Raw genomic sequence first — 144,179 nt, 5'->3', positions numbered from 1 at the left:
ATGGTACCGTATACGGAATGCAAAAAACAGCCCGCAAAATGGAAAAAAATAACAGTAGTGTGAAAGAGGCCTAAAAGTACTTTTTACACCCCAAAAAAATAAACTGAGCACAAAAGCGACTAGTAAAAAAAAATGGTAGTTATTGGTTCTGAGGGCTGCAGTACCTGAGTGGGACTAATAGTGACAAAAGTCTCACCGATATTTCAAGATTCAGAACTGCCAGTGGCCCACAGTGTGAAGTGTGGGGAAATATCCTTTTAAAATATAGCCCTTATAAGATATGCGATAAAATATACACCGAAGGATGCATCAACAATACAAAACATATATAAGGGGTTTCTGTGATAGATGCCCCACTGCTGGTGAAGGTAAGGTAAGCAATGAAACCGCTGCACCTGAGTGGACGCACGCAGTCTTACCTAAAGCAAAGGTAAGTATTAAACCGGCCGCGCCCTGTGGACGCAATCCGTCTCACCTGACCAACAACAATACAAGACATAAAATAAAGGGGTTCCAGGATAGATACCCCACAATGATTGATACAATGGTAAGTATAGAACACTGCTGCGCCTGTGTGGACGCGAGCAGTCTTACCCGACCAACCAGGTGACCAGGATCGGCATGACGGGGAATGATGCTGTGATGGAACTGGGTGTAGAACAGAGGTGCAGTCACGGGAGTGTGAATACTGTGCCCTAATTAGCCCTATACACTTGGTAGGAAGGGGGCTGCTCCCATACTGCCTGTCTACACAGAGCACCCGTCCTGAAAAGGACGACCCCGTCAGGATACCTGTCCCTAGTTATGGACCTGGTCACTAGTCTAACAACAATAATTATAACTACAGACCTCCCGACGTGGCACGTTTCTGTCGTGTCGACTCCTCAGGGGGATTCAGTACATGTAGAAAAAAGAGACAGTGTGTACCACCTATAACTGCAGATAGCAGGTAAGCATATCCTGCAGTAACGTGGTTACACTACAAGGGTAGGCTCAAGCACTCGATGTAGGAGCCTGAGGGCAGACATCCAAGGTGCAGGATTGTCATGCTGCAGAGGGATAGATGCTCCTCCGCTTGTTGGTGTGTGAGGATATAGTGATCCTCGCCAAAGGTAATATCCCTATGGTTTAGGGGGTTCCTCAACCAATACCAGCCACGTGGCTGGTATTGTAGTGTAACCACGTTACTGCAGGATATGCTTACCTGCTATCTGCAGTTATAGGTGGTACACACTGTCTCTTTTTTCTACATGTACTGAATCCCCCTGAGGAGTCGACACGACAGAAACGTGCCACGTCGGGAGGTCTGTAGTTATAATTATTGTTGTTAGACTAGTGACCAGGTCCATAACTAGGGACAGGTATCCTGACGGGGTCGTCCTTTCCAGGGCGGGTGCTCTGTGTAGACAGGCAGTATGGGAGCAGCCCCCTTCCTACCAAGTGTATAGGGCTAATTAGGGCACAGTATTCACACTCCCGTGACTGCACCTCTGTTCTACACCCAGTTCCATCACAGCATCATTCCCCGTCACGCCGATCCTGGTCACCTGGTTGGTCGGGTAAGACTGCTCGCGTCCACACAGGCGCAGCAGTGTTCTATACTTACCATTGTATCAATCATTGTGGGGTATCTATCCTGGAACCTCTTTATTTTATGTCTTGTATTGTTGTTGGTCAGGTGAGACGGATTGCGTCCACAGGGCGCGGCCGGTTTAATACTTACCTTTGCTTTAGGTAAGACTGCGTGCGTCCACTCAGGCGCAGCGGTTTCATTGCTTACCTTAGCTTCACCAGCAGTGGGGCATCTATCACAGAAACCCCTTATATATGTTTTGTATTGTTAATGCATCCTTCGGTGTATATTTTATCGCATATCTTATAAAAGCTATATTTTAAAAGGATATTTCCCCACACTTCACACTGTGGGCCACTGGCAGTTCTGAGGGCTGCAGAACGCACGCACGCGGATGTTGGGTGCGTCCGTGCAGACAGCGCAGTATAAAACTTTACTGCAGATACAATAAAAGAACACGAGCTAAAAATTAACTTATATATATATGATTCTAACTATTACAAAAAATATGTATCTGCGCAAAAAAAAAGGGCCCAGGTGCTGAGCAGTGAAGTAGGGACGGATCCGCACTCGGCGTTCACACCTCGCACACAGAAAAAGTGACAAAAGGGAGAGCGGGGAGAGGGGGGGGGATCTGGAACGTCTGCTGCAGAAAATCATATATAAATCCCTGCAGCAGATGTTCCAGATGTTCTTCTTCGTCTTCTTCTACACAGGAGCAGTAAAGGCAGTGAAAGCTGTGGTAGAACCACAAATCCCAGCAGGTCGAGCACAGAGAAGCACAGAGCCTCTCTGCCGGCGGGAAGGTTCAGCCCTTTCATTGGATGGGGCGGTGTTCCAGCCAATCACAAAACACTGGTGTCCCCTGCCTGACCTCAGAGGTGACCAGTGCTGACCAGCACCGACCAAAACATTAAAGTGCACAGGATGAATGTTTTTGACAAATTGAAATCTGCTCATCTTACCAAGGAAATAAATCCCAGAATGAAGTGGCCTAAATGGGAGGAAATGCTCAAACACCCCAAACACTGTGGCGCGTTTATAACCGGGGGCGCAATCCCTCCGCATGTGGCAATCCCCAGCGTACAATGGAGGATGTCGGCAGCGGACCACATGCACCACAAAGACACCTTACACAAGATGGAGTAGTGTGTGGATGAGAATATAACAATCCCCAAATCACTGCAATGGGTGCACCACAATGATATGTGACTGACATACTGGCCGAACCCTCAGGCTGATGTTAATAACGGAGACTTTAGCCAATATATTCCAATCAGGAACATATCGGAGCCCACGCACCCCGTCAAGGTGTCTCAGTGTGGCGTGGTCCTACCGCTAACCTACCCACAGTGTGTGAACACAGTCCGATAGGTGCTGAGGTCCGGCTCGCAGCCAAGCTCCCACATACCTCACTGACACAATGGGAGGGAGGAGGAATATATCGGCCAAAGTCTCCGTTTTTAACATCAGCGCGAGGGTTCGGCACATCATTGTGGTGCACCTTTTGCAGTGATCTATCATCTTGCCGAGGCACAGATCCAGCCGAAGAGATAAAACATTCAGAAAATTGATCCCGCGTGCGATTCACAGCAGTTGTTGATCTTGGCCCAGTTTGGACTCTATCTCCAGGTGTAGAAACGGACGTGGGGTCTAAAAGCAAAGGCTCCTTGGCCAGTACATAACTGTGCAACACATAACGCCATCCACTGCCTCTACTGGTAATTGTATTGGCCTAGGGAATATCCGCAACCAGAATGCCAAAAGCCCACTCTAGCATTCTCCTGGCGCGAGTCAGGCGGTAATGAACAACTCTTTTAGGGTAGGTTAAACCACGGCTGGAATATGGCTTCAGTGAACGTCCACACAGATGGCAGAGCGGGGTTTGAAGTACCAGGTAAAGGCCTCGGCGCAGGAAGTGGAAAGTGTCCAGAGTATAGACTTCTTCCCATACACGAGAATCCTTGCTTCGTCCAAAAGCTCCAATGTCCAGAGCCACACACTTGTACTGTGCGTCCACCATAGCCATTAATATGACAGAGAAATAAGGAGGATCCACTACGTGGGGGCTTCATGATTCTCACATGCTTTCCGTCCACAGCCCCAATACAATTTGGAAACTGGGTGACCTCCCAAAACTTCTCGGCTATGCTGAGCCAGTGCTGGCGAGTAGGAGGGGGAGCGAATTCTTCACGCAGAAGACTCCATGTCCCCGGCAGGGATCTTCAACTTTATCAGAAAAGGTGGATTTTCCGAGATGAAATTGAAAATGAAGACTTGAAAAACTTTCACCTGTGGCCAGAAACCAAGTAAACAAAAACATAAGTGCCACATATTATACCTGATGGAGCAATACGATTATGTCCGTTTTCATAAAGCACAACAACTTTCTGCTCATTCGCCAACAAGCGGCTTCAGGTTTAAGTGCTTAACGCCAACTACAAACCTAAATTACCATGTAGCAGCTGACGGTGACTTTGGTGAAAGACGATGCATTTTACCCATGATTTATAGGAGGTATGGCGCACAGCCTTCCTGGCTCCCATTACTGAAAGAACTGAAGAGAAAGTGTAATAATTGTTGTAAGGCGACTTTCACACCTGCGTTAGGTGCGGATCCGTCTGGTATCTGCACAGACGGATCCGCACCTATAATGCAAATGCTGGTATCCGTTCAGTGCGGATCCGTCTGCATAACTAAGTAAAAAAAAAGTCTAAGTGTAAGTCAAACGGATCCGTCATGACTTACATTGAAAGGCAATGGGGGACGGATCAGTTTATAATTGCACCAATATTGTGTCAATGTAAACGGATCCGCTCCCATTGAGTTACATTGTAAGTCAGGACGGATCCGTTTGGCTCCGCATCACCAGGCGGACACCAGAACGCTGCAAGCAGCCTCCAGAGCGGAGTGGAGGCTGAACGGAGGCTGAACGGAGGCAAACTGATGCATTCTGAATGCATTGGGGCTAAACTGATCCGTTTGTGAAAGCCTTGAAACGGATCTCACAGGCGGACCCAGAAACGCCAGTGTGAAAGTAGACTTAAAATTAGAATTTTGTGAAAAGGTTGAATATTCTCGGCTCACAGTGTCCCCCTCTAGTCGGCTAATTACTCCGTACCCCCTGAACAAAGGGGACCTGAGACTGTCACTTTGGGGTTTCATAAGCTGTAAGCCGTAATCCTCCAAATTATACCAAATAAAGGCTTGGAATATCTCGCTGCCTGTGATGAGTCTCAGATGTAAGTTTCACCTTTTAAGTTGCATTACTGAAATAAATGAACTTTGCACCATATTCGAATGTTTCGAATTTCACCCGTATCTATAGGAAAAAAAATGGTGACAAAAAGACACAAAAAGTCAGAATCGCTAAAGTACTAGGAAAAAAGGAAAGATGTTGGTGATAAGTAGAATAATCCGTACCTCGGAGTGACCTGGTTCTGCAGGAGGCACACGCACGTCTTAATCATCTACACAAACGTTGGACCAGGTCATCAAAGCTCGAGACACACGGAGATAGTCCCAAAGTGTTTTAGGGTGGTTCTCGAAAACGTGTCATTACTGCCGATGTAACGGGATGCACCGAACATCGCCGTCTTCTTTGTCGTATGCGAGCCATTCTCCTGGGTCTGAGCCTCCGAACCATAGCGTCCACTGAAGACAGGACATGAGCAGGCGGCATAGCGCCACTTCCAGCACAGAGATGCAAAATCCCAGAACTACCACCTTTAGCCAAATTTAAAGCACGAAAATGTGGGAGGGACAAAAAAAACAAACGGATCCGTTAATTGATTGACTGATTGACATAACGGATCGAACAGACATTATATCCGTTACTGCAACCCGTCTTTAAAACGGACAAAAAAGGTTCCTTTGTGTTCCGTTATGAATCAATCCGAAAACAGAACGGAGAGCGGAACGGAAATCACAAGCGCTGATGTGAACTCAGCCTTAATGATATACATGTCATCAGTACATACTACATGTCATCAGTACATACTACATGTCATCAGTACATACTACATGTCTATAGTACATACTACATGACATCAGTACATACTACATGTCATCAGTACATACTACATGTCTATAGTACATACTACATGACATCAGTACATACTACATGTCATCAGTACATACTACATGTCATCAGTACATACTACATGTCACCAGTACATACTACATGTCATCAGTACATACTACATGTCATCAGTACATACTACATGTCTCTAGTACATACTACATGTCATCAGTACATACTACATGTCATCAGTACATACTACATGTCTCTAGTACATACTACATGTCATCAGTACATACTACATGTCATCAGTACATACTACATGTCTATAGTACATACTACATGACATCAGTACATACTACATGTCATCAGTACATACTACATGTCTATAGTACATACTACATGACATCAGTACATACTACATGTCATCAGTACATACTACATGTCATCAGTACATACTACATGTCTCTAGTACATACTACATGACATCAGTACATACTACATGTCATCAGTACATACTACATGACATCAGTACATACTACATGTCATCAGTACATACTACATGTCATCAGTACATACTACATGTCATCAGTACATACTACATGACATCAGTACATACTACATGTCACTAGTACATACTACATGACATCAGTACATACTACATGTCATCAGTACATACTACATGTCTCTAGTACATACTATATGTAATCAGTACATACTACATGTCATCAATACATACTACATGTCATCAATACATACTACATGTCATCAGTACATACTACATGTCATCAGTACATACTACATGTCTCTAGTACATACTACATGACATCAGTACATACTACATGTCATCAGTACATACTACATGTCATCAGTACATACTACATGTCTCTAGTACATACTACATGTCATCAATACATACTACATGTCATCAATACATACTACATGTCATCAGTACATATTACATGTCATCAGTACATACTACATGTCATCAGTACATACTACATGTCTCTAGTACATACTACATGTCATCAATACATACTACATGCCATCAATACATACTACATGTCATCAGTACATACTACATGACATCAGTACATACTACATGTCATCAGTACATACTACATGACATCAGTACATACTACATGTCTCTAGTACATACTACATGTCATCAGTACATACTACATGTCACTAGTACATACTACATGTCATCAGTACATACTACATGTCTCTAGTACATACTACATGTCATCAGTACATACTACATGTCTCTAGTACATACTACATGTCATCAGTACATACTACATGTCTCTAGTACATACTACATGACATCAGTACATACTACATGTCTCTAGTACATACTACATGTCATCAGTACATACTACATGTCACTAGTACATACTACATGTCACTAGTACATACTACATGTCATCAATACATACTACATGTCATCAATACATACTACATGTCATCAATACATACTACATGTCATCAGTACATACTACATGACATCAGTACATACTACATGTCACTAGTACATACTACATGACATCAGTACATACTACATGTCACCAGTACATACTACATGTCATCAGTACATACTAAAAGACATCAGTACATACTACATGTCACTAGTGCATACTACATGACATCAGTACATACTACATGTCATCAGTACATACTACATGTCTCTAGTACATACTATATGTAATCAGTACATACTACATGTCATCAATACATACTACATGTCACTAGTACATACTACATGTCACTAGTACATACTACATGTCATCAATACATACTACATGTCATCAATACATACTACATGTCATCAGTACACACTACATGTCATCAGTACATACTACATGTCATCAATACATACTACATGTCATCAGTACACACTACATGTCATCAGTACATACTACATGTCATCACTACATACTACATGTCTCTAGTACATACTACATGACATCAGTACATACTACATGTCATCAATACATACTACATGTCATCAGTACACACTACATGTCTCTAGTACACACTACATGTCATCAGTACATACTACATGTCATCAATACATACTACATGTCTAGTACATACTACATGTCATCAGTACATACTACATGTCATCAATACATACTACATGTCACCAGTACATACTACATGTCATCAGTACATACTACATGTCATCAGTACATACTACATGTCTCTAGTACATACTACATGTCATCAGTACATACTACATGTCATCAATACATACTACATGTCATCAGTACATACTACATGTCATCAGTACATACTACATGTCTATAGTACATACTACATGACATCAGTACATACTACATGTCATCAGTACATACTACATGTCATCAATACATACTACATGTCACCAGTACATACTACATGTCATCAGTACATACTACATGTCACCAGTACATACTACATGTCTCTAGTACATACTGCATGTCATCAATACATACTACATGTCATCAGTACATACTACATGTCACCAGTACATACTACATGTCACCAGTACATAAACAAAAGAAAGAAAGAAACAGAAAGTGCAAGTGCAGACCTTGACATCCCAAAGTCCACTGAGCCACGGGGCCCCCGCAGGTACCATCAGCAGGGCCGGCAGGGCTGCAGTCAGCATTCACCAGTTATATATTGTCCCCTATGCTCCAGTCACATCCAGAGCTGCAGTCAGCATTCAGCTGTTATATATCATGCTGTATCCTCCAGTCACATCCAGAGCTGCAGTCACTATTCTGCTGTTATACAGTCACTGTGTGTGAGGCTGATGAGACATAGATCCAGCTGTCTGTCCAGTCCTTCCCATTGTCCTGCAGTGTGGATCCAATGTGGGTGACTGTGGCCCCTGGGTCCTGGCGTTCTAATAACTTACAGCCCGAATGTATCTAAGGACACCTACCTCCCCCCCCTCGTGTGCTTATTATACAGAATACCTACCTAGGTTTAGGACTAAGAGAAAACAGATTAACCTTACAAATCAATGCATCACTTAGGTCCTAACAGCGCCTTTGCAGGGCAGGTAGGTACGGTCAGCAGGGTCAGCAGGTACAGTCAGCAGGGTCAGTCAGCAGGGTCAGCAGGTAGTCAGTAGCTCCGGCAGGTACGGTCAGTAGGTATGGTCATCAGGGTCAGCAGGTACGGTCATCGGGGTCAGCAGGTACGGTCATCGGGGTCAGCAGGTACGGTCATCGGGGTCAGCAGGTACGGTCATCGGGGTCAGCAGGTACGGTCATCGGGGTCAGCAGGTACGGTCATCGGGGTCAGCAGGTACGGTCATCGGGTCAGCAGGTACGGTCATCAGGGTCAGCAGGTACGGTCATCAGGGTCAGTAGGTACGGTCATCAGGGTCAGCAGGTACGGTCATCGGGGTCAGTAGATACGGTCATCGGGGTCAGTAGGATCAGCAGGGTCAGCAGGTACGGTCATCAGGGTCAGTAGGTATGGTCATCGTGGTCAGCAGGTACGGTCATCGGGGTCAGCAGGTACGGTCATCGGGGTCAGCAGGTACGGTCATCGGGGTCAGCAGGTACGGTCATCGGGGTCAGCAGGTACGGTCATCGGGGTCAGCAGGTACGGTCATCGGGGTCAGCAGGTACGGTCATCAGGGTCAGTAGGTATGGTCATCAGGGTCAGCAGGTACGGTCATCGGGGTCAGTAGGTATGGTCATCGGGGTCAGCAGGTACGGTCATCAGGGTCAGCAGGTACGGTCATCGGGGTCAGCAGGTATGGTCATCAGGGTCAGTAGGATCAGCAGGGTTAGCAGGTACGGTCATCAGGGTCAGCAGGTACGGTCATCAGGGTCAGTAGGTATGGTCATCGAGGTCAGCAGGTACGGTCATCAGGGTCAGTAGGTATGGTCATCGAGGTCAGCAGGTACGGTCATCAGGGTCAGCAGGTACGGTCATCAGGGTCAGCAGGTACAGTCATCGGGGTCAGCAGGTATGGTCATCAGGGTCAGTAGGATCAGCAGGGTTAGCAGGTACGGTCATCAGGGTCAGCAGGTACGGTCATCAGGGTCAGTAGGTATGGTCATCGAGGTCAGCAGGTACGGTCATCAGGGTCAGTAGGTATGGTCATCGAGGTCAGCAGGTACGGTCATCAGGGTCAGCAGGTACGGTCATCGGGGTCAGCAGGTACGGTCATCGGGGTCAGCAGGTACGGTCATCGGGGTCAGCAGGTACGGTCATCGGGGTCAGCAGGTACGGTCATCTGGGTCAGCAGGTACGGTCATCGGGGTCAGCAGGTAGTCAGTAGCTCCGGCAGGTACGGTCAGTAGGTATGGTCATCAGGGTCAGCAGGTACGGTCATCGGGGTCAGCAGGTACGGTCATCGGGGTCAGCAGGTACGGTCATCGGGGTCAGCAGGTACGGTCATCGGGGTCAGCAGGTACGGTCATCGGGGTCAGCAGGTACGGTCATCGGGTCAGCAGGTACGGTCATCAGGGTCAGCAGGTACGGTCATCAGGGTCAGTAGGTACGGTCATCAGGGTCAGCAGGTACGGTCATCAGGGTCAGTAGGTACGGTCATCGGGGTCAGTAGATACGGTCATCGGGGTCAGTAGGATCAGCAGGGTCAGCAGGTACGGTCATCAGGGTCAGTAGGTATGGTCATCGTGGTCAGCAGGTACGGTCATCGGGGTTAGCAGGTACGGTCATTGGGGTCAGCAGGTACGGTCATCGGGGTCAGCAGGTACGGTCATCGGGGTCAGCAGGTACGGTCATCGGGGTCAGCAGGTACGGTCATCGGGGTCAGCAGGTACGGTCATCGGGGTCAGCAGGTACGGTCATCAGGGTCAGTAGGTATGGTCATCAGGGTCAGCAGGTACGGTCATCGGGGTCAGTAGGTATGGTCATCGGGGTCAGCAGGTACGGTCATCAGGGTCAGCAGGTACGGTCATCGGGGTCAGCAGGTATGGTCATCAGGGTCAGTAGGATCAGCAGGGTTAGCAGGTACGGTCATCAGGGTCAGCAGGTACGGTCATCAGGGTCAGTAGGTATGGTCATCGAGGTCAGCAGGTACGGTCATCAGGGTCAGTAGGTATGGTCATCGAGGTCAGCAGGTACGGTCATCAGGGTCAGCAGGTACGGTCATCAGGGTCAGCAGGTACAGTCATCGGGGTCAGCAGGTATGGTCATCAGGGTCAGTAGGATCAGCAGGGTTAGCAGGTACGGTCATCAGGGTCAGCAGGTACGGTCATCAGGGTCAGTAGGTATGGTCATCGAGGTCAGCAGGTACGGTCATCAGGGTCAGTAGGTATGGTCATCGAGGTCAGCAGGTACGGTCATCAGGGTCAGCAGGTACGGTCATCGGGGTCAGCAGGTACGGTCATCGGGGTCAGCAGGTACGGTCATCGGGGTCAGCAGGTACGGTCATCGGGGTCAGCAGGTACGGTCATCTGGGTCAGCAGGTACGGTCATCGGGGTCAGCAGGTACGGTCATCGGGGTCAGCAGGTACGGTCATCGGGGTCAGCAGGTACGGTCATCGGGGTCAGCAGGTACGGTCATCGGGGTCAGCAGGTACGGTCATCGGGGTCAGCAGGTATGGTTTTGGTGCTTTTTATGATTTGTTTCCTGGAGACAATGAGTGGAGCAGAATAAGTAAGTGCCCCCCCCCCCCAGGTGTCACATGACCACATTCCCTGCAGATTCTGTCCCGGATAATATGTGAAATCTTCATAAACTGGCAGTGACCGTCTCTCCTGCGCGTCTGGGCTGTCACTTCAGAGACACCATTGTCCCCGGGATAAAGGGAAATATTCTATCCTTGTGGGAACAGCTCAAATGTCGGGTGGCGGAACTATCCCCGGAATATTATACTGCCTGCCCTATGCTCCAGTCACATCCAGAGCTGCAGTCACTATTCTGCTGTTATATCATGTTCTATGCTCCAGTCACATCCAGAGCTGCAATAATCATTCATCAGTTATAGCGTGCCCTATGCTCCAGTCACATCCAGAGCTGCAGTCACTATACTGCTGTTATATCGTGTTCTATGCTCCATTCACATCCAGAGCTGCAATAATCATTCATCAGCTATAGCGTGCCCTATGCTCCAGTCACATCCAGAGCTGCAGTCACTATACTGCTGTTATATCATGTTCTATGCTCCATTCACATCCAGAGCTGCAATAATCATTCATCAGTTATAGCGTGCCCTATGCTCCAGTCACATCCAGAGCTGCAGTAATCATTCATCAGTTATAGCGTGCCCTATGCTCCAGTCACATCCGGAGCGGCAATAATCATTCATCAGTTATAGCGTGCCCTATGCTCCAGTCACATCCAGAGCTGCAGTCACTATTCTGCTGTTATATCGTGTTCTATGCTCCATTCACATCCAGAGCTGCAATAATCATTCATCAGTTATAGCGTGCCCTATGCTCCAGTCACATCCAGAGCTGCAGTAATCATTTATCAGTTATAGCGTGCCCTATGCTCCAGTCACATCCGGAGCTGCAATAATCATTCATCAGTTATAGCGTGCCCTATGCTCCAGTCACATCCGGAGCTGCAATAATCATTCATCAGTTATAGCGTGCCCTATGCTCCAGTCACATCCAGAGCTGCAGTAATTATTCATCAGTTATAGCGTGCCTTATGCTCCAGTCACATCCAGAGCTGCATTTACCATTCAGCTGTTATAAATCATTCTCTATGCTCCAGTCACATCCAGAACTGCAGTAACCATTTATCAGTTATAGTATGCCCTTTGCTCCAGTCACATCCAGAGCTGCAGTCACTATTCTGCTGTTATATCGTGCTCTATGCTCCAGTCACATCCAGAGCTGCAGTAACCATTCATCAGTTATAGCGTGCCCTATGCTCCAGTCACATCCAGAGCTGCATTAATCATTCATCAGTTATAGCGTGCCCTATGCTCCAGTCACATTCAGAGCTGCAGTCACCATTCAACTGTTATATATCATGCTCTATGCTCCAGTCATATCTAGAGCTGCAGTCACCATTCAGCTGTTATAGTGTGCCCTATGCTCCAGTCACATCCAGAGCTGCAGTCACTATTCTGCTGTTATACAGTCACCGTGTGTGAGGCTGATGAGACATAGATCCAGCTGTCTGTCCAGTCCTTCCCATTGTCCTGCAGCGTGGATCCAGACAATGCAGGTGACTGTGGCCCCTGGGTCCTGGCACGGCAGATGGATGTTCTAATAACTTACAGCCCGAGTGCATCTAAGGACACCTACCCCCCTGTGTGCTTATTATACAGAATACCTACCTAGGAAGCGAGGTTTAGGACTAAGGGAAAACAGATTAACCTTACGAATTAATGCATCAATTAGGTCCTAACAGCGCCTCTGGGACTGGGCCCCCATCTCCAAAATGGGCCCCCTGCCTTCTATGAGAACACCTCTAGCAGTGAATGGAGGAGGCCGCGCTTGCATGGTGCGCTCTCCTTCTCTTCGGGGGCCCGTTGTGGAGATTGGATGGGGCCCCAGCAATATGTCATCACATTGGGAGGGTGGAAGTCGGAACCTTCAGCTTATAACGCAGCTCCTAAGGCCTCTTGCAGACGAATGTATGTATCTTCTGTGTCCGTTTCGTTTTTTTTGCGGACCATATACGGAACTATTCATTTCAATGCGTCTGCAAAGCAAAAACGGAAGGTACTCCGTGCATTCCGTTTCCCTATTTCCATTCCGCAAAAAAATAGAACATGTCCTATTCTTGTTTGCATCTATTAGGGGCTGGCCGTTCTGCAAAATATGGAATGCACACGGATGTCATTTGTGGACCGCAAAATACATACCGTCGCGTGCAAGAGGCCTAAGTCTGATCTGGTGGGAGATGGGTCAGAACCGGGGAGGCAGTCTGCCATGTTACACAGGCGTGGTTTGCCTTTATCCTGTGTGTCCCTTCTCTCTTCCCCTCCGGCTGCTCTCTGTAGACTCCTCCCCTCTCTCTCCCTTGTATTCTGGCTCCGCCCTTCATCTCAGCCACATGGATCCTGTTAGCTGCTCACTCCATGATTTGTTCATCGGTGTCTAATCTGCACAGTTTGGAATAAACTCCTTCACAATCTACAAGGTGTCGTCTGGATGGAGTCACTGTCAGCCGGTTACCGCTATCTCCTCACAACTGGAAGTCACAGAGATCACACTGTCAGCCGGTTACCGCTATCTCATCACAACTGGAAGTCACAGAGATCACACTGTCAGACGGTCACCGCTATCTCATCACAACTGGAAGTCACAGAGATCACACTGTCAGCCGGTTACCGCTATCTCATCACAACTGGAAGTCACAGAGATCACACTGTCAGCCGGTTACCGCTATCTCATCACAACTGGAAGTCACAGAGATCACACTGTCAGCCGGTCACCGCTATCTCATCACAACTGGAAGTCACAGAGATCACACTGTCAGCCGGTCACCGCTATCTCATCACAACTGGAAGTCACAGAGATCACACTGTCAGCCGCTCACCGCTATCTCATCACAACTGGAAGTCACAGAGATCACACTGTCAGCCGCTCACCGCTATCTCATCACAACTGGAAGTCACAGAGATCACACTGTCAGCCGCTCACCGCTATCTCATCACAACTGGAAGTCACAGAGATCACACTGTCAGCCGGTCACCGCTATCTCATCACAACTGGAAGTCACAGAGATCACACTGTCAGCCGCTCACCGCTATCTCATCACAACTGGAAGTCACAGAGATCACACTGTCAGCCGGTCACCGCTATCTCATCACAACTGGAAGTCACAGAGATCACACTGTCAGCCTGTCACCGCTATCTCATCACAACTGGAAGTCACAGAGATCCCACTGTCAGCCGGTCACCGCTATCTCATCACAACTGGAAGTCACAGAGATCACACTGTCAGGCGGTCACCGCTATCTCATCACAACTGGAAGTCACAGAGATCACACTGTCAGCCGGTCACCGCTATCTCATCACAACTGGAAGTCACAGAGATCACATGTCAGCCGGTCACCGCTATCTCATCACAACTGGAAGTCACAGAGATCACACTGTCAGCCGGTTACCGCTATCTCATCACAACTGGAAGTCACAGAGATCACACTGTCAGCCGGTCACCGCTATCTCATCACAACTGGAAGTCACAAAGATCACACTGTCAGACGGTCACCGCTATCTCCTCACAACTGGAAGTCACAGAGATCACACTGTCAGCCGGTTACCGCTATCTCATCACAACTGGAAGTCACAGAGATCACACTGTCAGCCGGTCACCGCTATCTCATCACAACTGGAAGTCACAGAGATCACACTGTCAGCCGGTCACCGCTATCTCATCACAACTGGAAGTCACAGAGATCACACTGTCAGCCGCTCACCGCTATCTCATCACAACTGGAAGTCACAGAGATCACACTGTCAGCCGGTCACCGCTATCTAATCACAACTGGAAGTCACAGAGATCACACTGTCAGCCTGTCACCGCTATCTCATCACAACTGGAAGTCACAGAGATCCCACTGTCAGCCGGTCACCGCTATCTCATCACAACTGGAAGTCACAGAGATCACACTGTCAGGCGGTCACCGCTATCTCATCACAACTGGAAGTCACAGAGATCACACTGTCAGCCGGTCACCGCTATCTCATCACAACTGGAAGTCACAGAGATCACATGTCAGCCGGTCACCGCTATCTCATCACAACTGGAAGTCACAGAGATCACACTGTCAGCCGGTTACCGCTATCTCATCACAACTGGAAGTCACAGAGATCACACTGTCAGCCGGTCACCGCTATCTCATCACAACTGGAAGTCACAAAGATCACACTGTCAGACGGTCACCGCTATCTCCTCACAACTGGAAGTCACAGAGATCACACTGTCAGCCGGTTACCGCTATCTCATCACAACTGGAAGTCACAGAGATCACACTGTCAGCCGGTCACCGCTATCTCATCACAACTGGAAGTCACAGAGATCACACTGTCAGCCGGTCACCGCTATCTCATCACAACTGGAAGTCACAGAGATCACATGTCAGCCGGTCACCGCTATCTCATCACAACTGGAAGTCACAGAGATCACACTGTCAGCCGGTTACCGCTATCTCATCACAACTGGAAGTCACAGAGATCACACTGTCAGCCGGTCACCGCTATCTCATCACAACTGGAAGTCACAAAGATCACACTGTCAGACGGTCACCGCTATCTCCTCACAACTGGAAGTCACAGAGATCACACTGTCAGCCGGTTACCGCTATCTCATCACAACTGGAAGTCACAGAGATCACACTGTCAGCCGGTCACCGCTATCTCATCACAACTGGAAGTCACAGAGATCACACTGTCAGTGCTGAGACTGGAGATGCAGAACAGTCAAGAAACCCCTGAAAGGATCTGAGGAGATCAGCCAAATATCGATCAAAGGATCCTTGCTAGCCACGTATAGTGAGATGTATATGGACCCTGGAATATAGCAGCAAAGCACAGTGCGCCTGCCTGCTGCAGCCAGCAAATCTCAGCATAGGATTCAGCAGTTTTCAGCACAGATTATTGCAGGGACTGTTCATGCAGCTGTTCTATAATCCGCTTCTACACCATCTGTATGGCCACCTGCAAGTGAATCTAAGCTCTGTATGCAAACGCAGCAGCGATTACTATACTATTCCCTCTTGCTCCTCTCCCCACTGGTTGCCTAGGAAACCCGATCCCCGGCCAGAACATTGATACACTTCTATGCAAACACATACCTTGTAATTTAACCCTCTGCTTAACATCACAATGCACCAGCAAGGCAATGTACAATCTGAGGAACCTAATACACAGCAAGAACCTGAACTTCCTTCAGATCAGGAGTTAGATCCTAAAAGCCACATAAAACAAGAACGTTCAGTAAAACCAACCTGGAAAGTTCAACAGAACAATGAGGCTGACAAAGATGGACGGCTGCGGAACATCAGCCACTTCTGGTCTGACACTGTCAGCTCTGTCTCAACCAACTCACGAGTTATTGCACATAGAGGGCGCTGTAAAGCAATTGAATGCTGCTTATGAGAACTATCGGGTGTGCCTCCGCATTTTTTAGCGGTCCCATTGACTTGAATGGGTCCACGAACCGTTTTTCGCGGACAAGAATAGGACAGGTTATATTTTTTTGATGGATTGGAATACGAATCTGGATCCCATCTCTCCACAACGTCTAGGCGCTCCACAAGATCTTCCAAATCCGTACGATCAACATCTTCTACTCTCAGCCAACAACTCATCAAAGCCCGCGCTGATGCAGAAGCTTCTAAAATCCAGGCAGCCCTCGTCCAAGAGAAAGCAGAGATGGAAGCTGAAGCCACACGGAAGAAAGCAGAGATGGAAGCTGAAGCCGCACGGAAGAAAGCAGAGATGGAAGCTGAAGCCACACGGAAGAAAGCAGAGATGGAAGCTGAAGCCGCACGGAAGAAAGCAGAGATGGAAGTTTTGGAAAAACAGTGTGCGCATTGGCAAGGCTTAGGGTACTTTCACACTAGCGTTTTTCTTTTCCGGCGCTGATTTCTGTCCTAGTGGCTCAATATCAGAAAAGAACTGATCAGTTTTATCCCCCTGCATTTTGAATGGAGAGAAATCCACTCAGGATGCATCAGGACGTCTTCAGTTCAGTCATTTTGACTGATCAGGACGGAGATAATACCGCAGCATGCTACGGTTTTATCTCCGGCCAAAAAGACTGAAGACTTGCCTGAATTTTTTTCCATAGGGATGTATTAGTGCGGATCCATCCTTCCTGTGCAGAACGAAAAAAAGGTGAGAAAAAATAAATGCCGGATGACACCGGAAAGATGAATCCGGCATTTCAATGCATTTGTCAGGCGGATCAGGATCCTGATCAGTCCTACAAATGCCATCAGTTGGCATACGTTTTTCCGGATCCGGCAGGCAGTTCCGGCGACGGAACTGCTTGCCGGATCACTCCGCCGCAAGTGTGAAAGTAGCCTAAGGCTACATGCACACGACAGTGGAAAAAAAACGTCTGTTAAAAACTGTCAGTTTTTCATGGCCATTTTGCATCAGTGTGTGCATCCATTTTCTGGCCGTATGTCTGTATTTAATGTTCGTTTTGCATCAGTTTTTTATGTCCATTAAAAACGGACATGAAAAATTGATGAATTTGATTGGCAGTTATTTCTAGACCCGCCCTTCTGAGAACACCCACAGGATAGTAGGCCCCCAGCTAAAATAATGTCCCCCATAGTGTAGGATTTTTTATTTATTTTTTTGCTGCCCCCAGCTAAATAAATGTCCCCCACGGTGTATATAATCTTTATATAATCTTTTTAACCGCCCCTAGCTTTAATAATGCCCCCAATTTAGGGCCCCATCTTAAATAATGTCCCCCATAGTGTGTGTGTTTTTTTTTTTTGTTTTTTTTTATGCCCCCATAGAGTCCCACTGCCCAAAAAAAATATATAAAAATTACCTTATCCACGTGCTCGCGCTGCAGCAGTCTCTTCACAGAACGGGACCTGCCGAAGGTGCGCGATGACGTCACTGCGCGCTCCCACATGGTTACGCCACCACGCAAATTGCAGGTCCTGCTCATTGAAGAGAGAAGAGAGCAAGTGGATGAGGTGAGTTTTTTTTAACCCATAAATGGCCTGTGTACCCATTTTTAACGACTGTTAGACGGGTGCACTCCTGTCAATCGGCCGTTAAATACGGTCCCATTAAGTACATGTCCCATTTTTGGACGGACGCTATTCACTGGCCGTTAAAAGAACGGCCATGTGGATAGCCCCATAGACTTTCACTGGTGCTAAAAATGGCCGTGTGACGGCCTTACTTAGACGTAAGACGTCGTGTGCATGAGGCCTAAGAGTCTTAGAGCAGGCCGCGAGTGACAGAGCAGGCCGCTGCTTGGGACAGACTTGAACGTAGCTTTGGCAGCTCTGAGGCCATCGAAAGATGCCTTATTCAAAAGGTTGCAAGGCTTCCCAAGGATGACAGCTAAAGACAATCTAAAGCTTCAAGAACTCAGTGATCTTCTACTAGAGCTTCAACTAGCTAAGGCTGACACCCACCTACCCGGACTTAGTTACCTTGACACCCCTCGTGGCATCAACCCTATTGTCCTTAAGCTACCATGTGGCATTCAAGAAAAATTGGTTAGTCAGGGATCAACTTACAAGAAAGAATACGGAGTTGCCTTTCCTCCCTTTTCCTACGTCTGCGACTTCATAAGGGAAATCGTGGACTCAAAGAAGGACCCAAGTTTCTTCTACGGTGACTGTAACCCTCTCAGTCCACCTTCTCCAGGACTTGCAAACACACGTATAACGCACAGAGACCGCAGGGGCCTAGGATCAGTGAAGAGGACTAATGTTCAACCTGCACCTGCTATGGTTCTTCAAAATCCAAAATCCAAATCACCAATGTCCAATACATAACAAGCGACATCCACTTAAGATATGCATCAGCTTCAGAAAGAAACCTCTACAGGAACGCAAGGAACTTTTAAAGGGATTTGGAGTTTGTTTCAGATGCTGTGCCTCCACAGAACACCTTGCAAAAGACTGTAAGGCCGTCATTAAATGCATGGAGTGCGGTAGTGACAACCACGTACAAGCCCTTCATCTGTACCAACACAGCACTACTCCATCCACAGACATCCCACAGGGCAAAGCATGGCGGGGAGCACCCTGCACAAACAGCTGCCGCCACCCCAGTGTTCTCTGCATGCACTGAAGTCTGTGGGGAAGGACTTAGTGGGAAATCCTGTGCAAAGATATGCTTGGTTCGTGTATACACAAAGGGCCAGCCAGAAAGGGCCATAAGACTGTATACCATTCTTGACGATCAGAGTAACCGATCTCTTGCAAGTACAAGGTTCTTTGTTCTCTTAGGCATAGCAGGAGGTGCTCTACCTTATACCCTAGGTACTTGCGCAGGCATTACAGAAGTCTTGGGTAGAAGAGCCAGTGGCCTCGTAGTTGCTCCTCTCAACGGCAACTTGGAAATACCCTTGCCTACTATCATCGAGTGCAATCAGATCCCAACTAAGAAGGATGAGATCCCCACTCCTGAAGCCGCCTTGCATCTTTCTCACTTGAAGGACATGGCTAACCAAATCCCAGCCTTTGATGAAAATGCTGATATCCTGCTGTTACTCGGGAGAGACATTTTAAGGGTGCACAAGGTTCGGCATCAAATCAACGGCCCACATGATGCACCTTACGCCCAGCGTCTGTATCTGGACTGGGTCATCATAGGTAATGTCTGCCTTAGCAACGCCAGGAAACCTTTCTCAGTATCTTCCTTTAAAACACACGTTCTGCCCAATGGACGCACTACTTGTTTTCCATGACAACAACATCACTACAGTGTGAAAGAAAAGCTGTGTGACAAAGGTACGCAAGAGCGCATTATAGTAGATGATGGGAAAGCATTTATCTTCTGGGATGACAACATTGGTAACGCAGTGTTTGAAGTGACCACAAGAGACAACGAGTTAGCAGCCACGATGGAAGACAAAGAATTCTTGAGAACCATGAGTAAAGAGTTCTACCAAGATGATTCCAACAGCTGGGTGGCACCGCTACCATTCCGCACCTCAAGAAAGAGAATTCCTAATAATAGACAACATGCAGATTTATGGTTCATCTCTTTAGAGCGCAACCGGAAACAGAAGATGAAGAAACATTTTGTTGACTTTATGCAGAAGGTGTTTGAGAGAGATCATGCTGAGCCTGTACCCCGTCCTGCACAAGGAGAAGAATGCTGGTACCTCCCGTGTTTTGGTGTCTACCATCCTCGCAAGCCTGACCAGATTAGGGTGGTCTTCGACTCAAGTGCTCGTCATGAAGGTGTTTATGTCAAGGACAATCTTCTCACTGGTCCTAACCTGAACAACAACCTCCTAGGAGTCTTACTTCGCTTTAGACAGAGCCAATTGTCATTATGGCCGACATCCAACAAATGTTTCATTGTTTCATCATCCGTGAAGACAACAGAAACTTCCTCAGGTTCCAATGGTACCGCAATAATGATGTCAACGACGAGGTTATAGACTATCAGATGAAAGTACACGTTTTCGGTAATAGCCCTTCCCCTGCAGTTGCTATTTACAGACTGAGAAAAACGGCCCAAGAAGGCGAACAAGAGTTCGGGTCTGATGCACGTCAGTTTGTTGAAAAGAACTTCTACGTAGACGACAGTCTCAAGTCTCTACCTACGGAAGAAGAAGCCATCAACCTTCTCACCAGAACTCAGAACATACTCGCTACTGCCAACCTCAGACTACACAAAATCATCTCCAACAGCAATGAGGTAATGAGAGCATTTCCTTATGACGATCATTCTGTCAGTGCTAAGGAATTTCAACTAGGGTCTGACCTTTCTCTCACGCAACGCAGCCTTGGATTGCTGTGGGATGTTAAACAAGACACGTTCACATTTCAAACATCAGTCTGTGACAAGCCCTTTACAAAACGAGGAGTACTGTCTGCAGTAAACAGTATCTATGATCCCTTGGGATTTATAGCACCCTTTACTATTCAGGGCAAGGTATTACTCAGACAACTTACTTCAGAGAACACTGACTGGGATACCCCTTTACCCAAAGAGAAAAAAACAAAGGTGGGAATCCTGGAAGCAGTCCCTCCAGGCATTGGAACAGTTCAAGATACCACGCTCTTACACTCCTGCGTCCTTGAAGAATGCCACCAGACTAGAGATCCATGTTGGTGGCCACCCGACAGTTTAGGGAGGGTGGGCAGGGACTGGTGGTCCTCCCCCCCACCTTTTGTATGGGTTCCCCCTGGCCCCTTTTGGTAGGTGCAGGAGGGGGTTAATGCTGGGATCCGGGTTAGAGGCGGGTGTCCAGCAGGGCATATAAGCCACTGTCCCGCCTCTTCTCTCCCTCTTTGAGCGGAAGCGCTGTGTCCCTCCCTCCCTATAAGTTGGCAGTTTGGTTTCTTCGTTTCAATTTGTGGTTTTGTATGTGGTTGCGGTTGGACTCTTTAAGTAGGCAAGGTGCCTGGTTGAATTTGTAAGTCACAGCTGGCGGCAGGTTAATACAACGGAGAGGTGTTGGAGGCAAATGGGCGGAACTGCCCGCTGGGAGACCAGCGGCTGGCAGAGCGCACGGTGCTAAGGGTTATGGTCTTGCCGTTTAAATAAATAGCTGTGGCCGATTACCAGCCAACAACAATAAAGTGGTTAAAGGATGAACAGTGTCAGTGTCCCTATTGAAGGGGTTTCTGGGTATTGGTATGGGGGGCCAGAAGGAGGATGGAGTTAACCTCCCCCCCTTTTTTCCTGATTATACCGACAGTCCTTCTCTGATGCATCCATGGAAGCCGTAGCCTATCTCCGGGTTGTACACCCCAACAGTGAAATAGGAGTAGGATTCGTCATGGGCAAGGCCAAGCTAACTCCGAAGCCTGCACATACCATCCCAAGGCTTGAACTCTGTGCAGCCACGTTAGCTGTTGAAATTGCTGAGCTTATAAAGCACGAAACAGACTTCAACATTGACTCCTTTGACGTTTACTCAGACAGCAGAATCGTGCTAGGATACATACACAATCAAACAAGATAGTTCCATGTGTATGTCAGCAATCAAGTGGAAATTCTCCATTCCCGAGCAATGGCACTTTGTACCCACCCACCTTAACCCTGCCGACCTAGGCCATCGTGCAGTACCTGCTGCTGCTTTTCTGGGTACATCATGGATATCTCCACCAGTACTCTTGAATGACGAATTCTTCTCAAGTCCTGTAGAGTCTACCTTTTAACTTATCTATCCGGAGTCCGATAAGGAAATCAAGGCCATGGAAGCAAAAGAAGATGAACTCCTCACACCGACCTGGTGCAAAGAGAGGTAAGCAGGACTGGTGCATGTTGCTGCCTTCCCCTCTGAAGATGGACTCACGGCTCAATCTTCCTCCTACCGCTGTCAACACTTTAAAGCAGACCTGGGCAAACTACGGCCCGCGGGCCGTACACGGCCCGGCGGACCTTTTAATCCGGCCCCCGGCATTTTTGTTGCCGCCACCGCCGCCGCCGCCGGCCCTGTAACAGCACGGAGTCACTGTCCGGAGTGAGGAGGGGGCGGGGCCCGCGGCCGCTCTGCGCTCCGCTCTGCTGCCTGGCCTGCCTGTCTCTTTAACAGAGCAGACCAGTGGCTGCTGGAGCGTGATGCAGCTGCCGCACAGGCAGAAAGAGGAAGGAGGCGGAGCCCCAGCCGGCAGCCACAGCCAAAGCCAAGCAACTAACAGAACTTACAGGTATTTGGTGGGGGTGGGGGGGGGCTCATATAGGACAGGGGGACAGTGTGTGCTTTCCTGCCTGCTACTACATCACCCCCCCCCCCCCAGGGATTGTGGGGGTCATTAAGGGTTGGACTTGCTGCTGATGTTGAGTGTGCCAGTGTGTGTGTGTCCGTCCCTGTGTGTGTGTGTCTGTCCCTTTGTGTGTGTGTGTGTGTCCGTCCCTGTGTGTGTGTCTGTCCCTTTGTGTGTGTGTGTCTATCCCTGTGTGTGTGTGTTTGTCCCTTTGTGTGTGTGTGTGTGTCCATCCCTGTGTGTGTGTGTTTGTCCCTTTGTGTGTGTGTCCCCGTCCCTGTGTGTGTCCGTCCGTGTGTGTCTGTCCCTTTGTGTGTGTCCGTCCCTTTGTGTGTGTGTGAGTGTGTCTGTCCCTTTGTGTGTGTCCCCGTCCCTGTGTGTATGTCTCTCCCTGTGTGTATCACCTTGCCCACAGTGTTCCTATGTCTTGACGCAGCTGCTTCAGAACGTTCTGTGCGGGGAAGAAGATGGAAGAGGAGGCAGCGCCAGCATGGAGTCTGTGCGATAGACACAGGGAGGCACACTAAGGACGAAGGTAACACTTCCACATGATCTACACTAGTGTTATCTGTGGTTTTACATAGGACTGCAGGTAACACTACTACATTATTTAGCACTAGTGTTATCTGTGGTTTTACATAGGACTGCAGGTAACACTACCACAAGGTTAGCTCACACAGGGCGCCTGAACACCTAAGGCCGGCCCTGGCTGCGCACCCCAGCGCCAAGGGATGACGTCACTGATGTAATATGCCTCTTATATGTGGAGAGCGGTGATGTCACAGATGTAATATATTACTTATAAGTGATATATTACATCAGTGACATCACCACTCTCCACACATAAGTAATATATTACATCAGTGACATCACTGCTGTCCACATATACCGGTAAGTAATACATTACATCAGTGACATCACCGCTCATCACATATATGTGGAGAGCGGTGATGTCACTGATGTAATATATCGCCTATATGTGGACAGCGGTAATGTCACTGATGTAATATATCACTTATATGTGGAGAGCGGTGATGTCACTGATGTAAAATATCACTTATATGTGGAGAGCGGTGATGTCACTGATGTAATATATCATTATATGTGGAGAGCGGTGATGTAACTGATGTAATATATCACTTATATGTGGAGAGCGGTGATGTCACTGATGTAAAATATCACTTATATGTGGAGAGCGGTGATGTCACTGATGTAATATATCGCCTATATGTGGACAGCGGTGATGTCACTGATGTAATATAACATTATATGTGGAGAGCGGTGATGTCACTGATGTAAAATATCACTTATATGTGGAGAGCGGTGATGTCACTGATGTAATATAACATTATATGTGGAGAGCGGTGATGTCACTGATGTAAAATATCACTTATATGTGGAGAGCGGTGATGTCACTGATGTAATATAACATTCTATGTGGAGAGTGTTCATGTCACTGATGCAATACAGCGCTCCAGATGGCGACCAAAATGGTCGCCAATGCGCCTTAAAATTTGCAGATGGCGACAAGACTTGTCATAGGCTACAGGCCTGAGGTCTATTTGGTAGTGAAATCCCAGCGCAGGCAGGCATGATGATGTCATCACGCCCGCCTGTGCCAGGACGCAGTGATTTTATGCAGTATTGAGTTTAGCCTTTTGGCCCGGCCCTCCAAAATATTTTCAGTTTCTCATGTGGCCCCATCGAAAAAATAATTGCCCACCCCTGCTTTAAAGAGTACATCTACAAGTATTGTAGTAATGTTTTCCTTGTTGTTTTTTTTGTTGTTCCTTTCGTTTTGCAGATTTTTCAGAAGAAGAAACATCTATTATTAATGGACTTATCTAAAGTTTATTATTGTTATTAGAAATCATAGATTTTGACGGGGAGTGTCCTGTCACACAGGCGTGGTTTGCCTTTATCCTGTGTGTCCCTTCTCTCTTCCCCTCCGGCTGCTCCCTGTAGACTCCTCCCCTCTCTCCCTTGTATTCTGGCTCCACCCTTCATCTCAGCCGCATGTATCCTGTTAGCTGCTCACTCCATGATTTGTTGACCTTTCCATTTGTTCATCGGTGTCTGATCTGCACAGTTTGGAATAAACTCCTTCACGATCTACAAGGTGTCGCTGGATGGAGTCTCTGTCAGTCGGTTCAGCTAAGACTGATGGTCACCGCTATCTCATCACAACTGAAAGTCACAGAGATCACACTGTCAGCCGGTCACCGCTATCTCATCACAACTGGAAGTCACAGAGATCACACTGTCAGTGCTTGGACTGGAGACGCAGGACCGTCTAATGGCCACCAGGATCCCTCTTCCAGGCGGCTCTTAGGCCCTTGAGCCTTCCAGAAGTGAAGCAATAAATTCTAAACCCTAACCCCAGGATACGTCTGCTCGAGGAAAGCCAGGAACAAAGCAACTGTCCACACCCTGACAACGGCTGCTTCCACAGCTGCGCTCCAACATTTATCCCAGAAAACAGACGGATCCCACTGCAATTAATGGGAACTGGAGGTCCTCCAGCCCGATCCAGAAAATGCAGGTGTGATCCCGGCCCTACCCTGGTACCTGGAAATCCCTGGATCATTTCCCCATCTCCAGAAATCTAGTGGGGGAGGTGTAGGGGACACGACTACTGCAGGCAGAGTGAGCCCTGGGGAAACTACGGAGCAAAGCATGCTGGGAGCGGAGGAGGACAGGAAGTTCTTCTTGTGAACATCCTGCCAGGGTGGCAGACATTGCGGCTCTGAAGACCTCATGGGCAGCAGCAGGCGGTGATGGAAGACGGGTGGGGGTGTGACCCCTCAGGGCTCAGCCAGGGAAGCTGAACAGATAGATGACCCTTTTTGGTGTATATCTGTCAAAGATTGCGGTGCAAAGGTTTTCCCCGCTCACGCCAGGTGTAAGAAAAAGGGGGCAGGCCGCCAAGCCCGTCTCATTTATCATTTTCTACACCTGTTTTAGGCTGCATCCCAGGTTGTACCCCCAGGCTGTATCTCAGGCTGTATCCCAGGCTGTACCCCAGGCTGTATCTTAAGTTGTATCATAGGCTTTATCTCAGGTTGTACCCCAAGGCTGTATCCTAGGCTGTACCCCAGGCTGTATCCAAGGTTGCATCCCAGACTGCATCCCAGGTTGTACCCCCAGGCTGTATCTCAGGCTATATCTCGGGCTGTATTCTAGGCTGTATCTTAAGTTGTATCATAGGCTTTATCCCAGGTTGTACCCCCAGGCTGTATCTCAGGCTATATCTCGGGCTGTATTCTAGGCTGTATCTTAAGTTGTATCATAGGCTTTATCTCAGGTTGTACCCCAAGGCTGTATCCTAGGCTGTACCCCAGGCTGTATCCAAGGTTGTATCCCAGACTGCATCCCAGGTTGTACCCCCAGGCTGTATCTCAGGCTATATCTCGGGCTGTATTCTAGGCTGTACCCCAGGCTGTATCTTAAGTTGTATCATAGGCTTTATCTCAGGTTGTACCCTCAGGCTGTATCCTAGGCTGTACCCCAGGTTGTATCCCAGACTGCATCCCAGGCTGTGGAACAGCGGCTGCTGTACGCTGCTGTTCCCCCGCTTATCGCTGCGGACCCAGGCCCCGAGCTCTGCGGTGACCTGTGTTCTGTGCTTCCCATTTCACCGCTGCGGTTCTGGTTTCTGTTATTGCTTCCACTCAGCCCTGGACACAGCATGAGGTCAGCTGGTTTTGGGTTACACTGCTCTGAGGGCGGAGCGCATCACTCCCTGGGCTGTGGGGGTTAGGTCAGGTGACCTCGCTGACCAACCCTGGCTCTCCTGCAGGTACTAAAGGGGCTCAGCCCCCTTCCCAGATGCCTCAGTGTCAAGGTCCTTGATTTTGCTGGTTCCTGATACTCTCGTGTGCTCCGGATCTTTACTTCATTCCTGGACTCTGCTTATCGTCTGATCCCTGCCTGTTTGCCTTGTCTCTCATGTTGCTGACCTGGATTTCCTGACCTGTTCCTGTGCCGCCTCCCCTGACCTTTTGCCTGACTACTTCTTTGCCTCATCCTTCGGTCCTACACTGTTGCTCCTGGCCACGACCCCGCCTGCCTGACTACGCGTGTACTTCTGGTACCTTTCTCAGGTACCTCCTGGACCAGCTGCCACTGACTCGGGGATTGCTTTGGAGTAGCCCCTGGCAACTGCCCTAACGGCTCAAGTCTATCCTCACCATCTGAGGCTCTAGTGAAAACTAGGTAGTTGCTTAGACACACCTGCTGATGTGTGACAGGCTGCATCTCAGGCGGCGCCCCAGGCTGCATCTCAGGCGGCGCCCCAGGCTGCATCTCAGGGGGCGCCCCAGGCTGCATCTCAGGGGGCGCCCCAGGCTGCATCTCAGGGGGCGCCCCAGGCTGCATCTCAGGGGGCGCCCCAGGCTGCATCTCAGGGGGCGCCCCAGGCTGCATCTCAGGCGGCGCCCCAGGCTGCATCTCAGGCGGCGCCCCAGGCTGCATCTCAGGGGGCGCCCCAGGCTGCATCTCAGGCGGCGCCCCAGGCTTCATCTCAGGGGGCGCCCCAGGCTGCATCTCAGGCGGCGCCCCAGGCTGCATCTCAGGCGGCGCCCCAGGCTGCATCTCAGGCGGCGCCCCAGGCTGCATCTCAGGCGGCGCCCCAGGCTTCATCTCAGGGGGCGCCCCAGGCTGCATCTCAGGCGGCGCCCCAGGCTGCATCTCAGGCGGCGCCCCAGGCTGCATCTCAGGGGGCGCCCCAGGCTGCATCTCAGGGGGCGCCCCAGGCTGCATCTCAGGGGGCGCCCCAGGCTGCATCTCAGGGGGCGCCCCAGGCTGCATCTCAGGCGGCGCCCCAGGCTGCATCTCAGGGGGCGCCCCAGGCTGCATCTCAGGGGGCGCCCCAGGCTCCATCTCGGGCGGCGCCCCAGGCTCCATCTCGGGGGGGCGCCCCAGGCTCCATCTCGGGCGGCGCCCCAGGCTCCATCTCGGGCGGCGCCCCAGGCTGCATCTCGGGCGGCGCCCCAGGCTGCATCTCGGGCGGCGCCCCAGGCTGCATCTCGGGCGGCTCCCCAGCCCCAGAGCTGATCGTGCAGTTACCCTGCCCCCGCTGATCACATGACTGTTAGGATCGGAGCAGGCAGTGGCCCCTGCCTGTCACTGACCGCATGCTCCCCATTCCTGCAGCTGCCGACTCTGCAAGGACACTCAGAACTGCGCGGACCGGCCAGATGTGGCGGAAGAATCCATCAGAAAATACTCAGCGTAAAGACTTCTGCCTGTTATCATATTGGGCTGAAACGTGTCAGTCCCTGCGAAGCTCTGCAGCTTCACTGAAGCAGATCATCTCCATTCGTATCAATGGGGGGATGTAATCCGCACCTGTGTATTTCCTGGAGGATTTGATCTTGTAGTTAACGGGAAGGGGTTAAAAAGAAAAACTGATGACACTCAAACCATTGGTATCTAATAACTCCTGTTAAGCCACGCCCCAAACCACGCCCCCTCTGCCTGGGTGAACCTGGCGACTCTCGCTGCTGCTGGAGACTCCGCACCCAAGACCTATGGAAAACGCAACCCAAAGGGAGTTGTTGCTTCTTAAAGGGACGGTGTTCCTAATTAATCTGTTTCCTCTAAGCAGAAGCCCTCATTCTGTAATGTCTGACGACCCGTACTATCTGGTGCCTCAGTGGCCGGCGGCATCATACACTGACTCTTTGTTATATAACGCCACTGATCCGCGGTTATAGCGCGCCGCAGATGATATAATTCCCAGGGCGATCATCCTGTGCAGAGGTTTCCTGCTAGATGTGAACAGTGCCCAAATTCCTCGCCTTCATCGGGTGAGGCCACACCTTGTGGTAGCGCGGCACGTGGCCAGTTACTGTGCAGCCATATTTATGCGTCTGCCACGGCTTTTACATGTGAAATGCATTTTATTCAACATTTCTCACCTGTAATAAAACTGCGCCGTAAGACGTGGCGGCACAGGCATCACACAGAGGCAGGTCACAGACGTGGCGGCACAGGCATCACACAGAGGCAGGTCACAGACGTGGCGGCACAGGCATCACACAGAGGCAGGTCACAGACGTGGCGGCACACGCATCACACAGAGGCAGGTCACAGACGTGGCGGCACACGCATCACGCAGAGGCAGGTCACAGACGTGGCGGCACACGCATCACGCAGAGGCAGGTCACAGACGTGGCGGCACAGGCATCACACAGAGGCAGGTCACAGACGTGGCGGCACACGCATCACACAGAGGCAGGTCACAGACGTGGCGGCACACGCATCACACAGAGGCAGGTCACAGACGTGGCGGCACAGGCATCACGCAGAGGCAGGTCACAGACGTGGCGGCACAGGCATCACACAGAGGCAGGTCACAGACGTGGCGGCACACGCATCACACAGAGGCAGGTCACAGACGTGGCGGCACACGCATCACACAGAGGCAGGTCACAGACGTGGCGGCACAGGCATCACACAGAGGCAGGTCACAGACGTGGCGGCACAGGCATCACGCAGAGGCAGGTCACAGACGTGGCGGCACACGCATCACACAGAGGCAGGTCACAGACGTGGCGGCACACGCATCACACAGAGGCAGGTCACAGACGTGGCGGCACACGCATCACACAGAGGCAGGTCACAGACGTGGCGGCACACGCATCACACAGAGGCAGGTCACAGACGTGGCGGCACAGGCATCACGCAGAGGCAGGTCACAGACGTGGCGGCACACGCATCACGCAGAGGCAGGTCACAGACGTGGCGGCACAGGCATCACACAGAGGCAGGTCACAGACGTGGCGGCACAGGCATCACACAGAGGCAGGTCACAGACGTAGGCGGCACAGGCATCACACAGAGGCAGGTCACAGACGTGGCGGCACAGGCATCACACAGAGGCAGGTCACAGACGTGGCGGCACAGGCATCACACAGAGGCAGGTCACAGACGTGGCGGCACAGGCATCACACAGAGGCAGGTCACAGACGTGGCGGCACAGGCATCACACAGAGGCAGGTCACAGACGTGGCGGCACAGGCATCACACAGAGGCAGGTCACAGACGTGGCGGCACACGCTGCCTCCGATGATACAGAGCCTGCCCGGGCCGCTGACTTTCACCTGGGTGCAGGGTGGTGCCGGCCACTATCGGGGGGGGGGCATAGAACCTCGGCTCCACCGTGAAGTCCAGCTTTATTACAGTCCATCATTAAATACAAATGATAAAAATCTCACATTCAGAATTATTCGGATTTTGGTACAAAATGTAGACGAGAGGAAAAAAGGTGCAATGCAATCATACAGCGGCCGCTGTTTTCCTGTCACATTCGCGTCGCTCGTCCTCTTGAAATGTTATTTACACAATGTACACAAGTCACTCCGCAGGCTGCAGCGTCAGTGGATGGACCCCTCCTTGTCGATCTTGCAGTATAAGTACATGGACACGACCAGGGCCGCCAGCTGGAAGGAGACGACATTAAGGGAGCGCCCACAAAGTATTCACACCCTCCCCATGTCCCTGGTGGGGTAAAGACTCGGCGGCTGCTTTCCAGGGTTTCATACTCCAGTCACATCCAGAGCTGCAGTCTGTTAGTTCAAGCAGAGCTGACAACCCCTCAGACTGTGACTGCAGCTCTGGATGTGACTGGAGTAGAAGACAGCCGGCCTCACATCATGTGGATGGGGCAGATGGGGAGCGGTGCGGGGTGATGGGGAGCACTTACCTCCAGCGCACAGATCCCGGCGGCCACCCCCCCACGACGGCGGCGTTTGGACTTCAGCAGGTCCAGGATTTGTTGGAAGCAGCCCTGTGTGGAGAGGCGAGAGAAGGTTCTAGAGTGCGTCTACATGGCGGTGCCCCCCACGGCCGCCCCCTGGATACCCACCTTTATTTTCGCCCGCTCCGCGTCCTGCAGGCCACAGGACGTGCTGTTGCAGCACTGGGTCGGGTAATGCTTGTATGATTCCACAAATTTAGAATTATTGAAGTCGCCATAGCCGTTCACACCGCAACACGACAGCTGCAAGGAGAGAGAGTGAGAGCGGTGAGGCGCGGGGCACAGACCTCTGGCCGCCATCTTGTCCCAGGCGGCTCCTCTTACCTCCGTCATGGTGTTGTTCCAGATCTTCGTCACTTCTGTGTCTGGTCCGTAATCTTTCTCTAGAACTGGAGTCAGAACCGAACCCAAGAAACTCTCAGCCTAATGAAAGAAAGATGGCGGATCAGCCGACGCCCATCCTGAACGAGCAATGGGCGCCGCTTATCCCCCGGGGCACTACAGCCGGTGGAATGTGGAGATTAAAGCGATGCAAACCGACGCACTGCGTCCGTAAACCACCAGGACGCCATATTTGTAGTTTTCAGCCGGAGGCGTGACCTAAATCATCCTACTGTGTATCAGGTGACAGCGCATGCGCCATTTTGTCCGGTTGTACAGGGCGGCACCGGTGTCACATTCAGAGACGACATGGACGCCTCTCACTTGTCTCCTGTGAGACCCCGGGACCAGAGGCGCTACCGGCACAGAAGGGGCGTGACTGTACGTCAGCGCTAATGTGTTCTATGTAAGGTACGGCCCAGAGGATCCAGCCCCGCAGGCCCTTCCCGCTCCCCCCCCTCAGAGGATCCAGACCCGTAGGCCCTCCCTGGTGCCCCCCCCCCACCTCAGAGGATACAGCCCCGCAGGCCCTCCCCGCTGCCCCCCCCTCAGAGGATCCAGCCCCGCAGGCCTTCCCCGCTGCCCCCCACTCAGCGGATACAGCCCCGCAGGCCCTCCCCGCTGCCCCCCCCCAGCGGATCCAGCCCCACAGGCCCTCCCTGGTGCCCCCCCCTCAGAGGATCCAGCCCCGCAGGCCCTCCCCGCTGCCCCCCCCCCTCAGAGGATCCGCCCCGCAGGCCTTCCCCGCTGCCCCCCCACTCAGCGGATACAGCCCCGCAGGCCCTCCCCGCTGCCCCCCCCAGCGTATCCAGCCCACAGGCCCTCCCTGATGCCCCCCCCTCAGAGGATCCAGCCCCGCAGGCCCTCCCCGCTACCCCCTCCCCCTCAGAGGATCCAGCCCCGCAGGCCTTCCCCGCTGCCCCCACTCAGCGGATACAGCCCCGCAGGCCCTCCCTGATGCCCCCCCTCAGAGGATCCAGCCCCGCAGGCCCTCCCCGCTGCCCCCCCCTCAGCGGATCCAGCCCCGCCGGCCTCCCCCGCCGCCCCCCCCCCCTCAGCAGATACAGCCCCGCAGGCCCTCCCCGATGCACCCCCTCAGAGGATCCAGCCCCGCAGGCCCTCCCCAGTGCTCCCCCACCTCAGAGGATCCAGCCCCGCAGGCCTTCCCCGCTGCCCCCCCCCCTCAGCGGATACAGCCCCGCAGGCCCTCCCCGCTGCCCCCCCCTCAGCGGATCCAGCCACAGGCCCTCCCATATGCCCCCCCTCAGAGGATCCAGCCCCCGCAGGCCCTCCCAGATGCCCCCCCTCAGAGGATCCAGCCCCGCAGGGCCCTCCCAGATGCACCCCCTCAGAGGATCCAGCCCGCAGGCCCTCCCCAGTGCTCCCCCACCTCAGAGGATCCAGCCCCGCAGGCCTTCCCCGCTGCACCCCCCCCCCTCAGCGGATACAGCCCCGCAGGCCCTCCCCGCTGCCCCCCCCCCCCCCCCTCAGCGGATCCAGCCCCGCAGGCCCTCCCCAGGGCTCCCCCCCCTCAGCGGATCCAGCCCCGCAGGCCCTCCCAGATGCCCCCCCTCAGAGGATCCACCCCACACTCCTCTATATACGTCTCTGATGGGGGGGGGGGGGGCACCTTACGGACGCGAGGGCAACCACAGAACTCCTGACGGGACCTACTAAAAGGAATGACTGAGTGGAATGCCCATAGAGAATAATGGAAATGTAATATTTGAATGAGAGGCAAAACCATTTGACATATCTAATAAATATTCAGCAGACATACTCTCCAAACTCGGTGGATTATTTTAAATTAAGATTAAGTGGGATTATCATTGGTTTTCTATGGAATGACAAGAGGAATGCCCATAGACTATAATGGAAGTAAACTCTGAGCTCATTTGCAGGGTAAATCTGTGTTTATGTAGGAAATTAACATGATAATCCCACTTAATCTCAATTTTAAATAATCCCACTGAATTTGAAGAGTAAGCCGGCTACAGATTTATTAGATATGTTGAATGGTTCAGACACCAAGTCACGTTTTACTTCCCATTATAGTCTATGGGCATTCCATCACCTTTGCATTCTATAGAAAACGGTTATAATCCAAGGTAATTGTCATTTTACAATCTGCTCCTAACCCGGGACACTGGCTGGGTAACGGTCAATGTCCTACAGAACACAAGGTTTACCTGCAAATGAGCTCCGAGTTTACTTCCCATTATAGTCTATGGGCGTTCCATTGTGTCCTTCCTTTTAGTAGGTCCCCCTCCTGACCAGCGACGGCAAACATTATCTGGGGAGGGGTTAAAGGTGGTTTCCTTACCACAGAGGAGGTAAACGGAGAGCGACCACCGCGCCGGCGATCTCCGCAATGAAGATGATGAGGACGACACAGAAGAACTGGAAGAAGAAGAAGGAGCAAAGGACATGAACGCTGAGCCCCTCACACCACCCCCGCCCGTCAAGTATCTAATCCTGTCCTGTGTGATACAGTCTGCTGAGCTGTGTATCTAATCCTATCCTGTGTGATACAGTCTGCTGAGCTGTGTATCTAATCCTATCCTGTGTGATACGGTCTGCTGAGCCGTGTATCTAATCCTACAGTGTGTGATACAGTCTGCTGTGTATCTAATCCTATCCTGTGTGATACTGTCCTGCCTGAGCGCTGGATCTAATCTATCCTGTATGATACTGTCATGTCTGAGCTTGTGTAATCTAATCCTATACTGTGTGATACTGACTGCTGAGCTGTGTATCTAATCCTACAGTGTGTGATACAGTCTGCTGTGTATCTAATCCTATCCTGTGTGATACTGTCTGCTGAGCGCTGTATCTAATCCTATCCTGTATGATACTGTCTGCTGAGCTGTGTATCTAATCCTGTCCTGTGTGATACAGTCTGCTGAGCTGTGTATCTAATCCTATCCTGTGTGATACTGCCTGCTGAGCTGTGTATCTAATCCTCTCCTGTGTGATACTGTCTGCTGAGCTGTGTATCTAATCCTATCCTGTGTGATACTGTCTGCTGAGCTGTGTATCTAATCCTATCCTGTGTGATACTGTCTGCTGAGCTGTGTATCTAATCCTATCCTGTGTGATACCGCCTGCTGAGCAGTGTATCTAATCCTGTCCTGTGTGATACTGTCTGCTGAGCTGTGTATCTAATCCTGTCCTGTGTGATACTGTCTGCTGAGCTGTGTATCTAATCCTATCCTGTGTGATACTGTCTGCTGAGCTGTGTATCTAATCCTATCCTGTGTGATACTGTCTGCTGAGCTGTGTATCTAATCCTATCATGTGTGATACTGTCTGCTGAGCTGTGTATCTAATCCTATCCTGTGTGATACTGTCTGCTGAGCTGTGTATCTAATCCTATCCTGTGTGATACTGTCTGCTGAGCTGTGTATCTAATCCTATCCTGTGTGATACTGTCTGCTGAGCTGTGTATCTAATCCTGTCCTGTGTGATACTGTCTGCTGAGCTGTGTATCTAATCCTATCCTGTGTGATACTATCTGCTGAGCTATGTATCTAATCCTATCCTGTGTGATACTGTCTGCTGAGCTGTGTATCTAATCCTATCCTATGTGATACTGTCTGCTGAGCTGTGTATCTAATCCTATCCTGTGTGATACTGTCTGCTGAGCTGTGTATCTAATCCTATCCTGTGTGATACTGTCTGCTGAGCTATGTATCTAATCCTATCCTGTGTGATACTGTCTGCTGAGCTATGTATCTAATCCTATCCTGTGTGATACTGTCTGCTGAGCTGTGTATCTAATCCTATCCTGTGTGATACAGTCTGCTGAGCTGTGTATCTAATCCTATCCTGTGTGATACTGTCTGCTGAGCTATGTATCTAATCCTCTCCTGTGTGATACTGCCTGCTGAGCTGTGTATCTAATCCTATCCTGTGTGATACCGTCTGCTGAGCTATGTATCTAATCCTATCCTGTGTGATACTGTCTGCTGAGCTATGTATCTAATCCTATCCTGTGTGATACTGCCTGCTGAGCTGTGTATCTAATCCTATCCTGTGTGATACTGTCTGCTGAGCTATGTATCTAATCCTCTCCTGTGTGATACTGCCTGCTGAGCTATGTATCTAATCCTATCCTGTGTGATACCGTCTGCTGAGCTGTGTATCTAATCCTATCCTGTGTGATACTGTCTGCTGAGCTGTGTATCTAATCCTATCCTGTGTGATACTGCCTGCTGAGCTGTGTATCTAATCCTATCCTGTGTGATACTGTCTGCTGAGCTGTGTATCTAATCCTATCCTGTGTGATACTGTCTGCTGAGCTGTGTATCTAATCCTATCCTGTGTGATACTGCTGCTGAGCTGTGTATCTAATCCTATCCTGTGTGATACTGCTGCTGAGCTGTATCTAATCCTATCCTGTGTGATACTGCTGCTGAGCTGTGTATCTAATCCTATCCTGTGTGATACTGTCTGCTGAGCTGTGTATCTAATCCTATCCTGTGTGATACTGTCTGCTGAGCTGTGTATCTAATCCTATCCTGTGTGATACTGTCTGCTGAGCCGTGTATCTAATCCTATCCTGTGTGATACTGTCTGCTGAGCCGTGTATCTCATCCTGCGGTACTGTCTGCTGAGTTCCATAGCCCCATGTATCTAAGCCCCGCGGTGTGATACGCCGCGGACCTCACCGTGATCAGCAGGCACTTGCTCTCCTTCTGCGCGCCGCAGCAGCCCAGGAAGCCGAGGATCAGCAGCAGCGCTCCGATGGCGATCAGGAAGTAGCCGACGTTGACGAACTGAATGGCGACATTCCCGGGAATCGTACCGAAGATCTTCAGGAAGGAGCCGCTGTCCACACTGACCCAGATGCCGACCCCCAGCAGCGTGCCGCCGGCCAGCTGGAAGCAGGAGGAGAGGGGTTAATACACGGACATCAGGCACAGGATACGGATCATGGGGTCCTGGATATGGAGCGCACACGGGAGTGACCAGAAACCGCCACCGTCTGGACAGGATCGCGCGTCCTGCGCCTGGTGTGGGCTGGACGGTAAGGACTACCATGTGCACAGGTAGGGGCCACACCCGGGGGCCCCACAGCTATCCAGTGCTACTATATCACAAGGTCATGGAGGGCCCCGGTCATCTCTCAGGGTACACGGGGTCCGGCTGGTGGTCTACACTCTGTGCGCTCCCCGGTATAAAGCTTCCAACAGGCGAGTGCGAACAGACGCCATATCTAACAAGAGCAAACAGGAACACCGCCATGGGACGTGGAAAAATACACAATGGGAACGGGGCCACCAGCAGGAGGGGCCCCGCCACCTCTAACACATGGCACATTGTTCCCTGGGATCCGGCTGCACACAGCAGCAGGGGACAATAACTGCCACAGCGCCCGAAATGTGGCGCTTCTAGTCGGACAGGAACCGCCAAACAAGGAAGTGGAATTCCCCCGACTGAGGAGGCGGTGCAGTCGATACTGGCAGCAGCGGGCTCCCCCTTTACCGCAATTACCATATTGTTACCGCCAATGGGGTCAGAAGGGTCGCTGCTGCCCTGGAGCATTCCTTACTGCAAGGGTCACACAACTGGGTGGAGTCCAGCACGGAGGAACGCACGGAGCAACGCACGGCAGTCCGGCTGCCTACAGTTACCACCAATGGTTCTGAGATTGGGTGATGAAACATAGCGCGATGACATCACAAGCAGCCCCCCGCTATCTACAGAGTGATGACATCACAAGCAGCCCCCGCTATCTACAGAGCGATGACATCACAAGCAGCCCCCGCTATCTACAGAGCGATGACATCACAAGCAGCCCCCGCTATCTACAGAGCGATGACATCACAAGCAGCCCCTGCTATCTACAGAGCGATGACATCACAAGCAGCCCCCCGCTATCTACAGAGCGATGACATCACAAGCAGCCCCCCGCTATCTACAGAGCGATGACATCACAAGCAGCCCCCCCTATCTACAGAGCGATGACATCACAAGCAGCTCCCGCTATCTACAGAGCGATGACATCACAAGCAGCCCCCCGCTATCTACAGAGTGATGACATCACAAGCAGCCCCCCCTATCTACAGAGCGATGACATCACAAGCAGCCCCTGCTATCTACAGAGCGATGACATCACAAGCAGCCCCCCGCTATCTACAGAGCGATGACATCACAAGCAGCCCCCCGCTATCTACAGAGCGATGACATCACAAGCAGCCCCTGCTATCTACAGAGCGATGACATCACAAGCAGCCCCTGCTATCTACAGAGCGATGACATCACAAGCAGCCCCCGCTATCTACAGAGCGATGACATCACAAGCAGCCCCCGCTATCTACAGAGCGATGACATCACAAGCAGCCCCCGCTATCTACAGAGCGATGACATCACAAGCAGCCCCCCGCTGTCTACAGAGCGATGACATCACAAGCAGCCCCTGCTATCTACAGAGCGATGACATCACAAGCAGCCCCCCCTATCTACAGAGCGATGACATCACAAGCAGCCCCCAACTATCTACAGAGCGATGACATCACAAGCAGCCCCCGCTATCTACAGAGCGATGACATCACAAGCAGCCCCCAACTATCTACAGAGCGATGACATCACAAGTAGCCCCCACTATCTACAGAGCGATGACATCACAAGCAGCCTGATGAAGGGGACAGACCATCGAAACGCGTAGCTCGTCTGTTTAGCAGGTCTTTTTAATAAGCAGTTTTTCCTGGATTTTTCCTCCGCACTGGTCGAGCTACGTGTTCCAGGTGTATCCTGAGGTCCGAGCGCAGCAGCGATTCACTCAACTCCATGTGGTAAAACACAAATCTACCATTACCCCATGATTCTAAGGGTATTGCACATGATCCTTCTGACATCATCTGTTGGGAGGAGTCACGGCGCCCCCACACAGTCACGGCGCCCCCACACAGTCCAAGGATTTTCTATACTTACAAATATGGCCAAGTTGAACAAGATCATGAGAACTTTGATGCAGGTGAAGCAGCTCATGGTTCTGTCTGGAATAGATCAGGAGGGAAGTGTTATAAAGAGCTGACGCAGCAGAGCCAGACCGGACATGACGCAGCAGAGACAGAGACATAATGGACATGACGCAGCAGAGACAGACTGGACATGACGCAGCAGAGACAGAGACAGACTGGACATGACGCAGCAGAGACAGAGACAGACTGGACATGACGCAGCAGAGACAGACTGGACATGACGCAGCTGTGACAGAGACATAATGGACATGACGCAGCAGAGACAGAGACATAATGGACATGACGCAGCAGAGACAGAGACATAATGGACATGACGCAGCAGAGACAGACTGGACATGACGCAGCAGAGACAGACTGGACATGACGCAGCAGAGACAGACTGGACATGACGCAGCAGAGACAGACTGGACATGACGCAGCAGAGACAGACTGGACATGACGCAGCAGAGACAGACTGGACATGACGCAGCAGAGACAGACTGGACATGACGCAGCAGAGACAGACTGGACATGACGCAGCAGAGACAGACTGGACATGACGCAGCAGAGACAGACTGGACATGACGCAGCAGAGACAGACCGGACATGACGCAGCAGAGACAGACCGGACATGACGCAGCAGAGACAGACCGGACATGACGCAGCAGAGACTGACTGTACATGACGCAGCAGAGACAGACTGGACATGACGCAGCAGAGACAGACTGGACATGACGCAGCAGAGACAGACCGGACATGACGCAGCAGAGACAGACTGGACATGACGCAGCAGAGACAGACTGGACATGACGCAGCAGAGACTGACTGTACATGAGACCCCGCAGGAGCAGAGTGCCCCAGTATGAGAGTTCAGTCGCCCTCGACGCCCAGAAGCTGGTCACACATTACAGAGCAGAGCTCGGGTCCGGTGACCTCAGTGACAGGACCTTCTCTGGGCCCGGTGGACCTATGACCCCAGGACTCTGCTGCCTCCGGTGCCCCCCATAAACCAGAGGCGGCGGGAATCTATGGCGATCACTTCTATCAGATTCAGTGATCAGACCCGTTAACCCTTAAGGTAATCCCCCCCCCCACTCATCACTTCACTACTTTGTTATGAGAGTTTGTTGCCATCATTGGGGGTTGTAGTAGTGGTCAGGTGATCTGATGGGAGTCGCCCTCATATACCGGGGTCCCAGTAATATTTCCCCTGGTGTCCAGGCCACTGATGATCACGGGGGAATCCGAGCGCAACGTCTGCCACAACCATCCAGGGAGCGAAATGAGACCCATCATCAGGCGTAACGAGGCGCAGATTAGGACAGGACTACCAATGGCCGACCACACAGCACTGCAGGGGTTAATCCCCCGGGGCACAATCTGCCTCCTGAATAACTGGACAGAACTGGCGCAATCTGATCCGCGGCGTCTCCTGCGATCCAATCATACAAGTGCCACTCTGTCCGATGCGGAGACGTCGCCAACAATAGTCACATGACCCGCCCTGCACCCTCGGAGGCACAAAAGGAGTTAACCCCCATCATCGCCAATTTTATACCCAATCAAGAACCGACAATCCGATACCACCACCATGTTGGATCTTTCGCCAGAAGTAGGTCGCCAATTTTACGGTAAAGATGGTGAAAGCATCCAGGAAAACAGCGCCATCCCGTAACCCCACCCGGGGGGGATATAAGTATCTGCCCCTCCTGTACACCCCGGGGGGGGGGGGGGGTATAAGTATCTGCCCCTCCAGTACACCTGGGGGGGGGATATAAGTATCTGCCCCTCCTGTACACCCCGGGGGGGGGGGGGGTATAAGTATCTGCCCCTCCCGTACACCTGGGGGGGGGATATAAGTATCTGCCCCTCCTGTACACCTGGGGGGGGATATAAGTATCTGCCCCTCCTGTACACCTGGGGGGGGGATATAAGTATCTGCCCCCCCTGTACACCTGGGGGGGGATATAAGTATCTGCCCCTCCTGTACACCTGGGGGGGGGATATAAGTATCTGCCCCTCCTGTAAAACCCGGGGGGGGGGATATAAGTATCTGCCCCTCCTGTACACCCCGGGGGGGGGGGGGGTATAAGTATCTGCCCCTCCTGTACACCTGGGGGGGATATAAGTATCTACCCCTCCTGTACACCTGGGGGGGGGGGGATATAAGTATCTGCCCCTCCTGTACACCTGGGGGGGGGGATATAAGTATCTGCCCCTCCTGTAAAACCCTGGGGGGGGATATAAGTATCTGCCCCTCCTGTACACCTGGGGGGGGATATATATCTGCCCCTCCTGTAAAACCCGGGGGGGGGGGATATAAGTATCTGCCCCTCCTGTACACCTGGGGGGGGATATAAGTATCTGCCCCTCCTGTACACCTGGGGGGGGGATATAAGTATCTGCCCCTCCTGTAAAACCCGGGGGGGATATAAGTATCTGCCCCTCCTGTACAACCCGGAGGGGGGGGGTATATAAGTATCTGCCCCTCCTGTACAACCCGGGGGGGGGATATATAAGTATCTGCCCCTCCTGTACACCCCCGGGGGGGGGGGGATATAGGTATCTGCCCCTCCTGTACACCCGGGGGGGGGGGGGATATAAGTATCTGCCCCTCCTGTACACCCCGGCAGGTATCTCACCTCTGGTTTCGCAGTCTCCAGCAGAAGTCGACGTCCGCACTCAGGTGTCCTCCGCACCTGCACCGTCTGGTCTTATAAGTGCACCTGCAGCAGGGGGCGGGGTCAGGGGGCTGCCAGCCAATCACCTGTGTGTGGGCTACAGGTAAAATCCCCCCCCCCAATGCAGTTTCTGTGTGATAGGGAAATGTGAATTTCCTGTTCTCCAGAAAGCTGTGATGTGATGTGTTCACCCCTGCAGGTTACAGAACAGCAGAGCCATAGACTGCATTCTCTGCTGCAAGAACTGCATCACAAACCTGCAGGTGTGCACACGTCCTAGAGCTTCTGGTGAGTGCAATCCCAGCATCCAGAGTGCGATCCCAGCATCCAGAGTGCGATCCCAGCATCCAGAGTGCAATCCCAGCATCCAGAGTGCAATCCCAGCATCCAGAGTGCAATCCCAGCATCCAGAGTGCAATCCCAGCATCCAGAGTGCAATCCCAGCATCCAGAGTGCAATCCCAGCATCCAGAGTGCGATCCCAGCATCCGGAGTGCGATCCCAGCATCCGGAGTGCGATCCCAGCATCCGGAGTGCGATCCCAGCATCCAGAGTGCGATCCCAGCCCAATCCCAGCATCCAGAGTGCGATCCCAGCATCCAGAGTGCGATCCCAGCATCCGGAGTGCGATCCCAGCATCCAGAGTGCGATCCCAGCATCCAGAGTGCTATCCCAGCATCCGGAGTGCGATCCCAGCATCCAGAGTGCGATCCCAGCATCCGGAGTGCAATCCCAGCCCAATCCCAGCATCCGGAGTGCGATCCCAGCATCCAGAGTGCGATCCCAGCATCCAGAGTGCGATCCAGCATCCAGAGTGCAATCCCAGCATCCAGAGTGCAATCCCAGCATCCAGAGTGCGATCACAGCATCCGGAGTGCGATCCCAGCATCCGGAGTGCGATCCCAGCATCCGGAGTGCGATCCCAGCATCCAGAGTGCGATCCCAGCCCAATCCCAGCATCCAGAGTGCACTCCCAGCATCCAGAGTGCGATCCCAGCATCCAGAGTGCGATCCCAGCATCCAGAGTGCGATCCCAGCATCCGGAGTGCGATCCCAGCATCCGGAGTGCAATCCCAGCATCCAGAGTGCGATCCCAGCATCCAGAGTGCAATCCCAGCCTAATCCCAGCATCCAGAGTGCGATCCCAGCATCCAGAGTGCGATCCCAGCATCCAGAGTGCGATCCCAGCATCCAGAGTGCGATCCCAGCATCCGGAGTGCGATCCCAGCATCCAGAGTGCGATCCCAGCATCCAGAGTGCTATCCCAGCATCCGGAGTGAGATCCCAGCATCCGGAGTGCAATCCCAGCATCCGGAGTGCAATCCCAGCATCCAGAGTGCAATCCCAGCCCAATCCCAGCATCCAGAGTGCGATCCCAGCATCCAGAGTGCAATCCCAGCCTAATCCCAGCATCCAGAGTGCGATCCCAGCATCCAGAGTGCGATCCCAGCATCCAGAGTGCGATCCCAGCATCCAGAGTGCGATCCCAGCATCCAGAGTGCGATCCCAGCATCCAGAGCGCGATCCCAGCACCCAGAGTGCAATCCCAGCATCCAGAGTGCAATCCCAGCATCCAGAGTGCAATCCCAGCATCCAGAGTGCGATCCCAGCATCCGGAGTGCGATCCCAGCATCCGGAGTGCGATCCCAGCATCCAGAGTGCGATCCCAGCCCAATCCCAGCATCCAGAGTGCAATCCCAGCATCCAGAGTGCGATCCCAGCATCCAGAGTGCGATCCCAGCATCTAGAGTGCGATCCCAGCATCCAGAGTGCGATCCCAGCATCCAGAGTGCAATCCCAGCCCAATCCCAGCATCCAGAGTGCGATCCCAGCATCCAGAGTGCAATCCCAGCCTAATCCCAGCATCCAGAGTGCGATCCCAGCATCCAGAGTGCAATCCCAGCATCCAGAGTGCGATCCCAGCATCCAGTGATGTGATGTGTTCACCCCTGCAGGTTACAGAACAGCAGAGCCATAGACTCCATTCTCTGCTGCAAGAACTGCATCACAAGCCTGCAAGTGTGCACACGTCCTAGAGCTTCTGGTGAGTGCAATCCCAGCATCCAGAGTGCAATCCCAGCATCCAGAGTGCAATCCCAGCATCCAGAGTGCAATCCCAGCATCCAGAGTGCAATCCCAGCATCCAGAGTGCAATCCCAGCATCTAGAGTGCGATCCCAGCATCCAGAGTGCGATCCCAGCACCCAGAGTGCGATCCCAGCATCCGGAGTGCAATCCCAGCATCCAGAGTGCAATCCCTAGAGCTTCTGGTGAGTGCAATCCCAGCATCAAGAGTGCGATCCCAGCATCCAGAGTGCGATCCTAGCATCTAGAGTGCGATCCCAGCATCTACAGTGCGATCCCAGCATCCAGAGTGCGATCCCAGCATCCAGAGTGCAATCCCAGCCCAATCCCAGCATCCAGAGTGCGATCCCAGCATCCAGAGTGCAATCCCAGCATCCGGAGTGTAATCCCAGCATCCAGAGTGCAATCCCAGCCCAATCCCAGCATCCAGAGTGCGATCCCAGCATCCAGAGTGCGATCCCAGCATCCGGAGTGTAATCCCAGCATCCGGAGTGCGATCCCAGCATCCAGTGATGTGATGTGTTCACCCCTGCAGGTTACAGAACAGCAGAGCCCTAGACTCCATTCTCTGCTGCAAGAACTGCATCACAAACCTGCAGGTGTGCACACGTCCTAGAGCTTCTGGTGAGTGCAATCCCAGCATCCAGAGTGCGATCCCAGCATCCAGAGTGCGATCCCAGCATCCAGAGTGCAATCCCAGCATCCAGAGTGCAATCCCAGCATCCAGAGTGCAATCCCAGCATCCAGAGTGCAATCCCAGCATCCAGAGTGCAATCCCAGCATCCAGAGTGCAATCCCAGCATCCAGAGTGCGATCCCAGCATCCGGAGTGCGATCCCAGCATCCGGAGTGCGATCCCAGCATCCGGAGTGCGATCCCAGCATCCAGAGTGCGATCCCAGCCCAATCCCAGCATCCAGAGTGCGATCCCAGCATCCAGAGTGCGATCCCAGCATCCGTGCGATCCCAGCATCCAGAGTGCGATCCCAGCATCCAGAGTGCTATCCCAGCATCCGGAGTGAGATCCCAGCATCCAGAGTGCGATCCCAGCATCCGGAGTGCAATCCCAGCCCAATCCCAGCATCCGGAGTGCGATCCCAGCATCCAGAGTGCGATCCCAGCATCCAGAGTGCGATCCCAGCATCCAGAGTGCAATCCCAGCATCCAGAGTGCAATCCCAGCATCCAGAGTGCGATCACAGCATCCGGAGTGCGATCCCAGCATCCGGAGTGCGATCCCAGCATCCGGAGTGCGATCCCAGCATCCAGAGTGCGATCCCAGCCCAATCCCAGCATCCAGAGTGCAATCCCAGCATCCAGAGTGCGATCCCAGCATCCAGAGTGCGATCCCAGCATCCAGAGTGCGATCCCAGCATCCGGAGTGCGATCCCAGCATCCGGAGTGCAATCCCAGCATCCAGAGTGCGATCCCAGCATCCAGAGTGCAATCCCAGCCTAATCCCAGCATCCAGAGTGCGATCCCAGCATCCAGAGTGCGATCCCAGCATCCAGAGTGCGATCCAGCATCCAGAGTGCGATCCCAGCATCCGGAGTGCGATCCCAGCATCCAGAGTGCGATCCCAGCATCCAGAGTGCTATCCCAGCATCCGGAGTGAGATCCCAGCATCCGGAGTGCAATCCCAGCATCCGTGCAATCCCAGCACCAGAGTGCAATCCCAGCCCAATCCCAGCATCCAGAGTGCGATCCCAGCATCCAGAGTGCAATCCCAGCCTAATCCCAGCATCCAGAGTGCGATCCCAGCATCCAGAGTGCGATCCCAGCATCCAGAGTGCGATCCCAGCATCCAGAGTGCGATCCCAGCATCCAGAGTGCGATCCCAGCATCCAGAGTGCGATCCCAGCACCCAGAGTGCAATCCCAGCATCCAGAGTGCAATCCCAGCATCCAGAGTGCAATCCCAGCATCCAGAGTGCGATCCCAGCATCTAGAGTGCGATCCCAGCATCTAGAGTGCGATCCCAGCATCCAGAGTGCGATCCCAGCATCCAGAGTGCAATCCCGCCACAATCCCAGCATCCAGAGTGCGATCCAGCATCCAGAGTGCAATCCCAGCCTAATCCCAGCATCCAGAGTGCGATCCCAGCATCCAGAGTGCAATCCCAGCATCCAGAGTGCGATCCCAGCATCCAGTGATGTGATGTGTTCACACCCTGCAGGTTACAGAACAGCAGAGCCATAGACTCCATTCTCTGCTGCAAGAACTGCATCACAAACCTGCAAGTGTGCACACGTCCTAGAGCTTCTGGTGAGTGCAATCCCAGCATCCAGAGTGCAATCCCAGCATCCAGAGTGCAATCCCAGCATCCAGAGTGCAATCCCAGCATCCAGAGTGCAATCCCAGCATCCACAGTGCAATCCCAGCATCTAGAGTGCGATCCCAGCATCCAGAGTGCGATCCCAGCACCCAGAGTGCGATCCCAGCATCCGGAAGTGCAATCCCAGCATCCAGAGTGCAATCCCTAGAGCTTCTGGTGAGTGCAATCCCAGCATCAAGAGTGCGATCCCAGCATCCAGAGTGCGATCCTAGCATCTAGAGTGCGATCCCAGCATCTACAGTGCGATCCCAGCATCCAGAGTGCGATCCCAGCATCCGAGTGCAATCCCAGCCCAATCCCAGCATCCAGAGTGCGATCCCAGCATCCAGAGTGCAATCCCAGCCTAATCCCAGCATCCAGAGTGCGATCCCAGCATCCAGAGTGCGATCCCAGCATCCGGAGTGTAATCCCAGCATCCAGAGTGCAATCCCAGCCCAATCCCAGCATCCAGAGTGCGATCCCAGCATCCAGAGTGCGATCCCAGCATCCAGAGTGCGATCCCAGCATCCAGAGTGCGATCCCAGCAACCAGAGTGCGATCCCAGCATCCGGAGAGCAATCCCAGCATCCAGAGTGCAATCCCAGCATCCAGAGTGCAATCCCAGCACCCAGAGTGCGATCCCAGCATCCAGAGTGCGATCCCAGCATCCGGAGTGCAATCCCAGCATCCAGAGTGCAATCCCAGCATCCAGAGTGCGATCCCAGCATCCAGAGTGCGATCCCAGCATCCAGAGTGCGATCCCAGCATCTAAGTGCGATCCCAGCATCCAGAGTGCGATCCCAGCATCCAGAGTGCAATCCCAGCCCAATCCCAGCATCCAGAGTGCGATCCCAGCATCCAGAGTGCGATCCCAGCATCCAGAGTGCAATCCCAGCATCCAGAGTGCAATCCCAGCATCCAGAGTGCGATCCCAGCATCCAGAGTGCAATCCCAGCCTAATCCCAGCATCCAGAGTGCGATCCTAGCATCCAGAGTGCAATCCCAGCATCCAGATGCAATCCCAGCATCCAGAGTGCAATCCCAGCATCCAGAGTGCGATCCCAGCATCCAGAGTGCAATCCAGCATCCAGAGTGCGATCCCAGCATCTAGAGTGCGATCCCAGCATCCAGAGTGCGATCCCAGCATCCAGAGTGCAATCCCAGCCCAATCCCAGCATCCAGAGTGCGATCCCAGCATCCAGAGGGCGATCCCAGCATCCAGAGTGCAATCCCAGCATCCAGAGTGCAATCCCAGCATCCAGAGTGCAATCCAGCATCCAGAGTGCGATCCCAGCATCCAGAGTGCAATCCCAGCCTAATTCCCAGCATCCCGAGTGCGATCCCAGCATCCAGAGTGCGATCCCAGCATCCAGAGTGCGATCCCAGCACCCAGAGTGCAATCCCAGCATCCAGAGTGCAATCCCAGCATCCAGAGGGCGATCCCAGCATCCAGATGCGATCCCAGCATCCAGAGTGCAATCCCAGCATCCAGTGCAATCCCAGCATCCAGAGTGCAATCCCAGCATCCAGAGTGCGATCCCAGCACCCAGAGTGCAATCCCAGCATCCAGAGTGCAATCCCAGCATCCAGAGTGCAATCCCAGCATCCAGAGTGCAATCCCAGCATCCAGAGTGCGATCCCAGAATCCAGAGTGCAATCCCAGCCTAATCCCAGCATCCAGAGTGCGATCCCAGCATCCAGAGGGCGATCCCAGCATCCAGAGTGCGATCCCAGCATCCAGAGTGCGATCCCAGCATCCAGAGTGCAATCCCAGCCCAATCCCAGCATCCAGAGTGCGATCCCAGCATCCAGAGTGCGATCCCAGCATCCAGAGTGCCATCCCAGCATCCAGAGTGCAATCCCAGCATCCAGAGTGCAATCCCAGCATCCAGAGTGCAATCCCAGCATCCAGAGTGCAATCCCAGCATCTAGAGTGCGATCCCAGCATCCAGAGTGCGATCCCAGCATCCAGAGTGCGATCCCAGCATCCAGAGTGCAATCCCAGCATCCAGAGTGCGATCCCAGCATCCAGAGTGCGATCCCAGCATCCAGAGTGCGATCCCAGCATCCAGAGTGCGATCCCAGCCCAATCCAGAGTGCAATCCAGCATCCAGAGTGCGATCCCAGCATCCAGAGTGCCATCCCAGCATCCAGAGTGCGATCCCAGCATCTAGAGTGCGATCCCAGCATCCAGAGTGCGATCCCAGCATCCAGAGTGCAATCCCAGCCCAATCCCAGCATCCAGAGTGCGATCCCAGCATCCAGAGTGCGATCCCAGCATCCAAAGTGCAATCCCAGCATCCAGAGTGCGATCCCAGCATCCAGAGTGCGATCCCAGCATCCAGAGTGCGATCCCAGCATCCGAGTGCGATCCCAGCATCCGGAGTGCTATCCCAGCATCCAAGTGCAATCCCAGCATCTAGAGTGCGATCCCAGCATCTAGAGTGCGATCCCAGCATCCAGAGTGCAATCCCAGCCCAATCCCAGCATCCAGAGTGTGATCCCAGCATCCAGAGTGCGATCCCAGCATCCAGAGTGCGATCCCAGCATCCAGAGTGCAATCCCAGCATCCAGAGTGCAATCCCAGCATCCAGAGTGCGATCCCAGCATCCAGAGTGCGATCCCAGCATCCAGAGTGCGATCCCAGCATCCAGAGTGCGATCTCAGCATCCAGAGTGCGATCCCAGCATCCAGAGTGCGATCCCAGCACCCAGAGTGCTATCCCAGCATCCAGAGTGCAATCCCAGCATCCAGAGTGCAATCCCAGCATCCAGAGTGCGATCCCAGCATCCAGAGTGCAATCCCAGCATCCAGAGTGCGATCCCAGCATCCAGAGTGCAATCCCAGCATCCAGAGTGCGATCCCAGCATCTAGAGTGCGATCCCAGCATCCAGAGTGCGATCCCAGCATCCAGAGTGCAATCCCAGCCCAATCCCAGCATCCAGAGTGCGATCCCAGCATCCAAGTGCGATCCCAGCATCCAAAGTGCAATCCCAGCATCCAGAGTGCAATCCCAGCATCCAGAGTGCGATCCCAGCATCCAGAGTGCGATCCCAGCATCCAGAGTGCGATCCCAGCATCCGGAGTGCGATCCCAGCATCCGGAGTGCTATCCCAGCATCCAGAGTGCAATCCCAGCATCTAGAGTGCGATCCCAGCATCTAGAGTGCGATCCCAGCATCCAGAGTGCAATCCCAGCCCAATCCCAGCATCCAGAGTGTGATCCCAGCATCCAGAGTGCGATCCCAGCATCCAGAGTGCGATCCCAGCATCTAGAGTGCAATCCCAGCATCCAGAGTGCAATCCCAGCATCCAGAGTGCGATCCCAGCATCCAGAGTGCGATCCCAGCATCCAGAGTGCGATCCCAGCATCCAGAGTGCGATCTCAGCATCCAGAGTGCGATCCCAGCATCCAGAGTGCGATCCCAGCACCCAGAGTGCAATCCCAGCATCCAGAGTGCAATCCCAGCATCCTGAGTGCGATCCCAGCATCCAGAGTGCGATCCCAGCATCCAGAGTGCAATCCCAGCATCTAGAGTGCAATCCCAGCATCCAGAGTGCAATCCCAGCATCCAGAGTGCAATCCCAGCATCCAGAGTGCAATCCCAGCATCTAGAGTGCGATCCCAGCATCCAGAGTGCGATCCCAGCTTCCAGAGTGCAATCCCAGCCCAATCCCAGCATCCAGAGTGCAATCCCAGCCCAATCCCAGCATCTAGTGCGATCCCAGCATCCAGAGTGCGATCCCAGCCTCCAGAGTGCGATCCCAGCATCCAGAGTGCGATCCCAGCATCCAAAATGCAATCCCAGCACCCAGAGTGCAATCCCAGCATCCAGAGTGCAATCCCAGCATCCAGAGTGCAATCCCAGCATCCAGAGTGCAATCCCAGCATCTAGAGTGCAATCCCAGCATCCAGAGTGCGATCCAGCATCTAGAGTGCGATCCCAGCATCCAGAGTGCGATCCCAGCATCCAGAGTGCAATCCCAGCCCAATCCCAGCATCCAGAGTGTGATCCCAGCATCCAGAGTGCGATCCCAGCATCCAGAGTGCGATCCCAGCATCTAGAGTGCAATCCCAGCATCCAGAGTGCAATCCCAGCATCCAGAGTGCGATCCCAGCATCCAGAGTGCGATCCCAGCATCCAGAGTGCGATCCCAGCATCCAGAGTGCAATCCCAGCATCCAGAGTGCGATCCCAGCATCCAGAGTGCGATCCCAGCACCCAGAGTGCAATCCCAGCATCCAGAGTGCAATCCCAGCATCCAGAGTGCAATCCCAGCATCCAGAGTGCAATCCCAGCATCCAGAGTGCAATCCCAGCATCTAGAGTGCAATCCCAGCATCCAGAGTGCAATCCCAGCATCCAGAGTGCAATCCCAGCATCCAGAGTGCAATCCCAGCATCTAGAGTGCGATCCCAGCATCCAGAGTGCGATCCAGCTTCCAGAGTGCAATCCCAGCCCAATCCCAGCATCCAGAGTGCAATCCCAGCCCAATCCCAGCATCTAGAGTGCGATCCCAGCATCCAGAGTGCGATCCCAGCCTCCAGAGTGCGATCCCAGCATCCAGAGTGCGATCCCAGCATCCAGAGTGCAATCCCAGCATCCAGAGTGCGATCCCAGCATCTAGAGTGCGATCCCAGCATCCAGAGTGCAATCCCAGCATCCAGAGTGCGATCCAGCATCCAGAGTGCGATCCCAGCATCCAGAGTGCGATCCCAGCATCCAGAGTGCGATCCCAGCATCCAGAGTGCAATCCCAGCATCCAGAGTGCGATCCCAACATCCAGAGTGCGATCCCAGCATCCAGAGTGCGATCCCAGCATCCAGAGTGCGATCCCAGCATCCAGAGTGCGATCCCAGCATCCAGAGTGCGATCCCAGCATCCAGAGTGCGATCCCAGCATCCAGAGTGCAATCCCAGCATCCAGAGTGCGATCCCAGCATCCAGAGTGCAATCCCAGCATCCAGAGTGCGATCCCAGCATCTAGAGTGCGATCCCAGCATCCAGAGTGCGATCCAGCATCCAGAGTGCAATCCCAGCCCAATCCCAGCATCCAGAGTGCGATCCCAGCATCCAGAGTGCGATCCCAGCATCCAAAGTGCAATCCCAGCATCCAGAGTGCAATCCCAGCATCCAGAGTGCGATCCCAGCATCCAGAGTGCGATCCCAGCATCCGGAGTGCGATCCCAGCATCCGGAGTGCTATCCCAGCATCCAGAGTGCAATCCCAGCATCTAGAGTGCGATCCCAGCATCTAGAGTGCGATCCCAGCATCCAGAGTGCAATCCCAGCCCAATCCCAGCATCCAGAGTGTGATCCCAGCATCCAGAGTGCGATCCAGCATCCAGAGTGCGATCCCCAGCATCTAGAGTGCAATCCCAGCATCCAGAGTGCAATCCCAGCATCCAGAGTGCAATCCCAGCATCCAGAGTGCGATCCCAGCATCCAGAGTGCAATCCCAGCATCCAGAGTGCAATCCCAGCATCTAGAGTGCGATCCCAGCATCCAGAGTGCGATCCCAGCTTCCAGAGTGCAATCCCAGCCCATCCCAGCATCCAGAGTGCAATCCCAGCCCAATCCCAGCATCTAGAGTGCGATCCCAGCATCCAGAGTGCGATCCCAGCCTCCAGAGTGCGATCCCAGCATCCAGAGTGCGATCCCAGCATCCAAAATGCAATCCCAGCACCCAGAGTGCAATCCCAGCATCCAGAGTGCAATCCCAGCATCCAGAGTGCAATCCCAGCATCCAGAGTGCAATCCCAGCATCTAGAGTGCAATCCCAGCATCCAGAGTGCGATCCCAGCATCTAGAGTGCGATCCCAGCATCCAGAGTGCGATCCCAGCATCCAGAGTGCAATCCCAGCCCAATCCCAGCATCCAGAGTGTGATCCCAGCATCCAGAGTGCGATCCAGCATCCAGAGTGCGATCCCAGCATCTAGAGTGCAATCCCAGCATCCAGAGTGCAATCCCAGCATCCAGAGTGCGATCCCAGCATCCAGAGTGCGATCCCAGCATCCAGAGTGCGATCCCAGCATCCAGAGTGCGATCTCAGCATCCAGAGTGCGATCCAGCATCCAGAGTGCGATCCCAGCACCCAGAGTGCAATCCCAGCATCCAGAGTGCAATCCCAGCATCCAGAGTGCAATCCCAGCATCCAGAGTGCAATCCCAGCATCCAGAGTGCAATCCCAGCATCTAGAGTGCAATCCCAGCATCCAGAGTGCAATCCCAGCATCCAGAGTGCAATCCCAGCATCCAGAGTGCAATCCCAGCATCTAGAGTGCGATCCCAGCATCCAGAGTGCGATCCCAGCTTCCAGAGTGCAATCCCAGCCAATCCCAGCATCCAGAGTGCAATCCCAGCCCAATCCCAGCATCTAGAGTGCGATCCCAGCATCCAGAGTGCGATCCCAGCCTCCCGAGTGCGATCCCAGCATCCAGAGTGCGATCCCAGCATCCAGAGTGCAATCCCAGCATCCAGAGTGCGATCCCAGCATCTAGAGTGCGATCCCAGCATCCAGAGTGCAATCCCAGCATCCAGAGTGCGATCCCAGCATCCAGAGTGCGATCCCAGCATCCAGAGTGCGATCCCAGCATCCAGAGTGCGATCCAGCATCCAGAGTGCAATCCCAGCATCCAGAGTGCGATCCCAACATCCAGAGTGCGATCCCAGCATCCAGAGTGCGATCCCAGCATCCAGAGTGCGATCCCAGCATCCAGAGTGCGATCCCAGCATCCAGAGTGCGATCCCAGCATCCAGAGTGCGATCCAGCATCCAGAGTGCAATCCCAGCATCCAGAGTGCGATCCCAGCATCCAGAGTGCAATCCCAGCATCCAGAGTGCGATCCCAGCATCTAGAGTGCGATCCCAGCATCCAGAGTGCGATCCCAGCATCCAGAGTGCAATCCCAGCACAATCCCAGCATCCAGAGTGCGATCCCAGCATCCAGAGTGCGATCCCAGCATCCAAAGTGCAATCCCAGCATCCAGAGTGCAATCCCAGCATCCAGAGTGCGATCCCAGCATCCAGAGTGCGATCCCAGCATCCGGAGTGCGATCCCAGCATCCGGAGTGCTATCCCAGCATCCAGAGTGCAATCCCAGCATCTAGAGTGCGATCCCAGCATCTAGAGTGCGATCCCAGCATCCAGAGTGCAATCCCAGCCCAATCCCAGCATCCAGAGTGTGATCCCAGCATCCAGAGTGCGATCCCAGCATCCAGAGTGCGATCCCAGCATCTAGAGTGCAATCCCAGCATCCAGAGTGCAATCCCAGCATCCAGAGTGCAATCCCAGCATCCAGAGTGCGATCCCAGCATCCAGAGTGCGATCCCAGCATCCAGAGTGCGATCTCAGCATCCAGAGTGCGATCCCAGCATCCAGAGTGCGATCCCAGCACCCAGAGTGCAATCCCAGCATCCAGAGTGCAATCCCAGCATCCAGAGTGCAATCCCAGCATCCAGAGTGCAATCCCAGCATCCAGAGTGCAATCCCAGCATCTAGAGTGCAATCCCAGCATCCAGAGTGCAATCCCAGCATCCAGAGTGCAATCCCAGCATCCAGAGTGCAATCCCAGCATCTAGAGTGCGATCCCAGCATCCAGAGTGCGATCCAGCTTCCAGAGTGCAATCCCAGCCCAATCCCAGCATCCGAGTGCAATCCCAGCCCAATCCCAGCATCTAGAGTGCGATCCCAGCATCCAGAGTGCGATCCCAGCCTCCAGAGTGCGATCCCAGCATCCAGAGTGCGATCCCAGCATCCAGAGTGCAATCCCAGCACCCAGAGTGCAATCCCAGCATCCAGAGTGCAATCCCAGCATCCAGAGTGCAATCCCAGCATCCAGAGTGCAATCCCAGCATCTAGAGTGGGATCCCAGCATCCAGAGTGCGATCCCAGCATCTAGAGTGCGATCCCAGCATCCAGAGTGCGATCCCAGCATCCAGAGTGCGATCCCAGCATCCAGAGTGCGATCCCAGCATCCAGAGTGCGATCCCAGCATCCAGAGTGCGATCCCAGCATCCAGAGTGCAATCCCAGCATCCAGAGTGCAATCCCAGCATCCAGAGTGCGATCCCAGCATCCAGAGTGCGATCCCAGCATCCAGAGTGCGATCCCAGCATCCAGAGTGCAATCCCAGCATCCAGAGTGCGATCCCAGCATCCAGAGTGCGATCCCAGCATCCAGAGTGCAATCCCAGCTTAATCCAAGCATCCAGAGTGCAATCCCAGCATCCAGAGTGCAATCCCAGCATCCAGAGTGCAATCCCAGCATCCAGAGTGCTAATCCCAGCACCCAGAGTGCAATCCCAGCATCCAGAGTGCGAATCCAGCACCCAGAGTGCGATCCCAGCATCCAGAGTGCAATCCAGTGCAATCCCAGCATCCAGAGTGCGAATCCCAGCAATCCAGAGTGCAATCCCAGCCTAGAGTGCATCCCAGCATCCAGAGTGCGATCCCAGCATCTAGAGTGCATCTCCCGCCCAAGCCCCAGCTCCAGAGTGCGATCCCAGCATCCAGAGTGCAATCCCAGCCAAATCCCAGCATCCAGAGTGCGATCCCAGCATCCAGGAGTGCGATCCCAGCATCCAGAGTGCGATCCAGCATCCAGAGTGCGATTCCCAGCAACCAGAGTGCATCCCAGCATCCAGAGTGCAATCCCAGCATCCAGAGTGCGATCCCAGCATCCAGAGTGCGATCCCAGCATCAGAGTGCGATCCCAGCATCCAGAGTGCGAATCCCAGCATCCAGAGTGCAATCCCAGCATCCAGAGTGCGATCCCAGCATCTAGAGTGCGATCCCAGCATCCAGAGTGCGATCCCAGCATCCAGAGTGCGATCCCAGCATCCAGAGTGCGATCCCAGCATCCAGAGTGCGATCCCAGCATCCAGAGTGCGATCCCAGCATCCAGAGTGCAATCCCAGCATCCAGAGTGTGATCCAGCATCCAGAGTGCGATCCCAGCATCCAGAGTGCGATCCCAGCATCCAGAGTGCAATCCCAGCATCCAGAGTGCGATCCCAGCATCCAGAGTGCGATCCCCATCCAGAGTGCGATCCCAGCATCCAGAGTGCAATCCCAGCTTAATCCCAGCATCCAGAGTGCAATCCCAGCATCCAGAGTGCAATCCCAGCATCCAGAGTGCAATCCCAGCATCCAGAGTGCAATCCCAGCATCCAGAGTGCAATCCCAGCATCCAGAGTGCGATCCCAGCATCCAGAGTGCGATCCCAGCATCCAGAGTGCGATCCCAGCATCCAGAGTGCGATCCCAGCATCCAGAGTGCAATCCCAGCCCAATCCCAGCATCCAGAGTGCAATCCCAGCATCCAGAGTGCGATCCCAGCATCCAGAGTGCAATCCCAGCATCCAGAGTGCAATCCCAGCATCCAGTGTGTGATCCCAGCATCCAGAGTGCAATCCCAGCATCCAGAGTGCGATCCCAGCATCCAGAGTGCAATCCCAGCATCCAGAGTGCGATCCCAGCATCCAGAGTGCGATCCCAGCATCCAGAGTGCGATCCCAACATCCAAGTGCTATCCCAGCATCCAGAGTGCGATCCCAGCATCCAGAGTGCGATCCCAGCATCCAGAGTGCGATCCCAGCATCCAGAGTGCGATCCCAGCCCAATCCCAGCATCCAGAGTGCAATCCCAGCATCCAGAGTGCTATCCAGCATCTAGAGTGCAATCCCAGCATCCAGAGTGCGATCCCAGCATCCAGAGTGCGATCCCAGCATCCAGAGTGCAATCCCAGCCAATCCCAGCATCCAGAGTGCGATCCCAGCATCCAGAGTGCGATCCCAGCATCCAGAGTGCAATCCCAGCATCCAGAGTGCAATCCAGCATCCAGTGTGTGATCCCAGCATCCAGAGTGCGATCCCAGCATCCGGAGTGTAATCCCAGCATCCAGAGTGCGATCCCAGCATCCAGAGTGCAATCCCAGCATCCAGAGTGCGATCCCAGCATCCAGAGTGCGATCCCAGCATCCAGAGTGCGATCCCAGCATCCAGAGTGCTATCCCAGTATCCAGAGTGCGATCCCAGCATCCAGAGTGCGATCCCAGCATCCAGAGTGCGATCCCAGCATCCAGAGTGCGATCCCAGCCCAATCCCAGCATCCAGAGTGCAATCCCAGCATCCAGAGTGCTATCCCAGCATCTAGAGTGCAATCCCAGCATCCAGAGTGCAATCCCAGCCCAATCCCAGCATCCAGAGTGCAATCCCAGCATCCAGAGTGCGATCCCAGCATCCAGAGTGTGATCCCAGCATCCAGAGTGCAATCCCAGCATCGAGAGTGCGATCCCAGCATCCAGAGTGCGATCCCAGCATCCAGAGTGCGATCCCAGCATCCAGAGTGCGATCCCAGCATCCAGAGTGCAATCCCAGCCCAATCCCAGCATCCAGAGTGCGATCCCAGCATCCAGAGTGCAATCCCAGCACCCAGAGTGCAATCCCAGCATCCAGAGTGCAATCCCAGCATCCAGAGTGCAATCCCAGCATCCAGAGTGCAATCCCATCCTGAGTGCGATCCCAGCATCCAAGTGCGATCACCCAGCATCCTCCAGCATCCAGAGTGCGATCCCAGCATCCAGAGTGTAATCCCAGCATCCAGAGTGCGATCCCAGCATCCAGAGTGCGATCCCAGCATCCAGAGTGTGATCCCAGCATCCAGAGTGTGATCCCAGCATCCAGAGTATGATCCCAGCATCCAGAGTGCGATCCCAGCATCCAGAGTGTGATCCCAGCCCAAACCCAGCATCCACAGTGGGATCCCAGCATCCAGAGTGCGATCCCAGCATCCAGAGTGCGATCCCAGCATCCAGAGTGCGATCCCAGCATCCAGATGCGATCCCAGCATCCAGAGTGCGATCCCAGCATCCAGTGCGATCCCAGCATCCAGAGTGCGATCCCAGCATCCAGAGTGCGATCCCAGCATCCAGAGTGCGATCCCAGCCCAATCCCAGCATCCAGAGTGCGATCCCAGCATCCAGAGTGCGATCCCAGCATCCGAGTGCGATCCCAGCATCCAGAGTGCGATCCCAGCATCCAGAGTGCGATCCCAGCATCCAGAGTGCGATCCCAGCATCCAGAGTGCGATCCCAGCATCCAGAGTGCGATCCCAGCATCCAGAGTGCGATCCCAGCATCCAGAGTGCGATCCCAGCCCAACCCCAGCATCCAGAGTGCGATCCCAGCATCCAGAGTGCGATCCCAGCATCCAGAGTGCGATCCCAGCATCCAGAGTGCGATCCCAGCATCCAGAGTGCAATCCCAGCATCCAGAGGTGCAATCCCAGCCCAATCCCCAGCATCCAGAGTGCAATCCCAGCACCCAGAGTGCAATCCCAGCACCCAGAGTGCAATCCCAGCATCCAGAGTGCAATCCCAGCATCCAGAGTGCAATCCCAGCCCAATCCCAGCATCCAGAGTGCAATCCCAGCATCCAGAGTGCAATCCCAGCATCCAGATGCAATCCCAGCATCCAGAGTGCAATCCCAGCATCCAGAGTGCAATCCCAGCACCCAGAGTGCAATCCCAGCATCCAGAGTGCAATCCCACATCCAGAGTGCAATCCCAGCATCCAGAGTGCAAATCCCAGCCCAATCCCAGCATCTAGAGTGCGATCCACATCCGGAGTGCGATCCCAGCATCCAGAGTGCGATCCAGCATCCAGAGTGCAATCCCAGCATCCGGAGTGCAATCCCAGCCCAATCCCAGCATCTAGAGTGCGATCCTAGCATCCGGAGTGCGATCCCAGCATCTAGAGTGCGATCCCAGCATCCAGAGTGCAATCCCAGCATCCAGAGTGCAATCCCAGCCCAATCCCAGCATCCAGAGTGCGATCCCAGCATCCGGAGTGCGATCCCAGCCCAATCCCAGCATCCAGAGTGCGATCCCAGCATCCAGAGTGCAATCCCAGCATCCAGAGTGCAATCCCAGCATCCAGAGTGCGATCCCAGCATCAAGAGTGCAATCCCAGCCCAATCCCAGCATCCAGAGTGCGATCCCAGCACCCAGAGTGCGATCCCAGCATCCAGAGTGCGATCCCAGCATCCAGAGTGCAATCCCAGCATCCAGAGTGCGATCCCAGCACCCAGAGTGCAATCCCAGCATCCAGAGTGCAATCCCAGCCCAATCCAGCATCCAGTGCAATCCCAGCATCCAGAGTGCAATCCCAGCATCCAGAGTGCAATCCCAGCATCCAGAGCCCAATCCCAGCATCCAGAGTGCAATCCCAGCATCCAGAGTGCAATCCCAGCATCCAGAGTGCAATCCCAGCATCTAGAGTGCAATCCCAGCATCCAGATGCAATCCCAGCATCCAGAGTGCAATCCCAGCATCCAGAGTGCAATCCCAGCATCCAGAGTGCGATCCCAGCACCCAGAGTGCGATCCCAGCATCCAGAGTGCAATCCCAGCACCCAGAGTGCAATCCCAGCATCCAGAGTGCAATCCCAGCATCCAGAGTGCAATCCGAGCCCAATCCCAGCATCCAGAGTGCAATCCCAGCATCCAGAGTGCGATCCCAGCATCCAGAGTGCAATCCCAGCACCCAGAGTGCGATCCCAGCATCCAGAGTGCGATCCAGCATCCAGAGTGCAATCCCAGCCCAATCCCAGCATCCAGAGTGCAATCCCAGCATCCAGAGTGCAATCTAGCATCCAGAGTGCAATCCCAGCATCCAGAGTGCAATCCCAGCATCCAGAGTGCGATCCCAGCCCAACCCCAGCATCCAGAGTGCGATCCCAGCATCCAGAGTGCGATCCCAGCATCCAGAGTGCGATACTAGCATCCAGAGTGCAATCCCAGCCCAATCCCAGCATCCAGAGTGCGATCCCAGCATCCAGAGTGCAATCCCAGCATCCAGAGTGCAATCCCAGCACCCAAGTGCAATCCCAGCATCCAGAGTGCGATCCCAGCATCCAGAGTGCAATCCCAGCATCCAGAGTGCAATCCCAGCACCAGAGTGCAATCCCAGCATCCAGAGTGCGATCCCAGCACCCAGAGTGCAATCCCAGCATCCAGAGTGCAATCCCAGCCCAATCCCAGCATCCAGAGTGCAATCCCAGCATCCAGAGTGCAATCCTAGCATCCAGAGTGCAATCCCAGCATCCAGAGTGCAATCCCAGCATCCAGAGTGCGATCCCAGCACCCAGAGTGCAATCCCAGCATCCAGAGTGCAATCCCAGCATCCAGAGTGCGATCCCAGCACCCAGAGTGCAATCCCAGCATCCAGAGTGCGATCCAGCATCCAGAGTGCAATCCCAGCATCCAGAGTGCGCTCCCAGCACCCAGAGTGCGATCCCAGCATCCAGAGTGCAATCCCAGCACCCAGAGTGCAATCCCAGCATCCAGAGTGCAATCCCAGCCCAATCCCAGCATCCAGAGTGCGATCCCAGCATCCAGAGTGCAATCCCAGCACCCAGAGTGCAATCCCAGCATCCAGAGTGCAATCCCAGCATCCAGAGTGCAATCCCAGCATCCAGAGTGCAATCCCAGCATCCAGAGTGCGATCCCAGCATCCAGAGTGCGATCCCAGCATCCAGAGTGCGATCCCAGCATCCAGAGTGTAATCCAGCATCCAGAGTGCGATCCCAGCATCCAGAGTGCGATCCCAGCATCCAGAGTGTGATCCCAGCATCCAGAGTGTGATCCCAGCATCCAGAGTATGATCCCAGCATCCAGAGTGCGATCCCAGCATCCAGAGTGTGATCCCAGCCCAATCCCAGCATCCACAGTGGGATCCCAGCATCCAGAGTGCGATCCCAGCATCCAGAGTGCGATCCCAGCATCCAGAGTGCGATCCCAGCATCCAGAGTGCGATCCCAGCATCCAGAGTGCGATCCCAGCATCCAGAGTGCGATCCCAGCATCCAGAGTGCGATCCAGCATCCAGAGTGCGATCCCAGCATCCAGAGTGCGATCCCAGCCCAATCCCAGCATCCAGAGTGCGATCCCAGCATCCAGAGTGCGATCCCAGCATCCAGAGTGCGATCCCAGCATCCAGAGTGCGATCCCAGCATCCAGAGTGCGATCCCAGCATCCAGAGTGCGATCCCAGCATCCAGAGTGCGATCCCAGCATCCAGAGTGCGATCCCAGCATCCAGAGTGCGATCCCAGCATCCAGAGTGCGATCCCAGCCCAATCCCAGCATCCAGAGTGCGATCCCAGCATCCAGAGTGCGATCCCAGCATCCAGAGTGCGATCCCAGCATCCAGAGTGCGATCCAGCATCCAGAGTGCAATCCCAGCATCCAGAGTGCAATCCCAGCCCAATCCCAGCATCCAGAGTGCAATCCCAGCACCAGAGTGCAATCCCAGCACCCAGAGTGCAATCCCAGCATCCAGAGTGCAATCCCAGCATCCAGAGTGCAATCCCAGCCCAATCCCAGCATCCAGAGTGCAATCCCAGCATCCAGAGTGCAATCCCAGCATCCAGAGTGCAATCCCAGCATCCAGAGTGCAATCCCGCATCCAGAGTGCAATCCCAGCACCCAGAGTGCAATCCCAGCATCCAGAGTGCAATCCCAGCATCCAGAGTGCAATCCCAGCATCCAGAGTGCAATCCCAGCCCAATCCCAGCATCTAGAGTGCGATCCAGCATCCGGAGTGCGATCCCAGCATCCAGAGTGCGATCCCAGCATCCAGAGTGCAATCCCAGCATCCGGAGTGCAATCCCAGCCCAATCCCAGCATCTAGAGTGCGATCCTAGCATCCGGAGTGCGATCCCAGCATCCAGAGTGCAATCCCAGCATCCAGAGTGCAATCCCAGCATCCAGAGTGCGATCCCAGCATCCAGAGTGCGATCCCAGCATCCGAGTGCGATCCCAGCATCCAGAGTGCGATCCCAGCATCCAGAGTGCGATCCCAGCATCCAGAGTGCGATCCCCAGCATCCAGAGTGCGATCCCAGCATCCAGAGTGCGATCCAGCATCCAGAGTGCGATCCCAGCATCCAGAGTGCGATCCCAGCATCCAGAGTGCGATCCAGCATCCAGAGTGCAATCCCCAGCATCCAAGTGCATCCAGCATCCAGAGTGCAATCCCAGCATCCAGAGTGCATCCCAGCATCCAGATCGAGTGCGATCCCAGCATCAGAGTGCGATCCCAGCATCCAGAGTGCAATCCCAGCATCCAGAGTGCGATCCCAGCATCCAGAGTGCTATCCCAGCATCCAGAGTGCAATCCCAGCATCCAGAGTGCTATCCCAGCATCTAGAGTGCAATCCCAGCATCCAGAGTGCAATCCCAGCATCCAGAGTGCAATCCCAGCATCCAGAGTGCAATCCCAGCATCCAGAGTGCGATCCCAGCACCCAGAGTGCGATCCCAGCATCCAGAGTGCAATCCCAGCACCCAGAGTGCAATCCCAGCATCCAGAGTGCAATCCCAGCATCCAGAGTGCAATCCCAGCCCAATCCCAGCATCCAGAGTGCAATCCCAGCATCCAGAGTGCGATCCCAGCATCCAGAGTGCAATCCCAGCACCCAGAGTGCGATCCCAGCATCCAGAGTGCGATCCCAGCATCCAGAGTGCAATCCCAGCCCAATCCCAGCATCCAGAGTGCAATCCCAGCATCCAGAGTGCAATCCTAGCATCCAGAGTGCAATCCCAGCATCCAGAGTGCAATCCCAGCATCCAAGTGCGATCCCAGCCCAACCCAGCATCCAGAGTGCGATCCCACATCCAGAGTGCGATCCCAGCATCCAGAGTGCGATACTAGCATCCAGAGTGCAATCCCAGCCCAATCCCAGCATCCAGAGTGCGATCCCAGCATCCAGAGTGCAATCCCAGCATCCAGAGTGCAATCCCAGCACCCAGAGTGCAATCCCAGCATCCAGAGTGCGATCCCAGCATCCAGAGTGCAATCCCAGCATCCAGAGTGCAATCCCAGCACCCAGAGTGCAATCCCAGCATCCAGAGTGCGATCCCAGCACCCAGAGTGCAATCCCAGCATCCAGAGTGCAATCCCAGCCCAATCCCAGCATCCAGAGTGCGATCCCAGCATCCAGAGTGCAATCCCAGCATCCAGAGTGCAATCCCAGCATCCAGAGTGCAATCCCAGCATCCAGAGTGCGATCCCAGCACCCAGAGTGCAATCCCAGCATCCAGAGTGCAATCCCAGCATCCAGAGTGCGATCCCAGCACCCAGAGTGCAATCCCAGCATCCAGAGTGCGATCCCAGCATCCAGAGTGATCCCAGCATTCCAGAGTGCGATCCCAGCATCCAGAGTGCGATCCCAGCATCCAGAGTGCAATCCCAGCATCCAGAGTGCGAATCCCAGCATCCAGAGTGCAATCCCTGCATCCAGAGTGCAATCTCAGCATCCAGAGTGCAATCCCAGCATCCAGAGTGCGATCCCAGCATCCAGAGTGCAATCCAGCATCCAGAGTGCGATCCCAGCATCCAGAGTGCTATCCCAGCATCCAGAGTGCGATCCCAGCATCCAGAGTGCGAATCCCAGCAATCCAGAGTGCGATCCCAGCATCCAGAGTGCGATCCCAGCATCCAGAGTGCAATCCCAGCATCCAGAGTGCGATCCCAGCATCCGAGTGCAATCCCAGCATCCAGAGTGCGATCCAGCATCCAGAGTGCAGATCCCAGCATCCAGAGTGCGATCCCAGCATCCAGAGTGCGATCCCAGCATCCAGAGTGCGATCCCAGCATCCAGAGTGCGATCCCAGCATCCAGAGTGCGATCCCAGCATCCAGAGTGCGATCCCAGCATCCAGAGTGCGATCCCAGCATCCAGAGTGCGATCCAGCATCCAGAGTGCGATCCCAGCATCCAGAGTGCGATCCCAGCACCAATCATCCCAGCATCAGAGTGCGAATCCCAGCATCCCAGAGTGCGATCCCAGCATCCAGAGTGCGATCCCAGCATCCAGAGTGCAATCCAGCATCCAGAGTGCATCCCAGCATCCAGAGTGCAGATCCAGCATCCAGAGTGCGATCCCAGCATCCAGAGTGCGATCCCAGCATCCAGAGTGCGATCCCAGCATCCAGAGTGCGATCCCAGCATCCAGAGTGCGATCCCAGCATCCAGAGTGCGATCCCAGCATCCAGAGTGCGATCCCAGCATCCAGAGTGCGATCCCAGCATCCAGAGTGCGATCCCAGCATCCAGAGTGCGATCCCAGCATCCAGAGTGCGATCCCAGCATCCAGAGTGCGATCCCAGCATCCAGAGTGCGATCCCAGCATCCAGAGTGCGATCCCAGCATCCAGAGTGCGATCCCAGCATCCAGAGTGCGATCCCAGCATCCAGAGTGCGATCCCAGCATCCAGAGTGCGATCCCAGCATCCAGAGTGCGATCCAGCATCCAGAGTGCGATCCCAGCATCCAGAGTGCGATCCCAGCATCCTGAGTGCGATCCCAGCATCCCAGAGTGCGATCCCAGCATCCAGAGTGCGATCCCAGCATCCAGAGTGCGATCCCAGCATCCAGAGTGCGATCCCAGCATCCAGATGCGATCCCAGCATCCAGAGTGCATCCCAGCATCCAATCCCAGCATCCAGAGTGCAATCCCAGCATCCAGAGTGCAATCCCAGCATCCAGAGTGCAATCCCAGCATCCAGAGTGCAATCCCAGCATCCAGAGTGCAATCCCAGCATCCAGAGTGCAATCCCAGCATCCAGAGTGCAATCCCAGCATCCAGAGTGCAATCCCAGCATCCAGAGTGCAATCCCAGCATCCAGAGTGCAATCCCAGCATCCAGAGTGCAATCCCAGCATCCAGAGTGCAATCCCAGCATCCAGAGTGCAATCCCAGCATCCAGAGTGCAATCCCAGCATCCAGAGTGCAATCCCAGCATCCAGAGTGCAATCCCAGCATCCAGAGTGCAATCCCAGCATCCAGAGTGCAATCCCAGCATCCAGAGTGCGATCCCAGCATCCAGAGTGCAATCCCAGCATCCAGAGTGCAATCCCAGCATCCAGAGTGCAATCCTAGCATCCAGAGTGCAATCCCAGCATCCAGAGTGCAATCCCAGCATCCAGAGTGCGATCCCAGCCCAATCCCAGCATCCAGAGTGCGATCCCAGCATCCAGAGTGCGATCCCAGCATCCAGAGTGCGATCCCAGCATCCAGAGTGCGATCCCAGCATCTAGAGTGCGATCCCAGCATCCGGAGTGCGATCCCAGCATCCAGAGTGCGATCCCAGCATCCAGAGTGCAATCCCAGCATCCGGAGTGCAATCCCAGCCCAATCCCAGCATCTAGAGTACGATCCTAGCATCCGGAGTGCGATCCCAGCATCTAGAGTGCGATCCCAGCATCCAGAGTGCAATCCCAGCATCCAGAGTGCAATCCCAGCCCAATCCCAGCATCCAGAGTGCGATCCCAGCATCCGGAGTGCGATCCCAGCATCTAGAGTGCGATCCCAGCATCCAGAGTGCAATCCCAGCATCCAGAGTGCAATCCCAGCATCCAGAGTGCGATCCCAGCATCCAGAGTGCAATCCCAGCCCAATCCAGCATCCAGAGTGCGATCCCAGCACCCAGAGTGCGATCCAGCATCCAGAGTGCAATCCCAGCCCAATCCCAGCATCCAGAGTGCAATCCCAGCATCCAGAGTGCAATCCTAGCATCCAGAGTGCAATCCCAGCATCCAGAGTGCAATCCCAGCATCCAGAGTGCGATCCCAGCCAATCCAGCATCCAGAGTGCGATCCCAGCATCCAGAGTGCGATCCCAGCATCCAGAGTGCGATCCCAGCATCCAGAGTGCGATCCTAGCATCCAGAGTGCGATCCCAGCATCCAGAGTGCGATCCCAGCATCCAGAGTGCAATCCCAGCATCTAGAGTGTGATCCCAGCATCCAGAGTGCGATCCCAGCATCCAGAGTGCAATCCCAGCATCCAGAGTGCAATCCCAGCATCAGAGTGCTAATCCCAGCATTCCAGAGTGCAATCCAGCACCCAGAGTGCAATCCCAGCATCCAGAGTGCAATCCCAGCATCCAGAGTGCAATCCCAGCCCAATCCCAGCATCAGAGTGCAATCCCAGCACCCAGAGTGCAATCCCAGCACCCAGAGTGCAATCCCAGCATCCAGAGTGCAATCCCAGCCCAATCCCAGCATCCAGAGTGCGATCCCAGCACCCAGTGTGCGATCCCAGCATCCAGAGTGCAATCCCAGCCCAATCCCAGCATCCAGAGTGCAATCCCAGCATCCAGAGTGCAATCCTAGCATCCAGAGTGCAATCCCAGCATCCAGAGTGCAAATCCCAGCATCCAGAGTGCGATCCAGCCCAATCCCAGCATCCAGAGTGCGATCCCAGCATCCAGAGTGCGATCCCAGCATCCAGAGTGCGATCCCAGCATCCAGAGTGCGATCCTAGCATCCAGAGTGCGATCCCAGCATCCAGAGTGCGATCCCAGCATCCAGAGTGCAATCCCAGCATCTAGAGTGCGATCCCAGCATCCAGAGTGCGATCCCAGCATCCAGAGTGCAATCCCAGCATCCAGAGTGCAATCCCAGCATTCAGAGTGTAATCCCAGCATCCAGAGTGCAATCCCAGCACCCAGAGTGCAATCCCAGCATCCAGAGTGCAATCCCAGCATCCAGAGTGCAATCCCAGCCCAATCCCAGCATCCAGAGTGCAATCCCAGCACCCAGAGTGCAATCCCAGCACCCAGAGTGCAATCCCAGCATCCAGAGTGCAATCCCAGCATCCAGAGTGCAATCCCAGCCCAAGCATCCAGAGTGCAATCCAGCATCCAGAGTGCAATCCCAGCCCAATCCCAGCATCCAGAGTGCGATCCCAGCACCCAGAGTGCAATCCCAGCACCCAGAGTGCAATCCCAGCATCCAGGTGCGATCCCAGCATCCAGAGTGCGATCCCAGCATCCAGAGTGCGATCCCAGCATCCGGAATTTAATCCCAGCATCCAGAGTGCAATCCCAGCATCCAGAGTGCGATCCCAGCATCCGGAGTGCGATCCCAGCATCCAGAGTGCGATCCCAGCATCCGGAATGTAATCCCAGCATCCAGAGTGCAATCCCAGCATCCAGAGTGCGATCCCAGCATCCGGAGTGCGATCCCAGCATCCAGAGTGCGATCCCAGCATCCAGAGTGCGATCCCAGCATCCGGAATGTAATCCCAGCATCCAGAGTGCGATCCCAGCATCCAGAGTGCGATACCAGCATCCAGAGTGCGATCCCAGCATCCGGAGTGCGATCCCGGCCCAATCCCTGCATCCCGATCCTTGCACCGCAGATTGACCCCGGCCTGATCCGGGGATGTCCCAGTAATCACTTCTATGTCCCAGATAATTAGCGGCTCATCATTAGGCCTCATGCACGTGGGCATTGCCAGGCCGTGGCCGTATTGTGGCCAGCAAACAGCAGGTCCGCAATATGCGGGCACCGGCCGTGTGCTCCCTGCATGTGGACCTATTCACTTGAATGGGTCCGTAATCCGGAGCTGCGGTGTGGAATGGAGGCACGGAACCTCACGGAAGCTCTACGGAGCGCTTCCGTGGTGTTTCTACCCATGCCTCCGCACCTCGAACATGTACTATTTTTTTGCGGTGCGGACGGATCACGGACCCATTCAAGATAAATGGGTCTCAATCCGTCCCGGCCGCCGCACGGACGTTGCCTGTGTATTGTGGACTGCGAATTACGGTCCCCAATGCACGGAACGGCCGTGTGAAGAAGGCCTTACAGTAATCACAAGCCCTGGGGCCAGTGTCAGTCTGTGCGCTCCCCCAACCATATTCATTCTGTGCCCCCTAGTGTATGAATAGAACGCCACAACTACAGTGAAGACTGACACCAATGTAGGCAGCCTGGTCGAAGCCAATGTGACACCCTCCAGAGGAGACGCCTAAATCCTTCTGACACCTGGTTGTGCACATGGTGGCAGTTGTCAGAGTTGTCTAGTGGTAACTGACTGAACTCTGACCGGTCTGTCTCCATTCTGCCGGTCGCCATGGACGTGAGATTGTCGCGGGTCCGACAAGAATCATCTCTGGTCTGTGGCGTCACCTTGAAGGGTATGGCGATGGGACGCCGCGGATACAGGGAGATGACACGACTAGAAGGTCATGTGGCCGCAGGCACTAATATAGGGAGTAATTGAGGAAAACTGCACGGACAAAAACGTGCAAACATGGCGGACAGACCAGCACTGAATGTGTTAAACAGCGACAAAAAGCCAGGAACCAATCACGGTGCAGACTTTATTTACCCCTGTAGAAGCAGAACTGTGATTGGTTGCTGTGGTTTCTTGATAACGAGAAAACCGCGACGATACAAAATGGCGTCACGAGTCATCAGCGTTGTTTTCCACTCCTAGCGGGATTCATCTTCCTATAAATATGACGGACTGTGCGACGGAGGCTGCAACGCAAATGTGACCAGCACCTGAGAGACGTTCTATCAGGAGGCGGCGCCTCGGACTCCATTACAGATAAGATAAGGGCCTACAGGTGTCAGAGTGTTATCTGCGCCACGCCTGCCGGTACGGAAACACTCACTGTAAATGGTTATCACAGGCGCCGCTGATCACGAGCCAAGAAACGGGAAAGTCATTGGAGACTCCAGGAGTCAGGAAATTACATCGGCTTGTGTGCTGCACCCGGATACAGCGCCATCCTGAGGACTCTCAGCGTAATGGACGGCCGGACGCAGAATGTGAGGGCCCCGACAGAGATATAAGGGGGCCACGGGGCAAGTACCAGGTTAATAAGGGGGGCAGAAGGAATCGTGGGAGGCCAGAGGGTCACGAGGGAGAGGCCAGAGGGTCACGAGGGAGAGGCCAGAGGGTCACGAGGGAGAGGCCAGAGGGTCACGAGGTAGAGGCCAGAGGGTCACGAGGGAGAGGCCAGAGGGTCACGAGGGAGAGGCCAGAGGGTCACGAGGGAGAGGCCAGAGGGTCACGAGGGAGAGGCCAGAGGGTCACGAGGGAGAGGCCAGAGGGTCACGAGGGAGAGGCCAGAGGGTCACGAGGGAGAGGCCACAGGGTCACGAGGGGGAGGCCACAGGGTCACGAGGGAGAGGCCACAGGGTCACGAGGGAGAGGCCAGAGGGTCACGAGGGAGAGGCCACAGGGTCACGAGGGAGAGGCCACAGGGTCACGAGGGAGAGGCCAGAGGGTCACGAGGGAGAGGCCAGAGGGTCACGAGGGAGAGGCCAGAGGGTCACGAGGGAGAGGCCAGAGGGTCACGAGGGAGAGGCCAGAGGGTCACGAGGGAGAGGCCACAGGGTCACGAGGGAGAGGCCACAGGGTCACGAGGGAGAGGCCACAGGGTCACGAGGGAGAGGCCACAGGGCCACGAGGGAGAGGCCACAGGGTCACGAGGGAGAGGCCAGAGGGTCACGAGGGAGAGGCCAGAGGGTCACGAGGGAGAGGCCACAGGGTCACGAGGGAGAGGCCACAGGGTCACGAGGGCGAGGCCACAGGGTCACGAGGGAGAGGCCACAGGGTCACGAGGGAGAGGCCACAGGGTCACGAGGAGAGGCCACAGGGTCACGAGGGGGAGGCCACAGGGTCACGAGGGGGAGGCCACAGGGTCACGAGGGGGAGGCCACAGGGTCACGAGGGGGAGGCCAGAGGGTCACGAGGGAGAGGCCAGAGGGTCACGAGGGAGAGGCCAGAGGGTCACGAAAGAGAGGCCAGAGGGTCACGAGGGAGAGGCCAGAGGGTCACGAGGGAGAGGCCACAGGGTCACGAGGGAGAGGCCACAGGGTCACGAGGGAGAGGCGAGGGAGAGGCCACAGGGTCACGAGGGAGAGGCCACAGGGTCACGAGGGAGAGGCCACAGCCGAGAGGCCACAGGGTCACGAGGGAGAGGCCACAGGGTCACGAGGGAGAGGCCACAGGGTCACGAGGGAGAGGCCACAGGGTCACGAGAGGGAGGCCACAGGGTCACGCAAGGAAACAGTGTATCATGAGGTGTACATACAGGTAACAATGTATCGGTGGATGTAAATACAGGTAATGATGTATCAGGGGGGTGTACATACAGGTAACAGTGTATCGGGGGTGTACATACAGGTAACAGTGTATTGGAGATGTACATACAGGTAACAGTGTATCGGGGTGTACATACAGGTAACAGTGTATCGGGGTGTACATACAGGTAACAGTGTATCGGGGTGTACATACAGGTAACAGTGTATTGGGGGTGTACATACAGGTAACAGTGTATCGGGGTGTACATACAGGTAACAGTGTATCGGGGTGTACATACAGGTAACAGTGTATCGGGGTGTACATACAGGTAACAGTGTATCGGGGTGTACATACAGGTAACAGTGTATCGGGGGTGTACATACAGGTAACAGTGTATCATGAGGTGTACATACAGGTAACAGTGTATCATGAGGTGTACATACAGGTAACAGTGTATCATGAGGTGTACATACAGGTAACAGTGTATCGGTGGATGTAAATACAGGTAATGATGTATCAGGGGGGTGTACATACAGGTAACAGTGTATCGGGGGTGTACATACAGGTAACAGTGTATCGGGGTGTACATACAGGTAACAGTGTATCGGGGTGTACATACAGGTAACAGTGTATCATGAGGTGTACATACAGGTAACAGTGTATTGGGGTGTACATACAGGTAACAGTGTATTGGGGTGTACATACAGGTAACAGTGTATTGGGGTGTACATACAGGTAACAGTGTATTGGGGTGTACATACAGGTAACAGTGTATTGGGGTGTACATACAGGTAACAGTGTATTGGGGGTGTACATACAGGTAACAGTGTATTGGGGGTGTACATACAGGTAACAGTGTATTGGGGGTGTACATACAGGTAACAGTGTATCGGGGGTGTACATACAGGTAACAGTGTATTGGAGATGTACATACAGGTAACAATGTATCAGGGAGAAGAGCAGTATGCAAATTAGTGCACGAAGCGTGAATGAGCGGCGCCCAGTACTGCAGAGACCATGGCGGCTCCTGACCTCTGATATTTCCTCATAGCTGAGAATGATTGTGACACCTGAGCTGCGGGCTCACCTTGTGATATGACCCCCCTCCTGATACCTGACAACACCTGTATAACAAAGAGGCAAATATTTCCTGGCATGTTATGGGTTAAATACTGAGCTCATTCATAAAGCTAAATATAGAAATGGAAAAAAATCTGCACCCAAGAAACCGGAGAGGAGAGAAGGGAAGGGCAGGGTAACAGTGCCGACAACCTGTCTGTAAATGATGTCTGAGGGTCGTCAGCCCTGCACCCCGCTGATGAGATCACTGATATAATCACGTGTGATCAGACAAGAAATCCACACACCTTATACTACAGGAACATCTATGACTACTGACAACCTGTCTGTATATCATATCTGAGAAGTTGTCACAGCCCCGCCCCTATTTCTCCACTTGAGCTTATAGCTGATTTTCCATCTTTGGTATTTCCTGACATGACGTTTCCCCTTTTACCAGGATCTGTAAAGACAACAATCTTCATGTGATCTGCAAAGTCTGTAGAACAGGTTCCTGCAAGATCACAAACCAGAACGGCCGCTACCAGCAATGACATCACAGGAAGAAGCTTTGTACCATAAACAAAGACTATTTCTACATGACACAGTGCCGCCATCAAATCACCTCCGATAGATCATATACTATATCATTTATCACTGCCCGGACGCAGCTTACAAATATGTGACAAGAGAGCAAATCTCACCTGTCCTACAGTCATCCTCTCCCCTGAAATGGCTGATAACAGGGGGCAATAGACTGTATTCTCCTGTCCTACAGTCATCCTCTCCCCTGAAATGGCTGATAGCAGGGGGCAATAGACTGTATTCTCCTGTCCTACAGTCATCCTCTCCCCTGAAATGGCTGATAACAGGGGGCAATAGACTGTATTCTCCTGTCCTACAGTCATCCTCTCCCCTGAAATGGCTGATAACAGGGGGCAATAGACTGTATTCTCCTGTCCTACAGTCATCTTCCCCTGAAATGGCTGATAACAGGGGGCAATAGACTGTATTCTCCTGTCCTACAGTCATCCTCTCCCCTGAAATGGCTGATAACAGGGAGCAATAGACTGTATTCTCCTGTCCTACAGTCATCCTCCCCCTGAAATGGCTGATAACAGGGGCAATCGACTGTATTCTCCTGTCCTACTGTCATCCTCTCCCCTGAAATGGCTGATAACAGGGGCAATAGACTGTATTCTCCTGTCCTACAGTCATCCTCTCCCCTGAAATGGCTGATAACAGGGGGCAATAGACTGTATTCTCCTGTCCTACAGTCATCCTCTCCCTGAAATGGCTGATAACAGGGGGCAATAGACTGTATTCTCCTGTCCTACAGTCATCCTCTCCTCTGAAATGGCTGATAACAGGGGTAATAGACTGTATTCTCCTGTCCTACAGTCATCCTCTCCCCTGAAATGGCTGATAACAGGGGGCAATAGACTGTATTCTCCTGTCCTACAGTCATCCTCTCCTCTAAAATGGCTGATAACAGAGGGCAAAAGACTGTATTCTCCTGTCCTACAGTCATCCTCCCCCTGAAATGGCTGATAACAGGGGCAATAGACTGTATTCTCCTGTCCTACAGTCATCCTCTCCCCTGAAATGGCTGATAACAGGGGGCAATAGACTGTATTCTCCTGTCCTACAGTCATCCTCTCCCCTGAAATGGCTGATAACAGGGGGCAAAAGACTGTATTCTCCTGTCCTACAGTCATCCTCTCCCCTGAAATGGCTGATAACAGGGGGCAATAGACTGTATTCTCCTGTCCTACAGTCATCCTCTCCCCTGAAATGGCTGATAACAGGGGGCAATAGACTGTATTCTCCTGTCCTACAGTCATCCTCTCCCCTGAAATGGCTGATAACAGGGGGCAATAGATTGTATTCTCCTGTCCTACAGTCATCCTCTCCTCTGAAATGGCTGATAACAGGGAGCAATAGATTGTATTCTCCTGTCCTACAGTCATCTCTCCCCTGAAATGGCTGATAACAGGGGGCAATAGACTGTATTCTCCTGTCCTACAGTCATCCTCTCCCCTGAAATGGCTGATAACGAGGAGCAATAGACTGTATTCTCCTGTCCTACAGTCATCCTCTCCCTGAAATGGCTGATAACAGGGAGCAATAGATTGTATTCTCCTGTCCTACAGTCATCCTCTCCCCTGAAATGGCTGATAACAGGAGGCAATAGACTGTATTCTCCTGTCCTACAGTCATCCTCTCCCCTGAAATGGCTGATAACAGGGGCAATATATTGTATTCTCCTGTCCTACAGTCATCCTCTCCCTGAAATGGCTGATAACAGGGGGCAATAGACTGTATTCTCCTGTCCTACAGTCATCCTCTGCCCTGAAATGGCTGATAACAGGGAGCAATAGATTGTATTCTCCTGTCCTACAGTCATCCTCTCCCCTGAAATGGCTGATAACAGGAGGCAATAGACTGTATTCTCCTGTCCTACAGTCATCCTCTCCCTGAAATGGCTGATAACAGGGGGCAATAGACTGTATTCTCCTGTCCTACAGTCATCCTCTCCCCTGAAATGGCTGATAACAGGGGGCAATAGACTGTATTCTCCTGTCCTACAGTCATCCTCTCCCCTGAAATGGCTGATAACAGGGGCAATAGACTGTATTCTCCTGTCCTACAGTCATCCTCTCCCCTGAAATGGCTGATAACAGGGAGCAATAGACTGTATTCTCCTGTCCTACAGTCATCCTCTCCCCTGAAATGGCTGATAACAGGGGGCAATAGGCTGTATTCTCCTGTCCTACAGTCATCCTCTCCCTGAAATGGCTGATAACAGGGAGCAATAGACTGTATTCTCCTGTCCTACAGTCATCCTCTCCCCTGAAATGGCTGATAACAGGGGGCAAAAGACTGTATTCTCCTGTCCTACAGTCATCCTCCCCCCTGAAATGGCTGATAACAGGGGGCAATAGACTGTATTCTCCTGTCCTACAGTCATCCTCTCCCCTGAAATGGCTGATAACAGGGAGCAATAGATTGTATTCTCCTGTCCTACAGTCATCCTCTCCTCTGAAATGGCTGATAACAGGGAGCAATAGATTGTATTCTCCTGTCCTACAGTCATCCTCTCCCTGAAATGGCTGATAACGAGGAGCAATAGACTGTATTCTCCTGTCCTACAGTCATCCTCTCCCCTGAAATGGCTGATAACAGGAGCAATAGACTGTATTCTCCTGTCCTACAGTCATCCTCTCCCCTGAAATGGCTGATAACAGGAAGCAATAGACTGTATTCTCCTGTCCTACAGTCATCCTCTCCTCTGAAATGGCTGATAACAGGGGACAATAGACTGTATTCCCCTGTCCTACAGTCATCCTCTCTCCTGAAATGGCTGATAACAGGGGCAATAGACTGTATTCTCCTGTCCTACAGTCATCCTCTCCCCTGAAATGGCTGATAACAGGGAGCAATAGACTGTATTCTCCTGTCCTACAGTCATCCTCTCCCCTGAAATGGCTGATAACAGGGAGCAATAGACTGTATTCTCCTGTCCTACAGTCATCCTCTCCCTGAAATGGCTGATAACAGGGGGCAATAGACTGTATTCTCCTGTCCTACAGTCATCCTCTCCCTGAAATGGCTGATAACAGGGGGCAATAGACTGTATTCTCCTGTCCTACAGTCATCCTCTCCCCTGAAATGGCTGATAACAGGGGCAATAGATTGTATTCTCCTGTCCTACAGTCATCCTCTCCCCTGAAATGGCTGATAACAGGGAGCAATAGATTGTATTCTCCTGTCCTACAGTCATCCTCTCCCCTGAAATGGCTGATAACAGGGGCAATAGACTGTATTCTCCTGTCCTACAGTCATCCTCTCCCCTGAAATGGCTGATAACAGGGAGCAATAGATTGTATTCTACTGTCCTACAGTCGTCCTCTCCCCTGAAATGGCTGATAACAGGGGCAATAGACTGTATTCTCCTGTCCTACAGTCATCTCCCCTGAAATGGCTGATAACAGGGGCAATAGACTGTATTCTCCTGTCCTACAGTCATCCTCTCCCCTGAAATGGCTGATAACAGGGAGCAATAGATTGTATTCTCCTGTCCTACAGTCATCTCCCCTGAAATGGCTGATAACAGGGGGCAATAGACTGTATTCTCCTGTCCTACAGTCGTCCTCTCCCCTGAAATGGCTGATAACAGGGGGCAATAGATTGTATTCTCCTGTCCTACAGTCATCCTCTTCCCCCTGAAATGGCTGATAACAGGGGGCAATAGATTGTATTCTCCTGTCCTACAGTCATCCTCTCCCTGACCTGAAATGGCTGATAACAGGGGGCAATAGATTGTATTCTCCTGTCCTACAGTCATCCTCTCCCCTGAAATGGCTGATAACAGGGGGCAATAGACTGTATTCTCCTGTCCTACAGTCATCCTCTCCCCTGAAATGGCTGATAACAGGGGGCAATAGACTGTATTCTCCTGTCCTACAGTCATCCTCTCCCCTGAAATGGCTGATAACAGGGGGCAATAGACTGTATTCTCCTGTCCTACAGTCATCCTCTCCCCTGAAATGGCTGATAACAGGGGGCAATAGACTGTATTCTCCTGTCCTACAGTCATCCTCTCCCCTGAAATGGCTGATAACAGGGGGCAATAGACTGTATTCTCCTGTCCTACAGTCATCCTCTCCCCTGAAATGGCTGATAACAGGGGGCAATAGACTGTATTCTCCTGTCCTACAGTCATCCTCTCCCCTGAAATGGCTGATAACAGGGGGCAATAGACTGTATTCTCCTGTCCTACAGTCATCCTCTCCCCTGAAATGGCTGATAACAGGGGGCAATAGACTGTATTCTCCTGTCCTACAGTCATCCTCTCCCCTGAAATGGCTGATAACAGGGGGCAATAGACTGTATTCTCCTGTCCTACAGTCATCCTCTCCCTGAAATGGCTGATAACAGGGGGCAATAGACTGTATTCTCCTGTCCTACAGTCATCCTCTCCCCTGAAATGGCTGATAACAGGGGGCAATAGACTGTATTCTCCTGTCCTACAGTCATCCTCTCCCCTGAAATGGCTGATAACAGGGGGCAATAGACTGTATTCTCCTGTCCTACAGTCATCCTCTCCCCTGAAATGGCTGATAACAGGGGGCAATAGACTGTATTCTCCTGTCCTACAGTCATCCTCTCCCCTGAAATGGCTGATAACAGGGGGCAATAGACTGTATTCTCCTGTCCTACAGTCATCCTCTCCCCTGAAATGGCTGATAACAGGGGGCAATAGACTGTATTCTCCTGTCCTACAGTCATCCTCTCCCCTGAAATGGCTGATAACAGGGGGCAATAGACTGTATTCTCCTGTCCTACAGTCATCCTCTCCCCTGAAATGGCTGATAACAGGGGCAATAGACTGTATTCTCCTGTCCTACAGTCATCCTCTCCCCTGAAATGGCTGATAACAGGGGGCAATAGACTGTATTCTCCTGTCCTACAGTCATCCTCTCCCCTGAAATGGCTGATAACAGGGAGCAATAGATTGTATTCTCCTGTCCTACAGTCATCCTCTCCCCTGAAATGGCTGATAACAGGGGGCAATAGACTGTATTCTCCTGTCCTACAGTCATCCTCTCCCCTGAAATGGCTGATAACAGGGGGCAATAGACTGTATTCTCCTGTCCTACAGTCATCCTCTCCCCTGAAATGGCTGATAACAGGGAGCAATAGACTGTATTCTCCTGTCCTACAGTCATCCTCTCCCCTGAAATGGCTGATAACAGGGAGCAATAGACTGTATTCTCCTGTCCTACAGTCATCCTCTCCCCTGAAATGGCTGATAACAGGGGCAATAGACTGTATTCTCCTGTCCTACAGTCATCCTCTCCCCTGAAATGGCTGATAACAGGGGCAATAGACTGTATTCTCCTGTCCTACAGTCATCCTCTCCCCTGAAATGGCTGATAACAGGGAGCAATAGACTGTATTCTCCTGTCCTACAGTCATCCTCTCCCCTGAAATGGCTGATAACAGGGAGCAATAGACTGTATTCTCCTGTCCTACAGTCATCCTCTCCCTGAAATGGCTGATAACAGGGGCAATAGACTGTATTCTCCTGTCCTACAGTCATCCTCTCCCCTGAAATGGCTGATAACAGGGGCAATAGACTGTATTCTCCTGTCCTACAGTCATCCTCTCCCCTGAAATGGCTGATAACAGGGGGCAATAGACTGTATTCTCCTGTCCTACAGTCATCCTCCCCCCTGAAATGGCTGATAACAGGGGGCAATAGACTGTATTCTCCTGTCCTACAGTCATCCTCTCCCCTGAAATGGCTGATAACAGGGAGCAATAGATTGTATTCTCCTGTCCTACAGTCATCCTCTCCCTGAAATGGCTGATAACAGGGAGCAATAGATTGTATTCTCCTGTCCTACAGTCATCCTCTCCCCTGAAATGGCTGATAACAGGGAGCAATAGACTGTATTCTCCTGTCCTACAGTCATCCTCTCCCCTGAAATGGCTGATAACAGGGAGCAATAGACTGTATTCTCCTGTCCTACAGTCATCCTCTCCCCTGAAATGGCTGATAACAGGGAGCAATAGACTGTATTCTCCTGTCCTACAGTCATCCTCTCCCCTGAAATGGCTGATAACAGGGAGCAATAGACTGTATTCTCCTGTCCTACAGTCATCCTCTCCCTGAAATGGCTGATAACAGGGGCAATAGACTGTATTCTCCTGTCCTACAGTCATCCTCTCCCCTGAAATGGCTGATAACAGGGAGCAATAGACTGTATTCTCCTGTCCTACAGTCATCCTCTCCCCTGAAATGGCTGATAACAGGGAGCAATAGACTGTATTCTCCTGTCCTACAGTCATCCTCTCCCCTGAAATGGCTGATAACAGGGGCAATAGACTGTATTCTCCTGTCCTACAGTCATCCTCTCCCCTGAAATGGCTGATAACAGGGGACAATAGACTGTATTCTCCTGTCCTACAGTCATCCTCTCCCTGAAATGGCTGATAACAGGGAGCAATAGATTGTATTCTCCTGTCCTACAGTCATCCTCTCCCCTGAAATGGCTGATAACAGGGGAGCAATAGATTGTATTCTCCTGTCCTACAGTCATCCTCTCCCCTGAAATGGCTGATAACAGGGGGCAATAGACTGTATTCTCCTGTCCTACAGTCATCCTCTCCCCTGAAATGGCTGATAACAGGGAGCAATAGATTGTATTCTCCTGTCCTACAGTCATCCTCTCCCCTGAAATGGCTGATAACAGGGGCAATAGACTGTATTCTCCTGTCCTACAGTCCTCCTCTCCCCTGAAATGGCTGATAACAGGGGCAATAGACTGTATTCTCCTGTCCTACAGTCATCCTCTCCCCTGAAATGGCTGATAACAGGGGCAATAGACTGTATTCTCCTGTCCTACAGTCATCCTCTCCCTGAAATGGCTGATAACAGGGGGCAATAGACTGTATTCTCCTGTCCTACAGTCGTCCTCTCCCCTGAAATGGCTGATAACAGGGGCAATAGACTGTATTCTCCTGTCCTACAGTCATCCTCTCCCCTGAAATGGCTGATAACAGGGGGCAATAGACTGTATTCTCCTGTCCTACAGTCATCCTCTCCCCTGAAATGGCTGATAACAGGGGGCAATAGATTGTATTCTCCTGTCCTACAGTCATCCTCTCCCCTGAAATGGCTGATAACAGGGGGCAATAGACTGTATTCTCCTGTCCTACAGTCATCCTCTCCCCTGAAATGGCTGATAACAGGGGGCAATAGACTGTATTCTCCTGTCCTACAGTCATCCTCTCCCCTGAAATGGCTGATAACAGGAGGCAATAGACTGTATTCTCCTGTCCTACAGTCATCCTCTCCCCTGAAATGGCTGATAACAGGGGCAATAGACTGTATTCTCCTGTCCTACAGTCATCCTCTCCCCTGAAATGGCTGATAACAGGGGCAATAGACTGTATTCTCCTGTCCTACAGTCATCCTCTCCCCTGAAATGGCTGATAACAGGGGGCAATAGACTGTATTCTCCTGTCCTACAGTCATCCTCTCCCCCTGAAATGGCTGATAACGGGGGGCAATAGACTGTATTCTCCTGTCCTACAGTCATCCTCTCTCCTGAAATGGCTGATAACAGGGGGCAATAGACTGTATTCTCCTGTCCTACAGTCATCCTCTCCTCTGAAATGGCTGATAACAGGGAGCAATAGACTGTATTCTCCTGTCCTACAGTCATCCTCTCCCCTGAAATGGCTGATAACAGGGGGCAATAGACTGTATTCTCCTGTCCTACAGTCATCCTCTCCCCTGACATGGCTGATAACAGGGGGCAATAGACTGTATTCTCCTGTCCTACAGTCATCCTCTCCCCTGAAATGGCTGATAACAGGGGGCAATAGACTGTATTCTCCTGTCCTACAGTCATCCTCTCCCCTGAAATGGCTGATAACAGGGGGCAATAGACTGTATTCTCCTGTCCTACAGTCATCCTCTCCCCTGAAATGGCTGATAACAGGGGGCAATAGACTGTATTCTCCTGTCCTACAGTCATCCTCTCCCTGAAATGGCTGATAACAGGGAGCAATAGACTGTATTCTCCTGTCCTACAGTCATCCTCTCCCCTGAAATGGCTGATAACAGGGAGCAATAGATTGTATTCTCCTGTCCTACAGTCATCCTCTCCCTGAAATGGCTGATAACAGGGGGCAATAGACTGTATTCTCCTGTCCTACAGTCATCCTCTCCCCTGAAATGGCTGATAACAGGGGGCAATAGACTGTATTCTCCTGTCCTACAGTCATCCTCTCCCCTGAAATGGCTGATAACAGGGGGCAATAGACTGTATTCTCCTGTCCTACAGTCATCCTCTCCCCTGAAATGGCTGATAACAGGGGCAATAGACTGTATTCTCCTGTCCTACAGTCATCCTCTCCCCTGAAATGGCTGATAACAGGGAGCAATAGATTGTATTCTCCTGTCCTACAGTCATCCTCTCCTCTGAAATGGCTGATAACAGGGAGCAATAGATTGTATTCTCCTGTCCTACAGTCATCCTCTCCCCTGAAATGGCTGATAACGAGGAGCAATAGACTGTATTCTCCTGTCCTACAGTCATCCTCTCCCCTGAAATGGCTGATAACAGGAGCAATAGACTGTATTCTCCTGTTTTACAGTCATCCTCTCCCCTGAAATGGCTGATAACAGGAAGCAATAGACTGTATTCTCCTGTCCTACAGTCATCCTCTCCTCTGAAATGGCTGATAACAGGGGACAATAGACTGTATTCCCCTGTCCTACAGTCATCCTCTCTCCTGAAATGGCTGATAACAGGGGGCAATAGACTGTATTCTCTTGTCCTACAGTCATCCTCTCCCCTGAAATGGCTGATAACAGGGAGCAATAGACTGTATTCTCCTGTCCTACAGTCATCCTCTCCCCTGAAATGTCTGATAACAGGGAGTAATAGATTGTATTCTCCTGTCCTACAGTCATCCTCTCCCCTGAAATGGCTGATAACAGGGGGCAATAGACTGTATTCTCCTGTCCTACAGTCATCCTCTCCCCTGAAATGGCTGATAACAGGGGGCAATAGACTGTATTCTCCTGTCCTACAGTCATCCTCTGCCCTGAAATGGCTGATAACAGGGAGCAATAGATTGTATTCTCCGGTCCTACAGTCATCCTCTCCCCTGAAATGGCTGATAACAGGGAGCAATAGATTGTATTCTCCTGTCCTACAGTCATCTCCCCTGAAATGGCTGATAACAGGGGGCAATAGACTGTATTCTCCTGTCCTACAGTCGTCCTCTCCCCTGAAATGGCTGATAACAGGGAGCAATAGATTGTATTCTTCTGTCCTACAGTCGTCCTCTCCCCTGAAATGGCTGATAACAGGGGCAATAGACTGTATTCTCCTGTCCTACAGTCATCTCCCCTGAAATGGCTGATAACAGGGGGCAATAGACTGTATTCTCCTGTCCTACAGTCATCCTCTCCCCTGAAATGGCTGATAACAGGGAGCAATAGATTGTATTCTCCTGTCCTACAGTCATCTCCCCTGAAATGGCTGATAACAGGGGGCAATAGACTGTATTCTCCTGTCCTACAGTCGTCCTCTCCCCTGAAATGGCTGATAACAGGGGGCAATAGATTGTATTCTCCTGTCCTACAGTCATCCTCTTCCCCCTGAAATGGCTGATAACAGGGGGCAATAGATTGTATTCTCCTGTCCTACAGTCATCCTCTCCCTGACCTGAAATGGCTGATAACAGGGGGCAATAGATTGTATTCTCCTGTCCTACAGTCATCATCTCCCCTGACATGGCTGATAACAGGGGGCAATAGACTGTATTCTCCTGTCCTACAGTCATCCTCTCCCCTGAAATGGCTGATAACAGGGGGCAATAGACTGTATTCTCCTGTCCTACAGTCATCCTCTCCCCTGAAATGGCTGATAACAGGAGGCAATAGACTGTATTCTCCTGTCCTACAGTCATCCTCTCCCCTGAAATGGCTGATAACAGGGGCAATAGACTGTATTCTCCTGTCCTACAGTCATCCTCTCCCCTGAAATGGCTGATAACAGGGGGCAATAGACTGTATTCTCCTGTCCTACAGTCATCCTCTCCCCTGAAATGGCTGATAACAGGGGCAATAGACTGTATTCTCCTGTCCTACAGTCATCCTCCCCCCTGAAATGGCTGATAACGGGGGGCAATAGACTGTATTCTCCTGTCCTACAGTCATCCTCTCTCCTGAAATGGCTGATAACAGGGGGCAATAGACTGTATTCTCCTGTCCTACAGTCATCCTCTCCTCTGAAATGGCTGATAACAGGGAGCAATAGACTGTATTCTCCTGTCCTACAGTCATCCTCTCCCCTGAAATGGCTGATAACAGGGGGCAATAGACTGTATTCTCCTGTCCTACAGTCATCCTCTCCCCTGAAATGGCTGATAACAGGGGGCAATAGACTGTATTCTCCTGTGCTACAGTCATCCTCTCCCCTGAAATGGCTGATAACAGGGGGCAATAGATTGTATTCTCCTTTCCTACAGTCATCCTCTCCTCTGAAATGGCTGATAACAGGGGGCAATAGACTGTATTCTCCTGTCCTACAGTCATCCTCTCCCTGAAATGGCTGATAACAGGGGGCAATAGACTGTATTCTCCTGTCCTACAGTCATCCTCTCCTCTGAAATGGCTGATAACAGAGAGCAATAGACTGTATTCTCCTGTCCTACAGTCATCATCTCCTCTGAAATGGCTGATAACAGGGAGCAATAGACTGTATTCTCCTGTCCTACAGTCATCCTCTTCCCTGACATGGCTGATAACAGGGGGCAATAGATTGTATTCTCCTGTCCTACAGTCATCCTCTCCCCTGAAATGGCTGATAACAGGGGGCAATAGATTGTATTCTCCTGTCCTACAGTCATCCTCTCCCCTGAAATGGCTGATAACAGGAGACAATAGACTGTATTCTCCTGTCCTACAGTCATCCTCTCCCCTGAAATGGCTGATAACAGGGGGTAATAGACTGTATTCTCCTGTCCTACAGTCATCCTCTCCCCTGAAATGTCTGATAACAGGGAGCAATAGACTGTATTCTCCTGTCCTACAGTCATCCTCTCCCCTGAAATGGCTGATAACAGGGGGCAATAGACTGTATTCTCCTGTCCTACAGTCATCCTCTCCCCTGAAATGGCTGATAACAGGGGGCAATAGACTGTATTCTCCTGTCCTACAGTCATCCTCTCCCCTGAAATGGCTGATAACAGGGGGCAATAGACTGTATTCTCCTGTCCTACAGTCATCCTCTCTCCTGAAATGGCTGATAACAGGGAGCAATAGACTGTATTCTCCTGTCCTACAGTCATCCTCTCCCCTGAAATGGCTGATAACAGGGGGCAATAGACTGTATTCTCCTGTCCTACAGTCATCCTCTCCCCTGACATGGCTGATAACAGGGGGCAATAGACTGTATTCTCCTGTCCTACAGTCATCCTCTCCCCTGAAATGGCTGATAACAGGGAGCAATAGACTGTATTCTCCTGTCCTACAGTCATCCTCTCCCCTGAAATGGCTGATAACAAGGGGCAATAGACTGTATTCTCCTGTCCTACAGTCATCCTCTCCTCTGAAATGGCTGATAACAGGGGGCAATAGACTGTATTCTCCTGTCCTACAGTCATCATCTCCTCTGAAATGGCTGATAACAGGGAGCAATAGACTGTATTCTCCTGTCCTACAGTCATCCTCTTCCCTGACATGGCTGATAACAGGGGGCAATAGATTGTATTCTCCTGTCCTACAGTCATCCTCTCCCCTGAAATGGCTGATAACAGGGGGCAATAGATTGTATTCTCCTGTCCTACAGTCATCCTCTCCCCTGAAATGGCTGATAACAGGAGACAATAGACTGTATTCTCCTGTCCTACAGTCATCCTCTCCCCTGAAATGGCTGATAACAGGGGGTAATAGACTGTATTCTCCTGTCCTACAGTCATCCTCTCCCCTGAAATGTCTGATAACAGGGAGCAATAGACTGTATTCTCCTGTCCTACAGTCATCCTCTCCCCTGAAATGGCTGATAACAGGGGGCAATAGACTGTATTCTCCTGTCCTACAGTCATCCTCTCCCCTGAAATGGCTGATAACAGGGGGCAATAGACTGTATTCTCCTGTCCTACAGTCATCCTCTCCCCTGAAATGGCTGATAACAGGGGGCAATAGACTGTATTCTCCTGTCCTACAGTCATCCTCTCTCCTGAAATGGCTGATAACAGGGAGCAATAGACTGTATTCTCCTGTCCTACAGTCATCCTCTCCCCTGAAATGGCTGATAACAGGGGGCAATAGACTGTATTCTCCTGTCCTACAGTCATCCTCTCCCCTGACATGGCTGATAACAGGGGGCAATAGACTGTATTCTCCTGTCCTACAGTCATCCTCTCCCCTGAAATGGCTGATAACAGGGAGCAATAGACTGTATTCTCCTGTCCTACAGTCATCCTCTCCCCTGAAATGGCTGATAACAAGGGGCAATAGACTGTATTCTCCTGTCCTACAGTCATCCTCTCCTCTGAAATGGCTGATAACAGGGGGCAATAGACTGTATTCTCCTGTCCTACAGTCATCCTCTCCCCTGAAATGGCTGATAACAGGGAGCAATAGATTGTATTCTCCTGTCCTACAGTCATCTCCCCTGAAATGGCTGATAACAGGGGCAATAGACTGTATTCTCCTGTCCTACAGTCGTCCTCTCCCCTGAAATGGCTGATAACAGGGGGCAATAGATTGTATTCTCCTGTCCTACAGTCATCCTCTTCCCCCTGAAATGGCTGATAACAGGGGGCAATAGATTGTATTCTCCTGTCCTACAGTCATCCTCTCCCTGACCTGAAATGGCTGATAACAGGGGGCAATAGATTGTATTCTCCTGTCCTACAGTCATCATCTCCCCTGACATGGCTGATAACAGGGGGCAATAGACTGTATTCTCCTGTCCTACAGTCATCCTCTCCCCTGAAATGGCTGATAACAGGATGCAATAGACTGTATTCTCCTGTCCTACAGTCATCCTCTCCCCTGAAATGGCTGATAACAGGAGGCAATAGACTGTATTCTCCTGTCCTACAGTCATCCTCTCCCCTGAAATGGCTGATAACAGGGGCAATAGACTGTATTCTCCTGTCCTACAGTCATCCTCTCCCCTGAAATGGCTGATAACAGGGGGCAATAGACTGTATTCTCCTGTCCTACAGTCATCCTCTCCCCTGAAATGGCTGATAACAGGGGCAATAGACTGTATTCTCCTGTCCTACAGTCATCCTCCCCCCTGAAATGGCTGATAACGGGGGGCAATAGACTGTATTCTCCTGTCCTACAGTCATCCTCTCTCCTGAAATGGCTGATAACAGGGGGCAATAGACTGTATTCTCCTGTCCTACAGTCATCCTCTCCTCTGAAATGGCTGATAACAGGGAGCAATAGACTGTATTCTCCTGTCCTACAGTCATCCTCTCCCCTGAAATGGCTGATAACAGGGGGCAATAGACTGTATTCTCCTGTCCTACAGTCATCCTCTCCCCTGAAATGGCTGATAACAGGGGGCAATAGACTGTATTCTCCTGTCCTACAGTCATCCTCTCCCCTGAAATGGCTGATAACAGGGGGCAATAGACTGTATTCTCCTGTCCTACAGTCATCCTCCCCCTGAAATGGCTGATAACAGGGGGTAATAGACTGTATTCTCCTGTCCTACAGTCATCCTCTCCCCTGAAATGGCTGATAACAGGGGGCAATAGACTGTATTCTCCTGTCCTACAGTCATCCTCTGCCCTGAAATGGCTGATAACAGGGAGCAATAGATTGTATTCTCCGGTCCTACAGTCATCCTCTCCCCTGAAATGGCTGATAACAGGGAGCAATAGATTGTATTCTCCTGTCCTACAGTCATCTCCCCTGAAATGGCTGATAACAGGGGGCAATAGACTGTATTCTCCTGTCCTACAGTCGTCCTCTCCCCTGAAATGGCTGATAACAGGGGGCAATAGACTGTATTCTCCTGTCCTACAGTCATCCTCTCCCCTGAAATGGCTGATAACAGGGGGCAAAAGACTGTATTCTCCTGTCCTACAGTCATCCTCCCCCCTGAAATGGCTGATAACAGGGGGCAATAGACTGTATTCTCCTGTCCTACAGTCATCCTCTCCCCTGAAATGGCTGATAACAGGGAGCAATAGATTGTATTCTCCTGTCCTACAGTCATCCTCTCCTCTGAAATGGCTGATAACAGGGAGCAATAGATTGTATTCTCCTGTCCTACAGTCATCCTCTCCCCTGAAATGGCTGATAACGAGGAGCAATAGACTGTATTCTCCTGTCCTACAGTCATCCTCTCCCCTGAAATGGCTGATAACAGGAGCAATAGACTGTATTCTCCTGTTTTACAGTCATCCTCTCCCCTGAAATGGCTGATAACAGGAAGCAATAGACTGTATTCTCCTGTCCTACAGTCATCCTCTCCTCTGAAATGGCTGATAACAGGGGACAATAGACTGTATTCCCCTGTCCTACAGTCATCCTCTCTCCTGAAATGGCTGATAACAGGGGGCAATAGACTGTATTCTCTTGTCCTACAGTCATCCTCTCCCCTGAAATGGCTGATAACAGGGAGCAATAGACTGTATTCTCCTGTCCTACAGTCATCCTCCCCCCTGAAATGTCTGATAACAGGGAGTAATAGATTGTATTCTCCTGTCCTACAGTCATCCTCTCCCCTGAAATGGCTGATAACAGGGGGCAATAGACTGTATTCTCCTGTCCTACAGTCATCCTCTCCCCTGAAATGGCTGATAACAGGGGGCAATAGACTGTATTCTCCTGTCCTACAGTCATCCTCTGCCCTGAAATGGCTGATAACAGGGAGCAATAGATTGTATTCTCCGGTCCTACAGTCATCCTCTCCCCTGAAATGGCTGATAACAGGGAGCAATAGATTGTATTCTCCTGTCCTACAGTCATCTCCCCTGAAATGGCTGATAACAGGGGGCAATAGACTGTATTCTCCTGTCCTACAGTCGTCCTCTCCCCTGAAATGGCTGATAACAGGGAGCAATAGATTGTATTCTTCTGTCCTACAGTCGTCCTCTCCCCTGAAATGGCTGATAACAGGGGCAATAGACTGTATTCTCCTGTCCTACAGTCATCTCCCCTGAAATGGCTGATAACAGGGGGCAATAGACTGTATTCTCCTGTCCTACAGTCATCCTCTCCCCTGAAATGGCTGATAACAGGGAGCAATAGATTGTATTCTCCTGTCCTACAGTCATCTCCCCTGAAATGGCTGATAACAGGGGGCAATAGACTGTATTCTCCTGTCCTACAGTCGTCCTCTCCCCTGAAATGGCTGATAACAGGGGGCAATAGATTGTATTCTCCTGTCCTACAGTCATCCTCTTCCCCCTGAAATGGCTGATAACAGGGGGCAATAGATTGTATTCTCCTGTCCTACAGTCATCCTCTCCCTGACCTGAAATGGCTGATAACAGGGGGCAATAGATTGTATTCTCCTGTCCTACAGTCATCATCTCCCCTGACATGGCTGATAACAGGGGGCAATAGACTGTATTCTCCTGTCCTACAGTCATCCTCTCCCCTGAAATGGCTGATAACAGGGGGCAATAGACTGTATTCTCCTGTCCTACAGTCATCCTCTCCCCTGAAATGGCTGATAACAGGAGGCAATAGACTGTATTCTCCTGTCCTACAGTCATCCTCTCCCCTGAAATGGCTGATAACAGGGGCAATAGACTGTATTCTCCTGTCCTACAGTCATCCTCTCCCCTGAAATGGCTGATAACAGGGGGCAATAGACTGTATTCTCCTGTCCTACAGTCATCCTCTCCCCTGAAATGGCTGATAACAGGGGCAATAGACTGTATTCTCCTGTCCTACAGTCATCCTCCCCCCTGAAATGGCTGATAACGGGGGGCAATAGACTGTATTCTCCTGTCCTCCAGTCATCCTCTCTCCTGAAATGGCTGATAACAGGGGGCAATAGACTGTATTCTCCTGTCCTACAGTCATCCTCTCCTCTGAAATGGCTGATAACAGGGAGCAATAGACTGTATTCTCCTGTCCTACAGTCATCCTCTCCCCTGAAATGGCTGATAACAGGGGGCAATAGACTGTATTCTCCTGTCCTACAGTCATCCTCTCCCCTGAAATGGCTGATAACAGGGGGCAATAGACTGTATTCTCCTGTGCTACAGTCATCCTCTCCCCTGAAATGGCTGATAACAGAGGGCAATAGATTGTATTCTCCTTTCCTACAGTCATCCTCTCCTCTGAAATGGCTGATAACAGGGGGCAATAGACTGTATTCTCCTGTCCTACAGTCATCCTCTCCCTGAAATGGCTGATAACAGGGGGCAATAGACTGTATTCTCCTGTCCTACAGTCATCCTCTCCTCTGAAATGGCTGATAACAGAGAGCAATAGACTGTATTCTCCTGTCCTACAGTCATCATCTCCTCTGAAATGGCTGATAACAGGGAGCAATAGACTGTATTCTCCTGTCCTACAGTCATCCTCTTCCCTGACATGGCTGATAACAGGGGGCAATAGATTGTATTCTCCTGTCCTACAGTCATCCTCTCCCCTGAAATGGCTGATAACAGGGGGCAATAGATTGTATTCTCCTGTCCTACAGTCATCCTCTCCCCTGAAATGGCTGATAACAGGAGACAATAGACTGTATTCTCCTGTCCTACAGTCATCCTCTCCCCTGAAATGGCTGATAACAGGGGGTAATAGACTGTATTCTCCTGTCCTACAGTCATCCTCTCCCCTGAAATGTCTGATAACAGGGAGCAATAGACTGTATTCTCCTGTCCTACAGTCATCCTCTCCCCTGAAATGGCTGATAACAGGGGGCAATAGACTGTATTCTCCTGTCCTACAGTCATCCTCTCCCCTGAAATGGCTGATAACAGGGGGCAATAGACTGTATTCTCCTGTCCTACAGTCATCCTCTCCCCTGAAATGGCTGATAACAGGGGGCAATAGACTGTATTCTCCTGTCCTACAGTCATCCTCTCTCCTGAAATGGCTGATAACAGGGAGCAATAGACTGTATTCTCCTGTCCTACAGTCATCCTCTCCCCTGAAATGGCTGATAACAGGGGGCAATAGACTGTATTCTCCTGTCCTACAGTCATCCTCTCCCCTGACATGGCTGATAACAGGGAGCAATAGACTGTATTCTCCTGTCCTACAGTCATCCTCTCCCCTGAAATGGCTGATAACAGGTAGCAATAGACTGTATTCTCCTGTCCTACAGTCATCCTCTCCCCTGAAATGGCTGATAACAAGGGGCAATAGACTGTATTCTCCTGTCCTACAGTCATCCTCTCCTCTGAAATGGTTGATAACAGGGGGCAATAGACTGTATTCTCCTGTCCTACAGTCATCATCTCCTCTGAAATGGCTGATAACAGGGAGCAATAGACTGTATTCTCCTGTCCTACAGTCATCCTCTTCCCTGACATGGCTGATAACAGGGGGCAATAGATTGTATTCTCCTGTCCTACAGTCATCCTCTCCCCTGAAATGGCTGATAACAGGGGGCAATAGATTGTATTCTCCTGTCCTACAGTCATCCTCTCCCCTGAAATGGCTGATAACAGGAGACAATAGACTGTATTCTCCTGTCCTACAGTCATCCTCTCCCCTGAAATGGCTGATAACAGGGGGTAATAGACTGTATTCTCCTGTCCTACAGTCATCCTCTCCCCTGAAATGTCTGATAACAGGGAGCAATAGACTGTATTCTCCTGTCCTACAGTCATCCTCTCCCCTGAAATGGCTGATAACAGGGGGCAATAGACTGTATTCTCCTGTCCTACAGTCATCCTCTCCCCTGAAATGGCTGATAACAGGGGGCAATAGACTGTATTCTCCTGTCCTACAGTCATCCTCTCCCCTGAAATGGCTGATAACAGGGGGCAATAGACTGTATTCTCCTGTCCTACAGTCATCCTCTCTCCTGAAATGGCTGATAACAGGGAGCAATAGACTGTATTCTCCTGTCCTACAGTCATCCTCTCCCCTGAAATGGCTGATAACAGGGGGCAATAGACTGTATTCTCCTGTCCTACAGTCATCCTCTCCCCTGAAATGGCTGATAACAGGGGGCAATAGACTGTATTCTCCTGTCCTACAGTCATCCTCTCCCCTGAAATGGCTGATAACAGGGAGCAATAGACTGTATTCTCCTGTCCTACAGTCATCCTCTCCCCTGAAATGGCTGATAACAAGGGGCAATAGACTGTATTCTCCTGTCCTACAGTCATCCTCTCCTCTGAAATGGCTGATAACAGGGGGCAATAGACTGTATTCTCCTGTCCTACAGTCATCCTCTCCCCTGAAATGGCTGATAACAGGGGGCAATAGACTGTATTCTCCTGTCCTACAGTCATCCTCCCCCTGAAATGGCTGATAACAGGGACAATAGACTGTATTCTCCTGTCCTACAGTCATCCTCTCCCCTGAAATGGCTGATAACAGGGGGCAATAGACTGTATTCTCCTGTCCTACAGTCATCCTCTCCCCTGACATGGCTGATAACAGGGGGCAATAGACTGTATTCTCCTGTCCTACAGTCATCCTCTCCCCTGAAATGGCTGATAACAGGGAGCAATAGACTGTATTCTCCTGTCCTACAGTCATCCTCTCCCCTGAAATGGCTGATAACAGGGGGCAATAGACTGTATTCTCCTGTCCTACAGTCATCCTCTCCTCTGAAATGGCTGATAACAGGGGGCAATAGACTGTATTCTCCTGTCCTACAGTCATCCTCTCCCCTGAAATGGCTGATAACAGGGGGCAATAGACTGTATTCTCCTGTCCTACAGTCATCCTCCCCCTGAAATGGCTGATAACAGGGACAATAGACTGTATTCTCCTGTCCTACAGTCATCCTCTCCCCTGAAATGGCTGATAACAGGGAGCAATAGACTGTATTCTCCTGTCCTACAGTCCTCCTCCCCCCTGAAATGGCTGATAACAGGGGACAATAGACTGTATTCTCCTGTCCTACAGTCATCCTCTCCCCTGAAATGGCTGATAACAGGGGGCAATAGACTGTATTCTCCTGTCCTACAGTCATCCTCTCCCCTGACATGGCTGATAACAGGGGGCAATAGACTGTATTCTCCTGTCCTACAGTCATCCTCTCCCCTGAAATGGCTGATAACAGGGGACAATAGACTGTATTCTCCTGTCCTACAGTCATCCTCTCCCCTGACATGGCTGATAACAGGGGGCAATAGACTGTATTCTCCTGTCCTACAGTCATCCTCTCCCCTGAAATGGCTGATAACAGGGGGCAATAGACTGTATTCTCCTGTCCTACAGTCATCCTCTCCCCTGAAATGGCTGATAACAGGGGACAATAGACTGTATTCTCCTGTCCTACAGTCATCCTCTCCCCTGAAATGGCTGATAACAGGGGGCAATAGACTGTATTCTCCTGTCCTACAGTCATCCTCTCCCCTGAAATGTCTGATAACAGGGGGCAATAGACTGTATTCCCCTGTCCTACAGTCATCCTCTCCCCTGAAATGGCTGATAACAGGGGAGCAATAGACTGTATCCTCCTGTCCTACAGTCATCCTCTCTCCTGACATAGCTGATAACAGGAGGCAATAGACTGTATTCTCCTGTCCTACAGTCATCCTCTCCCCTGAAATGGCTGATAACAGGGGGCAATAGACTGTATTCTCCTGTCCTATAGTCATCCTCTCCCCTGAAATGGCTGATAACAGGGAGCAATAGACTGTATTCTCCTGTCCTACAGTCATCCTCTCCCCTGAAATGTCTGATAACAGGGAGCAATAGACTGTATTCTCCTGTCCTACAGTCATCCTCTCCCCTGAAATGGCTGATAACAGGGAGCAATAGACTGTATTCTCCTGTCCTACAGTCATCCTCTCCCCTGAAATGGCTGATAACAGGAGGCAATAGACTGTATTCTCCTGTCCTACAGTCATCCTCTCCTCTGAAATGTCTGATAACAGGGGGCAATAGACTGTATTTTCCTGTCCTACAGTCATCCTCTCCCCTGAAATGGCTGATAACAGGGGGCAATAGACTGTATTCTCCTGTCCTACAGTCATCCTCTCCCCTGAAATGGCTGATAACAGGGGGCAATAGACTGTATTCTCCTGTCCTACAGTCATCCTCTGCCCTGAAATGGCTGATAACAGGGAGCAATAGATTGTATTCTCCGGTCCTACAGTCATCCTCTCCCCTGAAATGGCTGATAACAGGGAGCAATAGATTGTATTCTCCTGTCCTACAGTCATCTCCCCTGAAATGGCTGATAACAGGGGGCAATAGACTGTATTCTCCTGTCCTACAGTCGTCCTCTCCCCTGAAATGGCTGATAACAGGGAGCAATAGATTGTATTCTTCTGTCCTACAGTCGTCCTCTCCCCTGAAATGGCTGATAACAGGGGCAATAGACTGTATTCTCCTGTCCTACAGTCATCTCCCCTGAAATGGCTGATAACAGGGGGCAATAGACTGTATTCTCCTGTCCTACAGTCATCCTCTCCCCTGAAATGGCTGATAACAGGGAGCAATAGATTGTATTCTCCTGTCCTACAGTCATCTCCCCTGAAATGGCTGATAACAGGGGGCAATAGACTGTATTCTCCTGTCCTACAGTCGTCCTCTCCCCTGAAATGGCTGATAACAGGGGGCAATAGATTGTATTCTCCTGTCCTACAGTCATCCTCTTCCCCCTGAAATGGCTGATAACAGGGGGCAATAGATTGTATTCTCCTGTCCTACAGTCATCCTCTCCCTGACCTGAAATGGCTGATAACAGGGGGCAATAGATTGTATTCTCCTGTCCTACAGTCATCATCTCCCCTGACATGGCTGATAACAGGGGGCAATAGACTGTATTCTCCTGTCCTACAGTCATCCTCTCCCCTGAAATGGCTGATAACAGGGGGCAATAGACTGTATTCTCCTGTCCTACAGTCATCCTCTCCCCTGAAATGGCTGATAACAGGAGGCAATAGACTGTATTCTCCTGTCCTACAGTCATCCTCTCCCCTGAAATGGCTGATAACAGGGGCAATAGACTGTATTCTCCTGTCCTACAGTCATCCTCTCCCCTGAAATGGCTGATAACAGGGGGCAATAGACTGTATTCTCCTGTCCTACAGTCATCCTCTCCCCTGAAATGGCTGATAACAGGGGCAATAGACTGTATTCTCCTGTCCTACAGTCATCCTCCCCCCTGAAATGGCTGATAACGGGGGGCAATAGACTGTATTCTCCTGTCCTACAGTCATCCTCTCTCCTGAAATGGCTGATAACAGGGGGCAATAGACTGTATTCTCCTGTCCTACAGTCTTCCTCTCCTCTGAAATGGCTGATAACAGGGAGCAATAGACTGTATTCTCCTGTCCTACAGTCATCCTCTCCCCTGAAATGGCTGATAACAGGGGGCAATAGACTGTATTCTCCTGTCCTACAGTCATCCTCTCCCCTGAAATGGCTGATAACAGGGGGCAATAGACTGTATTCTCCTGTCCTACAGTCATCCTCTCCCCTGAAATGGCTGATAACAGGGGGCAATAGACTGTATTCTCCTGTCCTACAGTCATCCTCCCCCTGAAATGGCTGATAACAGGGGGTAATAGACTGTATTCTCCTGTCCTACAGTCATCCTCTCCCCTGAAATGGCTGATAACAGGGGGCAATAGACTGTATTCTCCTGTCCTACAGTCATCCTCTGCCCTGAAATGGCTGATAACAGGGAGCAATAGATTGTATTCTCCGGTCCTACAGTCATCCTCTCCCCTGAAATGGCTGATAACAGGGAGCAATAGATTGTATTCTCCTGTCCTACAGTCATCTCCCCTGAAATGGCTGATAACAGGGGGCAATAGACTGTATTCTCCTGTCCTACAGTCGTCCTCTCCCCTGAAATGGCTGATAACAGGGGGCAATAGACTGTATTCTCCTGTCCTACAGTCATCCTCTCCCCTGAAATGGCTGATAACAGGGGGCAAAAGACTGTATTCTCCTGTCCTACAGTCATCCTCCCCCCTGAAATGGCTGATAACAGGGGGCAATAGACTGTATTCTCCTGTCCTACAGTCATCCTCTCCCCTGAAATGGCTGATAACAGGGAGCAATAGATTGTATTCTCCTGTCCTACAGTCATCCTCTCCTCTGAAATGGCTGATAACAGGGAGCAATAGATTGTATTCTCCTGTCCTACAGTCATCCTCTCCCCTGAAATGGCTGATAACGAGGAGCAATAGACTGTATTCTCCTGTCCTACAGTCATCCTCTCCCCTGAAATGGCTGATAACAGGAGCAATAGACTGTATTCTCCTGTTTTACAGTCATCCTCTCCCCTGAAATGGCTGATAACAGGAAGCAATAGACTGTATTCTCCTGTCCTACAGTCATCCTCTCCTCTGAAATGGCTGATAACAGGGGACAATAGACTGTATTCCCCTGTCCTACAGTCATCCTCTCTCCTGAAATGGCTGATAACAGGGGGCAATAGACTGTATTCTCTTGTCCTACAGTCATCCTCTCCCCTGAAATGGCTGATAACAGGGAGCAATAGACTGTATTCTCCTGTCCTACAGTCATCCTCCCCCCTGAAATGTCTGATAACAGGGAGTAATAGATTGTATTCTCCTGTCCTACAGTCATCCTCTCCCCTGAAATGGCTGATAACAGGGGGCAATAGACTGTATTCTCCTGTCCTACAGTCATCCTCTCCCCTGAAATGGCTGATAACAGGGAGCAATAGACTGTATTCTCCTGTCCTACAGTCATCCTCTCCCCTGAAATGGCTGATAACAGGGAGCAATAGATTGTATTCTCCGGTCCTACAGTCATCCTCTCCCCTGAAATGGCTGATAACAGGGAGCAATAGATTGTATTCTCCTGTCCTACAGTCATCTCCCCTGAAATGGCTGATAACAGGGGGCAATAGACTGTATTCTCCTGTCCTACAGTCGTCCTCTCCCCTGAAATGGCTGATAACAGGGAGCAATAGATTGTATTCTTCTGTCCTACAGTCGTCCTCTCCCCTGAAATGGCTGATAACAGGGGCAATAGACTGTATTCTCCTGTCCTACAGTCATCTCCCCTGAAATGGCTGATAACAGGGGGCAATAGACTGTATTCTCCTGTCCTACAGTCATCCTCTCCCCTGAAATGGCTGATAACAGGGAGCAATAGATTATATTCTCCTGTCCTACAGTCATCTCCCCTGAAATGGCTGATAACAGGGGGCAATAGACTGTATTCTCCTGTCCTACAGTCGTCCTCTCCCCTGAAATGGCTGATAACAGGGGGCAATAGATTGTATTCTCCTGTCCTACAGTCATCCTCTTCCCCCTGAAATGGCTGATAACAGGGGGCAATAGATTGTATTCTCCTGTCCTACAGTCATCCTCTCCCTGACCTGAAATGGCTGATAACAGGGGGCAATAGATTGTATTCTCCTGTCCTACAGTCATCATCTCCCCTGACATGGCTGATAACAGGGGGCAATAGACTGTATTCTCCTGTCCTACAGTCATCCTCTCCCCTGAAATGGCTGATAACAGGGGGCAATAGACTGTATTCTCCTGTCCTACAGTCATCCTCTCCCCTGAAATGGCTGATAACAGGAGGCAATAGACTGTATTCTCCTGTCCTACAGTCATCCTCTCCCCTGAAATGGCTGATAACAGGGGCAATAGACTGTATTCTCCTGTCCTACAGTCATCCTCTCCCCTGAAATGGCTGATAATAGGGGGCAATAGACTGTATTCTCCTGTCCTACAGTCATCCTCTCCCCTGAAATGGCTGATAACAGGGGCAATAGACTGTATTCTCCTGTCCTACAGTCATCCTCCCCCCTGAAATGGCTGATAACGGGGGGCAATAGACTGTATTCTCCTGTCCTACAGTCATCCTCTCTCCTGAAATGGCTGATAACAGGGGGCAATAGACTGTATTCTCCTGTCCTACAGTCATCCTCTCCTCTGAAATGGCTGATAACAGGGAGCAATAGACTGTATTCTCCTGTCCTACAGTCATCCTCTCCCCTGAAATGGCTGATAACAGGGGGCAATAGACTGTATTCTCCTGTCCTACAGTCATCCTCTCCCCTGAAATGGCTGATAACAGGGGGCAATAGACTGTATTCTCCTGTGCTACAGTCATCCTCTCCCCTGAAATGGCTGATAACAGAGGGCAATAGATTGTATTCTCCTTTCCTACAGTCATCCTCTCCTCTGAAATGGCTGATAACAGGGGGCAATAGACTGTATTCTCCTGTCCTACAGTCATCCTCTCCCTGAAATGGCTGATAACAGGGGGCAATAGACTGTATTCTCCTGTCCTACAGTCATCCTCTCCTCTGAAATGGCTGATAACAGAGAGCAATAGACTGTATTCTCCTGTCCTACAGTCATCATCTCCTCTGAAATGGCTGATAACAGGGAGCAATAGACTGTATTCTCCTGTCCTACAGTCATCCTCTTCCCTGACATGGCTGATAACAGGGGGCAATAGATTGTATTCTCCTGTCCTACAGTCATCCTCTCCCCTGAAATGGCTGATAACAGGGGGCAATAGATTGTATTCTCCTGTCCTACAGTCATCCTCTCCCCTGAAATGGCTGATAACAGGAGACAATAGACTGTATTCTCCTGTCCTACAGTCATCCTCTCCCCTGAAATGGCTGATAACAGGGGGTAATAGACTGTATTCTCCTGTCCTACAGTCATCCTCTCCCCTGAAATGTCTGATAACAGGGAGCAATAGACTGTATTCTCCTGTCCTACAGTCATCCTCTCCCCTGAAATGGCTGATAACAGGGGGCAATAGACTGTATTCTCCTGTCCTACAGTCATCCTCTCCCCTGAAATGGCTGATAACAGGGGGCAATAGACTGTATTCTCCTGTCCTACAGTCATCCTCTCCCCTGAAATGGCTGATAACAGGGGGCAATAGACTGTATTCTCCTGTCCTACAGTCATCCTCTCTCCTGAAATGGCTGATAACAGGGAGCAATAGACTGTATTCTCCTGTCCTACAGTCATCCTCTCCCCTGAAATGGCTGATAACAGGGGGCAATAGACTGTATTCTCCTGTCCTACAGTCATCCTCTCCCCTGACATGGCTGATAACAGGGGGCAATAGACTGTATTCTCCTGTCCTACAGTCATCCTCTCCCCTGAAATGGCTGATAACAGGGAGCAATAGACTGTATTCTCCTGTCCTACAGTCATCCTCTCCCCTGAAATGGCTGATAACAGGGGGCAATAGACTGTATTCTCCTGTCCTACAGTCATCCTCTCCTCTGAAATGGCTGATAACAGGGGGCAATAGACTGTATTCTCCTGTCCTACAGTCATCATCTCCTCTGAAATGGCTGATAACAGGGAGCAATAGACTGTATTCTCCTGTCCTACAGTCATCCTCTTCCCTGACATGGCTGATAACAGGGGGCAATAGATTGTATTCTCCTGTCCTACAGTCATCCTCTCCCCTGAAATGGCTGATAACAGGGGGCAATAGATTGTATTCTCCTGTCCTACAGTCATCCTCTCCCCTGAAATGGCTGATAACAGGAGACAATAGACTGTATTCTCCTGTCCTACAGTCATCCTCTCCCCTGAAATGGCTGATAACAGGGGGCAATAGACTGTATTCTCCTGTCCTACAGTCATCCTCTCCCCTGAAATGTCTGATAACAGGGAGCAATAGACTGTATTCTCCTGTCCTACAGTCATCCTCTCCCCTGAAATGGCTGATAACAGGGGGCAATAGACTGTATTCTCCTGTCCTACAGTCATCCTCTCCCCTGAAATGGCTGATAACAGGGGGCAATAGACTGTATTCTCCTGTCCTACAGTCATCCTCTCCCCTGAAATGGCTGATAACAGGGGGCAATAGACTGTATTCTCCTGTCCTACAGTCATCCTCTCTCCTGAAATGGCTGATAACAGGGAGCAATAGACTGTATTCTCCTGTCCTACAGTCATCCTCTCCCCTGAAATGGCTGATAACAGGGGGCAATAGACTGTATTCTCCTGTCCTACAGTCATCCTCTCCCCTGACATGGCTGATAACAGGGGGCAATAGACTGTATTCTCCTGTCCTACAGTCATCCTCTCCCCTGAAATGGCTGATAACAGGGAGCAATAGACTGTATTCTCCTGTCCTACAGTCATCCTCTCCCCTGAAATGGCTGATAACAAGGGGCAATAGACTGTATTCTCCTGTCCTACAGTCATCCTCTCCTCTGAAATGGCTGATAACAGGGGGCAATAGACTGTATTCTCCTGTCCTACAGTCATCCTCTCCCCTGAAATGGCTGATAACAGGGGGCAATAGATTGTATTCTCCTGTCCTACAGTCATCCTCCCCCTGAAATGGCTGATAACAGGGACAATAGACTGTATTCTCCTGTCCTACAGTCATCCTCTCCCCTGAAATGGCTGATAACAGGGGGCAATAGACTGTATTCTCCTGTCCTACAGTCATCCTCTCCCCTGACATGGCTGATAACAGGGGGCAATAGACTGTATTCTCCTGTCCTACAGTCATCCTCTCCCCTGAAATGGCTGATAACAGGGAGCAATAGACTGTATTCTCCTGTCCTACAGTCATCCTCTCCCCTGAAATGGCTGATAACAGGGGGCAATAGACTGTATTCTCCTGTCCTACAGTCATCCTCTCCTCTGAAATGGCTGATAACAGGGGGCAATAGACTGTATTCTCCTGTCCTACAGTCATCCTCTCCCCTGAAATGGCTGATAACAGGGGGCAATAGACTGTATTCTCCTGTCCTACAGTCATCCTCCCCCTGAAATGGCTGATAACAGGGACAATAGACTGTATTCTCCTGTCCTACAGTCATCCTCTCCCCTGAAATGGCTGATAACAGGGAGCAATAGACTGTATTCTCCTGTCCTACAGTCCTCCTCTCCCCTGAAATGGCTGATAACAGGGGACAATAGACTGTATTCTCCTGTCCTACAGTCATCCTCTCCCCTGAAATGGCTGATAACAGGGGGCAATAGACTGTATTCTCCTGTCCTACAGTCATCCTCTCCCCTGACATGGCTGATAACAGGGGGCAATAGACTGTATTCTCCTGTCCTACAGTCATCCTCTCCCCTGAAATGGCTGATAACAGGGGGCAATAGACTGTATTCTCCTGTCCTACAGTCATCCTCTCCCCTGAAATGGCTGATAACAGGGGACAATAGACTGTATTCTCCTGTCCTACAGTCATCCTCTCCCCTGACATGGCTGATAACAGGGGGCAATAGACTGTATTCTCCTGTCCTACAGTCATCCTCTCCCCTGAAATGGCTGATAACAGGGGGCAATAGACTGTATTCTCCTGTCCTACAGTCATCCTCTCCCCTGAAATGGCTGATAACAGGGGACAATAGACTGTATTCTCCTGTCCTACAGTCATCCTCTCCCCTGAAATGGCTGATAACAGGGGGCAATAGACTGTATTCTCCTGTCCTACAGTCATCCTCTCCCCTGAAATGTCTGATAACAGGGGGCAATAGACTGTATTCCCCTGTCCTACAGTCATCCTCTCCCCTGAAATGGCTGATAACAGGGGAGCAATAGACTGTATCCTCCTGTCCTACAGTCATCCTCTCTCCTGACATAGCTGATAACAGGAGGCAATAGACTGTATTCTCCTGTCCTACAGTCATCCTCTCCCCTGAAATGGCTGATAACAGGGGGCAATAGACTGTATTCTCCTGTCCTATAGTCATCCTCTCCCCTGAAATGGCTGATAACAGGGAGCAATAGACTGTATTCTCCTGTCCTACAGTCATCCTCTCCCCTGAAATGTCTGATAACAGGGAGCAATAGACTGTATTCTCCTGTCCTACAGTCATCCTCTCCCCTGAAATGGCTGATAACAGGGAGCAATAGACTGTATTCTCCTGTCCTACAGTCATCCTCTCCCCTGAAATGGCTGATAACAGGAGGCAATAGACTGTATTCTCCTGTCCTACAGTCATCCTCTCCTCTGAAATGTCTGATAACAGGGGGCAATAGACTGTATTTTCCTGTCCTACAGTCATCCTCTCCCCTGAAATGGCTGATAACAGGGGGCAATAGACTGTATTCTCCTGTCCTACAGTCATCCTCTCCCCTGAAATGGCTGATAACAGGGAGCAATAGACTGTATTCTCCTGTCCTACAGGTGAGACAGTCTCACCAGTCTGACGGTAAATGTGAAATAAGAGGTGATCAGCGCCACTCCCTTACCCTTAGGTGTAGTATATTTAGTACATAGGTCAAAAGCATACTTGAGATAGTTGGATGGAAACAGGTAAAGGGGGACTTGTGATAATAAATATATAGGAAGCATAAGGATTAATAAATAATAATGTATTACAATTTTAAACAGTATAATAAATAAATGTAAATTGTGTATGTACTCACTTCGCTGGGGGGTATAAGCAGGATAAGCTCAAAACATCTGTGACTTTGAACCCCCCCGGGCAGGGCCGTCTTTAATATTGATTGGACCCTGGGCAAAAATTTACTTGGGACCCCTGGATCCCGCCTTCCCACACCCTAGCATGCAATCACGCCCTCCACCACAGCACACACAAAAAAAATACACACCCCTGGTAGAGTCCAGTGAATGACTGCTAATACTTCCAGTTCTGAAGACTCTGGCGGCTCAGGATCAGTGCTCTGGGCTGGAAGTGGGCACCGCTCTGCAGGAAGAAGACCGGGGCTCGGCTCACCCTAGTGTTACAGTGCATCCCAGCACCCCACAGTATGCAGTATAGCACCCCACAGTATGCAGTATAGCACCCTATAGTATACAGCACCCCACAGTATGCAGTATAACACCCTATAGTATACAGCACCCCACAGTATTCAGTATAGCACCCTATAGTATACAGCACCCCACAGTATGCAGTATAGCACCCTATAGTATACAGCACCCCACAGTATGCAGTATAGCACCCTATAGTATACAGCCCCCACAGTATATAGTAGAGCAGTATAGCACTCCACAATATACAGCACCCCCCAGTATACAGCACCTCCCAGTATACAGCACCTCAAACTATACAGAATACAGCACCCCCCACAATACAGCACCCCAGAGTATACAGTAGAGCAGTATAGCACCCCACAATATACAGCACCCCACAATATACAGCACCCCACAATATACAATAGAGCAGTATAGCACCCCACAGTATACAGCCCCCCACAGTATACAGTAGAGCAGTACAGCACCCCAAAATATACAGCACCCCACAGTATACAGCCTCCCACAGTATACAGCACCCCACACTATACAGAAGAGTAGTATAGCACCCTACAGTATACAGCCCCCCACAGTATATAGCACCTCACAATATACAGTAGAGCAGTATAGCACCCCACAATATACAGCACCCCACAATATACAGTAGAGCATTATAGCACCCCACAGTATACAGAAGAGCAGTATAGCACACCACAATATACAGCCCCCCCACAGTATACAGCACCCCACAGTATACAGTACAGCAGTATAGCACTCCACAGCATACAGCAACCCAACGGTATACAGCACCCCACAGTATACATTAGAGTAGTATAGCACCCTACAGTATACAGCGCCCCACAGTATACAGTAGAGAAGTATAGCACCCCACAGTATACAGCCCCCCACAATATACAGCCCCCCACAATATACAGTAGCTTACAGTATACAGACCCCCATATTATACAGTCCTCCACAATATACAGCCCCCACAGTATACAGCCCCCCACAATATACAGTAGCTTACAGTATATTAGCATAACAGCCCCTGTCACCTTTTCCTGATGTAATCTTCACAAATAAAGCTCCACAGTTAAAAACTTCTCCTGCAGTAACACTCCTTGTAGAAAGGACCTTTGATGACCTCATAGCCATGTGACCAGTAATATTGCTAGGTTACTGGTCACATAGTGATGATGTCATCTAAGGTCCTTTCTCCTAAGAGAATCACAGTTCGCTGTCTGGAGTGCCGGCAGGCAGGCATGGCATGGCAGCACCTCCTGTGTAGCTGACAGCCTGACACCCGGGGCAATGACCAGCAGGGCTCAAGAGGCAGCTGCCTTGGGCCCCCCAGGAGCAACTAGGCCCGGGGCAGCTGCCGCTATTGCCCCTTGTTAAAGACGGCTCTGCTCCCTGGCCAGGATCGCATGTAGAGGTGTCAAAGATTGATGGCAGCACACTTCAGGAGGCTTCTGATCAATCCCTTTATTTCAGTAAATGTATGGCTCAACGCGTTTCGGGGACAATATTCCCCTTCCTCAGGAGCAGGTGCAGATACATAGGCATATAAAAGTATAGCTAAAAATACACTGGGCACATATCCCTTATTTATAGCCATTTGGCTATTTTCTATATGAAAATGGTGCGCTATATCGCCGGAAACAGAAGTGACGCCCCGGAAGTACCTACATCCGGAATGCGATGCGTTCCACCTTGGAAAGCAAGGTGGCCAGAAGCGCAGGAGCGCCACCGGAAGTGCCAGTGAGACACTGATGCACTCCAAGCTGGAGCGCACCGAGCAGGAGGGGAGGCAAGTAGTGGCCACTGAGAAGATAATAGAATTTATAGAGAAAATGCCAGGTATACTATATAAGCATACTGGTATCAAAAACCAAAGCGTTATAGATTGTAATGATATGGCGATACCTGGTGTATATGAAAATATAGAAATATATAAGCATATATGAGGATCTGGAAATATATAGGAACACAGATGTTAAAAACATAACAAATACTAGTAATAGATAAATTGATATAAATCATATAACATAAATTAAATGACAGTTGAATAGGATGGGTGGAGTTAACATATGAATATACACTCACCTAAAGAATTATTAGTGCCACCTGTTCTATTTCTCATTAATGCAATCATCTAGCCAACCAATCACATGGCAGTTGCTTCGATGCATTTAGGGGGGTGCTCCTGGTCAAGACAATCTCCTGAACTCCAAACTGAATGTCAGAATGGGAAAGAAAGGGGATTTAAGCCATTTTGAGCGTGGCATGGTTGTTGGTGCCAGACGGGCCGGTCTGAGTATTTCACAATCTGCTCAGTTACTGGGATTTTCACGCACAACCATTTCTAGGGTTTACAAAGAATGGTGTGAAAAGGGAAAAACATCCAGTATGCGGCCGTCCTGTGGGCGAACATGCCTTGTGGATGCTGGAGGTCAGAGGAGAATGGGCCGACTGATTCAAGCTGATAGAAGAGCAACGTTGGCTGAAATAACCACTCGTTACAACCGAGGTCTGCAGCAAAGCATTTGTGAAGCCACAACACGCACAACCTTGAGGCGGATGGGCTACAACAGCAGAAGACCCCACCGGGTACCACTCATCTCCACTACAAATAGGAAAAAGAGGCTACAATCTGCACGAGCTCACCAAAACTGGACTGTTGAAGACTGGAAAAATGTTGTCTGGTCTGATGAGTCTCGATTTCTGTTGAGACATTCAAATGGTAGAGTCCGAATTTGGGGTAAACAGAATGAGAACATGTCTCCATCCTCTGATGGCTACTTCCAGCAGGATAATGCACCATGTCACAAAGCTCCAATCATCTCACATTGGTTTCTTGAACATGACAATGAGTTCACTGGACTAAAATGGCCCCACAGTCACCAGATCTCAACCCAATAGAACGTCTTTGGGATGTGGTGGAACGGGAGCTTCGTGCCCTGGATGTGCATCCCTCAAATCTCCATCAACTGCAAGATGCTGTCCTATCAATATGGGCCAACATTTCTAAAGAATCAGCACCTTGTGGAATCAATGCCACGTAGAATTAAGGCAGTTCTGAAGGCAAAAGGGGGTCCAACACCGTATTAGTATGGGGGCACTAATAATTCTTTAGGTGAGTGTATATATATATACAGGGTGGGCCATTTATATGGATACACCTTAATAAAATGGGAATGGTCGGTGATATTAACTTCCTGTTTGTGGCACATTAGTATATGTGAGGGGGGGAAACTTTTCAAGATGGGTGGTGACCATGGCGGTCATTTTGAAGTCGGCCATTTTGAATCCAACTTTAGTTTTTTCAATAGGAAGAGGGTCATGTGACACATCAAACTTATTGGGAATTTCACAAGAAAAACAATGGTGTGCTTGGTTTTAACGTAACTTTATTCTTTCATGAGTTATTTACAAGTTTCTGACCACTTATAAAATGTGTTCAATGTGCTGCCCATTGTGTTGGATTGTCAATGCAACCCTCTTCTCCCACTCTTCACACACTGATAGCAACACCGCAGGAGAAATGCTAGCACAGGCTTCCAGTATCCGTAGTTTCAGGTTCTGCACATCTCGTATCTTCACAGCATAGACGATTGTCTTCAGATGATACGAGATGTGCAGCACCTGAAACTACGGATACTGGAAGCCTGTGCTAGCATTTCTCCTGCGGTGCTGTGATCAGTGTGTGAAGAGTGGGAGAAGACGGTTGCATTGACAATCCAACACAATGGGCAGCACATTGAACACATTTTATAAGTGGTCAGAAACTTGTAAATAACTCATGAAAGAATAAAGTTACGTTAAAACCAAGCACACCATTGTTTTTCTTGTGAAATTCCCAATAAGTTTGATGTGTCACATGACCCTCTTCCTATTGAAAAAACAAAAGTTGGATTTAAAATGGCCGACTTCAAAATGGCCGCCATGGTCACCACCCATCTTGAAAAGTTTCCCCCCTCACATATACTAATGTGCCACAAACAGGAAGTTAATATCACCAACCATTCCCATTTTATTAAGGTGTATCCATATAAATGGCCCACCCTGTACATATGTATGTAATAAGACATATATAAAAAAATATATAACAATATGGATATGTTTATAAAATATCATAGTCATATATATCCATATATGTTTAAAAAAATATTAAATAAAAAAATAATATATATACGGGGTCATGTGATCCAAATGAAGTTCTGTATATACATATATATATATATATAAATATGGATATGTGTATAAAAGATCTTACTTAGGCCTCGTGCACACGGCCGTTGTGTGGCCCACAAACAGCGGGTCGGCAATCCAGGGCCGCCGGCCTTATGCACTCCACATCACGGATGCAGACGCATTCACTTGAATGGGTCCACAATTCCGGAGATGTGGAACAGAGTCACGGAACGGAAGACCGGAAGCACTATGGAGTGCACTATGGAGAGCACTATGGAGTGCACTATGGAGAGCACTATGGAGAGCTTCCGTTCTGTTTCTTTCCGTTGTTCTGTACCACAAAAAAATATGACATGTGATTTTTTTTGCGGTGCAGACTTACCATGGAGCCATTTCAAGTTGAATGGGTCCGGCCCGCTGCACGGACGTTGCTCGTGCATTGGGGACTGCAATTGCGGTCCTTAATGCACGGAACAGCCACACAACGGCCGTGTGCATGAGGCCTTAGATATATAAGTATATAGATTAAAACGATAACAATTATATATATATATAAAGAAGAAAAGAAATGGATCGCACATCCAGAAAACAGCGCATGTGAACGGCCTCCTGCGCTACGTGCTGACTGAGGCATCAGGCCGCTCACCACGGAGAGTCTGGATCAGTGCTCCTTCCATTCGGCCAGGTGATTTTAATTAGCCCAGTATTTTGCAGGAGGGGTTAAATGAACCTGCCGTCAGTTGAGTTCCTGAGAGCTTCAGGTAAGGTGAGCTTTGACAACTGTTCACATGGTGCGGTACTTCACGGGGGCCACTGTGCTGTTTCTATGGCGGGTTGTGGGGGCCCAGTTCTAGGTATGGCATAGTCGGCAGCAGGGGTGCTGTTTGACTGCTGGGTCCCGCCGGATTGGCGCCACAGCGTCGGTATTCACCATGTAGTGCTGCGGCAATTTTAGAGTAGGACCAACTCCTAGAGGCCACCTTGGCGTGGTGAGCGGGCTCACGCCTTTATATCAAAATGTACATTAATGCCTCATTTAGCTCGTAGCACAGGAGGCGGCACATATGCCATATAGCGCTGTTTTCTGCAGAAGTAGCAGGAATGAGATCAAAGCAGCTGGATGTGCGGTCCATTTCTTTTCTTCCTTATAGATAACATTTATATGTAGGGTCATGTGATCCAAATAAGGTTCTGTACATAAATGTATAGGTGCGAATTAGTGTGTGTGTGTGTGTGTATATATATATATTGTGGCAATGTGAACATTGAGGTGTTGTTTCCCCAGGTTCCAGTCCGGGACTTAGGGCATGCTCATGTCCAGGGATCCTATTTAATCCTGCTACTGGATCCTGGGTGGGTCTCACTCTGGAGAGTGTGCAGACAGAGGCCTGGTGAGGCTCTGTCAGTGTGGTCTCAGCTGGGCAAGGCTGAGGGGCCACGAGGCTATGCAATAGCCTGGACTTTGAGGGGCTCAGCGACACCCTGGAACAAGCATTGAAAGGTCACAGTCAGGAGACCACAAACCCCTCCAAAGGTACTGCACTTGTTACAGCCTGAGGGCTGGTGGACTGTATGTCTGGGGTAAGCCGCACCTGGTTCCATGTGGGAACGTTATCGTATAGCCGAGTTAGGGATACGATGTTTATTATGTTTAGGTAGAGCCCAGACGGGCAGGCTTTTGTTTTATGCCATGTTGTGTATGAAGAGTGTAAAATAAATTGCACTGTTTGGACCTGAAACCCAGTGGTTATGAAGATCCTTGTGAGAATGACCCCCGAATAAGAGGCGATCCCTTACAATTGGTGGAGGATGCGGGCAATAACAGCAGGTTGCTAGGGGCAACGACCTGACGGAAAAGAGCAGGTGCTGCTGAATGTTGCCAAGGAATTGCTGTGTTTCTGTGCAGTGACTTAAAGGGCCGGAAGCCTGCTTGTTCGCTGGAGCTGGAGCAGGTGCTGCTGGAAAACTGCTGGTTAATCTGGACTTTATTTTTCTGAGGTGTAAGGTGTGCAGGGATTTAAAGGGCACAGTAAAAGAAACTGACCTGTGAAAATGGCTGCCAAATGGTGGAGCGCGTGGGAAAAGTCCTGTGAGATGGTGATCGGGGGGATCCCGCTGCTGGTTGTACTAGACTCCCGCCAACAAGTGTCTCAGGTCCTGCCCGTAATTCTGGACTTTCTGGAGAGAGGGCCAGAGACAGATGTCACCGTGTCTCTGACCTTTATAACAGACTATGGCCCTGTGCAGTGGGAGCTCTTAAAATGTGACACCCTGGAAGTGGAGTTTGTGCTCGGCAAAGACTTCCCGTTATTTTGGCAGCTGTGGAGAGGAGAAAATGCTACAAATTGTGTACCTGGAGAATCCGATGAACAGCAGATATGTGCCGTTGCCAAGGGCAACCGTCGGGAAGACAAAGAGGTGGAGAGCGGCGCGGTTCTCAGGAGTGCATATCTTCCCTGCGACTGTGTCCGGAGTCCTGGAGAGGGAGTGCGGAGGTGCAGTAAAGCTGTTGCTAGGAGCAACCACAACCTTGAGGAGTCCGCGGGAGAGAATGTCACTGCTTTACCGGAATGGTTTATTACAAAGGGTAAGACTGTTCCTGTTATTAACTATGTGGCAGACCCAGTGACAGTGAGCCGGCGGCAGGGGAGACCTGCTGGTCCGGTAGGTAATAAGTCACACAGAGAAAAAACTGTGTCTGAACAGGCGGATAAGCCTGCTGTGATTGCTCCCTCGCAGAAACCTGCAGGGGAGAAGGTTTCTGGGTCGCCCAAAGAGCCGGTGATCAAAGCTAGATTTGGGGTGGTGAAAGTCAGAGATCCCATGCTAGCCCAGGTAAGAGGTAGCATGATGGCCGGGTAAGAGGTAGCGTGATGGCCGCCCCAGAGATTGGTAGAGTGTTACATGTTCGGGACAATTATGTGAATAATACGGACTATCAGGTGGTTCTCACTGAGAGTGAACCTGATGTTACAAATACGCTCATACATGAGGGAATGGTGGGCCGTAATTTCCCCTTATGCTTGGAGGTTTTAAGTAATGGAGACATTTCTGCAGAGAGTGACAAAACTCCTGCAGAACCTGTGCCTGTCCCTTTAAATGATAATGTGAAGGAGCTGCACATTGAGAACAAGGGTGCAGATAAGATGAAAAGTGATGGTACCATGTTTGACGAAATGCATAATGGAAATGTGATGTCATGTGAAATATGTGATAATAATGACAGGCCTTTTCCTTTGGAGGCTGTGATTGGGGAAAAAGCTAACCCTGTTGGTAAACATGTGTCTGATATAAAAGTGTTGATAAATGTTGAAAAAACACCCCTAGGAGACCCCATTGTAGACAATGTGGCGGGGCTAGAGGGTGTACCACACGTACCAGAGGTGGATGTGCAGTCTCCACAGGTTTCTATAATTAATAAAATGTCCCAGGTGGGGATTGACTCATGGGTGCCCCTAGAGGTCAGGGTTAATAATGACACAAACAGTATAAGTGGCGTATGTGCCGTGACAGTTAGCAACTTTGAGAGTGAGGCTACCATGTCAAGACCCAGCAAAAGTAAAGTGGTTACTAGTAGCGAGTCTAGCGACCAGATGACAGTTATATCTGACGAGACGAGAGTTCAGTCGGGTGACAGCCTAGTGTCTGAAGCTCATATCCTGACAGTTGTAGATGACCTGACAGGACAGTACAGCTACAAACTTGAAGATGTTTTCTCTCGCTCCGCACAGTCCCTAGATACACTAGAAATGGGGCTAGCGGTTCTAGCAGAGCAACTGCAGGAGTCTCCAGAGGAGTCACAGAAAGAGATGAATGAACTGAAGGAACTAGAGTCACTAATAGAAGCGGAAATTCTCCAACTTCAAGAGGAACTTGCAGCTTCTGAGCGATCAAGACTTCATACAGAGCAGGAAAGAGATGAGCTGGCTGATGAGGTTCTAGACAGCGCCTCAGAAAAATCTGCTCTCTTGGAGGAGAAAAGTCATTTGGAAGCCAGGATGGCTCAACTTGATCAAGAGTTGCGTGTTCGGATGGTAGACCTGGACCACCAGAAACAAATTGTGTCTAAATTGGAGAAGAAACATAAGATGTTGGACAAGCTCCTGGCTGAAGAGAAAACCACCTCGGCCAGATATGCCGAAGAACGTGACCAAGCGGAGACTGATGCTCGAGGGAAGGCGACCAAGGCCCTCTCCTTGGCTAGAGCCCTTGAAGAAGTGCTTGAGGAGCGAAATGAATTAGAGAGGCTGAACAAGCAACTCAGAGCAGAGATGGAAGCTCTCATGAGCTCAAAAGATGCCATCTATGAGTTGGAGAAGCCTAAGCGTGCTGCTGCACAGCAGGTGGAAGAAAATGAGAAACTGGAAGAGGAAGATCCTCTGGAAGGTACCAAGAAGTCAGAGCCTGGTAAAAGTGGGTCTGGAGATGGTGGTGCCAGGGTGCTGGCCAAGGCAGAGAAGGTGGAAAAGGTATCGGCTGAACCAGTTGATGGGGCTGATGTGCATGCAGAGGCCAAGAGTCTCATGACAGTGTGTAACCAGGACCAGGTTGCAAAAGACGTCCCCTCTGCCTACAAGGTCTTCCAAGTAGCCAGCAGCCTGCTGGGGAAGAGATATGAGGAGATGGACGACCAGTTTGCAGATCCCGGCTATTACGATGGGCTGTCTCTCCTGACTCCTCCCCAAAAGGAGTCCAGTGTCTTGGGTGAGCCTCTGGAGAAAACGCCAGAAGACAAGGAGTATGCTGAAGACCCCAGTGCCTCCAACCTTGATGCGAAAGGGAAGGAGGAATTAAGAAAGCAAGGATATGATGCCATGTCCCTGAATGGTGAGAAGGCTAATAAAGTAAAGGAGGACACCAAAGAGACCAAGGCCAAGGAAGCTAAGGCCGAGCTCTTGAAGTGGGAGAAATCCTTGGATGTTCCAGAGATCAAGGGTAAAGCCGAAGTGGGGAGAGGCAGTGAAGAGGCAGAAGACCCTGAAACTGAGGCACCATCTGAGGAAACCACTGCTGGAAAAGAAGCGAGCGGGGGCAAGCCAGCTCTGCTGACGGAGCTTCGCAAAGACAAGAAGAAAAGGCCTAAGCGTCTGCAAGAGCCAGCGAAGTCAAACAGAGAGTCGGTCGTTTGCATAAAAATATATTCTGAAGGGAGTTCCAGAAGCCGAGATCGAAATTCTAAGAGTAAAGGAAAAAGAAATGTACGATCTACTGTTAAAATAAAGAGACAAAAAGAGGCGAGTCATAAGAAGCGTGCTCGGCTGAAGCAGCTGTGTAAGTCAAAGAGCGAGAAAGATAAAAAAAAAAAAAGAGAGGGTCTGCCTGTCACATGGACATGGGAACATTGTAGACAATGTCTCTTGGGCAAGATGTCAGTGTGGGTAACAAACCAAGCACTGATGGCATGGGTCTGGCAAAATAAAGGGAAGCCTATGACCCTGACCACATCTTCCAGGGGGAACGTTGAGCCGGAAGATGGCAGTATAATGCGGATGCCCTGTCACGAGCATCCAGTTGGTACATGTGTTCACCCCCACAGGTTTGAACAGAGGGGGGGATATGTGGCAATGTGAACATTGAGGTGGTGTTTCCCCAGGTTCCAGTCCGGGACTTAGGGCATGCTCATGTCCAGGGATGCTATTTAATCCTGCTAATGGATCCTGGGTGGGTCTCACTCTGGAGAGTGTGCAGACAGAGGCCTGGTGAGGCTCTGTCAGTGTGGTCTCAGCTAGGCAAGGCTGAGGGGCCACGAGGCTATGCAATAGCCTGGACTTTGGGGGACTCAGCGACACCCTGGAACAAGCATTGAAAGGTCACAGTCAGGAGACCACAACCCCCTCCAAAGGTAGTGCATTTGTTACAGCCTGAGGGCTGGTGGACTGTATGTCTGGGGTAAGCCGCACCTGGTTCCATCTGTGAACGTTATCGTATAGCTGAGTTAGGGATACGATGTTTATTATGTTTAGGTAGAGCCCAGACGGGCAGGCTTTTGTTTTATGCCATGTTGTGTATGAAGAGTGTAAAATAAATTGCACTGTTTGGACCTGAAACCCAGTGGTTATGAAGATCCTTGTGAGAATGACCCCCGAATAAGAGGCGATCCCTTACAATATATATATATATGTGTGTGTACATATATTCAAAATAGTGTCCTATAGAAGGGACACAATCCCACTATTCCAAGAGCGGGTTTTGTAAAGAATCATCTGGGTGTAACCAGTAATATGGGATAACTTTTTTCATTAAATATATGAGGGTTCAAAGTCCCAGGTGTCTTCAGCTTATCCAGTGAAGGGAGAGCATACAAATTTTACTTCTATTTATTATATTGTTTTCCAAAATTATTACATTATTATTTATTGATCCTTATGCTTTCTATATTTTTATTTTCTATATTTTATTTGTCACAAGATCACCTATCTATCCCCTACTTGGGACCTGTGAGTCCCCCTTTACCTGTTTCCATCCAACGATCTCAAGTATGCTTTTGAACTATGTACTAAATATACTACACCTAAAGGTAAGGGAGTGGCGCTGATCACCTCTTATTTCAGACATTTACCGTCAGACTGTCTCACCATACGGCGGTCTTTGCCGCATCTCCTAATTACACTGAAATGGCTGATAACAGGGGGCAATAGACTGTATTCTCCTGTCCTACAGTCGTCCTCTCCCCTGAAATGGCTGATAACAGGGGACAATAGACTGTATTCTCCTGTCCTACAGTCGTCCTCTCCCCTGAAATGGCTGATAACAGGGAGCAATAGACTGTATTCTCCTGTCCTACAGTCATCCTCTCCCCTGAAATGGCTGATAACAGGGGACAATAGACTGTATTCTCCTGTCCTACAGTCATCCTCTCCTCTGAAATGGCTGAGAACAGGAGCAATAGACTGTATTCTCCTGTCCTACAGTCATCCTCTCCCCTGAAATGGCTGATAACAGGCGGCAATAGATTGTATTCTCCTGTCCTACAGTCATCCTCTCCCCTGAAATGGCTGATAACAGGGGGCAATAGACTGTATTCTCCTGTCCTACAGTCATCCTCTCCTCTGAAATGGCTGATAACAGGGGGCAATAGACTGTATTCTCCTGTCCTACAGTCATCCTCTCCCCTGAAATGGCTGATAACAGGGGGCAATAGACTGTATTCTCCTGTCCTACAGTCATCCTCTCCCCTGAAATGGCTGATAACAGGGGGCAATAGACTGTATTCTCCTGTCCTACAGTCATCCTCTCCCCTGAAATGGCTGATAACAGGAGGCAATAGACTGTATTCTCCTGTCCTACAGTCATCCTCTCCCCTGAAATGGCTGATAACAGGGGGTAATAGACTGTATTCTCCTGTCCTACAGTCATCCTCTCCTCTGAAATGGCTGATAACAGGGGGCAATAGACTGTATTCTCCTGTCCTACAGTCATCCTCTCCTCTGAAATGGCTGATAACAGGGGGCAATAGACTGTATTCTCCTGTCCTACAGTCATCCTCCCCCCTGAAATGGCTGATAACAGGGGGCAATAGATTGTATTCTCCTGTCCTACAGTCATCCTCTCCCCTGAAATGGCTGATAACAGGGAGCAATAGACTGTATTCTCCTGTCCTACAGTCATCCTCTCCCCTGAAATGGCTGATAACAGGGGGCAATAGACTGTATTCTCCTGTCCTACAGTCATCCTCTCCCCTGAAATGGCTGATAACAGGGGGTAATAGACTGTATTCTCCTGTCCTACAGTCATCCTCTCCTCTGAAATGGCTGATAACAGGGGGCAATAGACTGTATTCTCCTGTCCTACAGTCATCCTCTCCCCTGAAATGGCTGATAACAGGGGGCAATAGACTGTATTCTCCTGTCCTACAGTCATCCTCTCCCCTGAAATGGCTGATAACAGGGAGCAATAGACTGTATTCTCCTGTCCTACAGTCATCCTCTCCCCTGAAATGGCTGATAACAGGGGGCAATAGACTGTATTCTCCTGTGCTACAGTCATCCTCTCCCCTGAAATGGCTGATAACAGGGAGCAATAGATTGTATTCTCCTGTCCTACAGTCATCCTCTCCTCTGAAATGGCTGATAACAGGGAGCAATAGATTGTATTCTCCTGTCCTACAGTCATCCTCTCCCCTGAAATGGCTGATAACAGGGGGCAATAGACTGTATTCTCCTGTCCTACAGTCATCCTCTCCCCTGAAATGGCTGATAACAGGGGGCAATAGACTGTATTCTCCTGTCCTACAGTCATCCTCTCCCCTGACATGGCTGATAACAGGGGGCAATAGACTGTATTCTCCTGTCCTACAGTCATCCTCTCCCCTGACATGGCTGATAACAGGGGGCAATAGACTGTATTCTCCTGTCCTACAGTCATCCTCTCCCCTGAAATGGCTGATAACAGGGGGCAATAGACTGTATTCTCCTGTCCTACAGTCATCCTCTCCCCTGAAATGGCTGCTAACAGGGGGCAATAGACTGTATTCTCCTGTCCTACAGTCATCCTCTCCCCTGAAATGGCTGATAACAGGGGGCAATAGACTGTATTCTCCTGTCCTACAGTCATCCTCTCCCCTGAAATGGCTGATAACAGGGGGCAATAGACTGTATTCTCCTGTCCTACAGTCATCCTCTCCCCTGAAATGGCTGATAACAGGGGGCAATAGACTGTATTCTCCTGTCCTACAGTCATCCTCTCCCCTGAAATGGCTGATAACAGGGGGCAATAGACTGTATTCTCCTGTCCTACAGTCATCCTCTCCCCTGAAATGGCTGATAACAGGGGGCAATAGACTGTATTCTCCTGTCCTACAGTCATCCTCTCCTCTGAAATGGCTGATAACAGGGGGCAATAGACTGTATTCTCCTGTCCTACAGTCATCCTCTCCTCTGAAATGGCTGATAACAGGGGGCAATAGACTGTATTCTCCTGTCCTACAGTCATCCTCTCCCCTGAAATGGCTGATAACAGGGGGCAATAGACTGTATTCTCCTGTCCTACAGTCATCCTCTCCCCTGAAATGGCTGATAACAGGGGGCAATAGACTGTATTCTCCTGTCCTACAGTCATCCTCTCCCCTGAAATGGCTGATAACAGGGGGCAATAGACTGTATTCTCCTGTCCTACAGTCATCCTCTCCCCTGAAATGGCTGATAACAGGGGGCAATAGACTGTATTCTCCTGTCCTACAGTCATCCTCTCCCCTGACATGGCTGATAACAGGGGGCAATAGACTGTATTCTCCTGTCCTACAGTCATCCTCTCCCCTGAAATGGCTGATAACAGGGGGCAATAGACTGTATTCTCCTGTCCTACAGTCATCCTCTCCCCTGAAATGGCTGATAACAGGGGGCAATAGACTGTATTCTCCTGTCCTACAGTCATCCTCTCCCCTGAAATGGCTGATAACAGGGGGCAATAGACTGTATTCTCCTGTCCTACAGTCATCCTCTCCCCTGAAATGGCTGATAACAGGGGGCAATAGACTGTATTCTCCTGTCCTACAGTCATCCTCTCCCCTGAAATGGCTGATAACAGGGGGCAATAGACTGTATTCTCCTGTCCTACAGTCATCCTCTCCCCTGAAATGGCTGATAACAGGGGGCAATAGACTGTATTCTCCTGTCCTACAGTCATCCTCTCCCCTGAAATGGCTGATAACAGGGGGCAATAGACTGTATTCTCCTGTCCTACAGTCATCCTCTCCTCTGAAATGGCTGATAACAGGGGGCAATAGACTGTATTCTCCTGTCCTACAGTCATCCTCTCCTCTGAAATGGCTGATAACAGGGGGCAATAGACTGTATTCTCCTGTCCTACAGTCATCCTCTCCCCTGAAATGGCTGATAACAGGGGGCAATAGACTGTATTCTCCTGTCCTACAGTCATCCTCTCCTCTGAAATGGCTGATAACAGGGGGCAATAGACTGTATTCTCCTGTCCTACAGTCATCCTCTCCCCTGAAATGGCTGATAACAGGGGGCAATAGACTGTATTCTCCTGTCCTACAGTCATCCTCTCCCCTGACATGGCTGATAACAGGGGGCAATAGACTGTATTCTCCTGTCCTACAGTCATCCTCTCCCCTGAAATGGCTGATAACAGGGGGTAATAGACTGTATTCTCCTGTCCTACAGTCATCCTCTCCCCTGAAATGGCTGATAACAGGGGGCAATAGACTGTATTCTCCTGTCCTACAGTCATCCTCTCCCCTGAAATGGCTGATAACAGGGGGCAATAGACTGTATTCTCCTGTCCTACAGTCATCCTCTCCCCTGAAATGGCTGATAACAGGGGGCAATACACTGTATTCTCCTGTCCTACAGTCATCCTCTCCCCTGAAATGGCTGATAACAGGGGGCAATAGATTGTATTCTCCTGTCCTACAGTCATCCTCTCCCCTGAAATGGCTGATAACAGGGGGCAATAGACTGTATTCTCCTGTGCTACAGTCATCCTCTCCCCTGAAATGGCTGATAACAGGGAGCAATAGATTGTATTCTCCTGTCCTACAGTCATCCTCTCCTCTGAAATGGCTGATAACAGGGAGCAATAGATTGTATTCTCCTGTCCTACAGTCATCCTCTCCTCTGAAATGGCTGATAACAGGGGGCAATAGACTGTATTCTCCTGTCCTACAGTCATCCTCTCCCCTGAAATGGCTGATAACAGGGGACAATAGACTGTATTCTCCTGTCCTACAGTCATCCTCTCCCCTGAAATGGCTGATAACAGGGAGCAATAGACTGTATTCTCCTGTCCTACAGTCATCCTCTCCCCTGAAATGGCTGATAACAGGGGGCAATAGACTGTATTCTCCTGTCCTACAGTCGTCCCCGCACTGCTGCGACTCCTAAGATCATGTTGCCTCCCGCCACTGTTGTGACACCAGGGATGATACAGATACAACAACCGGAGAGTGACCAGAGTCTATACCGCTACAAGAGCCTGTTACTAGTGATGAGCGGCAGTGGCAATATTCTAATTCGTGATATTTAGCGAATATTCATCATAAATTCTAGAATTCGCCATTACTTTATTTATTTTTTATTGCAAAAATCAGCAATTTAATTTTTGCGAAATGCAGGCGTGGGTCACTTTTGCTACATTTTCCAAGCTGCTAAAAGTTTCTTGATACTGGAGACAATGGTCGGCACTGCAGAACTTTAAGAATGTCTTTATATGCAGTTAGTGCTCCAATATATTCGGGATTGCGCTAATCGGCACTAATGATGCAAATATTTTGGCGCAATACGTGCAACTTCCCATTTTCTCAGGACTGAGTAGATATTACTGATAGGTTCTGTTGTCCATACAGAAATAGTGCACCAATCACACTGCCCAACACCCTGCACTGGACACTATCAGCTCCACTATATCAGGATATAACCTACACTGACTATCTGTATTATATATATATATATATATATATAATCGGTGCGCAGCCATTTTGTTTTTTGTATTTATGTTTGCCTCATGGATCTGCACCTGTGACCCTGAAGGTCTTAGTCTACATTTTTTTGCACTATGTTGGGGGTGACGCCCCTTTTAGACTGGACACGCCCCCATCTCCTGGGACTTCGGAGCAGAGATCTCTTGTAGCCGGTTCCTTCACTGCCCTGAATATTGGAGGCCGTATCTTTAGTGATAGGGACCCATCTGCGGAAGCCACCTTGACGCCTGGTAGATGGGCCCGACACGCATGTGCGCTAAGAGCTTCCATTACTCATTTATAGTCGGTATTGTACCACTTTTATCTAGAAAGACCCCCATTTCCTAGCTCTATTGTGTGTGTGTGTGTGTGTGTATATATATATATATATATATATATATATATATATAATGGTGTGCAGCCATTTAGTTTTTTGTATTTGGGCTTATACATTGTCATATATGGAGACTGCACATATAGGTCTTGACGTCCCCATACAGACCTCCCATCGCCCTTGTGTATCACTATAGATGGTGTAATACATCCTTTATATGAAATACCAATTAATATTATATCACATACTATTTACCATCTCCCCCTCTTGAGGGTGAGACAATCTCCTTGAACCCACAACATCAAATGTTACGATTATCTTGGACTCTTTATTCTTCTTTATAAATTAATTGTCCATCAATTATTTATTTGACAACAAAATAATATTTGCTGAACATATGGAGAACTGTGATTGAACACCAATGATTTAGGAACGAATCTCCTATCTTATTAGGCATCTTCTTCTTCTCTTCTTCATCCTCCTCCGGTCTCGTCATGGACCTGATGCTGTAGTTTCACTTCTTCATCTTGAAGTCTATGATGGCACTGATAGAACTGTATGTGGATGATGTGCACTCCTTACATTGTATCCTATTATCCCAGTGATGTACAAGATCTATCGCTTCTTACTACTTGTGGGGACACAGATTTTGTAGAATTCCTTGGTCTTCAGAAGTGTCTGTGAAGAGCTGTGACTTCTTCCTTGTCATTGCCCTTCTTTCTCACCAGTTATAATTTGGTAGAACTTTATAAGGAGTTTGGAGTAACTGTCCATTCAGCCTCCTCTGAGGTTTTTCACGCTCTCAGGATGATTGTCCCTGATCAAGTGAAATGAACTTAGTCGTTTACCAAAGCTTTTACATCACAAGTAGCAGATTCCTGAACTTCTGAGGAGTTTATGGCAATCCAATGGAATAGGTTTTCCAGGAAAGAACAAGCACCCTAGGCCGTACATAGGCACTAAATATCTCACTTCTTGAGCCCTAGTTGTTCTAGCTGTAAATCACTGACTGAGGCTCTTCAGCCCTCGCTCTCCTTGAGCTCCGCGCTCCATGTTGCTGCCCGTCCGTCTGTCACAGACCTCCTTTCTGTGTGGACAGAACTTTCTTTCATTGAGCTTTTCCTCTGGAGCTGTCTATGGACAGGTGTGCTTCAGGACTCTTCACCCTTGTCTTGGGTCACTCTGTGGCGCCCCCTATCTTCACACCTTTCCCAGAAGAGAACACAACAGATTTCTTACCCTTCAAGGACTCTGTGCCCATCAGTCTTTATGTTTATAGACTTCATGATTATCACAGTCTCTAGAAAACATGACATTTCCTGTTGACTTTAGTCTTGATTTCTTCTTCTTCTTTTTTCCTATTACTACACCAAAGTTGGTGATTATAGCTAACCTATAGTATCGCAGTGTGCCATACCATTCATTACCTTATTATATTTCACCATAATATAGATGTTTATATATTACTGAATGTATTATCCTTTATGTAAGTGTAACCTTTATATCGTTATTCCGTCCGTCGTGTATCTTTGTGTATGTTTGTGGGATTTTTATTAATACAAACTATATTGAGTAATTTAATCCCATGAAACATTTCTTTCTACAGTAAAACCAAATCTTTACCTTTTTAATAAAGTAATATTCTGCATGAGATATGACCTATTACTCTATTCAATATCGCTGTATTCTTCTTCTTCTTCTTTAAAATATAACTAAGTCTCTAAACCTTTTGTTTAGAAAAGCAACAAATATGTATTCACATAATCCCCAGAGCTGGATATATTTCCACTATAGTTGACCCTTATATTTGAATGACCATTAATGAGTTTCAATTCCTATCACTGATCCAGGATTAACTCCTTCCATATCTGGAATCTCTCTGGAATACAATATCCCAAATAACATTTACAGTAACTCCATGATCACCATGTAGTCCATGTATGTCATACTCACATATCCTGATTAGATGATTGGTTCATATAGTTGTGTAATAGATAATTATATCATATTTCATTATACCCTTGTATTTGCATACTTTCTTCATATAACAATACAGATTGACTCCGTTGCCTAAATGAGACTATTATTCTTAGACTTTAACTCTTGAGAGACATGAGTCTGCCTTGACCACCTGTGGCCGTCACTCCTGTATAAACAAAACCTGAATGGTCTACCATAAAGTAACCTAAGAATCTTAAAACCTTATAAATGTTCAGTTGGGAGATTGTAACTCCAAGTCAATCGCACTTCTGTGAAATCAAACTGTCCACTTAGGAAGCAACACTGAGTGACAATCAATTTCACATGCTGTTGTGCAAATGGGATAGACAACAGGTGGAAATTATAGGCAATTAGCAAGACACCCCCAATAAAGGACTGGTTCTGCAGGTGGTGACCACAGACCACTTCTCAGTTCCTATGCTTCCTGGCTGATGTTTTGGTCACTTTTGAATGCTGGCGGTGCTTTCACTCTAGTGGTAGCATGAGACGGAGTCTACAACCCACACAAGTGGCTCAGGTAGTGCGGCTTATCCAGGATGGCACATCAATGCGAGCTGTGGCAAGAAGGTTTGCTGTGTCTGTCAGCGTAGTGTCCAGAGCATGGAGGAGCTACCAGGAGACAGGCCAGTACATCAGGAGACGTGGAGGAGGCCGTAGGAGGGCAACAACCCAGCAGCAGGACCGCTACCTCCGCCTTTGTGCAAGGAGGAACAGGAGGAGCACTGCCAGAGCCCTGCAAAATGACCTCCAGCAGGCCACAAATGTGCATGTGTCTGCTCAAACGGTCAGAAACAGACTCCATGAGGGTGATATGAGGGCCCGACGTCCACAGGTGGGGGTTGTGCTTACAGCCCAACACCGTGCAGGACGTTTGGCATTTGCCAGAGAACACCAAGATTGGCAAATTCGCCACTGGCGCCCTGTGCTCTTCACAGATGAAAGCAGGTTCACACCGAGCACATGTGACAGACGTGACAGAGTCTGGAGACGCCGTGGAGAACGTTCTGCTGCCTGCAACATCCTCCAGTGTGACCGGTTTGGCATTGGGTCAGTAATGGTGTGGGGTGGCATTTCTTTGGAGGGCCGCACAGCCCTCCATGTGCTCGCCAGAGGTAGCCTGACTGCCATTAGGTACCGAGATGAGATCCTCAGACCCCTTGTGAGACCATATGCTGGTGCGGTTGGCCCTGGGTTCCTCCTAATGCAAGACAATGCTAGACCTCATGTGGCTGGAGTGTGTCAGCAGTTCCTGCAAGACGACGGCATTGATGCTATGGACTGGCCCGCCCGTTCCCCAGACCTGAATCCAATTGAGCACATCTGGGACATCATGTCTCGCTCTATCCACCAACGTCACGTTGCACCACAGACTGTCCAGGAGTTGGCAGATGCTTTAGTCCAGGTCTGGGAGGAGATCCCTCAGGAGACCGTCCGCCACCTCATCAGGAGCATGCACAGGCGTTGTAGGGAGGTCATACAGGCACGTGGAGGCCACACACACTACTGAGCCTCATTTTGACTTGTTTTAAGGACATTACATCAAAGTTGGATCAGCCTGTAGTGGGTTTTAGACTTTAATTTTGAGTGTGACTCCAAATCCAGACCTCCATGGGTTGAAAAATTGATTTCCATTTTTTTATTTTTGTGTGATTTTGTTGTCAGCACATTCAACTATGTAAAGAACAAAGTATTTCAGAAGAAGATTTAATTAACTCAGATCTAGGATGTGTTATTTTTGTGTTCCCTTTATTTTTTTGAGCAGTGTATGTATATATATATAATTACACACAGAAGAAAAACCACCAGCAGCACCATCCAAGAGAAAGAAAGGAGGGTGCAAAGCCCAAGTATGGCAATAGGTGCTTACCCACTTGTATAAGACAGAAATTGGACTGCACTCCAAAGGACTTTCCAATGAGTCAATGTGCTTTATTCACCCATCAAGTGGCACAGAGCGACGTTTCGATCCTGTGATAAGTGAACCTGCTATTGAGGCGTACATCTCGGCCGTCAAGACTGAGATTGGCATGTTGAGGTCTCTCCCTCACCTGGAGGGCTTCAAGTATCCCAATCTCACCACGGCCGAGGCGTATGCTTTATCTGAGTTGCGGGATGACATTGATCTAACGGTGAAACCAGCCGATAAAGGCGGTGCAGTTGTGATGGACACCACTAAATACATCAGATCTTAAGACAATTAAGTGATGCAAATGTGTATAGGTTGGCACAACACGATCCCAAGTTTCACATCATTCGAATCATTGAACAATGTGTGTCAGATGCTTTGAGGGCGGGTATTATAGATGAGGGACTAAGGGAATATTTAGTTGTTCCCCACCCCATCACCCCAGTGATTTATGTGTTACCTAAGGTCCACAAAACTTTGGTGGACGCCCCATTGTATCTGGCACAGATTCGTTTTTTGGGCATATAGCAATTTTCCTGGATAAGGTATTACGTGACTTCTCTACAGGAGGTCAGTCCTACATCAGGGACACCTCTGATTTTTTGATTAAGCTGAGTAAGGGTAACGTGGATGGGTTTGAATCAGTCATTCTGGTTTCCTTTGATGTCATATCCCTATATACCTCCATTGACCATCAGAAAGGTATTGAGGCTGTTAAAAGCATGTTGGATTTATCATCCATGACATCTGAAGCTTGTTCCTTCATTGTTTCACTACTTAGGATAGTTCTGGAGCATAATTGCTTCCTTTTCCAAGATACGTATTATGTCCAGAAACGCGGCGTGGCGATGGGGTCCAATGTGGCCCCCGCGTACGCCAATATATATATGCGCCGGTTTGAGGAGGATGTTGTCTATGGCTCCCACCATGCCCAGCATATTCTGGGCTGGTGGCGATACATAGACACCATCTTCCTGTCATATATCTTCTATATAAAAAGAATCTTCATATAAACGAGGATAAAAAACCCCCCATAAAATGATATTATCCTTCAGGCGGACATAATCGCCTTCAAGTTCTTTTTATCAAGTATCTTAGTTTGATTTGTGCAAGCGGTGAAACAAAGGGACAATTGTATATGCAAAAATATATAATCGTTTATTATAAAAACAAAGAATATAAAATGAATATAATTGCAAAACAAATTATAAAGTTACAAAATAACACCCAAAATGTACCACACGGCGGTGCTAACACACCCCTATCTGATCAGCACAGTGTGACTTAGTGATTCATGACAACCAGTGTCATACTTTTAACAAACGGACTCATATACCAAGAGAAACTTAGGATCTTCTGTTATCAAACAGGCTATAACAATAAAACACGGATTTACAGGGAAATAAACGTTATCCCTTGACTCTGTTTCCTATGACCAAACAAAAATATATGATATTAATATGATAAAATATTCAGCTCGGCAATCAGACTATGGAAAATAACTTTCCAAGGGTTTAGTCCTCTTTTCAAATAATGTCAGATCTTCCATTAACAATATGCATCTTTGCTAAGAGAATAATCAGCATTATGGAGGCGCCTAACACTATATATTCCCACAGTATGGGGACTTTTGGCTATATACCGAGAGAAATATCTTATTAATATCACAAGCAATAAGCACAGTATACGTTACCGGGTCAGAGGTAGACAGAGTTCAGATGGGACCAGTTCTGAAGAACTTTCCTAGTAATCCAAAAGGAATAATCCAAGTTTCTTCTGGTAAAGTTTTCTTTTTGATTGGATGGATCTATGGCTTAATATGGATCCCCCTTGCTACTCCGCACACGAGTAATTATTCCCCCCCCTTATCTAAGAATCATCCCCTTTAGATTAGGGATTCCCAATCAGGTAAGGTGGGTGTATTCGCATGCTAATAACACCATGATGTCATATTCACTCCTAATATGGTATAGAACAAATAATGAAAAAATATATATTGTCCATCTGCCTCCAGATGGCACTGCGGTACTGCAGATGAACATCACAACTTTTAAGCATTAAAACTAAATAATGCTTAATTTCCTTTGGTGCAGCTTTCGACGATAAGAATAGTTAGTCCTTTACTGTAGAGATTTTCTTCCGTATGGCCATACAGTATTATCGGAGGCTTTTCAATGCAGGTACATCACTTGTTTCACCATACGCGTTACGGGTAGATTCACTCTCCCTTCCTCAGTGGAGAGTGAATCTAGAAGAGTGAATCTACCCGTAACGCGTATGGTGAAACAAGTGATGTACCTGCATTGAAAAGCCTCCGATAATACTGTATGGCCATACAGAAGAAAATCTCTACAGTAAAGGATTAACTATTCTTATCGTCGAAAGCTGCACCAAAGGAAATTGCGGAACAGATTGGCAACTCCCGTGATCTTTGGAACTCCCGCGAAATCTAAACCAGCTTGCTGTATGGAGCGACTGAATAAGCCGGCAAATATCTAAAGCTCCATTGAAGCAATAGGGAGACAGCAGACGCTAGACGGTAAGCCAAATATCGATTTAAAGTTTTCTTCAATCCAAAGCTCATATCGACCTTAAAAGGATATAAGAGACTTCTCACATTATCAGGATTCCTGTGGACACTTTATGAACATATTGCGCTCCCAGTGAATACACCTACAGCATTGTCAGTGACATTCAGTTTCCCAAATTGGGATAGAGCGCTAGAAGATAATACCCCCTCTTCCCAAATAACAGCATATACTTGAAGTTTCTTGGTGTGATATATATTATTGAATTTATCGACACTATTGAGTCATATGAATATTCTATCGAATATTTCAACATAGAATTTTCTACCATTCAATTTATCGAATATTTCTATCGAATATATGTTTATCGAATATAGTATCGATCATATCTACCACAATATATGTGACTGTAATGTTGTATATTATTGCTACATTGTTCTTATAAATTGCATTACTTGTATTTTATGGGGATTTAACCCTAATATTTTCTGCACATGTCAATCTGGTTGCCCAGTGTATGAGCGCTCGCTCATTATTCTATTACTACATTTGCCCTTTAAGAGAGGGTGGGGTGATTCCCTCTATATGAGCTTGCAGCACCATACCTTAACTACTTTCTAGTGAGCCACCACAACCTACCACTATTTTTCCAGGACGTCCTCCATGACAGCACCCATGGAGGATGTCCTTATTGGCTTCTGTAGGGACAGGAAGAGAGACAGTTTAAAGCCCCCCCCCCCCCCCTTTCTCCAGTGTTCTTCCTGTCCCTACTGGGATAGGAGGAGTAGACAGCTCTCTCCTAGCAAGATTAGGTAGGGAACGGGGCGAGTCTGGTCGGGGGGTGCCTACCTCTCCTCTTCAGACTCCTACAGCCCCTGAACCAGCACCACTCTGGGAAGCGGTCCCCTGGTTAGGTCCCCGATTCCCTTTTCTGGCCAGCCGCAGGAATCGGGGACGCTGTAGCCGCTTCTCCCCCCTCGGAGCTCTGGGCTCGGCTGCGGCTCCTGCGCTCCCCTATGCTCACTACGTCTAGGATCCCGGCTGTGACCGGAAGCCAGGACGCGTCGCCGGAAGTGTCATGGCGACGCGTATCAGCATGCTGGAGACGCTCCGAATCGGGAGGTCTCGCATGTCTAGGGGGTTGACTCTTCCTTGGAATGAGTCCCCCCGGGAAGAACAGGTGGAGGCGGAGCCAGGCGGCGACGGGCGGACCGGTAAGTGAGCAGAAACTTATTTAAGACGCCGGATGGCAGCCTGGTAGGTTGCATCATGGAGGTCCAGGCGTCCAGCAAGCAAGAAACTTGTTCAGACTCCCCCGTCCAGGCCCCTGTAAGTAGCTGCCTTTATGCTTCAAACAGGGACAATTGTTAGCAGTTCCCTAATTAGCCTTATCCCCCTTTTCCCTTAAACCTCTAAGGAGTCAGGGCACAGGCCTCATGGAGACCCTAAAAAGAAGGGAAAGAAATGTGCGACCTGCCAAAAAAGGTGCTAGAGTCGTATAAAAAACTATTATGCCCAGAGTGCATTTCCAAAATTCTGAAAGACGAAAGGTCATCCCTACTGTCAGATTTGAGGGATATTGTAAGAGAGGAGGTGCAGGCGGCAACCTCAAGCCAGATCCCAGACCCTCCATCCCCCCCCCCCCTCCAAAAGAGCCAGGATCCAGTCAGGCTCTGACTCAGAGGAAGATGTGGGTTATGTGCCTCAGACAACGATGACGTAGTGTCCCTCTATCAAAATGAACAAAGGAGATACTTATTTTCATCCGAGGATTTAGATTCCCTGCTCACCGCCATTAGACAGACCATGGCCATTGAGGAGGAGGAACAAACTCGTTCAGTTGAAGACTAGATGTTTGGCGGTCTTAAAGTCAGGAGAAGGAAGGTCTTCCCAGTAAATGAAAATCTTAAAAATCTCATCACAGAGGAATGGGCTGATGGCGAAAAGAAGCTCTTCATTCCCAGGGATATTAAAAAATCGACTGCGATTTGATCCAAAGGACACTAATCTCTGGGACGAAGTCCCCAAAGTAGATGTCCAGGTGGCCAAAGTCGTGAAAAAGACCTCAATACCATTTGAGGATTCATCGCAGCTGAGGGACCCCATGGATAGGAAGTTGGACGGTCTGTTGAAAAAATCCTGGGAGTCAGGGGCGGCTGCAATTAATACCAACATTGCAGCCACTTCAGTTTCCAGAGCCTTTAATCTTGTGGATTAATCAACTGGAGAATCACCTCAGGGCTAAAACATCCAGGGAAGAAATCCTAGAGTCTCTCCCTCTTCTAAAGATGGCCTCAAGTTTCCTGGCGGACGCCTCAGCGGAAACTATTAGATTCGCAGCCAAGTCTCAGTCTCAGACTAACGCTGCTAGACGCGCCCTCTGGCTCAAGTCCTGGTCTGGGGATGTAGCGTCAAAGAACAGACTCTGCTCCATTCCGTTCTCTGGCTCTTTTATGTTCGGCCCAGTCTTGGACTCTATCCTCCATAATGCGGCAGATAACAAGAAAGGTTTCCCTGAAGAGAGGCCTAAAAAGCCCCAGCCCTTTCGTAGACCCTCGGGCCAAAGTCAGACCAAGGCCTATGGAGGGAAAGGGAAATCGGGCCGTTGGAGCTACCCCAAAGGGGGTAGGGGTTTCCTCTTCAACCCCAATACCAACACAGGGAAACCATGACGCCAGACCGGTTGGAGGGAGACTTGTCACTTTTGGGAAAGATGGAAGAGAGTTACTCACAATCAATGGATCCTGGACTCGATCAGGGACGGCTTCAGGATAGATTTCAGAGCTCCTCCTCCACAAACCTTCCAGGTGACTTACTTCGAATCTCCTCTCCTTCAGCAACAACTGCGGTCACATATTCAAAAGCTTCTGGTTCTGGGAGCTATCACCCAGTTCCGTGGAATATGACTCCAGCCATAACCGTTACCACGGACGCAAGTCTGAATGGCTGGGGGGGGGGGGCATGTGGACCAGCATCTCTTCCAGGGTTCCTGGGTGCTTCAGGACAAAATAAAATCCTCAAATTACCGAGAACTGAAGGCAGTGCTGAAGACTCTGAGAGCAGCAAAACATCTCCTCAAAGATCAACACGTCAGGATCCTATCCGACAATATAACAACGGTATGTTATCTAAAAAGACAAGGCGGTACCAGATGCCCGCTCCTTCAGGATCTAGCAGATCAGATCTTCACATGGGCAGAGAGGGAAGTTCTGTCCATTTCAGCGACCCATTTAAAGGGGTCTCAAAACTTGAGAGCCGACTTCCTAAGCCGTCACAGGATCGACGCAGGAGAATGGAATCTGAACAAACAGGCTTTCAGACAGATCTGCCAGCTATGGGGTCAACCAGAGATAGACCTCTTCGCGTCCAGGGAAAATTCTCAGCTGGACTGTTTCTACTCGCTAAACCCCAGTGGAAACCCGGTGGCAGTAGATGCCTTAGCCCAGAGTTGGGACATGAAACTGGCCTACGCCTTTCCTCCTTTGCCCCTAATCCCGGCAGTCCTAAAGAAGATGAGGACCAGTGCTACCACTCTGATCCTTATTGCGCCAGACTGGCCCAAGAAAGCCTGGTACCCTATCTTGAAAGAGATGTCAGTCAAAGATCCATACCCCCTTCCAGACAGGAAAGATCTGTTGACGCAAGGGCCTCTGGAGCATCCCAATCTCAACAAGTTGAGACTGACTGCTTGGATCCTGAGAGGAAAACCCTGAGGAGGAAGGGTCTCTCCAATCAGGTAATATCAACGCTGCAACAAGGCCGTAAACCAGTGACTTCGGCCATATATCTTAAAATATGGAAGAAATTCTCATCTTGGCTAGTTCAAAATCATCCAGGGTCCAGAAATCCATCCATAGGCAACATACTAGATTTCCTCCAGAAAGGGTTCGATATAGGTTTAAAACCAAGCACACTCAAGGTACAGATCTCAGCCTTAAGTTGCTGCTTAGACTTCCCATTAGCAGAACACAGGTGGGTCAAGAGATTTGTCAGAGCAGTCTCCAGAATGCGTCCCACCCTAAGACAAACGGTTCCCACGTGGGACCTAAATATAGTACTAAACAGCCTATGTGATTCTCCCTTCGACCCTATTGAGGATATTTCCGACAAACTTCTATCCCTCAAGACGGTGTTTTTATTAGCCATCACTACTGCTCGTAGGATAGGCGATATTCAGGTCCTGTCAGTTAGGGAACCCTTTTTGAAGGTCCTAGACGATAGGATAGTTCTTAAGTTGGATCATTATGAAAGCCGAGTTGGAAGGCCAGAAGGTACGCTGCCTAGTTGATACAGGGTTGGAGTGCATCCTTATGCCTCTAGAGTTCTTCGAAAGACACTTTGGATATATGATGGAGCCGAAAGACTGTAGCGTCATCAGGCTGACAGCTGCCAATAACATAGAGATGGACGTCCGAGGGAGAGTCTGGATGCAGGTCCGCTGTTTGGAAAAGACGTTGGCAAGAAGGGGTCGTGCTGGTGGACCATTCGTTCCGGAGAGGAATGGATGTGACACTAGGTATGAACGTGCTGAGAGACCTAGACCATTAACTCTATGCCAAAGAAGGGCCGAAGTATTGGCAATGGGCCACCACACACCGGCCAACCCAGAAGGTTCTACAGCAGATGGTGAGAAGCTGTAGTCTGCAAAAGAGCAACATGTCCAGTCGGACCACTGGAAATTTGAAGGTGCCGCAGAGGACCCCGGTGAAGATTCCACCTCGACAAGAACAAATATTGATGCTGCCGGTCGGGGCTGGACAACAGGTGAATGGACTGGAGGTCCTGATCGAGCCCGCTTACCAAGAGGAAACACGGACTCGACCACTGGTAGCCCGGGCCAGGGGCGTACATAGAAATCACTGGGCCCCATAGCAAGAATCTAAATTGGGCCCCCATTCCCCTTTTATAGCCCCTCCCACTACCCATTCCAGGCCTCTCTCTTTGTTCCATGAACTATGTTCGCTGCTGTTTTTATAATTTATGCATCAGGGCCGGATTGGGATTACAAAACAGGCCTGGCACACAAGAGGTATAATAGATGCAGTGTGTACAGATGTATAGTGTATACAGCAGTGTACTGATATGTGAGAAACGTGGTATAATATATGCAGTGTGTTCAGGTATATAGTATATACAGCAGTGTACTGATATGTGAGGTACGAGGTATAATAGATGCAGTGTGTACAGATGTATAGTGTATACAGCAGTGTACTGATATGTGAGGAACATGGTATAATATATGCAGTGTGTACAGGTATATAGTATATACAGCAGTGTACTGATATGTGAGGAACGTGGTATAATAGATGCAGTGTGTACAGATATATAGTGTGTGTGTATATATAGCAGTGTACTGATATGAGGTATAAATTACAGCTCGTACCTCACATATCAATCCAATACTGTATATACAATATACCTGTACACACAATCTATTATACCTAGTACCTCACATATCAGTACACTGCTGTATATATATACACTCACCTAAAGAATTATTAGTGCCCCCATACTAATACGGTGTTGGACCCCCTTTTGCCTTCAGAACGGCCTTAATTCTACGTGGCATTGATTCCACAAGGTGCTGATGGCATTCTTTAGAAATGTTGGCCCATATTGATAGGATAGCATCTTGCAGTTGATGGAGATTTGAGGGACGCACATCCAGGGCACGAAGCTCCCGTTCCACCACATCCCAAAGATGCTCTATTGGGTTGAGATCTGGTGACTGTGGGGCCATTTTAGTACAGTGAACTCATTGTCATGTTCAAGAAACCAATGTGAAATGATTGGAGCTTTGTGACATGGTGCATTATCCTGCTGGAAGTAGCCATCAGAGGATGGAGACATGTTCTCATTCTGTTTACGCCAAATTCGGACTCTACCATTTGAATGTCTCAACAGAAATCGAGACTCATCAGACCAGGCAACATTTTTCCAGTCTTCAACAGTCCAATTTTGGCGAGCTCGTGCAAATTGTAGCCTCTTTTTCCTATTTGTAGTGGAGATGAGTGGTACCCGGTGGGGTCTTCTGCTGTTGTAGCCCATCCGCCTCAAGGTTGTGCGTGTTGTGGCTTCACAAATGCTTTGCTGCAGACCTCGGTGGTAACGAGTGGTTATTTCAGCCAACGTTGCTCTTCTATCAACTTGAATCAGTCGGCCCATTCTCCTCTGACCTCCAGCATCCACAAGGCATTTTTGCCCACAGGACGGCCGCATACTGGATGTTTTTCCCTTTTCACACCAGTCTTTGTAAACCCTAGAAATGGTTGTGCGTGAAAATCCCAGTAACTGAGCAGATTGTGAAATACTCAGACCGGCCCGTCTGCCACCAACAACCATGCCACGCTCCAAATGGATTAAATCCCCTTTCTTTCCTATTCTGACATTCAGTTTGGAGTTCAGGAGATTGTCCTGACCAGGAGCACCCCCCCTAAATGCATCGAAGCAACTGCCATGTGATTGGTTGACTAGATAATTGCATCAATGAGAAATAGAACAGGTGTTCCTGATAATTCTTTAGGTGAGTGTATATCTGTACATATTGCATCTATAATACTGTTTAATATATGCTGTGTGTGTGTATGTATATATATGTATAGATGTGAGACATAGAAGGTATAATACTGTAGATGCAGTGTTTATAGAAATATGTGGTCAGTTATACATTATGGTCACTGTGTGTGTGAGGTACATGAGGTTGTGGTCACTGTAACTGTCTGAAGTATTATACATGAGCAATCAGTAAAAACAGGGCATGGGGGGGGTAAATGACAAGAAGTGGAGGACCTCCTCTTACCTCTCCATTCCAGTCTGTATGGATCAATGCAGAGCTGATTGGGAACTTCTAATACTTGCTGTTAGGGGTTGAAGGACCTGTGATGATGTCATCACAGGTCCTGGCAGATGTACCTTTCAAACCTAGGAACTACACCATTTTTGGTGCAGTTCCTTTGCTAGATTCTGCAGGACCTGTGATGCTGAAGATGATGTCATCACAGGTCCTGGCAGATGCACTGTTCTAACCTGGGAACTACACTTTACACTGTGCAGTTCCCTTACAGGACCTGTGATGACATCATCAAAGGTCCTTTACCTTTAGAAAGATAAACAGGAGCAATTAGGGGGCGGGGCCTCTCCTCCACTGCGGGCCCCTCTTCCTCACGGGCCCCATAGCAGCTGCGTGGTCTGCCTATATGGTAGGTACGCCACTGGCCCGGGCCCTAGCTATTGTGAAGGATGGATGTGCGCTACCTCATTGTTGAAGACTGCGAGTTAACCATTCCTGGGAATACCTTGCTGGCCCAAATTTGTGTCCAAATGGGATATTCCTAGACAAAGGAGCTTTATGCTACAGCCTGATAGGAGGTCAGCCTGGACCTATGCTGTAGAGGTCCATCAAAGTGACCCCAACAGCAGAGTGGCATGGTTGAGTGATCATGGCCCGGATGGGGGTGGACTGCAAGACCCTGACTCCAGGACAACAGAAGTTGCTGATAGACTGGTTCTGAGGGGGGGGGGGGGAAATCCATATGGTAGGTGGAGATGGGACCGAGGTCTCTCCACCGGCCCTACAGGGATGCTGGGTGGTCGGCCCAGATCCCCAATGGCACCTGGAGTTTCAGGGAGTAGGGACAGTGAGTCCTGCTCCCAGCGGCAGTATATTTTGCAGGGAGAGGAGACAACCGGTCTCTCTCCCCAACCACAGGGGGACAGCACCCCTAACTCCGATGGTGCAGATGGGACCGCGGTCTCTGCACTAGACCTACTGGGATGCTGGACGGCCGGTACAGATCCCCCACCAACCCCCCAGGAATGCCAGGAGGAGGTGGTAAGCGATCCCTCCTCTCCACAGCTGATCTGCAACCAGGTCCTGGGGGTAGGATTCCCTGACCACATCCCAGCGAAAGAGCTGGCATCTGGGCAGAGCGCAGTTGGCCTCTGCCCTCCCCTATCCTCTTGTCCAGAGGCGGACTCCCCATAGGCTACCCCAGTGGAAGAGCTGGCATCTGGGCAGAGCGCAGTTGGCCTCTGCCCTCCCCTATCCTCTTGTCCAGAGCCTGACTCCCCACAGGCTAGCCTAGCTGATGCGCTGGCACCAGGGCAGAGTACTGCTGATCCCTGCCCACAAAGCAACCTCCACTCCCAGCCAGAGAGCAACACAGAGACCGGGAGTACCAGCTACCAACATAACCTTGGTGGACTCACTGGACAGAGACAGGCTACCAAATTCAGCAGGTCCAGTATTTGGTTGTGGGTGGGCTGCCAGACTAACTCAGGTACCGACCGGCGTGAGGTCAGGTATCTGGTTAGTCTTCCCTGGGGGGGGGAGATGTGTGGCGGAAATAACCTCGCCACTGGGTTTTGGAGCTGCCGGTTTGCCAGCCTCTTGCCTCAGGATTATGGCCCATATACTAACTCTGAAGGAGAAGACAGACCGGCCGCACAGCTTAAATCTGTGGAACTGTTTTGGGCAGGAAAGCCATGCTTGCGGTCGGTCAAATGTGACTTCTATGTAATTCGGGAACCCCTGCTCGGATCTGGGTGATTTCTGTATATCCGGCAGGAGGCAGGAGCCTGTATATCCGGCAGGAGGCAGGAGCCTGTATATCCGGCAGGAGGCAGGAGCCTGTATATCCGGCAGGAGGCAGGAGCCTGTATATCCGGCAGGAGGCAGGAGCCTGTATATCCGGCAGGAGGCAGGAGCCTGTATATCCGGCAGGAGGCAGGAGCCTGTATATCCGGCAGGAGGCAGGAGCCTGTATATCCGGCAGGAGGCAGGAGCCTGTATATCCGGCAGGAGGCAGGAGCCTGTATATGCGGCAGGAGGCAGGAGCCTGTATATGCGGCAGGAGGCAGGAGCCTGTATATGCGGCAGGAGGCTCTATTGTGAGATTGAGAAATGGCTCTCATTGTTTGAACACTGTGTGTGGATTAAATTATATTTACACAGTCGGCACTCCACTGTCAGTGGTGCGGTGCACGTGTCCGGGACTGGTGTCCCGCTCACAAGTAGAAGTAGAAGTAGAAGAAGAAAAGGAGCGGCACTCGCTAAGGAACAAGCTTCATACCCTGTGGGACCTCATGTTTGCTGGAGAGACTGGTTGTTCAGTTCAGAGACATCAGTGGTTAAAGAGCAGACCCCGGTCGGTAAGATCGTGCATGCATCTCACTGCAGTTTGGCGCCTAGAGACTTAGACCAGGCCTATAGTTAGATAGTTAGGGTCTCTGCTTTGTGTCAGGCCTAAAGTGTTGCTACTGTACTACAAGGACTCCAAAGGGACATTGCACATTTGAGAGCTGATAAATACCCCCACAAACTCTATCCAGTTCAGCGTTTTGCTTAGGAGAAAAAAATCAGGCACGTGCTACCGGACTAGTTATGGGAGGGGGAATAATATAGAGCACGGTAAGATTGTGAACTGCTGTTTTGCACGGCAGGCCAGCCCATACTAAGCACCCAACCAATTGTTCGTGTTTGTTTCAGGGTAATAATGGGTACGGCCAATATGACGTTGCAGGACTGGACTGAAAGGGTGCATAGTGCGGTTAGAATGTATAACCTGACCCCCGAGCTGCGGGCAGAGGTTGCATTGGGGGCTCTAGAGGGTGACGCCCGGATCTGAGAGAGACAAACTAGAGAAAATATTCTCTCTGCTGGAGAGAGCCCAGTTGGGGGGGGGGGGGGGGGGGGGTCGCTAAAGTAGTGCAGTTGAGGAGCCACTTCTTCAACCGACCACAGCGAGAGGGCGAGACCCTGATGCAGTTCTCCAATGCCCTACAGGAGACGCTAAATGAAATACAGCGGCGAGATCCAGCCAGAGGCCATGGGAGCCTTTCGGGAGGTGGACCGGCTAGACCAGTTCATAGTGGGGCTCTCCAAGTTCTTACAGGACGAATTGCAAGAGATGACCTGGACGACGCCCGACATGACATTCTACAGCGTCTACCTAGCCGCCGTGGCGAGAGAGGAAGAGCACATGCCTGTGGCGGCGAGAGTAGTGAGTAGCACCCATGCTACAGGGCAGGGGCGTAGCTAAAGGCTCATGGGCCCTGGTGCAAGAGTTGATATTGGGCCCCCTACCCTCAATACCCCTTCCTTATCACCACCAGATCCTTGTGCTCCCATGCCCGCCCACCCGCCCAACGGCCGAGCTACAATCTCACCAATACATTTTATATTCTGACCCCCATAACTTTTTATTTTTATGTGTATGGAGCTGTGTGAGGGCTCATTTTTTTTTGCGGGCGACCTGTACTTTTCATTGATACCATTTTGGGGTGTGTATGACTTTTTGACCACTTTTTGTTAAATTTTTGGGTGGGAAGTGAAGAGATCAAAAATCGTAGAATCAGCCATTTTAACAGTTTTCTTCCATCTTGCCGTTTTATATGGGATAAGTAATAAGGCCGATTTATTGGCCTGCATTTGTGGGAGGGGCTTTGCTCCGCTATTTTAGGGTCACTCCCCCCTCCGCTCTGTACGTCAGTTTCAGCACAGAACGTGGCTACAGCAGACTACAGCGCTACAAACAGTGTTATACTGCCCCTCGTGCGTCTTCGGAGAGCGCCCCGCAAGCCAGGTTAGTTGCCGCCTCAGTCAGCGGCCACGTTGCTTCAGTCCGGTCGGCGGTGCCGGCTCCCCAGGTAAGGGGGAGTCACGCTGCACCGGAGCGATCTGCCTGGCAGCATTGGCTCCCACGCGGCAGTGTAGGTAGGAAGCAGGGGTCAGCGTGATCCCGAGTTCGTCGCTCAAATGTTTGGCATGGGCCGCTGTGCCATTAGTGAGGCCGGGATCTTTTTCTTTACTTACGTTTTTCTTGTTCCCTCTCCTGTTCCCGCCGGCCTGCTTACTCCCGGTCTCCCGCGCGGTGTCTCTGGCATCGATCCTGTCCGGGTCCTTGCTCCCCTGGTGGCCACAGATAGGAATGCAGGCCGGGGGTTCGCAAGACAGCTTTGTTGCTAGCTAGGATACTGGCGCCCTCTGGTGTTCACTCCTGCTATTGCATATAAAAAAAATAAAAAATAAACTAAATAAATGTATTCACATTTTATATGTTAAATAAATAAATAAATAAATAAATATAACACATACTTGTTTATATGTTTGGGAAAATATATATGTTTACAAAAAAATAATAATGATCTATATACACGTACAATGGTTATAGCGAGGTTCTCCATTCTCATCTCACGAGATCGTGTTTTCAGTCATTTTTCAGATACGAAATTATCATGTTAGTCCGCTTTATAACGCGACAGACTACGCATAGCACGCTCGTATATTCATCAATCTCATTCACGTTTCAAGTCATTTATCGCCGTTTCCTTATCCATCTAAGTATGTTTTTTCGTTCTCTCTCCAGGCCGATGCCGCTCCTACTTTCGGGTTCGCAGTCTTTTTTGGCCCACACTGGCTAGCGAACGAGTGGCCTAACGAGGTCAAGACACTGCCGGGGTTTCTACAGTCTGCAGCTTCCTATGAGATTTACCCCGTACTTGCAGCCGCTCGTGTTTGGGGTCATGAATGGACCGGTCATACGGTATTATTCATTTCCAACAAACGCAGCGGTCATTGATATCTTGTATAACCGTCAGGAGACTAGGGCGGTGGCAGTCCTCCTGTATTACAGATATATTCCTCATCCTAACGTTGAGATGTCGCTTGCCTTTGTCATCCCTACAACATTGCGGTTACGGCACAAATCAAACCGCTTATTCAGGTAATTATTTAGTTAGGATTCCTGTTCCAGTTTTAGCCCCGACCACAAATATTTTTATATTTTACCAGTACAGATGTTTTCGCATGTGGCGAAACCCTTAGGGCTGTTTCACACGAGCGAGTCCATTGCGGGAATCGCGCTCCGTGTCTGAGTGCGATCCTCTGCTCTGGATTGTAGGAGCGCACGGCGTTATCATGATTTATAATGCTGTGTGTCTCTCATGATTTATAATGCTGTGTGTCTCTGCATGGCCTTATTTCTACAGAATCATACTTTATGTCAAGCAGAGACACACAGCATTATAAATCATGAGAGACACACAGCATTATAAATCATGATAACGCCGTGCGCTCCTGCAATCCAGAGCGGAGGATCGCACTCACACACGGAGCGCGATTCCCGCAATGGACTCGCTCGTGTGAAGCAGCCCTAATGTTAATTTTCTATTAGAGGTGGGACGAATCCAATTTTTTTCAAATCCGAATCCGAAAAGGTTCTCGAATATATTGAATCTTTCGAATCTTGAATCCTACGAATCCTGTACATAATTGTGTGAACGGTGTAAGAAACAAAGTCAGACCGCGTCAGTTTGTCTGAACCTCCACCTCCCAGTCACGGTCGCACCCTCTATGACCGCGATCGTCACGACCCTGCTCCTATCACTACAGAACATACAGGGTAATACAGCGCCCCATACCTCTTACATCCAGGGTAATACAGCGCCCCATACCTCTTACATCCAGGGTAATACAGCGCCTCATACCTCTTACATCCAGGGTAATACAGCTCCTCATACCTCTTATATCCAGGGTAATACAGCGCCTCATACCTCTTACATCCAGGGTAATACAGCGCCCCATACCTCTTACATCCAGGGTAATACAGCGCCTCATACCTCTTACATCCAGGGTAATACAGCGCCCCATACCTCTTACATCCAGGGTAATACAGCGCCCCATACCTCTTACATCCAGGGTAATACAGCGCACATACCTCTTACATCCAGGGTAATACAGCGCCTCATACCTCTTACATCCAGGGTAATACAGCGCCTCATACCTCTTACATCCAGAGTAATACAGCGCCCCATACCTCTTACATCCAGGGTAATACAGCGCCTCATACCTCTTACATCCAGGGTAATACAGCGCCTCATACCTCTTACATCCAGGGTAATACAGCGCCCCATACCTCTTACATCCAGAGTAATACAGCGCCTCATACCTCTTACATCCAGAGTAATACAGCGCCCCATACCTCTTACATCCAGGGTAATACAGCGCCTCATACCTCTTACATCCAGGGTAATACAGCGCCTCATACCTCTTACATCCAGAGTAATACAGCGCCCCATACCTCTTACATCCAGGGTAATACAGCGCCTCATACCTCTTACATCCAGAGTAATACAGCGCCTCATACCTCTTACATCCAGAGTAATACAGCGCCCCATACCTCTTACATCCAGGGTAATACAGCGCCTCATACCTCTTACATCCAGGGTAATACAGCGCCCCATACCTCTTACATCCAGAGTAATACAGCGCCCCATACCTCTTACATCCAGGGTAATACAGCGCCTCATACCTCTTACATCCAGGGTAATACAGCGCCTCATACCTCTTACATCCAGGGTAATACAGCGCCTCATACCTCTTACATCCAGGGTAATACAGTGCCTCATACCTCTTACATCCAGGGTAATACAGCGCCCCATACCTCTTACATCCAGGGTAATACAGCGCCTCATACCTCTTACATCCAGGGTAATACAGCGCCCCATACCTCTTACATCCAGGGTAATACAGCGCCCCATACCTCTTACATCCAGGGTAATACAGCGCACATACCTCTTACATCCAGGGTAATACAGCGCCTCATACCTCTTACATCCAGGGTAATACAGCGCCTCATACCTCTTACATCCAGAGTAATACAGCGCCCCATACCTCTTACATCCAGGGTAATACAGCGCCTCATACCTCTTACATCCAGGGTAATACAGCGCCTCATACCTCTTACATCCAGGGTAATACAGCGCCCCATACCTCTTACATCCAGAGTAATACAGCGCCTCATACCTCTTACATCCAGAGTAATACAGCGCCCCATACCTCTTACATCCAGGGTAATACAGCGCCTCATACCTCTTACATCCAGGGTAATACAGCGCCTCATACCTCTTACATCCAGAGTAATACAGCGCCCCATACCTCTTACATCCAGGGTAATACAGCGCCTCATACCTCTTACATCCAGAGTAATACAGCGCCTCATACCTCTTACATCCAGAGTAATACAGCGCCCCATACCTCTTACATCCAGGGTAATACAGCGCCTCATACCTCTTACATCCAGGGTAATACAGCGCCCCATACCTCTTACATCCAGAGTAATACAGCGCCCCATACCTCTTACATCCAGGGTAATACAGCGCCTCATACCTCTTACATCCAGGGTAATACAGCGCCTCATACCTCTTACATCCAGGGTAATACAGCGCCTCATACCTCTTACATCCAGGGTAATACAGCGCCCCATACCTCTTACATCCAGGGTAATACAGTGCCTCATACCTCTTACATCCAGGGTAATACAGCTCCTCATACCTCTTATATCCAGGGTAATACACCGCCTCATACCTCTTACATCCAGGGTAATACAGCGCCCCATACCTCTTACATCCAGGGTAATACAGCGCCTCATACCTCTTACATCCAGGGTAATACAGCGCCCCATACCTCTTACATCCAGGGTAATACAGCGCCCCATACCTCTTACATCCAGGGTAATACAGCGCCTCATACCTCTTACATCCAGGGTACTACAGCGCACATACCTCTTACATCCAGGGTAATACAGCGCCCCATACCTCTTACATCCAGGGTAATACAGCGCCTCATACCTCTTACATCCAGGGTAATACAGCGCCCCATACCTCTTACATCCAGAGTAATACAGCGCCTTATGCCTCTTACATCCAGGGTAATACAGCGCCCCATACCTCTTACATCCAGGGTAATACAGTGCCTCATACCTCTTACATCCAGGGTAATACAGCGCACATGCCTCTTACATCCAGGGTAATACAGCGCCCCATACCTCTTACATCCAGGGTAATACAGCGCCTCATACCTCTTACATCCAGGGTAATACAGCGCTCCATACCTCTTACATCCAGGGTAATACAGCGCCTCATACCTCTTACATCCAGGGTAATATAGCGCCCCATACCTCTTACATCCAGGGTAATACAGCGCTCCATACCTCTTACATCCAGGGTAATACAGCCCCTCATACCTCTTACTTCCAGGGTAATACAGCGCACATGCCTCTTACATCCAGGGTAATACAGCGCCCCATACCTCTTACATCCAGGGTAATACAGCACCTCATACCTCTTACATCCAGGGTAATACAGCGCCCCATACCTCTTACATCCAGGGTAATACAGCGCCTCATACCTCTTACATCCAGTTACGTCTCTTTGATGTAGATGTTCTCTGTCCTCATCTTCTCCTTTCAGACCTTCAGACCAGACACCATTTATCAGCCATTTTTAGTCTCTGCAGTTTGACAAAATAAATTCTTATGGCCCATAAACAGGTAGGTACTAGTGTTAGGGACCACTCCATAGAGGCGACCTTGACACGGTGAGTGGCTTATTACGCTTTGGCCAAAATGTACACCGATGTCTCATCCAGCATAGAGGCAGGGCAGAATGCTGGATGTAGTGTGCGATCACATTTGTATTTTCCGTTTTGTATATGTATTTCGCCATAGTGATCTGCACCTACATACAGGTTGTGCTGACCCAACCCCCCACATTTTTCTTTGTAGCATATCTCCTTGGAGTCATGCACCTGACCAGTCAATCTGTCCTGGAGGCTGGTTTTAAAGTCAGTATAAAACTGAGTCTGCTTATATAGAACCTACCAGTAGCCATTTGGCTCCAGGAGAAGTATATGGTGGGCTCAGCATGCATGTTGGTACTTGCATCCCTGGATCCGATGAAAGCTGTAATGGCACCGGACGGGGTTAAAAGCAGAGTGTGCTTGGCTTGCACGCTGACCTGCATTCCCTGGACTTTGTGTGGCTGTCATGGCCCATAACAGGTGGGAACTAGTGTTAGGGACCACTCAAATAGAGGCGACCTTGACGTGGTGAGTGGCTTATTACGCTTTGGCCAAAATGTACACCGATGTCTCATCCAGCATGGAGGCAGGGCGGAATGCTGGATATAGAGTGCGATCACATTTGTATTCTCCGTTTGTATGTGTATTTCGCCATAGTGGTCTGCACCACATACAGGTTGTGCGGACTCAACCCCCCACATTTTTTCTTTGCAAAATAAATTCTTAGTTTACTACTTTTCCTTCATCCTCCCATCTTCTGGACAAATCATCCTAACACCCCCAATACTGTGCCACTGTGCTCCCCAATACTATACTGCAGAAACAGATAATACCCCTGATAATACTAGTACCACACAGAGCCCCCCATATAAAATACCCCTTCTTTGTGGCCTCAGTAGATGCCCCCACAGTGCCACCCAATAATGTGGCACTGTTATGGGGAATCTGGGGATGGCACTGTTATGGGGGATCTGGGGATGGCACTGTTATGGGGGATCTGGGGATGGCACTGTTATGGGGGATCTGTGGATGGCATCAAAGGACCCCCCATCCTATAACAGTGCCATCCATGGACCCCCCCACCCCTTAACAGTGCCATCCACGGACCCCCCATTGCCGCTCCAGTAGTTATAAAATGTGTAATTCAATGAATAATGGTTCCTGCTGCCCCCTCTGTAGTATAACATTCAGTATCTCCTACTACAGGGCGGCTGTTATATCGTAATATGAATGAAGCAGGCGGCGCAGGCAGGTGACGTCAGTCAGTGACTCTGCCGCTCGTCTGCCCGGCCGGCATTACGATATAACAGTGCCATTCACAGACCCCCTCCCCTAAACAGTGCCATCCACAGATCCCCCTCCCCTAAACAGTGCCATCCACAGATCCCCTTCCCCTAAACAGTGCCATCCACAGATCCCCTTCCCCTAAACAGTGCCATCCACAGATCCCCTTCCCCTAAACAGTGCCATACACAGATCCCCTTCCCCTAAACAGTGCCATCCACAGATCCCCCTCCCCTAAACAGTGCCATACACAGATCTCCCTCCCCTAAACAGTGCCATCCACAGATCCCCCTCCCCTAAACAGTGCCATCCACAGATCCCCTTCCCCTAAACAGTGCCATCCACAGATCCCCTTCCCCTAAACAGTGCCATACACAGATCCCCTTCCCCTAAACAGTGCCATCCACAGATCCCCCTCCCCTAAACAGTGCCATACACAGATCCCCCTCCCCTAAATAGTGCCATCCACAGATCCCCCTCCCCTAAACAGTGCCATACACAGATCCCCCTCCCCTAAACGGTGCCATCCACAGATCCCCCTCCCCTAAACGGTGCCATCCACAGATCCCCCTCCCCTAAACGGTGCCATCCACAGATCCCCCTCCCCTAAACAGTGCCATACACAGATCCCCCTCCCCTAAACAGTGCCATCCACAGATCCCCCTCCCCTAAACAGTGCCATCCACAGATCCCCCTCCCCTAAACAGTGCCATCCACAGATCCCCCTCCCCTAAACAGTGCCATCCACAGATCCCCCTCCCCGACGCTCACAGGAGCACATCTATAAACTAATCAGTAACTTTAATCATTGCTGATCTCTTTACTTGGATACCTTACTCTGTCTTAGCTCCGGTAACGGTACAGCATGCAGTGCAGGCGGCGCTCACTCACTGACGTCACGCGCCTGCGCCGCCTAGTAACCCCCAGGAAGAGCGTGAAAACTCAGATCCGATGGTATATTCTAACCCCCAGGCAAGCGTCCCCGTCACCATGGGAACGCCTGGGGGTTAGAATATGATCAGATCTTTCTTACTCAGTGGCCTGCCTGCCTGTGTGTGTGTGTGTAAATAAAATAAAATAAAAAATAAAATCAACAGAAGGCGGCCCGGACGGGCCCCCAGTGGCGTAGGGCCCCATAGCCACTGCTATGGTTGCTATGGCGATCCCTACGCCACTGGCCTGTGCATTTTTCAGTAATTCTGCACACATTAACTGGCTACTTTGCTGCCCAAAGAAGAGGCAGACATCATTATTCATTGCAAAGGTAAACTTACATTCTGTCCTCTTTAATGCTGATAACGGCCGCACAGTTACAGGCACAGTAGAGATCCCGGCCAGGCCGACGTCACGTGAGTCTAAGATGTCGCGGTCACGCTACTCGGCGGTGCAGCAAGGCAGGGGAGGAGCCACACACACAGGACAGTACTATGCGATGCCGATCTGATTCGGCGATCGCATAGTATAAAGAAGTGACTGTCACAGCAGCGGTCGGCGGCTCAGGTCATTCCGGGACACTGCATTGTCCCGGAATGAGGGTGACCGGGACCCGGGACAGACTCTCCAAATGCGGGACTGTCCCGGGCGATCCGGGACACGTGGTCACCCTACTGCCTCCACCTCTGTAAGTGACTCACTGTGGGATCGCGGTAGGTGTGCAGCGCTGAAGCACTCCTTTTCTTCTGGGGGCCCTACAGGCCCCCCTGACTTACGGGCCCGGTCCAAATTGCGACCACTGCGACCCCTATAGCTACGCCAGTGCTACAGGGGACCGGTCGGGGTCTGAAGGGGACCGGTCGGGGTCTGAAGGGGACCGGTCGGGGTCTGAAGACTCAGAGTCCTTAAAGGATGTGGTATAGGCCCTGCGGGCCGAATTGAGAGAACTTCGGCTGGAAGTGTCCCAGATAAAGGCAGAATCTCCCTGGCCTCTGGAAATGACCCCAGCACCCCGCACCACTCCACCCAGAATAATTCAGGTGCGGGGACACGTCAAAAGAGGGCCCCTCTGCTGGGCTTGTCCACAGTATGGCCAGAGAGGGCCCCGAACAGATGAAGTCCGAGCCTACGTTAAACTTCCGACCGCCACAGTAGCTGGGCGTCCTGCGGTGGTAAACCGGAAGCTAAGCCCTATGCATGAGGAACATGACCTGTATGCCAGCATCCCCATTATTGAAGCCGAGTTGGAAGGCCTGAAGGTACGCTGCCTAGTTGATACAGGGTCGGAGTGCACCCTTTTGCCTCTTGAGTTCTTCGAAAGAGACTTCGGACATATGATGGAGCCAGAAGACGGGAACATCATCAGGCTGGCAGCTGCCAATAAAAGAGATGGACGTCCGAGGGATAGTCTGGATGCAGGTCCGACTGTTTGAGCAAGACATCGGCAAGAACAGGGTCGTGCTGGTGGACCATTTGTCCCGGAAAGGAATGGACGTGACACTAGGTATGAATGTGCTGAGAGACCTAGACCATTAACTCTATGCCAAAGAAGGGCTGAAGTATTGGCAACGGGCCACCACACACCGGCCGACCCAGAAGGTTTTACAGCAGATGGTGAGAAGCTGTAGTCTGCAAAACCGCAACATGTCCTGTCGGACCATTGGACACGTGAAGGTGCCGCGGAGAACCCCGGTGAAGATCCCACCTCGACAAGAACAAATATTGACGCTGCCGGTGGGGGCTGGACGACAACTGAATGGACTGGAGGTTCTGATTGAGTCCGCTTACCAAGAGGAAACGCAGACTCGCCCACTGGTAGCCCGGGCCCTCGCTATTGTGAAGGATGGATGTGTGCCCGTACGCTGTCTCAATGTTGAAGACTGCGAGTTAACCGTTCCTGGGAATACCTTGCTGGACAGTTTGTGATTGAAGGGAACATACTCCGACGAAGGGGCTTCACGCTACAGCCGGATAGGAGATCAGCCTGGACCTACACTGTAGAGGGCCATCAAATGGAGACCCCAACAGCGGAGTGGAACGGTCGAGTGATCATGGCCCGGATGGGGGTGGACTGCAAGACCCTGACTCCAGGACAACAGAAGACAATTTCAGGAGACATTCTCAAGACATGATGAGGACTTTGGGTGTGCTTCCGCCATAAAGCACGAAATCCCCACCGGTGATGCTGCACCAATCAGGGTTACGTTACCCGCAAATCCTGCCTAAAATGTACCAGGAGGTGAAGGACATGGTGGCCAGCATGTTGGAAAACCAGGTGATCCAGGAGAGTCAAAGCCCTTGGGCTGCTCTAGTAGTCTTGGTGTGGAAGAAAGATTGGAGTCTTTGGTTTTGTGTGGATTATCGGAAGCTGAATGCCCAGACCGTCCGGGATGCCTACCCCCTTCCGCGAATTGAGGAGTCATTATCCGGCTTGAGTCATGTAAAGTTCTTCTCGACTCTTGACCTGGCCAGTGGGTATTGGCAGGTACCAGTGGCTAAGAGGGACAAAGTGAAGACGGCCTTCATCCTACCTATGGGACGAGTTTACCGGATGCCATTCGGCCTTTCCAATGCTCCGGGAACATTCCAGCGATTGATGGAGCACTGTCTGGGAGATCTCAACTTCAAGCCGGTATTAATATACCTGGACGACATAGTAGTGTTTGGGCCTCCTTTGAGGATCACCTTCAAAAGCTGCAACAGGTTCTAAGATGGCTGCAAGACCATAGGCTCAAGATCAAGCCCAAGAAGTGCCAACTGTTTTGACAACAGAGTATTTAGGACATTTTGTCACCCAGGAGGGGGTAAAGCTGGCCCCCAGCAAGTTGGAGGCCGCCCAGAAGTGGCCCCAGCCGAGTACACTACAAGAGGTGCAGGCGTTCGTGGGACTGGCCAGCAACTACAGGAGGTTTATACCCAAATTCGCTTATTTGGTAAGCCCATTAAACGAGTTATTAAGGGGCACTGCGGGGGGCCTGAAGAATCGTCCCATCAAATAGGGACCGCGGCAAAAAAAGGGCCTTTTAAGCAGTGCAAGAGGCGCTGACCAGTGCCCCGATTCTGGCTTATGAGCGGTTCGACACCCCATTCCTGCTGTACTCTGATGAAAGTCTACATGATCTGGGGGCCATGTTATCCCAAGTCCAGGATGGAAGTGAGAGAGTCATTGCCTATGGCAGCCGGTCTCTGAGGGAATCAGAGCGCAGCTATATAAATAATTCCTGTACACACAACCAATTTTGCAATGGTCAATGCTTATATAGCTGAGGGTAACCCAAACTACAAAATATACTACAAAAATGAGAAACTACGGGTACCTTATAAATACATAACTTTTATTAATTTATTTCAAAAATTGTCCTAATAAATCATAAACGGTATTAGACTTGTGCAAAACCACATAAAATGCAGCGCAACTTGGTACTCGGGATCACAGGGTCTCTATTACTGGGTCTCTGAAGTCTACTTGACCCTGCCAACCCTATCTCGCCCTGTAAAGGGCGACTCCACAGAGGCGGTGTGCTCACTAGCTGTCCCTCTTAGTCCCTGCGCCGCAAAGGTAACTGCCCAGCTTCGTCAAGCACTAATGTGGAGGATCCTAGTGCCAATACATAGTATTGATCCGCAATTTGTCCCCCCTATATGTAAAAACAGGCAAAGGACTCCAATGACAATACACAAAAGATGTCCACAAAATGTCCCAATGCATTTCGTTGGTTCCAAGCCAACTCATCAGGGGACTTGTCACTCAGGTATGACATTCAATTGTTCTCAACCAGGCTCGCGATGTTCAGTCGCCAGAATCCTGGGTATCCAACACAATCATATCCAGTCAAATAAGACTGTAATGAATTGGCATTAGCTCGGCGATAATCAAGCATAAATCCTAAGAATACTTAGCTCTCCTCCTCATGTATCGGTAGACATGGGGTGAGGCTGGCGTCCTGTGTCTTTATCTCTCAGGACAAAGGGAAATCGCCAATACACATGTGGGGTCAATAGGACAGACATCACTATTCAAATATACAATGTCCCAACCATTACAGTAACACAGACATTTAACATATCCCCAGATGGCTTGGATCTGAGCGTTCAAAATATCCAAACAGCGCTCAGATGCCACAAACACAGTCAAATCGCCATGGGGTTTTAGTTTAGCATGGGCTGATGAGAGGACCCATAATCCTGGGGCAAGAGGCTGGCAACCAGGCCCCTCCACCACCCAGTGGCGAGGTTGGTTTTGCCAAAGGTTACAATATCTAATACTGGTAGGACATATCGAACAGATATTCAAAATTTGCGCTTTAGTCGCGTTCTTACATGTCATGGTCTTACCTTCTTGCTGCCTCCTTCGTTTGACATGTGCTGGCGGCCATCTTGGTTTCTGGGTTTCTTGTAGCCTTCCACCCTGCGGCTCCTCCTTCCCACTGGGAGGAGCTGGATGCCTAGCTCATATATATAGGAGGTCTGTGGCTTCAGTTCCTTGCTTGGTCCTCCTGTGTTCACATGCTTCTTAGACTGCTGCTGCTTCTGGTTCCTGATCCTGGTTTCGTCTGACTACCCTGCTGGTTCCTGATCCTGGCTTCGTCTGACTACCCTGCTGGTTCCTGATCCCGGCTTCGTCTGACTACCCTGCTGGTTCCTGATCCTGGTTTCGTCTGACTACCCTGCTGGTTCCTGATCCTGGCTTCGTCTGACTACCCTGCTGGTTCCTGATCCTGGCTTCGTCTGACTACCCTTCTGGTTCCTGATCTCTGGCCTCTCAAAGACTCTGCTTCGGTTTCACCATTCGTTTGGACTTTTGCTTTACAGCTTTATTTTCAATAAAGCCTTCTTATTTTCACTTATCTCTTGTTGTACGTCTGGTTCATGGTTCCGTGACATTAGGACCAAGCCATGAGTTCTGACGGTACAGGGCCATCCTCGCTACCCATGCTGGTTGCCAGACTTGATCAGCAGGATCACCTGTTGGGTCGGTTCGCTGTGGCGTTGCAAACCCTGCTTGAACGCACGGCTCATTTCGCTCCCGTTGCCGATGGGTCGGTTGTCGCTCCTACTGCCGCTCCGGTTGTTGCGCCAGAGTCTACCCCGACACCTGTTGTTGCGCCTGCGGTGTTTCGGGGTATGACCGGTTCTGCCCCTCTTCCACAGCGCTTTGGGGGAGAGCCAACTCAGTGCCGAGGTTTCCTTAACAAGGTGGGCATTTATTTCGAGTTGCTGCCACATGCCTTTCCTACTGAGAGATCAAAGGTGGGCTTCTTGATCTCGCTGCTCTCGGACAAGGCCTTGGCCTGGGCCAGCCCTTTATGGGAGAACAACAATCAGGTGGTTGCCGAGTTTTCCGGTTTTGTTGCTTCTCTTCGGAAGGTATTCGATGTGCCGGCTCGTGCTGCCTCTGCTGCGAAGCTCCTTATGTCCATCAGACAGGGTCCACGATCCGTAGCTGAATACGCCATTGAGTTTCGTACCCTGGCAGCAGAGGTGGGCTGGAATAATGAGGCTCTGGTCGCTGCTTTCTCTCATGGTCTCTCGGATGCCTTGAAGGATGAGGTTGCAGCTAAGGACCTACCAGTGGAGCTCGAGTCTCTTATTTCTTTCCTGATTTTGATTGACACCAGACTCAGGGAGAGACCTTCCTTTAACCCCTTCAGGACCGGGCTCATTTTCACCTTAAGGACCAGGCCATTTTTTGGAAATCTGACCAGTGTCACTTTAAGTGCTAATAACTTTAAAACGCTTTGACTTATCCAGGCCATTCTGAGATTGTTTTTTCGTCACATATTGTACTTCATGACACTGGTAAAATGAAGTCAAAAAAATTATTTTTTTTGCACAAAA

At 50.5% G+C, this 144,179-nt stretch overlaps 1 protein-coding gene and 1 long non-coding RNA gene across 2 annotated transcripts; one reads left to right on the top strand and one right to left on the bottom strand.

The window, feature by feature from the left end:
- Positions 1-30,073: 30,073 nt before the first annotated feature.
- Positions 30,074-102,971, bottom strand: TSPAN1 (tetraspanin 1). The gene is made up of 9 exons (XM_040408837.1): positions 102,961-102,971; positions 40,663-40,746; positions 37,992-38,056; positions 35,726-35,935; positions 33,379-33,455; positions 30,999-31,097; positions 30,783-30,917; positions 30,621-30,704; positions 30,074-30,357 (listed from the first exon to the last, which is right to left on the bottom strand). Exons 1-9 carry the CDS (start codon positions 102,969-102,971, stop codon positions 30,292-30,294), a joined length of 831 nt encoding a protein of 276 aa, XP_040264771.1. The 3' UTR covers positions 30,074-30,291.
- A 22,316-nt stretch (positions 102,972-125,287) lies between these two features.
- LOC120979587 lies at positions 125,288-140,505 on the top strand. Its single transcript, XR_005774327.1, has 3 exons — positions 125,288-125,424; positions 136,390-136,392; positions 140,454-140,505. It is a non-coding gene; the product is annotated as an uncharacterized LOC120979587 (long non-coding RNA).
- Positions 140,506-144,179: the final 3,674 nt, after the last annotated feature.

This window comes from Bufo bufo, chromosome 9, assembly GCF_905171765.1.
Source record: "Bufo bufo chromosome 9, aBufBuf1.1, whole genome shotgun sequence".
In the NCBI taxonomy this organism is placed as follows: Eukaryota; Metazoa; Chordata; class Amphibia; order Anura; family Bufonidae; genus Bufo; species Bufo bufo.
This window is presented reverse-complemented; position numbering and strand designations above follow the sequence as displayed.

Coding starts and splice junctions, on each gene's coding strand:
- TSPAN1 (XM_040408837.1), bottom strand. Junction 38,057..40,662: donor TGGAGACTGCGAAACCAGAG/GTGAGATACCTG, acceptor GATCTATTCCAG/ACAGAACCATGAGCTGCTTC. Junction 30,918..30,998: donor GGAACAACACCATGACGGAG/GTAAGAGGAGCC, acceptor CTCTCCTTGCAG/CTGTCGTGTTGCGGTGTGAA.